Here is a 144,179-nt window from a genome sequence, read left to right as displayed (position 1 = left end):
GACCTCTTAACTAAATGGAAAATTTCAGACTGTGCTCCTGAAAGGCATAAACTATTCTTCCCAGTTAGCTTGTTGCCAGGTAACCACAAGCAATTTCCCAAAATTAGTCATTGAAAGAGAAGGACCAAGAGAAATCCAAAGAACAGTTAATTCTGAAGAAATCACAAATTTCTTTTTACCAAAAGAACCTAAGAATTACAACGAAAAATAAAAAAAAAAAAAATCTGTGCCCCCCCCCCCACGAACAATAATTCCTGCTTACCCACCTACCTATCCTCAGATTTGAATTGTCAAAAAAGATTCATATGGGTCATAGATGTGACCCAGCACATACTCACCAATAATTCAAAGATTGCAGACAAGAATAAAGTCAAGATATAGAATTTCTTTGGGAAAGAAACTAAATGTGTCAAACTCAACTTTTTTTTTTTTTTTGCCTTTTTTTTTTTTTTATAGTTTATTTTTAATTAGTGAGTCAACGTGAGGGTACAGTTACAGATTTATACATTTTTGTGCTCATGTTTCTCCCTTACAAAGTTTGATAACCCATCCCTTCACCAGTGCCCATTCTCCACCACCAGTAAACCCAACATCCCACCCCCCCTTCCCAGTCCCGTCTCCCCCCACCCCACACTGCCACTATGGCAGGGTATTCCCTTTTGTTCTCTCTCTCTGATTAGGTGTTCAAACTCAACTTTTAAAATTTGTATATTTGTCCCTTATTACCTGATTTTTTTTCAGATACCTAGTGAATTCTGAACAATATACTTGATCTGGAATGTACCAACTATTCCCAACCAGTCATGCTGCATAATGCCACAATATTGAAATAATTTGTAAGCAATCTTGACCTGACAATGTTATCTTCCTGTGATTCATGTTGAATGTTGCTGCAGTATATCTTTTTCTTTTTTCTTCAGAAGAGCAACCGGTAGAACATCTGAGGTATGCAGGTTTGAAACAGCCTTTATTTTGCCTTCATGTTAGATCAAGTTGTTATATAACTCTTTGTTTGTCTGTTTGGCTTTTGTTTGGGGGCCACACCAAGAAGTGCTAAGGGGTTTTCCCTAATTCTTTTCTCAAGAGTAATCTGGCAGTGCTTAGGGGACTATATGCAGTACCAGAATTAAAGTGAGGTCAGCCCCATGCAAGACAACATGCTACCTCCTGTATTGTCTCTCTGGCCCTGCCATATAACTATGCAACTTTTAAAGGACTGGCTTGTCTTAAATGATCACCTTAATTCCTGATACCTCTGTCTCTCTGGTTCAACATCTCTATTTCTGACTCCTTCCTCCCTAACTTTGTCTCTCTCTGTGTCTGTCTCTTACACACACACATACACAGAAAGAGAGAGACAGAGAGTGAGAAAGAGAGAGAGAGATAAAGGGAGAGAAAGAGAGAAAAAAATATAATTCAAATAGATACAAAGAATGGCTGGTCAAGTTTGCCCTACTGCCTGGAGTGTGTCCTCAGTAGACAGCCACATTCCTGCAATTACTCTGTCCCTTCCCAAATATGAATATTCCTTTTATTATAAACTCTATGCTTCTATCTAAAGCCAAGTTTTCCACTATTACTTCAGATTCTATTATACATTTCACATTGAAGCTCATTATTCCAGCCATTGTCTCCTTTCTTTCTGTATCACTTTAGCACTTTAATTTTTTGCTCTTCTTTCTCAATCACTGCTGTTGACACACAAACATACAATAACTTCTCTGTCTTTGTCTGTCTGTCTGTCTCTCTCTTTATCTCTCTCTCTCTCTTTCTTTCTCTCTCTCTCTCTCCTTTATTCTTATCCAGTTCCTGCACCATTTCCTCTATTTCTTTTAATAGAAAAACTCTTCCAGGCTGGGGATTTAGGTCAAAGGGCTGGGTCACATGCTGAGCATGCACTGTTCCTGGGTTTAATCCCAGCACAGCTTGACCTCCCAGAGCACTGCCAGGCCACAGTCCTACCGACCCCTTGCAAGCGCATGTGCGAGCATTCACACACACACACACACACACACATACACACACACACACACACACACACACTCACACACACAGGAAAAGAAGAAATACTACTATTGTCTATTTTCTGCTTCCTGTTTCTTTTTGCCCAGTCACTTATGCACTCACTCCAAATAGGTTTCCACCCCCATCATTCCATGAAAAGTGTTCTTACCAGGGTCACAATGATCTTATGTTACTAAATCAATGGTGAATCATTAGACTTCCTCTCTTTTGACACACTAGCAAATGAAGAAGAGTTCTTGTTTTGCATTTTTTTTTCACCATTTTCATATTAGGGGCCCGGGGTCTACTCTAGGCACTAACCACTCCTTATTCTTATAAATACGTACTTCACATCTAGTACATCACAAAATTTTTGTCTTTTTTCATGGAAATGAGAAGATCTGGTAGGGTGGAGGTTGCCAAGAGTTTAATCCTGGTTTTGTGCTCAGGGATTGCACCTAGTGGCACTTGGGTAGCCGTAGTTAATTCTGGGAATTGAACAGGGGTCAGCCACATGCAAGGCAACCACGTCAATCCCTGTACTATCTCTCTGTGCCCTAGGAGAAATCTTATTCTTAGATAAAGCAAGCAAATTAAGAAGAAAATTTCCAGAGACCAGATTAGAGGTCAACAATTTTTTTTTTCATGAAAATGAGATTAGGATAGGGTTAGGGTGTCAGTGACTGAAAGATCTACAGAATAGCAGACATGCTCTAGGATGTCTCCTCCATAATCCCTACCTCCTGATTCACATTCCATCCAGTGCCCCTGAATATGGGAAGTACCACTCAAACATTTCTAGTAGCTTTGACTGCAGAAAAGATGATGGATACCCCATCTGTGATTACACAAAATTATACAAGACCCTTTCTTTTTTTCTTTTTCTCTTCTTTTTCCCTTTTGACAATATCCTTTTTTACAAAGAGACTAGAACTAGTGACTCTTTCTCCCTAGCTGGTTTTGAAGAAACAAATATCCATGTTGGGTGGGCCATGTAACGGGTATCCGAGAGTGGCCTCTAGAGTGTAAGGACAACCATCTCCAATAGCAGTGGACCTGAGTTCTACAACTTTAGGAAAATGGATTTAAAATGGATTTGTAAGCAAACTCTCAGTGGATTTTGCAGCCCACTTAATCCTTTCATTATAGTCTTAGGAGAGAGACCCTAAGTCAAGCCCTCAGTGGATTTCACAGCCCACTTAATTCTTTCATTATAGTCTTGGGAGAGAGACCCTGATCAGAAAACTCTTTGGTGCTGGCATAGAATTCTATCTCAAGGAAGCTATGAGATAATAGTGTTTTGTCTTAGCTACTGCTTATATGGTAATCTGTCACTTAGCAATATATAACTAACACATGAGGGTATTATTTCAAAACCTGGTCAATGGAAGTTCCAGATATAGAAAGCAAAAATAAAAAATAAAATAAAGAGGGAGAAACAGGATATAAAATAAGCTTATGTTATCAACCCAGGCTGAGAGGAACTAAAAGTCATACCAAGGTATGACATTTCAAAATATCAGGATTAAATAAAATAGCTTAGAATTTTTTGAGAGAGGAGGGAAAAAAATATCAGTTTTCCAAAAAGAAATGGAAATCAGAAGGGCATCCTATTTATGGATGTTTTCAAAGTTCCAAGAGTAATTTAAAACTGGAGTTATCAACCAAGCCACCCATCACTCCAACATGAAGGCGCAAAATAAGTGTTCTCAGGCATGCATAGCTCACACGGTTTTCTATTTTTTACCTTCTGAAAAATATTGAGAACATTCTTCAGGAAAAACTGAAAGTGAGAGCTAGCGAGGTAACTGAAAGGACAGGAGCACATGGGGACCCAGGCTCGATTCCCAACACTGCATGGTGTCCCAGGCCCTGCCAGGAGCAAGTCCCTAAGTGCAAAATAAAGAGGGCAGGGGTACCACTGGATGTAGCCCCAAGACAATAACAACTGAAACTTAAACCGAACCCCAAAGTAATAAAAGGACCTTGGACAAGAAAGAGGAGACTAAATCAGAATGAAGATTATGCAACAGACCCGGAAAGAAAGCTGTTCTAATTAACACAAGAAGTCAAAGGTCAATAGAGAACTTTCCATTTTGAAAAGTATTAAGAAACTTGATCCCCTTAGTAAAAAGTAAGAAGGTAAAGGCATATGCTTCTTTTAGGAAAATACAAAGGCAATTAGAAACAAAAGGAAAAATAAACACATGTGTAAGTAAGCTTCCAATACACGGTAATTTAGGGTGAAGAGATATTAGAGAAGTTAAAGTGTTTACTTTGCATATAGCCAACTCAGGTGCAATGCTTGGCAACATATAAAGTTCCCTGAGGACCTCCAGACCCCTGAGCCAAGATCCAGAAATAAGTCCTGAACACCCCCCAAGGTGAGGAACAAAAAACAAGTGAAAAACAAATCTGAGGCATTCTAAAATGTGGCATAATTTGGGGCCATTGACAGAGTGCAAGAGTATTTGATTTTAACCCTCGGACATATTTTCCTGTCTAGTCTCACTCACAGCTTTTAGTGACTGAGGAGTGCAGCTTTCACGCCGGATCCCATGCTATGACTTCATTTGGTCCTTCTGAAAATAATACATTCCTGACCATCGTTAGGAATGCTGCAAAGAGGAACACCTTTAAAAAAAAAACAAGGATAAATAAACTGATTAGCGCTCAAGTTGCTAACCGCCTAGATGTTAATACACCTTGAGAATGGAAAATTGAAGCCAACTTGCAGAAGCTGGGGGTGCGGGGTGGGATGGGGGAGGGGTGTAGAGGGAGGCTTGTGGGAAAATCCAAGAGTCAAGAAGGACCACTTGGATCTGAAAGAGCCTTCCGAGAGAGAGGAAGCGGAGCTTCTCTTTCTAGTTTCCACCAGGCTGCTGGAGAGAGTGTTAGGGGCTTCTCTGGGTGACACCCCCCCCCCAAGTCGGCCAATCCCACCTCAAATGCTTTTGTGTCAGCTGTCGGGGTGGGAGCGTGTGGTTTCTCTGGGGGTGGCAATCACAGTCACCGCTCCTTCCCATTTTCCCAGTGGGGGAGGACTCCCCCCACCGTCCCGCCCTCCCCCGGGCTGGGCTCGAAGCTGTGGTTCTTTTCACTCCCGCGGCCGCCCCTCTTTAGGAGCTTAATTTCCCTCCTTCCTCCCACTCAGGCCTGGGAGAAACAAAAGCCAGGAGGAGGGGTGTCTCCTGGGTGCCTGGCAACGGCCACTTCCTGCAGTGCCACACAAAAGCAGCTGGCGGGCTGGGCACAAAGACCCCGCTACCTTCTGGGGGAGGGCGGGGGAGGTCCCGGCCAGACGCAAGCGAGTGTTTGCGGAAGGGACCTTACAGGGTCCGCCTCCCCTGCTCCTTTCCAATCCCAGTGGGTCTCAGTAAATCGCCCCTGGGCTTCCCATCCGGGGCCACGCTGGGTTTCCCGGCTAGAAGACCCCCCCCCCCCCCCCACCCAGACAAGGATCTCAGCAGCCTAAGAGGGATTCTACCCTCGCTGTCCTCAGGACGAGGCAGGGTCTGTGGCTAGGGGACTCGGAAAGGTGATTCCCAACTCAGTTCCCAACTGCTGAGTTTTGAGTTGTCTTAGTCTTAGGGTAAATCTTCAAGTTGGTGGAGCAAGGGTGTGGTGGCAAGGCCGCCGAGGAGGAAGCTTGTTATGATTCTTGACCAAATCAGATGGGATCCCCTAGCAGGACCTGCTGTCTCCTTTGCAGGCAGGCAGGTGCTCAGCGGGACCTCTCCCTGGCCCCAGCACCTCTCCCTGCTCCCCTCCAGGTTTTCTGAGATCACCATCACAGACCCAGATGGCTTCTGCTATACTGCGCCGATCTGCTCCCATTAGAAAGTCGAACACAGGCTGCTGAGCGCCCCAAAGTCCCAATTGGTTTGCTCTGAAGGTCCACTGTGGGACTGAGCAGTGCTCTGGCCTTCCCTTGCCCTTGCCCCACCCTCCAGCACACACACACACACACACACACACACACACACACACACACACACACACACACACACACACTGCCTTTCTTTGATCCATTCTCTTTTCACTTGGGTTCCAGGTGGGACCATCAGGGACCAAGTCAGAGACAAACTGTCTCTTGGATGGGGTACCAGACCAAACCCTGGAAGGGGGCCCAGGATAACAGAAGAGAGCAGAGGCATCTGCACCCCTGTCGTCATGTGCTTCCGTGGGGTGAAAGTGGGGTGGGGCAGGAGTGGTTGGGATCTGGGGTGAGCGAATCTGTTTGGTGCATCACTCAGCCTCTTATAAATGTGTAGCATGTAAGCTACACATGCCTAAATCTCCTGGGCCAACTCTGTTTACACCAAGAACTTTACTCTCAGGACAAACTCAGGCTCCTGTCTTCTCAATATCCTTCCAGAGAGTGTGTATGTAGGGAACTGACCCCTTCGGTGCCCAGTTTACACTTCTACCAAAACCCTCTTGTAGAGTTCACAGATATTCAGACACAGTGTATGAAGAAATGCTGCTTTGAGCAGAATCCTGCAAGTGTACACACACACACACACACACACACACACACATACGCACACACCACTGCAAATTCTTATTTAAAGTCCTAGCACAGAGAACCTCAGCATAATTATTGGAAATAGTTCTTAAACATGTAATTAGCTAATTAGCTAAGAAGAGGTCATGTTGAGGGCTTGGGAGGATGGCTCAGCAGCTAAAGCACCTATTTTGCAAGGGTGTGACCCTGGGTTGGATCCCTGATACAGTTCACATGTATCGAGCATAGTTTCCTCAACTCCGAAGCAGAGTGTGTGATCTCTGAAGCACAGCCAGGTGGGCACAAGTACAGCAACTGCGAGTATGACTCTGCACAAGCACGTCACTGGCTCTCTGAGCAGCACAATCAAGAGTGCAGTATCCCAAGCAAGCATGTGCAACCCTGTGCTCCGCAACAAGGACGACCGGAGGGATGAAGTGGGGAGGGGGAAGCAGAGGCAAACTTTTAGAAAGAGAAAGAACAAAGTCATATTGAATTAGGGTGACCCCAGTCAGCGCCTTTAAAAAGGGAGACAGTCACAGGAAGAACACTATGTGAAGAATGGAATTGCTCTCATGTGCCAAGAAGCTACCAGAAGCTGGGAAAAATACGTGGATATCCAGATGCCTTCTGATATTCGAGATCTCCAACTTCTAGCTTCCAGAGCCCTGAGACAATCATTTAGTGCTGTTGTTTAAGCCACTTAGAGATACTTTGTTATGGCCATTGGGGTGAACCAATACACTTAAGATTTTCACTAGATATCCGTTTCTAATTTTTGGTATCTATCACTGTGACACCATCTACTCAGTCCGCTTGCCTGTATCTGACACCTTCCTACTTCATTTCTACCCTAGACTCTGTCCCTACCCTATACTTCTCCCATACTCACCAGTTCCAATAGCTTAGCTTGGAACTCAAGTCACACCTCCAGGCCAGAAGGAACTGTAATTGTTTTTTCATTTTTGGAAAGATTTTGTTTTTACTTTAAAGAAATTTAGAAATATATATATATATGTGTGTGTGTGTATTATATATGTATATGCCTTAAATCTCTCCATCTGTGTCCTTTCTATTCATGTTCTCTTGGAATATAAAAATTAAATCTCTTCAATACACCCAAGCAAGGCTATCTTTGTGTTTATGTGCTGATATTTCTGTTAAACATCTTATCTGGTAGCTCCCCAGGATTTCTGAAGCTCTTTAGAAGGTCATGTTTTTCAGAATATTATTTTACTATACTCTGATATTTTCCAAACCAAGGGTGATTTATGAAAGTTTTTTTTACTTAGTCCTGTTGAATGACTTTTCAGAAGGAACAATTCTTGTAAAAAAAATTAGTGACAACCAATTTTATGGCTTGTAATATCAACTAAGGATTGTATAAGAAGTTGAACAAATCTTGGAACTACTCCTCATATAGAGATGTGATGAATTTCATTCTGCATCATGTGAGTTGAGAAATGTCACCCTTCCCTTGAAGTCAAAACAACAGTAATCTATCATCTCACGCTTTTGAGAATGGCCTATATCTAACACCCACTATTGATGGAGAGGTGGTGAAAAAGGAACCCTAATTTTCTGCTGGTGGGAACAGAAATAAGTTCAGGCTTGTTGGAAAAAGATACGGAGACTTCTCAAAAATTAGAAATCGAACTTTCATATGATCGAACAATTCCACTCCTTGACATTTGTCCCAAAACATTAATTCAAAGAACACAAAAAACACTAATATTTTAAAAATTCTACATGTTCCTATTCCTGTTGTAGAACTACTTACAATATCAAAATTTGGAAACAGTCCAAGTGTTCAAAGATAGACAAGTGGATGAAAAGGGGCCGGAGCAATAGCAATAGTTCAGTGGGCAGGACCGTATTTGGCTGACCTAGGTTCAATCCTGGCATCCCATATCGTCCCTTGAGCATTGCCAGGAGTTATTCCTGAGTGCAGAGCCAGGAGTAACCCCTGAGAACCACTAGGTCTGACCCAAATAGCAAGAAAAAAATTAGGGACCAGGGCAATGGTACAGAGGGTAGGGCGCTGCAACTTGAATTGTGACTTCAAACCTCTAGAACTGTGAGAGAGTAAATTCATGTTGCATCCGCTCACCTAGTTTATTACACCTTAGTGTGGCAGCCCTTGGAAACTTGGAAACTATCCCTAAGATCCAAAGTCTGACCGATTTTGCCATCTGCTGTTCTGTCCAACCCAATTCCACTCTATCAGTCTGAATTTTGGCAAATCTAATGCTAGAAGGAGCAGAGCCAGATCATTGCTGCTTCCAGTCTGTGATTCAGCAGCCCTGAGTCGGGGTCACCCCCAGCCCTGCTTTCCTCTGTGAGTTCAGGCTGAAATGGCCCAGGGGTAGGTTGTACACTTAGGATCTCTAGAAATCATCTATATGGAATGCAAACAGTATCTGTAAAGTTGATGGAGGAAGGAATGTTCTTTTTTGTTCTTTTTTTTAAAAAATTTTTTATTAGTGAGTCAGCGTGGGGGTACAGTTATAGATTTATACATTTTTGTGCTCATGTTTCCCCCATACAAAGTTCGAGAACCCATCAGTTCACCAGTGCCCATTCTCCACCACCAGTAAACCCAGCTTCCCTCCCACCCTCCCCAGTCCCATCTCCCCCCACCCCACACTGCCACTATGGCAGGATATTCCCTTTTGTTCTCTCTCTCTGATTAGGTGTTGTGGTTTTCAATAAAGGTGTTGAGTGGCCATTGTGTTCAGTCTCTAAATTCAGCACACATCACCCTTCCCCCGCATGACCTCCAACCACATTTTACTTGGAGTTCCCTTCTCTGAGTTACCCAGAATGAGGGACCAGTGTCCAAGCCATGGAGACAGCCTCCTGGTACTTATTTCTACCATTCTTGGGTGTTAGACTCCTATACTATTATTCTATATTCCACAGATGAGCGCAATCTTTCTATGTCTGTCTCTCTCTTTCTGACTCATTTCACTTAGCATGATACTTTCCATGCTGATCCACTTATATGCAAAATTCATGACCTCATTTTTTCTAACATCTGCATAGTATTCCATTGTCTAGATGTACTAAAGTTTCTTCAGCCAGTCATCTGTTCTAGGGCACTCAGATTTTTTCCAAATTCTGGCTATTGTAAACAGTGCTGCGATGATCATATAAGTGCAAATGTCATTTCGACTGTACTTTTTTGCTTCTCTGGGATATATTCCCAGCAGTGGTATTGCTGGATCAAATGGAAGCTCAACCTCTAGTTTTTTGAGAATTGTCCATATTGTTTTCCAAAAGGGCTGAACTAGTCGGCATTCCCACCAGCAGTGTAGAAGGGTCCCTTTCTCCCCACATCCTCTCCAACAGTGGTTGCTTTTGTTTTTTTGGATGTGTGCTAGCCTCTGTGGTGTGAGGTGGTATCTCATAGTTGTTTTGATCTGCATCTCTCTGATGATTAGTGATGTAGAGCACTTTTTCATGTGCCTTTTGGCCATTCGTATCTTTTACTTGGGAAAGTTTCTGTTCATTTCTTCGCCCCATTTTTTGATGGGATTGGATGTTTTCTTCTTGTAGAGTTCAACCAGTGCTTTATATACCATTGATATCAACCCCTTATCTGATGGGTATTGTGTAAATATCCTTTCCCATTCTGTGGATAGTCTTTGTATTCTGGTCACTGTATCTTTTGCAGTGCAGAAGCTTTTTAGTTTAATGTAGTCCCATTTGTTGATCTCTGTTTTTACTAGATTGCTTAGTTCTGTGTCACCTTTGAAGATACCTTTATCTTCAATATCGTGGAGGGTTTTGCCGACCTTGTCTTCAATGTACCTTATGGTTTGTGGTCTAATGTTAAGGTCTTTAATCCATTTTGATCTGACTTTTGTTCATGGTGTCAGGTCAAGGTCTAAGCTCATTTTTTTGCATGTGGTTGTCCAGTTGTGCCAGCACCATTTGTTAAAGAGGCTTTCAGAGGAAGGAATGTTCTTAAGTGAATTTTTAGGTTTCAGTTATTCCATCTCCAAATATATTTATTTATTTATTTATTTATTTATTTATTTATTTATTTATTTATTTTGGCTTTTGGGGTCACACCCGGCGATGCACAGGGTTTACTCCAGGCTTTCACTAAGGAATTACTCCTGGCGGTGTTCAGGGAACCAAATGGGATGCTGGGAATCGAACCCGGGTCGGCCACATGCTAGGCAAATGCCCTTACCCGCTGTACTATTGCTCCAGCCCCCTCCAAACATATTTTGACCCTGCTTATGTGTTATCTTTATTCTCATCCACCCCGATCAGGGCCCAAACTCAGGAGTAAGTGCCCCCAAATGGTCTTCATCACTAAAAAGAGTTTCCTGCATGAGAGGGCAGAGCTACCTATTTCTCAGGCACAGACTGCTTCATATGCAGGTGCTGGCTAGAGAGGGTAGCAGATGTCATTTTCCTTTCCTATGAAATTCCATTTCAGATTCCAAATGGGAAAGTGGACATGTGGAGCATATGCAGCTGTGAAGAGGCAGTAAAGAAAACTTGCCAGTTCTCCATGGACCTCAGCGGCTAGTCAGCAGTTAGAATGTAGGCAGGGAAAGAAGAGATGAACTTGTCTGTCTCTCTTCCAGCAGCTTTCTTTGCCTTTGTTCTAAGCGCATGCGTGGACCACAGTTTCCACACCCCAAGGTGTTGTCAAGACAGCATTCTGACAAATCTGTAGACACCAAGAATTACCTTTAACAGCTCTCGGCTCAGGGATTCAGCTCTGGCTTCAAGTGAGTTTGACTGTCACTCATCTCTGCTTCTGATTCCAGGAACTGACTCTCCTCACAGATGGTCTCCAGCAGGTGTTCCCCGAGCACAGGCTGGTCTCCTACCCCTCAAGCCTTCTCTCCCTAAGTGTGTGTGTGTGTGTGTGTGTGTGTGTATGTGAGAGAGAGAGAGAGAGAGAGAGAGAGAGAGAGAGAGAGAGAACATTTTCTTCCCCACCCAATCTCATCTTTGACCTTAAAGTTGTTATTTTTGATTTCTAGATCTGCTCTTTTTCAGGATGAATGTGGAAATTCTCACTTATTTCCAAGAGTTGTGTCACCACCCCAGAAAATTTGACCTATAGCCCCTGGAAAACCAGGGTGTCCACTCAGATCAGGGGGTTTGAGTCTTTCATCTCCTGTGAGACATTCACAGACTTGTTCATACTGTGTTAGGTCAAATCTAGTTCAGTCATTTTTTTTACTACTTTCTTGTTGTTTATTTTGAGGCTATAATTGTAGGTCCTTGGGGTTTACTCCTAGTTCTGTACTCAGAGATCATTCCTAGCAATGTTAAGGGCACCCTATGGGGTGTTGGGAATCAAATTGAGGTTGACTGTGTGCGAAGCAAACGCCTTACCCTTGGTACTATCTCTCCACCCCAGCCTTTATTTTTGTAACAAAATTTATGTTTTAGTTTAAATTTGCATTCCATAGCAAAAGTGAGCAGAAGTTACAATGATTTCCTATCAATTGCTTTAAAGAGATCTCTGTATGTGTATATATATGTGCATATTATACAAAACTGCATCTTCCCCATTATCAATATATGACTAGAGTGGTGCATTTGTCACAGTTGTTAGGCCTACATTGTTACACAAAGCTCAAAGTTTGCCTAATTAACTCTTGCTGTTGTACATGCTATGGATTTGTACACATGTAAAAAAAAATGTGTTTACTATTACGGTGTCACACGAGTATTTCCCCTGCACTAAAAATTCTCCCCATCTGTCTACCCATGTTTTTCTTTCTCCCTATAACCTCTGGCAACCACTGATCCTTTCACTGTCTCTAGTTTTGCCTCGTCCAGAACGCCATATAGCGGCAATCACACAGCATAGGTAACCTTTTCAAAATGACTTGAGAGTGCTAGTTGTTCTTTTACAATTTTTCCTGTATGAGGAGTTGGGCCTGTCTCCTGCTTCTGCAGGTCTCAAGTTCTAGCTCGCAGCAGTTCCCTGCCTTTCTTGCATCCATAGTCCTCCTAATTTACAGCAAGAATTCAGAGCTAAAAAAACTCCCACAAACTCCCACTCTCAACATGCTCATTCATGCAGTTCTTTGAACTTAAAATGAGCTTGACTATTTCCTAATGGAAAATAAAGATTTGATACTGAGACTTACTGTGATATATAACAGACATGTCCACAGATTGACTTTCTAGTTGCTTGCTTACAATAAATACACTTAAAGAATATAGATATTATATTGTACCCTGAAAAGTACAAAATTTGATACCATTTAAACTTAGCTGTGAGCAAGGACTGGAGAGATAGCTCAAAGAACCAGAGTGTATGCTTTGCATGCGGGAAGCCTGCATTTGATTCCTGGCACTGCATGGTTCCCTGAGCACTGCTAGGAGTGACCCCCAAGCACAGAGCCCAGAGTAGCTCCCGAATACCACTGGTTGTAACCCAAATTCCCAAACAAGCAAGTAATCTACCTACAGCAAAAATACTAGGATGCCAGTTTAAGAATTGTGAGGCACCAAGAATTTCAAGTTTTTCAGATTGTTTTGTGATGTCGTTGAGCATAAATAGTTAAAGGAAACCTGCTAGAAGCAATTGTGTGGACTGGCAGAGTTTACTTTGTTGTTCATACATTAGTGACTGTTCAGGGCATCATTGTATCACAAAGCATTATATTTATTACCCAGAATAGTCTCCCGAATAGTCCATCTTTTAGTTTATGTCAAGGAAGATAAAGAAAATATAATGCATACAATGGTGAGGATTAAGTCATTCTTTCGTATGTTCCTAAAAAAAAAATCAATTCTTCTAATTTCCAGACCATAACAAACCTGGATCTGGCTGATGTGATATTATATATGTATATATATACACATATATACATATATATAACATATATAATACATATATATATACACACATATGTGTGTGTATTGGTTTGGGGGTCAAGGCTCACTTCTGATTCTCTTAGTCATGACATACTCCTGGCTCTGTGCTCAGGAATAACTCCTGGTGGTACCAAGGTTCAAGTCTGAGTAGGTTGCATGGAAGCTCTACTATTTCTCTAGACTTCTCTATATTTCTTGAGTTGCCTGTCACAATTTTTATAGAGAAGGAAATAGAAAATAAGTACCTGAGAACTAAGGGAGGAGAAAATCACATTTGCTAGAACTTATTGTTAATCTTTAGCCTGTTCTTCAGCCGTCCACTGACCTTGAACAAGTTTCTTCCCTTCTTAGACCTTTGTCAGGGGTGAGGAAGTGGTATCTGCTTCAGGTTACAGTAGTTCATGCCAGCGCTTGGAAGCACGAGTAATTTGGAACTATTATTTTTGGGATAATTTTAAAGATCAAACTGAAGTTGATAATTTTACTACATAAAGCTAAAGGTATTTCTTATAAAAATTACTGAATAAGTCATGATCTGACCAAGGATTAAGTTATTTTCTGTCAAAATTTTTCTACCTGACAAACAGGCACTGAATTCAATAGTCTCTAAGGACCACTTTTAGTCTATAAAGTCATGAGTCTTGGTGAGTGTTATTACAAAGTTGAACAGAAAAGAATGATCTCATCAGGAATCTGTTTACTTGCTCAATAATAACTACACCAAAGAAAATCTCTCCTGAGCCCTAGAAAGGGCAGTGTGTGGGCAGGGAGCTTTAGAAAAATAAAATTCTTCCAGTGTTCTAGAAACCAATCGATAAAGACATCTAGACATCACTCTTCTGAAAGGTGCTAACTCCTTGAATTCATACGTTAATTATTTAATTTGGTTTCTTAGATAAGGATCATCAAACCTTGGTTTTCTTTCCTTTAATTTTAAAGTGTCTAAGAGGCAAAATGATCATCTTGAAAAAATAAAATGAAAAAAAAAAACAGTTTGCTTAAAACCAAATGATTAGCCCCTTAAGACTCTAGACTAGATTAGGTAGGTTTGAGATATAATTAAGATTTGCTGTGATGAAGACTGGGGGAGAGATTCAGTTGCTGGGAAACTGAATGATAGAATTTTGGGCACACAGTCCTGGAAAGGTCAGTACCATGACTGTCCTAGCCATATTAATTGATGAATCCTACAGATTCCTCCTTCCTCAGAGAGCAGGCACTTCTTGTTCTTGCTTATGCACAAAATTTTGTAAAGCAATAAAGCATGAAATGCTTATTCCAGCCAGTAAATGCCATAAGAGCTCGCACAGTGTAGGATTTAGAAAGTTCATCTACTGAGTTCCCAATGCCCCAGAATCAGCAGGGTGTTTGGAGAGCACATTATGAAAGTACATTCAATTCTGTTTGCCAGGGATTATAGAAGAGTTATTTTTTCCTACCACTTTGATTCTATTCATCAGTAAATGCCATATAATTAAATTGAGTGAAGTGACAAAGTGGCTCAGCCTGAGAGCTACTCCCCGCTGCTTTGCAATGGGGCAGATTCTGGAAGGTTCTTCATGACCTCTTAGAAGTTCCTGTGAAGATTAAAGCAGAAAAGGGATGCAAAAGCTAGATATGCCTCAAGAAATGTTCCTTTTATCCTGGAGAAATTCTACATTGTTACATTTTCTTGTGAACCATGCTCTCAGATCATGTTGCCTTCACATTTCTATAATTCATCAAAAGATTCTCTGCATCCAGGCTTATGGATTAGTGGTAAATTCCTTGATCTAGATCCAGCCTCAAATCTTAAAGCAAAACAATAAAATAATCACTCTCGTTAAAATTATGAGAGCGATGTATGACTAAAATGAAACTCTTCTTACCAAATGATTCCTGTAGTCTGGAAATCAATGCCAAGATGGCTATCAGCTGTGACAAGAAAAATGACTCTGAGATCTAAGACATCAGTATTCAGATTCACAATGAGAACGGAAAGATATAAACACCAAAAAAGGCCAGGATTCAGGCAGTGAATGGGGCCAAATAATCAGCAAAGCCTTCAGTTCTTGCGTGAGACTGCCTCATTCATCCTTCTGTCCCTGTCACCTTACTCTGGACTGGGTCCATAAATGTCTCTATAGATGAATGGATGTATTTTGAACACACGCCTATGTATCCTTGACTCCTGGACAAAAGGACACCTGAAATGGCACTGAACAGTAGATAAAAACAACTCCCAGAAGTGATGAGGTACTCTCTTCCCAGTAGAGATGGACCGACCCTTGGAAATGAAAACCTGCTCTTCCCTCCATTTGTCAAAAGGGGGCACCAGAGAAGAACAAATTCAAGTTCAAGGTTATCCCACTCCCATGAATAATGCAGATTTCACAAATTATAATCTCTCTCTATCGCCCCCTCCCTCCCCTCTCCCCCCTCCCTTTCTCTCTCTTCCCTCTCTTCCTCCCCCCCTCCTCATTTGTCCACCAAGTCTACCGGAAGTGATCTCTGAGTGCAAAGCCCAGAGTAAGTCCTGAGTGACTCTGGGTGTGGCCCCAAACCATGTCCCCCCCATTCTTATCAGAACCCTTCATATGGGTATTTGACTGTGAAATGTAAAGGCAGGACATGCTATTGTAAAGACTGGAGATTCATAGACTTTTCTGTTGTATCATCACTATATTGGTTTCCACTCAACTGTCAATATGCTGCTTCCTGCTCTCATTTAGGAAAAGGGCATGGTTTATGTGGATAAACAAGTAGAGGAATAATTTAATTCTCTTCTACGTGTTTTGGATCTGAAGTATGGATAATAGGGTGTTTAAGGTACTTTTGAATACTTTATCCAGTTTTATCTTGACTAAAATCTTCTTAGAGTCTTTTTTGTAAGAAAACTTTGTTGCTCTAGTCAACAACAGCTAACAATGAACTTTCTATTTGATTTTGATGTGAATTACAAAAATAAAGGGGGAAAAATAGGAAAAACTAAGTCTTGGAAGAAAAAAGGAAAGTTCTAAAGACATAAGCAATAGAGCTAGCAGTAATCTTTTCTGGATTCTGCCCTTGAGAATAATTGTACCCAAGTATAATCGTTGTGTCACCCCACAAGACTCAAAATACAGGGAAAGAACATCTAATTGTCCTGGCAGAGAGTTACAACCTACTCCCTGGCTTGTAACTGAGGGGTAGGGGGTGATGTACTTTTGTTGCCAGGACCAGCAAAAAAGCATGTGACTTTCCCAAAAGAAAATTACAAGAATATTATCAAGAGAAAAGAGTTTGGTTACTCAGCAAAACTTTAATAGCTTTAGACAAAGCAAGTGTATGTTTCCCTTAGAGATGAGAAAACAGAACCTGGAGGGATTATTTGAGTTTCCCAAAGTCATGTGGATAATAAGCAAAAAAATTCAACATTGGAATTTTTAATTCCTTACTCTCAAAACTTTCTTCTCCTTCTCCTTCTCCTCCTCCTCCTCTCTTCTTCTTCTTCTTCTTCTTCTTCTTCTTCTTCTTCTTCTTCTTCTTCTTCTTCTTCTTCTTCTTCTTCTTCTTCTTCTTCTTCTTCTTCTTCTTCTTCTTCTTCTTCTTCTTCTTCTTCTTCTTCTTCTTCTTCTTCTTCTTCTTCTTCTTCTTCTTCTTCTTCTTCTTCTTCTTCTTCTTCTTCTTCTTCTTCTTCTTCTTCTTCTTCTTCTTCTTCTTCTTCTTCTTCTTCTTCTTCTTCTTCTTCTTCTTCTTCTTCTTCTTCTTCTTCTTCTTCTTCTTCTTCTTCTTCTTCTTCTTCTTCTTCTTCTTCTTCTTCTTCTTCTTCTTCTTCTTCTTCTTCTTCTTCTTCCTCCTCCTCCTCCTCCTCTTCCTGCCTCTTCCTCCTCCTCCTCCTCCTCCTCCTCTTCTTCTTCTTCTTCTTCTTCTTCTTCTTCTTCTTCTTCTTCTTCTTCTTCTTCTTCTTCTTCTTCTTCTTCTTCTTCTTCTTCTTCTTCTTCTTCTTCTTCTTCTTCTTCTTCTTCTTCTTCTTCTTCTTCTTCTTCTTCTCCTCCTCCTCCTCCTCGTCCTCCTCCTCCTCCCCCTCCTCCTCCTCCTTCTCCTCCTCTCCTCCTCCTCCTCCTCCTCCTTCTTCTTCTCCTTCTGATTATTATTATTATTACCTATACTTTTATGGAGTACCTCAGATGCATTAAAATAGCAGCTTTCATTTATTATCACTATCAGTAGATAACACTCTAAAAGCTCTCAAAATGTGAATTCATTGAATCTTCATAGGATTGGGAGTTTGAAATAGGTGCTGTCATTATTCCACACTAAAGATAGGAAAATGACTTAGAAAGGGCTACAGAACTAGTCAGTGATGCACAGCCAGCATGAAAACCAAATATAGTCCTATAATGTACTTTCAAAAATTATTCTGCAGTGAAAAAAACACAAGCTCAAGTATAAAATTTTGTTGTTTACACTTTTTCAGCAATCCTTCTTCTTTTGTATTTCTTTCATCAAATATTCATTGACTGACTCGAGATTTTCTCTTATTTTTTTAATAAGGCACTGTGGTTGATTAAACTTACTCATCCTTAAGTTTTTCGTACGTCAGTTTCAGACATACAGTGTTCCAGCACCATCCCTCCACGAGTGTCAACTTCCCTCCACCAATGTCTCCAGGTTCCCTCTGCCCCCTTGCCGACCCCAGATTTTCAATACTGAGGCTCTGGAGGGTGGCCCTAAATGTGGTAGTCATTCACTCACAGTCACAGTGCCCACAGACAATCAGGGAGAACAGATTAATAAATCACAGTTATGATGACCATTTGGGGAGTAAGTTACACTCTACTTAACTCTAAGTCAGTGCAGGCCTGGGAGCTGGGGAGAGAGGCACGTGGCCCAGCCAGGGTAACAGGAGCCAGAGAAGATGGAAGTAGCTAACAAAGAGAGATGGGCAAAGGGGAAGAGAACTACCAAAGAACATACCACCTCAAGTATTAAATAGCAAGTCTAACACATAGCCAAACGTCAGAGAAGGCCAAAGCCAAGATTTTCATAGGATCGTAGTTTCACCTCTCTTCTCTGCTCTTCACCAGGCTGCCCTTCCCCATTCCCTCTGTGCTCGACTCTTTCTTCATTTGCTTATCTCCTCTGATCCCGCTCTTGTAACTCAGTCTCTCACAGACTTTGGACCTGAGTATGAGAAGCCTACTCTGGTTCAATTTGTTGTACTAGGAGTGTTATTGGAATGACCAGAGTGAGGAGTGAGATGTGCATGTTTAAACAGGTCAGATCAGGGGCCACAGATTAACTGGACCACTGTAGAGTCTGAGGAGATCAAGCTAGATTTTGAGGTTCATGTTTGGAAGCAGTAGGAGATGACAGCATGTACGACATCTCTAGAAAGTAAGAAACTGACACCATTGCAGGCTTCCGGAGCAGTCCTCTTTTTCTTTGAACACTGTTATCTCCTTTGCTCTCCTTTCACATTTCTCTAAGAAAATTTCCTTCAGTAAAATAATTTTACTTCAAAAAAAATATTGAAGCTGGGGAAAGGTTTAAATCAACTGGAAGACATGTAAGGATATCTGGTTTTAGACAAAACCCTCTTGACTGCCATATACAGCATGAACTTTAGGGAGCTAGAATGCAGGCAGAGAAGCCTATAGCACTGCACTGTGCTGTCATCCCGTTGTTAATCGATTTGCTCAAGCAGGCACCAGTAACGTCTCCATTGTGAGACTTGTTGTTACTGTTTTTGGCATATAGAATACGCCATGGGTAGCTTGCCAGGCTCTGCAGTGCGTGCAGGATACTCTTGGTAGCTTGCCGAGCTCTCTGAGAGGAGTGGAGGAATCGAACCCGGGTCGGCCGCCTGCAAGGCAAACGCCCCACCCTCTGTGCTCTCACTCCAGCCCTAGTAGAGGTTATTGCAGCTGTCCAGGTGGGAGTGGTGAGCTGGGCTGAAATTATAATATAGTGCTGGGACTGAGAGAACTTTGTGGATGTGACCACTATCATCTGGAAACAATTCTATTTCCCAAACATAGTGACAAGATTCAAGATTTTTGAGGCCCAAAGTTCTGTGAATCTGTGAGGATTCTATTTTTAAAACTAAGAATAGAAGATTTATTATAAATGTGAATTTAATACATTTAGATAAATAAAAAGTGAAAAAAATAAATTATTGTAAAAAACATATTCATGATCCCAGAAAGGCCTGCTGTAGCTTTCTAATATTTTTCCTTCTCTTCACAATACATTCATGCTTTTCTTTCTTTTCTTTTTTTTTTTTTTTTGCTTTTTGGGTCACACCCGGCTATGCATAGGGGTCACTCCTGGCTCTGCACTCAGGAATTACCCCTGGCGGTGCTCAGGGGACCATATGGGATGCTGGGATTTGAACCCCCGTCAACCGCATGCAAGGCAAACACCCTACCTGCTGTGCTATCACTCCAGCCCCCACAATACATGTTTTTCTGTGAGACTGATTTCTATAGAAAGACTACAAAGAACCCAGTTTGTCTTTTCCAGGCTATGTACTCTTGTCCATGGTACCTTCTGTTGCAAATAGGAACCAGAGGACAGGTTCTACTCCAAGATAAATTCGAAACTAGTCCTTTTCATCATTGTGGTCCAGGAGAGATAATGTGAATATGAGTTGGTCTATTGGGCAGAAGAAAGATTTCTGGGCCTACATCTTCACCAATGAACTATCAAGAGCTAAATTACATGCTGACATTCCTGTTAATCATCTAAATGAAAAGCAACTCAATATTTTTTTTTCCAACTTCACTGTCCTTAAGCCAAATCCTAAATGTCCCAAGTTTCTCTAGCATTACCTGATAAAAGGGAAATGTGACAAAGCAGATGTTTGTCAGGATAAAAGAGAATCTTAAGTAAATATTTTAAATATTTTAACTAGAGCGATAGCACAGTGGGTGGGGCATTTGCCTTGCACTAGGCTGACCCAGGTTCAATTCCTCTGTCCCTCTCCGATTGCCTGGCAAGCTACCAAGAGTATCCCACCCACACGGCAGGGTCTGCAAGCTACCCATGGAGTATTCGATACGCCAAAAACAGTAACAACAACAACAAGACTCACAATGGAGACATTACTGGTGCCCGCTCAAGCAAATCAATGAACAACAGGATGACAGTGCTACAGTGCTACATTTTAGCATTTATTATTAAATGTTATTTTAAAAATTTATTTAAAAAGTATGAACTTATAAGAGCATTGTTGAGACCCTCCCAGGTCTAAGAAGGGCCAAGGTGAGTGGGTCAACATGAAGCTTAAGCTTCTTTAGCTTTGTGATGATTCTGTCTCTGCACACAGAGCAAAAGACTCAGCTAGAGGAGTGCAAAAATCAGCTCCAGGTTGGAGATTCTATAGCTAAGAACAACTCCCAGTTCTAGTTCCGAGCTAGACACATACTCTTCACAGTGTGTGCAGAATGACCTTGTCCAGAGCAAATCGAAGATGACCACCAGTATTAAAATTCTACATGTTGACTTCAAGAATCTGAGCACTGTTATGAAGGTAGACCAGAACTCCCCGGCAACAAAAGAGATTGTTGTCACACAAGACCAAGCAACTTTTGTTACATCATAGAAATATAAGAAAGGGCCAACTAAAAGAAAACCTGTAAGCTCAGATAGAGAAGTAAAGGATGTTGGGAGGATCCATTGAAAGATGTTGAAAGATGTGTGCCAAAAGTAGACTATAGACCGAACACGATGGGCACTCAATACCTCTATTGCAAACTACACCACCCAAAAGGAGAGAGAACAAAAGGGAATGCCCTGCTGCAGATGCTGGGTGGGGAGGTGGAGGATAGGGTGTGGGTGGTGGGAGGGATCTTGGGAACATTGGTGGAGGAGAATGGGAACTGGTGGAGAGATGGATAAACGATCATTGTATGACTGAAATGCGAACATGAAAGTTCATAAGTTTGTAACTGTACTTCATGGTGTTTCACTAATAAAAATTTTTAAAAATAAATAAATAAAATTTTAAAAATTCTGGAATCAAAGTTTGAAAAAATTTTTAAAAATAAAAGAAAACCTGAATTATTGAATAGGCTGGAACAATAGCACAGCAGGTAGGGTGTTTGCCTTGCATGCTGCCAACCCGGGTTTGATTCCTCTGTCCCTCTCGGAGAGCCCAACAAGCTACTGAGAGTATCTCGCCTGCATGGCAGAGCCGGCAAGCTACCCATGGCGTATTTGATATGCCAAAAGCAGTAACAACAAGTCTTACAATGGAGACGTTACTGGTGCCCGCTCAAGAAAAATCGATGAGCAATGGGATGACAGTGATACAATGACAGTGAATTATTGAATTTTTTTTTGGTGGAGCCCTCCACCCAAGAGAATGTTAGCAGTACTGATAAAGATTAAAAAATCCCATTAGAAATATTTAGTTTTATTTCTTTATTTGAAGTATCATGCTTACCAATGCTATTAATGATAAGATTTCTTGCATATAATGTTCCATGGCTATACCTTCTACCAGAGTTTCTGCTTCTCTCTACCATTATCTCAGGGTTCTCTTCCACTATTCTCCTGTCCCCAGAAATAATTTATTTTAAAAGCTAACACATAGAATATAAAAAGGTGCTAAACTTTACAAAAATAAGTAAAGGTCAAACCTGAAGATGACAGAATTTAAAGAAAAGATAGCATTTGGATAGCACAATTATTTTCTGCATATACTATTGTGCAAGATAGAAAAAAGCTGCTCCTTTTTTAACATTCTGGGTATCACTTGAAAACTCTGTTTTATAAATAAGCAAACACTTCTCTGCTGTCTGTGAGTGGAAATGACCTGTCTATATATGTGCAATGTGAATTGCATAACAGTATATAGCAGCCTTGAATGTGAAAAAATGTTTCCAGCTTGATACTATTTAGATAATAAACAGTATAACATCATTATAAAACATTAAAAAAACTTTATACATATTATTCCAAAATATAAGTTACTTTATATTTGGTACATTTTCTATTTAGTATCTTTAGTCTATATAATCTTATTATAATAGTAATTGTCTTGTAATTGTCTACTCTGATTTTCCACTTAAAACATTCTCTTGTATTGTTATGTATTTTTATATTATTTTACTAATCAATTATGTAGCAGTTCTCTTGTTCATCGATTTGCTTGAGCTGGCACCAGTAACATCTCTATTGTGAGACTTGTTGTTACTGTTTTTGGCATATTGAATACGCCATGGGTAGCTTGTCAGACCCTGCCATGCAGGCGGTATACTCTCGATAGCTTGCCGGGTTCTCTGAGAGGGATGGAGGAATCGAACCCAGGTCAGCCGCGTGCAAGGCAAACGCCCTACCCGCTGTGGTATAAATAGATAAAAACAATTTAAAAATTCCTTAAAAACCATACTGTGATGAGTATTTTCTTAGAATGTAGCTAATAAAAGAGCTGGATTTGTCTCTGGATTTTTTGTTGTTGTTGTCAGAAGATCAAAGTTTCCCATTTGTGTTTACACTGCAATGAGCCATTTTGGGATGAAAACTCCAGAAGCACATTCCATGTAAACAGAGAGCAATAGGAGCACTGCTGAGAAGCAACGGGGTAGAGGAGAAAGCTTGTGGGTTTTGGATTCAAATGGACTTGGACAGCTGTGCTTTGAAATGTTATGCTCCACAAGAAGACAAGAATGTTAAAATAGTACACATTTCCTTATCGTAGCCTAAACTGGAAACAATACAGATATCATCAATAGAACAAAAGAAAAACTCTGATATATTCATCCATAAAATACGATTCAGCAATAAACAAATTAAACTAATGCACACAATAACGAGGCTGAGTCTCATAATTATGTTCAGTAAAGAAGTGTTATAGGGGTCTTGGAGAGTTAGTGCAGTGGGTATGGCACTTACTTTGCATTCAGTTAACTGGGGTTCTGTCCCCAGCACCCCATATGGTCTTCCAAGTCCCACCAAGAGTCAGCCCTGAGCATAGTGCCAGGAGTAAGCCCTGTACACACTTAGGTGTTGCCAAACACAAAAGGAAAAAGAAAGGAAGGGAAGGGAAGGGAACGGAGGAAGGAAGGAAGGAAGGAAGGAAGGAAGGAAGGAAGGAAGGAAGGAAGGAAGGAAGGAAGGAAGGAAGGAAGGAAGGAAGGAAGGAAGGAAGGAAGGAAGGAAGGAAGAAAGAAAGGAAGGAAACACATCATTGTGTGTAAACAGATTTAGACACATCTGTCTAAAAAAGATAAAAGACCCAAAAAATAATAGAATTCTAATTAATTATATACATACTGGCTTAAATATACTTGCTTTGAATTGTATAAAATTTTAGATAAATCAATTAATAGAGATAAATAGATAAAATGTTATACATTTTTTACATTTTTAAAATGAAATATAGATTTTCTGTTGTGATCCAAGATGATATGAAGTTTAAAAAATGTTTTCATGGTCATTCCAGCTTTATAGACTCGAACTAACCTCACATGAGATGTAAGCCAAGGAGCCAAAATTCATAGTTTCATGTGTCTAATGGCTGAAATCTTCGAGGTGCCCTCAGGAGGGGGGCTGACCAAGGCCCTGCCCTGCCAAAACCCTGGCAGCCACACTCACACCCCACATTTGCCACAATGCTAACAACCCAACCCTCTTGCTTCACAACTATTCTCTGCCAAGACGCCAACCTGTCTAGATTTCCAGGTACACCGGCTTTCGGGCTGAAAATTGTATGGTAGAATCACCAGATGGCTTTAGCTTCAACACCTATGGTGGTGGAAAAATCTGGCTAGCATGTTTTCCTGAGAGTGAAACAGAACATTCCTCAAACCATCAAGGCCCAGGTGTGAACATCTGAGCTGCTGGTATGGCTGAAGTGAGATGCCCCTCCCTTCCCTCCTACTTGCAACTTATGATCTATATAACGAGCTCACCCAGCTTTTCATGGTGTGGCACCTTTACTTTAGAGGTATCTGCCCAGAAATCTTGTTTTATCCTTGCTTGCAAGTGGAGTCTGGTCTCCTTTCTGACAGTCTAGTATAACAAAAACTACGAGGTCTTCTAGGTGTGGGGGCAGACAGCCTTCCCCCACCCCACCCGCATACTTCTAGAAGCCCAGCAGCCACACCGACACCCCACAGCTGCTACTATGTGAACTCATTGATCAAATCAACATATCCTAGAGTTCCTGGAGCAACATCTCCAAATTCCAGGATACTGACATCCCAGTATGAACACACCTAATGAGATATTACTTTCCCAAGTAACATACACGCCAACTAAAGCTCAATAAGCAAAAAAAAAAAAAAAAAGCAGAGAAGGTTGAATACGCAGCAAACAGTTTAGAAAACCCTCAGACAGGACTTGATGACCCCATGGTGAGTTTAACAATTTTCACAAATGTTCTTTTACTGAAGTATTTGTTTGATAATTCCATTAGCCATTTAGTTGTAACAAGCAATATAAAATCAATTATTATGTGCCTGCTAAGGGGGCAGGTTTTTTTTTGGGGGGGGAACAGGACATTGAGGAGGGGAGGGAAGGTACATTGTGGTGGGATTGGGGGTGAAACACTGAATGCCCAAAACAACTGCATTGTGAACAATTTTATAAACCAGGGTCTAACTAGAGTGAAAAAAGAGAAAAATTTCCATGAAAATAGAAATGTTGATAAGGCAATTGATAGATTACTGATAACTACAACTTTAAACAAAAGAACTTACAACAAAACCAGGTCCTCAAATAAGGTCCCTTTGTTCAGTTTTGACTGGATTCTCCCTCTCTCGGAATAAAATTAAATTAAAAGGCCACTTTAAGGAAATGCTACAGGTATTCACAGGCTTATAATGCTGTTTCCCTTCTTTTTTCACTGTGTCTGATCTGTCTTGCCAATATACAAGCCACAATATATCTTTTTTTTACAACAATGCCTATGAACAGTGTCTAAAAATGGTATCTAGCAAAATTATTTGGGTGATGGAGAACACATCTGTCTGTTGACTGCTGATTTTATATTTCTTGAGAAGGAGTCTTAAATATGCTAGTGCCTCAAACCATGAAGGAGGGACAATCTGTGGTAATGCTTGTTCTAAAGAGATTAACAGAGAGAAGAGAGAATGTGCCAGAGAGATACAGGAGATAAAGGGTTTGCCTTGCATGCAGCCCACCCGGGGTTTGAGCTCTGAGTGCAGAGCCAAGAGTAAGCCCTGAGGACCACTAGGTGAAACCCAAAAGCAAACCAAAAAATCTTAAAACAGAAAGAAAAAAGAGAGGAAGCACATATTTCAATTTGTAATTTTTATAATGTTAAATATTATAGGAAATTGTGAAATGTTTTGATATTAATAAATTAAAGGTATATTCAGTGCATTACATAATGGGGATCTGCCATTTATTAAGAAATACGTACATAAGATCTGCTGCTTGCCTTATAATGTGAGCATACAAAAGTGAGACATGCATATGAGACAGATATAGGAGTTCTCTCACAACTTACAGTCTAGTAATACTAGACTGTAATGGGTCTACAGGGAAGTGTCTATTTGCATATATTTACTAAGAATTTATGGTGTACCAAGCATTTAGAATATGCAATGAACTTAGGTGATGTAGTTCATAGTCTTGTGGAGCTTCTTATCTAGCAAAAAAGACAGATTTAAATCAAATTCGTTCATGCAATAGTAATAAATGCACTTAAAATGTGCAAAATGCTATGTAGGAGAAGTATGGGCTTCTTAAGAACATTTGGGTGATGAAATATTTCCTTCAAGCATGGGTGGAAATAAATTTTCTATGAATTAAGAGAGTAAAAGGAAGCTGTCGCCTGTCACATCAACAGAGGACAACGAACAGAAATAAGGGTACCAAGAGGCTATAAATACAGTTTCGTTTGCTTATTCAGTTTTTTGTTTGTTTATTTGTTTGTTTTTTGTCTTAGGCTCAAGGTTGCCTCTTGCAGTGCCAGGGATGGAGTCAGGTAAAGAAAAGTGCTTTAATCCTTCTGATCCTGTCCCCTGGTTCTCTTGGTGTTTATGCCTTAAGACTCCTTATGTTCAGCTACACAAAGTAAAGTGAAATTGTTGGAATAGTTCTAGCCAAAGAAAAGTATCATAGAATTAGATTTGTTTTCTGTCTAGTTAGTTTGATAGCAGACATTGCCACAATTTGGGTTTCCGAGAAGTGCAGGGACACAGTGCTTGGATCACTAACTCATTGCAAGAAAATATTCTCCAACTGAGGTCACTGGTCATGAGAAGATAAATGGGGAGCTGATGAGAAATAGCACACAGATAAAATCTGCAACTCCTACCACCTTAACTCATCCTGGGAACAAATAAAATAAAAGCCTAATTATACTGCATTATTTTTCCAGGGAACAAGCTGATCTAAGTGAGTCTGAACTCTGCTCATCTCTGAATCACGAGGAGGTTAGGCTCAGCTTGGAGAGCTTCCATTTTCCAGCACAACAAGCAGACACACAAAAGGTGCTTTAAAAATACCAGTGGAATGAATCCAGGTTTTTCCCATTTGCCATCTGATTCTCCGAAGAACATGTAAAATAGAGAAATAGCTATTGAGATTCAAAGGAAATGTACCAGGGACAGGTTATTATGACCTAGCAGGAAAGGAAGATCTGTGTGACTCAGCTTCTCTCTACACAAGCACAAATTCACTCTCTGGAGAGATGGCCAGAACCAAACTCTCTATTCCATGGCCTCTTTATATAAAATAGATAAGGACGGAGATGAAGGAAGTCAAGAAAATTAGAGAAGGACAATGCCAGGAGCTACTCTATAGACACATTCCACTCCCTGACAGTTGGCTCAGCTCTGCCCCTGGCAAACTGAAATACTAGGTAAATCATCCAGCCTTCATTTCCTCTCTTGTTAATGGCCTCATACTTGTTTCCAAAAGAGCACTGGTCTTAGTATTTCTCGGCACATAAAGAGTGCTTCATAAATTCTAGGGTTTTTTGGACACACCCGAAGTTGCTCAACACTTAATCCTTGCTCTGTGTTCAAGAGCCAGTCCTGGGGCTGGAGCGATAGTACAGCGGGTAGGTGATTTGCCTTGCACGCAGCCGACCCGGGTTCAATTGTCAGCATCCCATATGGTCCCCCCAAGCACCACCAGGAGTACTTCCTGAGTGCAAAGCTAGAAGTAACCCCTGTGCATCGCTGGGTGTGACCCCAAAAGAAAAAATAAAGAGCCACTTCTGGCAGGGTTCATGGGCCATCTGGTGTGCTGGGAATCCAACCCAAGTCGGGCACATACAAGGCAAATGCCTACTCTCTGTACTATCACTCCAGTTACCTGATTTTAGTTTTTATTCTTAATTTTTTTTTAAATTTCCTTTGCAGGAGGCGGGGGCTGGGCAGAGGTGGGAAGGGGCACATCTGACTGTGCACAGGGCTTACTCCTGGCTTTGCATTCTGGGATCACTCCTGGCAGGCTCGGGGGGCAAGGAGGGTAATTGGGATTGAACCCAAGTGGGCTGCATGCAAGCAAAACACCCTACCCACTTTCCTATCCTTCTGGTCCCCCTTCAAAAGATTTTCTAAAAATCTTTTGAATTTTCTATTTTCTCCATAACATTTTTCAGGAATAGGATTTACAAAATTCAGAACTGAAGGTCGCATGTCATAACTGCAGGGCTTTCTCTCTCTATTCCTTCACAAATCAGAAGACTTTTCCTTTTCTGGCCCATGGATATTGTATCATATTGTAGGACTACTGTACCAACACCTGCCCTGTAAGCCTCACCTCTCTGGAGAGTAAATACCTCCTCCTACAAGCAGGCAGCTTGCAGTCTGAGAACATTTCAGGGCTGGGTCCAGATGTAAGGCAACTCTGCCTGTCTAACAGCACTCATGTCTGTGCTATAAAATATCAAGATATCATAAAGCTCACAGAGTCTGCTGCATTCTGAATTAGTGTATGTCTGGTCTCAAGCCTGACTTGTCCTATAGGCCTTGAAAGAGAGCCAGTATGTACCGCAAATTCAAAGTAAAATCAGATAGAATCCAGAAGGATCGCTTATGCTTTGTTTAAGCTAGTGTCACGAGTCTCTGGCTAACAGTTCGGCTGAAAAATTGACACACTTTTCCTTGTGGTATGTCTGCATAAATTGTTCCTCTCTCTGCAAGATTAACCGATACCATCTGTGACTCTTCTGGGAGTTAGAATCAGCAGGCATCTTGCGGGGCCCTCCATTCAAAGGGGCAAGAATCCGAGCGATACCCGCAGCTAACGACCAAACACTGGGTCAGAGCTCTGCTGCCACAGCCTTTAACCCCTTGCTTTCAAATCAGCATCTGAAGGCAAAAAACAACCCTCCTCGGAGACTTGGCCCTCCCACCGCCTGTGATAGGCTGCTTGGAATAGCAACAGCCTGTGTCACCGTAAAGGGCAAAGCCTTCGGAAATAGAAACAAAGTTGGTCACAAATCACATTGGCTTTGCCCGAAGTTTTTTCTTTTGCTTCTTTCCCACCCTTCTTGAGCATGCGACCATGGGGGGAAAGTGACCACTCGTGGCAGTAGGGGAAGTCGGGGTGGTGAGCAGCCGAGGGGACGGCTGTAACTTCTACGTGACCATGGTACCTGTTGAAAACACAGAGGGCCCTAGTCTGCTGAACCAGACGGGGACAGCCGCAGAGACTGATGGCAGCAAGAGAGCCCGTGGCAGCCGGCATTCGCCCTGGGCAAGAGGTAACGTGAGGCCGCTGGGGCTCAGGTCACCTGCTGGAAGCAAGCTGTACTTGTGTCTCACTCACGGTTTTGTGTGTGTGTGTGTGTGTGTGTGTGTGTGTGTGTGTGAGAGAGAGAGAGAGAGAGAGAGAGAGAGAGAGAGAGAGAGACAGACAGACAGACAGACAGACAGACAGACACAGAGAGAGAGAGACAGACAGAGACAGAGACAGACAGACAGAGACAGAGAATGCATGGGAGATTGCAAAGTACAAGGAGAGAAGGGGACACAATCTGGTGGAAAGCAATGTGAAGTCTGAGGTCAACGCAGGATGGATGCCACTGATGGGATAGACATTACTATAGAAACCTCTTCCATTTGGTCCAGATGATGGGTTATATGGTCACATGTGTAAACACATCGGCTTGTGTCATGGTTGTCACAAACGGACCATCCATGACCAGTGAATGTTTTCCAATCAGCAATTAAGCTACTAATTGCTAAAATGAGTCATCATGTAATCAATGACCACAGTTTCTTTCTAAGGGCTTAATATCTGTTTGGAAGGAACTTGAGCATTATTTGGAGCCCCCGCAAATGCCTGCTCCATCTTCAAATTGAGGTTGGTGTCATACTTTTGCCTTTGGGAGGTGAAATTTAGGTGCTATAATTCATTTCTTTTCGTGTGTATATGTTTCTGTTTGGCTTTTGGGCCACACTTTAGGTTGGTGGTCTACTCCCTATTAAGTGCTTAGGAGTCACTCCCTGAGGCACTTAGAAGAACATGGGATGGACAGGGATTTCATCTGGGTCTCCTGCAGGCAAATGCACTCTGGTCTTTTGAACAATCTCTCCAATCCCTCACTTCAGGTGTTTATTACTAAACCAAATGTTTTTTTAATTTTTTTCTTTTTTTTTGTTTTGGGTCACACCCAGTGATGCTCAGCAGTTACTCCTGGCTTTGCAGGAATCACTCCTGGAGGTTCTTGGGGGGACCATATGGGATGCCAGGGATCGAACCCAGGTCAGACATGTGCAAGGCAAACGCCCTACCCGCTGTACTATCGCTCCAGCCCCACCCCCCAAAAAAAACTGTTTTAAACATTCACATTTTCAGTTCCTATAGAGTACACATATTTGACTTTATCTTCCAGTACAGTTAGCTTGTTCTCCAAGGAATAGAAAGGAATGGTTATATGAAATGAGATCGAATGCCAATAGTTCTCTCTCTTGCCTCACCTCTGTACTTCCTCCAATCGAATAATATATTTTCAGGACATACACTGGAATTTCATGAATAAATGTTGCAAACTCATTTACTCTTCTTCTTAGAATGTATCCATATGCTTACATCTGCTCTGTGGGGTTTTCAGATTGCAGAATTGAACCTAGGACCACTGGTGCTTCAAGTGTCATCTTAGAATCAATAAGTTGTCACACTTTCTCATTCTGCTCCCTGCTCAGTCCTCTGCCTTCTCCAGTCTAGTCAAGGATGAAAATCTGGATCATCTTACATGATGGCCAGTGCTCTCTTCAGCCAGAGGTGCCCCTTACTGCACATGTCTGCTGTGGTTTATAAGTTTAAAGCCAGAACCGGGAAATTGGGAGCAAAAGTGAACAATACAAAAGTTCTGAGCCAATGCCTGAAACATTGAGCTGTGAAGGAAGCTGAGGTGGAGATATTAACAAAGGTTCTAAGAAATCTGTGATATTGTCACAAAGAAAGTAAAGGAAATCTGTCCTGAAGACGACAGTTTCCACTGGATAATTAAATTTGATAGAATTTTTGACAGTTCACTGAACAAAGTGAGCCAACTGGGTGAGCCTGCAGAAATTCACAACTGATGCAAAGGGGCCATGTCTCTATGTATTTGGGAAGGTTAAATATGTGCACCAACTTCAATTAAAAGTTCAACTGTTTTTGTTATAAAGAGGTAATGCAGGGCAGGAGAGATAGTACAGCAGGTAGTTGCTTGCTTTGCATGTGGCTGCCGGGTTTGCTCTTCAGCATTCCATATGGTTTCCTGAGAACTACCATGAGTAATTACTGAGTGCAGAGCCAAGAAGTAACCCTTGAGCACTGCTGGGTATGCTCCCCCACCCCCTGCTAAAATAATATAAATGATAAAATAAATGAATTATAAATTGTCTTTTAAGTTTAAATGAAGCTTTAGCATGTAGAAGAGAAAATCTAAATGTTTCCCTGAAATCTTAGCTCAATACAGCCTATATATACATACATATGTGTATATGTATATGTATATATATCTATGTGTTTTTGTGTGTATGTTTGTGTATGTGTGTGTATGAATTATACTAAGTTGAAAATATATCTAGTAAGAGGAACATAATAGATCATAATAAGATGAATTAAGCCTTTTATTATGACTTTTATAAAAGTTCCTAAATTGTCTTCTCTGATCTCCAAAGAAAGTTATATATCTATATACTGAATGCATAGTGCCAACTCACCATAGAGTCTAGATGAATTCCTCGACCTCTTCTGTTAGAATTACATTTTAGTTCATTTTATGAAAATGCTGAGGTTTAATGAAATAATATTTGCCAAATCCTCTTTTTGACTTGTTTATGTTATCGACCTCCATAGTTTGATCCTGGCAATTTAAAGTAGTTAAAATATACTGAATAATTAACTCAGCACTCTTATATTTGAAGGTATCAAATAATCTTGTGTTCCTATATGCAAAAAATTAAAACACAAAGAGAAAAAATTAAAACACAAAGATTCTCTGCAATCCAGAACAAGGTGATTAAATCTTTCATATGACGGGAAAGAAAACTAAACAAAAGAAGGAACTTAAGATCTATGACTGGCACCCCTCATGCTATTGTGTGCAGTGAAAAGTGTTGGCAGCCCACCTCAGTCACCACTCTCAAACTGGCAAGAATACTTTGTTCCAATGACTAGAAAAGAATGAAGCAGAATTCTTTTTCAAGAAACTATGACAGGAAATAGGACTATAATTTTTTTAGCCTTAATTAGACATTTGTAATTGACCCCCCAGAAAACGGTTGAACTCCATTTAAAAGCCTGGTTTCTAGCCCAGAGTGTGAGCACTGGGGTTGTGGTGCTTGCCTTGCATGTAATCTACCTGGGATTGACCCATGGCACCTCATATGGTCTCCTAAGCCTCAAGATCAGAAGTGACCCCTGAGCACAGAATCAGGAGTAAGCCCCATGCACTGCCAAGTATAGGCCCACATCCCTAATAATAAATAAATGAATAAACCAGTTAGTACTAGTACCTAGAGCCAACAATATGCACAAGTGGATGAGAATTGCACACTGCCAGAGGATCTCACAGCGGGCGAACATGCAGGAGGTCAGAGATGTGAGTTGACCCAATTTTCTCTGTGGCTGCTACAAAACTGACCCCTGCAGCTCTGTCCCCAGACCCTTCTGATTTCATCATTCAAACCGAAGTTCAGATACCAAGAACCTTATTTAGCAGGTGAGGGCAGTTTTTCCAGCCCTGAAGATCCCACTGCTGAATGTCCTGGAAGCCAGACGACTCAGGATTGGACTCACTGACTCAGTTGAAAAGCTGTTGGCCCCAGAAAACCCTTCTGAGTCACCCTGCTAGTCTAGAGGTGACACTCACAGCAATAAAAATAAATCAAATTGTGAGACTTTTTCATGACTATAAGGCCTGACAAAGAAAAAGTTTCCTCATGATCTCAGAAAGAGGAGTGGCATGCTGTCTTAACTAAAGCTGTGTGCGGACTTCACCCAATGCCATGGGACTTTGTTTCCCTTTAAGATCACAGCACCTTAGAGAGGGGTAGTTTGCCACTTGTCTTTTGGCTACCAGTGGGTACTGATGGTACTGATGGTAGCACATGGTGGTGAACTATAAAACAACAACAATAACAATCCAGGAGTCACTGAGCATCGCTGACCTGAAAGGACTGAGGTTAGCTGTAGATGATGGTGTGCCTGGACTGGTTTTACAACCAGTGTGGATTCTGAAAGAAGGTGCCTCAGGCACTGCATTAAATCTCCTAAACATCGCCTTTTTTAGGGGAGAGTGCTGGGAGGAGCTGAGACAATTGAACTGTCAGAAAGAGGTCTGGTGATAGCTCATAGCACCCTCATGGAACCCCCCTCAAGGTATTTTCCTTGTAACTGCATGCTGGGAGTGGGGGGTTGCTCGTTTCTGCAGTCATAATCTTCCTCTAGGTGCCAGAAATAATTGAAAAATAAAAACAATGATTAACACAACCTAGAGTCATTAGAGGTCATTAAAAGGACATGTGTTTGTCAAAAGAGAATCAACCCACTTCAAAATGCAATGTTTAATGACCTTAGATGTGTGAGATTTTATTTTCATTCAAACCTTGTTCTCAAATCTGGTTTTTATAATTAATGTTTCTCAAGAGTAGGAAACCAAGTAAGAAACTATTTAGCCTTGGGGTTAAAAAAAATTCTCCAAACTCCAAAGTGCCCTCCATTAGCACTTAATGAGCCAAGCTGTCTAATTGTTGAAGCAGCTATTTACCCTATGCAGGTTGTGTGTGCAAGAGCTAGTTTTATGAGATGCTTCAGTTGAGTGAGTTGGGTTCCTTAGGTCAATTATTTTCCTTGGGGACAGTATTCCACAAGAGGATGAAACTGACTACAACACACCGATGCAATGGAAACCATGTGAAAGAGCACCAAATTAAAGGAATGAAAGGTCCCACTGAGCTTCTTCCCAAGGGGTCATTTGACCAAACACCAAATAATGATAATTACTTAACCCTAGTTGTATCCAGAAGAACCTAATCTCAGTTAAGAGTACAGAACTCCAAATCACCTCCTTCCCTCAAATTTGTTGCAACATTTAATCAATTATATTGTTTTTATCTTAAATAATACATTTCATATTTTTTACTGGTTTGTTTGTTTAATATCATTTTTCTTTATTTATCACAGCAGACTCTTTATACATTTCCTGACTATATCCCGGTGACACTATTTTTCAATACAACTTAAGTAGAAAAAAAAAATAAAATAGAAATTATTGGTTACATAATTCTAATTTTAGGAATTTTTGTTCTTTTCAAACCATGATTCAATTTTTACTTTTCTGCCAAGTTGCCAGGGAAAAAAATTCAGTTCTTGGGTTAATTTATAAGAATATTTTTCCCCTTAAGTAATTTAAGACTAAGTTTGAACTCTTAAATGCTGTTTACCTTGGAAATAATTTTTCTCAGAAATACACATGACAGGCTTGCCTGGCAATATTGGACTCTGGGCCCGTTAACTTTGTGAATTTATGTTTTACCATAACCTTTTGAACATACTCATTTGCATATTTTATGGAAGTTGGAATTGAATGCTATAGGCCATCTCTATTTAGAAATCAGTCTGAAACGTGTGTCCATCTCAGATGTGCAAAGCCTTTTAAGGTTAAGATGAAGGGGTTGCAATAAGAATCAACTTATACTGTGAGAGAGCAGCCTCAAACTAATAAAATATTTCACCTTCCTTTAATTTGTTTGGTGGGTTGAGGGGGCACACCTGGCACTGCTAAGGGTTTACTCCTGGCTCTATACTCAAGAATCACATAGAATGATTGGACTAATTTTTGATATTAAAAAAAATAATATGAGACCAATACCCAAGGACAATAGAAATAAGAGCCAGGAGGATTGGTTCATGGTTCGAAGCCTATCTCAAATCCTGGAGGAGAAGGCAGTTGGGATAGAGAAGGGACCACCATTACACAGATATTTGAAATGATCACTCTGGATAAGAACTGCGTGCTGAAAACAAGTAAAGGAACAAACATGTTATCAATACCTGTATTACAAACCATAGTGTTCCAAAAGTGCAGAGGGGAAGAGAGATAGATACAGAGACAGAGACAGAGAAAGACAGAGAGAGAGAGGGAGACAAACAGACAGACAGACATATGAAGAAGGAAAGTGCCTGCCATAGAGACAGGCTGAGGGGAGGGTGACATGAGGGAAACAGGAAACACTAGTCGTAGGAAATGTCCACTGGTGGAGGTATAGGTGTTAGAATATTGTATGATTGAAACCTGACCATGATCATCTTTGTAACCCTATATTTCATGGTGACTCAACAATAAATAAATAATTTTTTTAAAAAGAAGTCACTTCTGGTGGTGCTCAAAGGACCAATGGAATGCAAGAGATTGAACCTAGGCTGGTTGTATGCAATGCATGCACCTTAACCTCTCAAGCCCCCAAACCGTTTTTTACTGAAGTGCTAGTATTTATTTTCCTTTTTGCTTTTCAGCCACATCCAGCAGTACTCAGGGCTTACTCCTGGCTCTGTGATAAGAGATCCTCCTGGTGGTCTGGGAGAACATCTGGGGTGCCAGGAATCAAGTCCAGGTCAGCTGCATGCAAGACAAACACCCTATCCACTGTACTATTGCTCCAGCCCCTGAAATATTCCACTTTCCTTGGGAAACTAAACTGTAGAAATTCCAAGGCAAAGTCACAGGAAGAAATTTTTATGATATAAGATCCTTGCTGTAAGTGCTGTCCAAAATAGAGAAATTCAAAAATGTAAGAAAAGACATCATTGTTATTCTGGAAGCAGTATGATTTTGCTTCCTTTTCTATTAGTCAGAGAGTATGTTCAGTTTTACTTCATTGTAGTAAGATTTGCCTCACTGATGCAGACTTAAGGAATCTTGGTTGAACGGTTGTTGTGGGCCAAATGCTTCTGTTACTATTGTTGGCCTCAAACAAATAGTGGTTTCACCAGCTAAATGGGTTTATCAAGAGTGAAGATAATTTGGAACCTATGGTATGTTAATGAAACACGTTCATACTTCTCCAGAACAAAGAAAGAAAAGTTCTTAAAAAGGTTTTAGAGGGATTTTTATAATGGAGAGTCCAACTGAGGAAACTGAGGTTTGAAATATAGTGGCTTTTCATAAGCTGAGCAAGGATTGGATGTATCCTAGCAGGGCAAGGATACATTACTACCTGGGGCAGAAAAGGCATCACTCCCATTCCTAGATTGTTGGCATGTCCCTTCCTGATGGAGTCTGTAATTGACCCTGCAATTGGGTGCATGAAAACCTTTCTAACCTTTCTAATTAATGAGTTCAGTTAATGACATTTCTGTATTTCAATTTCCACACTATCATGCCTTAACAACAACCCAATGAGTAGATACAACCCCTAGTTTAGAGTCAGGAAAACTGACACTAAGAGAGCAACTGCTAACATGTTCCCAGTGATTCTTGTGCCAGGCCCTGCTTCTGTATCCTTTATTCTCACAACTTTATAGGGCAATTTTATAGATCTTTCTCGTAGGAATAAGGATGCAGGAAGAGAAAGGTAGGAAATATGTCAAAGTCTAGATGATCTCTAATCAGACACTCTGACTCCAGACTGTTTTTTCATTAAGCCCATAGACCTCCTGGAGGGAGGAAGTGACTGTTGCTGCTAGCACTGATAATACATGGGAACACAGAAATTTTAATCTAACAAAATTTTATCGAATCCAGGTTTCCTCCCATTTGACCAGGAATACCAGGAAGTATTGATTTCTACCGCTCATTCTGTGAGCTGATCTATGGATTTGGGTACTTGTTACAGAGTAGAATAAATGTTCTGTCACTCTGTTTCTTGTCTTTTGTTTTACCTAGTACCTTAACTTTCAATGAATCTCGTTTTCTTTTCTATAAGATTCTAAGTCCATAGATAAAATATATATTCTTGCATCTATCAAAAATTTTGAGCCTCTTTCATCTGTCTGGAGAGTAGCATTTCACTTAGAAGAGGTCACAACTATGCTTTCTTTCTCTTTGTTTGCCTCAGGGATAACTTGCCTATATTACATATACCACCATCGTGTGCCAGCAAATCCATATGTCAACAGTGTGCTCTCAAACATCACCCTGCCTGATGGCTCTGTCCATTAGGATAAACCGGTCTTTTATCTGTGCTCAAGCCAAAGCTAGCATAAAAAAATGTGCTTAACTGTTAAGTCAATAAATGATAAAGCATCCAGTGTAATGCTCTATATTTCACTCTAAAAGAGGTACCTAACTCATCAGAAAGACAAGAATTGAAATAACTAGAAGATAGTCATTTAGAAAAATTAGAGTGACTACTAGGATTCAAACATAATGCTAGAACCAGTGGAGAACAAAATACGACCATTCAATGCAGGTGCTTACTGATATACTGAATGACAAGAGACCAGGAAACCTAAGCTGAAGGAGACAGATAGATGTACGAGGCGCTGGAGGTGGCTCAGCTAGTTTTTATAAATCCACCCGAGGGGCAGTATAACTAAAGCAAGCAAAGAACGTCTCTCTGCGATCAATAAGTTTATAGAGAACATTTGAAGCCAAGAAAATAGCTCACATACAAATCTGAAGAAGAGAGCAACATGTTCAGGGACCAAGGAATTGCAAATATTTTTGTATGACAAGAGCACAGCACTGAAAGTGGAGGGAAGATGGCAAAGGTATCTGAAGATGTAAGCAAAAAGAGTGACTTGAAGCCATTGGTGCTAAGATCAACAAGAGGAAGAACTTTTAGAAAAAAGCTGTATCAGTTTCTGAAAGAGATGGTAGAAATAGCCTTCAAACCTTTAAACTGCATATCTGCAAATCCTTCAACTTTAATAGGTCACCTTAACTTAATATTTAAATAAGGGCCATTCCAGAGAGATAGTACACTGTAAGGTTCTTGCCTTGCATGACCCCAGGTTTAATCCCAAATCCACATATGCTCTTTGGAATGCCCCCGGGACTGATGTCTGAGTGCAGAGCCAGGACTAAGTCCTGAGCACTTCCAAATGTGGGCCTCAAACTAAAAATAAATAAATAACAATGTTAATACGTTGCCCCAGCACCTGTATGGTTAGATCCACATGATTACAGCTGTCTTTTCAGAGGGTCAGAATTTGGGGGCTCAACAGTTCAATTCTTCCTATCTCGTCCTTTCATCACTTCTCTTTCCGTATTTCTTCAGGAGCTCTCATTTCCTGAATTTCAACTCTGGACTAATTAGGTAAGACAGTAGTAGCTTGTTTGGAATTTGAAATATGAAATCTGTGCTACAAAGGAGCAAAGTCTAAGTGGAATCATCTATACGTTCATGAAGTGGTAGAGTTGACTGCAGTGCTTATGACAGGCAAAGAACCTCAGACTGAGTTAAAATAGCATCGGCATGATGTATCTTATTCACGATAGGGCAATCAGAAAGGGGGAACAAAATGTTCCTTCTCAAGTCCAATGGATTCATGCCAAGAAAGTAACTTCTAGACTTGAGAAATGCGACTTGCCTTGTTGAACATCAACAGCTCCTCCTGTTTCTAACCGAACCCTGTGGCAGACAAAGAGGGTCAGACACTAAAGATCCAACAACTGTTCCATCTCCCTTCTGATTTCCTGCCCTTTTTCCAGGTAAAAAATGATTTAGATGCTCATTTCTCAGTTTTCCTTGTTGCAGAGTTAGACCATAGAACCTGCAATTTCTGATGAATGAATGAGACAGTAGGGTAAATCTTTGTATGTGAGAAAGGTTTGCCTCAGGTCTCTTAGAGTTATGAGCTAGGTCGTTAATCTAACTGACCATGACCAATTAGAGCATAAAAATACATTTAATGTAAGTTTTATGTGTCATGGGAGTCTTTATAAGGAAATGAATACTTACAAAACATTTACCAGAGTATTTCTGTGGTAGGTTGGAAAGAAATATGTGAGATGAAGGAGTTTGAGTTATGTGTAGTAAACAGGGAATGATTTAATAGAACCTGTTTGGCTCCTTCTGTAACTCCCCGTATCTTCGGGGACAAGGAAACCAGTAAACTTCTCCCTGAGGAACGGCAGAAAATTTGAAATGAAAACTTGGGAAATGGGGGAACAAGAAAAGTTCAAGTGATCTTGCTTTTGCTGTTTTCTTTTTTTTTTCTTCTTTTTGTGAAACTACCTGTTTGTTTGTTTGTTTGTTTTAATTTAGGAACTATAAAAGAACATAGAGAAATGAGAGAATCACAAAAAGTTAAAGGAATTCCACACTCTAAATTGAGACGTGGGCACCCCCAAGTAGAGTGCAGAGTAAGGCAGAGCTGCACACACGGACTGCAAGGACAGCCTGCTTCCAGGGTTTCCTCTAATGCCTTCCAAACATTAGCCTAAAATAACCACTCCATCAATGGGCCATGGTCTGGTGTAGAGTCCTGGGTACCCTTATCTTGCAGGGTGTTTCTGGAAAGTTCCCTCTTTGAGAAAGGAAAAAGAGCAGCTGAGGACAGGCCTTGGCCCTAACGCTCCTATTATTCCCAAGCTTGGAGTCTGGCTGTGAGACAGTCTCATGCCCCAGACGGTAGCCGCCGTCTCGCACATATGGAGGGGAGCAGAAGACAAAAGTCAATTCCCTGAGGAGGCAGGAACAGAAGGAGGGTGCATAGTGTGTGAGTCCTTGGAGACACTACACTCATTCGTTTTCCTTGTGAATTCAACAATGAATGTCATGATGTTTCAAGTCTTGTTTTGATTGACTTGAATCAATCAATCAATCAATCAATCATTGATTTGAAACAAGGCTGGATTCTTACAGCCCCAAATATCAAAGCCGGACTGGGAAGCTGAAGCTGGATAAAGAGAAATCTGGTCTGTGGCGAGTGTACTTAAGAGGCAAAGGCGGGGGTTGGGGGCGGGGAGGAGTGGGAAGACTGCAGAGTCAAAGGGTGCATTTTAAGGTTCCTTTTCCAGAAAAAAAAATATTGGAAAGCATCTGATTTCTGTTCTCTGTCAGTTTTAAAAACAGGACTCTGAGAAAAGAGATGTAAGATACTGCTGATAAGATTAAAAGGGGCTGACTGTAAGTTAGTTGAGAAGAGAGATATAAATACACCTCTGAGGACATGTAAAGAAGCTGTCTGGGGCCCAGGAATGTGGTGCAGTCAAGAATACCTGCCTTGCATATTGAAGTTCTAAGTTTGACACCCCATCCCCCACTCACCTTCCCATGCCCCGCCTCTTGCTCTGCCAAAGATACTTGTGGTGCTGGGAGTACGAATCCCACCACCACCAGTATAATCCTGGCACAAGCCCTAACCTCACCTCACCACTAACACAAAACAATAAAAGAGGCTGAGGAGACTAGAGTGGCAAAAGCAAAATTGTTATCTGAAATCTGTGATGTAGAGGATAAATAAGAGATAATATTTTAGAAAATACATTAAAAGGATAAGAAAAGGGAGGTAAGAGAGAAAATGGATATGTGTATATCCAAGGCATGATTATTCCTTGAACAAAGAGGAAAATGACCAAATACGAGGACAAATCTTTTATTATTTATTTATTTTATTGAATGACTGTGAGATAGACCTTTACAAAGCTGTTCATGGTTAGATTTCAGTCATACAGTATTCCAACATCCATCTTTCCACCAGTATATATTTCTCAGCACCAGTGTCCCAATTTCCCTCCCATCACCCCCACCCACCCCCAGCCTGTCTCTATGGCAGGTACTTTCCTTCTCTCTGCCTTTCAGTCTCTCTCTGTGCCTGTCTGTCAGTGTGTCTCTCACTCACTCACTCACTCACTCACTCACTCACTCACTCACTCACTCACTCACTCACTTACTCTCCTTTTAGGCGTTGTGGTTTGCATCACAGATACTGAAAGGTTGTCATGTCTGTCCCTTTACCTACTAATAAATTTTTTTCTGAGTAGAATAGGTAGGGAAAAAATGTTTGGAGAAACATCAATAAGACTTATCCTATGCAAGTTTTCTATTGAGAGAGAGAGAAGAGAGGAAGGGACTAAGGAAGGAAAGAAAAGGGAGAAATGAGGCCGGGGAGATAACTCAAAGGACTGGCTTCGCATGCCAGAGATCTTGGTTCCCTAGTCCCCTGAACACCACAGAGTGTGGCCTCCAAGCAAAACCGAAAAATGAAACAGTGTTGAGATCCGGTAGAAAAGGAGATTTAAAGCCGAATGCAGGGAGGTGCTCATGTGCACATCGAGACACATGGAGCCGTGTGCTCCTACCTCTCCAGTCAGGTTCCGCTAGTGAAATTTGGCTGAGATTCATTGCAGGAGCATGTCTGTGAAAGGATTCCTACCTCCCACCTGGGATTAGAAATGTTTAAAAAAGGAAGCAAAGTGTCCATCTTTTTATCTTAGAAAGGTCAAACAGTAGCGGGTACAAGGAAGGCCTACTTTTCTGTGAGTTTGAGTTTCACTATAAGTAAAGAACTAGATTGGGGTTGCTGGGAAAAGGGACTAGAGGTCAGATAATGACCACTGCCCCATATTTACCACTACAGATGGTCAGCTGAAGAGGGGCATAGGGACCTTTAATTAATTAATTAATTAATTAATTAATTAATTTTTGCTTTTTGGGTCACACTCTGATATGCTCCGGGGTTACTCCTGATTCTGCATTCAGGAATTACTCCTGGAGGTGTTTGAGGGACCAGATGGGATGCTGGGAATGGAACCCAGGTTGGTCACGTTCAAGGCAAAAGTCTTACCTGCTGTGTTATTGCTCCAGCTCGCTCCCATAGAGTGCCTTTAACAGGGTGGACACACACGGCCGACAGCACAACATGTGCTACAGGGGTTGTGTGAAGGAGCTTTCAATTCAGCTGGTGCTCCTCCTTCATTAACATCTAGTAGCCCGCATGAGTTCAGACCTAGCTTCAAGCCTTATGTGACTCATCTTCCTCACCCCCTGATACTTCCTGCTCTCTGTGCTCCCAATCTAAGGCATAATCAAATGTAACCGGATACTGTGAGGCCGAAAAGACAAAAGTAAGAAAGTAGAGAGAGGTGAATCAAAGGCAAGGAATCAGGAAAGGCTTTGTAGGGGGAGATATTTGAGGTGGATCTTCAAAGCTGAGTCCAGTTTCTCTAAGCTGTAAAGGAAAGGGCAGGGCATGATGTGACGGGAATAGCATAATAAGAAGCACAAGTCTGGGAATGAGCTGGACCTTTTCCAGAAACAGCAAGTGGTCGGGTAGCCTGTAGAATTGCTGCCTGGTGACCACTGTGGAATCTAAATATCAGTCCTTGGAAAGGCAACTATTAAACATGGAGTGTGAATGACTGCAGGACAATTACATGCTGGGATGACATGGAATAAAGTATGAATATGCTTTATTATATATTAGTTACCTAACAATCAAACACTAAGCTCTCTGCAATAGGGCTATATTAGCTAGCTAATCATAGTGCTGAAAGCTTTCTAGCTATTCCTAGAGCAAGCTGTTTAAATGCAAAGTGTTCATTTGTAAACATGAAGCCCTATATCAATGTTACAGACTACTACGGTAACAATAGCAAGTTGACAAATACAATGGGGAGGCAAGAAAGAAGGATCAGTATTTGGGGTGGGACATCTGTCATCCTTTACCTATGTGTTCATTCAATGAGCAAACAATTATTGAGCACTTACCATGTACTGAAGACTAGAGGTAAGAATATAGTAGAGCCTCAATGTTCACAGGTTTTTCATCCTTGAATTCTACCAGCCTCAGGCAGAGAATAAAAAATGTCCACACCAGATTTAGGCCTGAAATGATGGAGTCTGTTACAAATCTTTCCAGGTTTTTTTTCTCTTGTCATTATTCCCTAAAGAGAACAGGCTAATAACAAAATAATTATGCATTTACATTGCATAATCATTAATTATTAATAAGTATTTTAGCTTTCCTATTTAATAATTAATCAAAATACTTTCACATTTTCATTGAGTGAGAATTTTTAGCAAGCTAGAGATGACTTAGGACCTTCAGGAGGCTGTGCATAGATTAAGCATCCAGGTATTGCTATTTATGGTATTTTAATATCACTGACTCACTCCTGCCCCCTCATGCGTAGAGGACATAAATGGCTGTAGTAAGGCCAGAATTTTGCATTCTAGAACGTTCCGTCCAATATGGGACTGCCAACAGGTAAATAATCAGTGCCTTTAAATGTGCCAGGAACTCGAAAGACACACATTCTGTGTTCAAGAGGGTTGAGAAGTGCAGATGACACCACAGGCTGATTTTCACAGGGCAGGGGCCCCTGAGATGATTCTGGAAAGATGGGCCAAGATTCCAAAGCTACAGGAAGAAGGACAGAACAGCGCTGCAGAGTTTTCCCCCGAGGACAATGAAGTCGAGGGCCTTGTACATTTGCGAAGTGCTCAGGGTTGGTCAAGCTGTCTATCTGGCTGCCTGCCTTCCCCTCCCTGAAAAATCATACAAAATAATAAGTCTGGGTGCGTCTGCTTTTCAGTGTGTTGGAGGATCTAGTGAGCAGGTGAGTTAAGTCCTGGTGGGTCCCACAGAGGTGGTACAGGCACCCAGGAAGAAAAGAAAGAAGTTGGCAGAAATTCAAGCGCTGTGGAAAAGCGTGTGTGGCCTGTGTGTGCCCGTTCCAGGGTGGTTTCATCTGACTGTCCAGGAGCGCAGACAATGCAGTTATTGTGCTTACAGCTGTAGTCTCGAGTGTGGGGGCTGCCTGGCTTTTGTGCTCTGCTGTGGGTTTCCCTGCTCATTTGCATGCAGTTTCTGGGCTGTGCTCTTGTCTGGGATAGAGCAGGTTTACTTCACATCGCGATAATGAACCATTCAAAGGGACTCTGCAGCTCCAGCAAAACGGCAGGTCACGGAGGAGGTCAGAGACAGGTGACGCTACAGCCTGAGGAGCAAGTGGTCTCCGTAAGGAAACTCTTAGGAGGTGCAGGGTAGGGGGGTAAGGATGTCAGAGGGAGGTAGTCTGGTAAAGCAAGACCCTGAGCTACTGACTGGGAATCATAACCATCATTATGACCATTAGGGACCAGGTTTGTAGAGAGCTTCCCAACCTGTGGTCGGGAGCCGGGGACCACCTCTGGGGAGACTCTGACAATGGGACCTGAGGCTTCAACGTCTGGGCCTGGGCAAGCGGTGCCACCCGGGCCCAGCAGCGCTTGGCAGTTCTCGTGGAAGCCCCTGGGTGCTGCATCACGGGCTGCTTCGCAGTCCACCCAGTTCTCCCGTCCATGTATACACAGACAAAAACACCTTACCTCCTGCCGCCTCCTCTCTGTCCTCCTCTTGTCTGCCAGATTTCTTAGCCGTTTTCTCTCCTTTCTAAAATTCATAAAATGTGATATTATCAGTGGCCTGTCTCGTCCGTAACGGAAAAGGGAGGAAAACTCCATTCATATGGTAGTCTTCATTGTTTTTATCTGTTAAAATATTACCAGAACCATTTCATTTTTTTAAAATTAAGAAACATTTTTTGAATCACTGTGAGATAGATCCTTACAAAGCTGTTCGTAATTAGATTTCAGTCACACAGTGTTCTAGCACCCATCCCTCCTCCAGCGTACATTTCCCAAGTACCAGCACCAGTGTCCCCAACTTCCCTCCCATCACCCCCACCCCACCCCAGCCTATCTCTACAGCAGGGACTTCTCTCTCTCTCTCTGTCTCTCTCTCTCTGTCTCTTTCTCTCAGGACCGTTTCTTGTAGTAGAAATCTGAAGGTGTCATCAAGGCTGTGCTTTTGCAAGTATTGGGGACTAACCTTCCATGTTGCATTAGAATGTAAAGTCAGGGGGCTGGAGCGATAGCACAGCGGGTAGGGCGTCTGCCTTGCACGCGGCCGACCCAGGTTCGATTCCCAGCATCCCATATGGTCCCCTGAGCACCGCCAGGAGTAATTCCTGAGTGCAGAGCCAGGAGTAACCCCTGTGCATCGCTGGGTGTGACCCAAAAAGCAAAAAAAAAAAAAAAAAAAAGAATGTAGAATGTAAATGTAAAGTCAGCTTGAAGATTGTACTGAAACATGAGCAGGAAGAATCGGCAGGGAAGCCAGCTTGAGGTAGGAATCCCCAAATCTGATAGCAGGGAAGGTACACCTTGTAAAGAAAATGCAGACAATGAAGGCCTTAGACCAATTCCATAGCACATAACACATGCTGGTACCTCCCCCTGGGGGAAGAGGGTCATAGAATGACTTAGTTCAGCTCTCTGAGCTTTTAAAGACAGCTCCCCCAGAGAGGGCCCAGAGGCTGAGCCGGCCAGCCTTGCAAGCCTAAGGTCACAAGTTCACATTCCCAGTGTTGCCACATGTGTCAGGCACAGTGTGGCAGCTGGTCGATTTGAGACTGTCAGCTCTTGAGTCTGGAGTCCCCAGAGCCATGTGTAATTTCTGGCAACGCAGCAGCCTTCGTTTTAAAATGTGCGCACATTAGAAAAATATGTCTAAGGTCTATATGAAGCGCTACAAAGGGGTGCGATCCCTGGTGAGCCCCACCAAAAAGTCGTGTGACTGCCTCATTCAGGAAGTACAACCCCCAGCCAACACACGTGCAAACCACAACTAAAGTAGCGTAAACCTCAGTGAGCATCTTAGCCACAGGTGTGAGCACAGCCTGAGCTGTGACCCCCAGCAAGTCCCACACAAAACACACTATCCTGGGCCACTCCATCACTTCAATAACAATGAGGGGAGCAGAGAGGGACGCAGGGAAAAGAAAAACTTCTTTTTTTTTTTTTTTGCTTTTTGGGTCACACCCAGCAATGCACAGGGGTTACTCCTGGCTCTGCACTCAGGAATTACTCCTGGCGATGCTTGGGGGACCATATGGGATGCCGGGGATCAAACCCGGGTCGGCCGCATGCAAGGCAAACGCCCTACCTGCTGTGCTATTGCTCCAGCCCCAGAAAAACTTCTTAGATAGAAAATAGATGCCAGATCATATGATGTCTACTTTGTAAAATCATGATTCACTCTATCACTATCATCCCATTGCTCGGGATGTCATCACTGATTTGTCATCATCGATATGCTCAAGCGGGCACCAGTAACGTCTCTATTGTAAGACTTCTTGTTACTGTTTTTGGCATATCGAATATGCCGCAGGGAGCTTCAGGGAGTTTGCCAAGCTCTGCCATGCAGGGGTGAGATACTCTCGGTAGCTCTCTGAGAGGGGCAGAGGAATCAAACCCGGGTCGGCCGCATGCAAGGCCCTACCTGCTGTGCTATCGCTCCAGCCCCACCCCCCAAAAAGCTATGATTGTGGAAACAAATTTTATACTAGCTCCTCTAGAAATAATTTGCATACGTGCCTGAAAAATTAAACTAGTGCTAGCGGCTAAGTCTCTAATGGAGACTGAGACACCAGGTTATTTGCCCCACCTCTCCCCCCACCCCCAATCACACACACACACACACACACACACACACACACACACACACACATACACACACACACACACACACATCCCAGTCAGTGTCCTCAGGAATTTGAATCAGGGACTACGTGACAGTGGAAAACAAAAGCCGGATCTCTCTTCCAGCAAGGGCAGTTTGCCCTAGGCTATCAGGAGTTGGTTTGGAGATCTGAGGTCTGTTCCAGCCCTAATCCGTTCTCTCCCCCCACCATTCTCTTTAAAGAGAACAATAGATCATCAGAGAAGGGACTCCTTCCTGAATCTTAAAGAATCTCCTCTCTCTCTCTCTCTCTCTCTCTCTCTCTCTCTCTCTCTCTCTCTCTCTCTCCCACCCCTCTTAAATTGAATAACCAGTTGTTCTGGTTTCAATCATTCAATGCTCCAATACACATCTTTCAGGAGTGAGAAATCAACAGATTTCTCACCACCAGTATCCCCAGTTTCCTTCTCATCCCATTTCCTTACCCTTCTCTCCCTCTCTCCCTCTCCTTCTCTCTCTCTCTCTCTCTCTCTCTCTCTCTCTCTCTCTCTCTCTCTCTCTTCCTTTTGGGCGTTATGGTTTTCAGTACAGATACTGAAAGGTTATTATGTATATCCTCAAGGGATCTTTCTTTTCATAGAGAATTACTGATTCCCCCCCTAACGAAAAGGGGGAAAGGGCCAGGAGAAGGCTGCGATGCATCCATTTCCTCACGCCCTTAACCAGTATCCCTGTGGTTTCTGCTGTCACATAAAATCTGCTCTTAATCTGCCTCCCAAGTGTTTCATTCACCAAAGTCACTCTGTCTCCAATCTGAGTATCAGAGACCAATTGCCAGAACCCACACACTTTTTTAACTCATTACACTTAGAGGAAATAAACAAAGACAACTCAGCATTCTCTTGAAAAATATTGGTTCTTTTTTTAAAAACAATTGATATTTTGCATGGGAGAAGGATACGGGGCCTCACCTGGAGATGCTTATGGGTTACTCCTGTCTCTGTGCTCAGGAATGATCCCAACAGTGCTATGGTGCTTAGGGGAACCATATAAAGTGTTGGGGTATTGAACTCAGGTCAGTGAGACACAAACTAAGAGCCTTAACACCTGTAATGCAATATTCTTACCAAAATATGAGAACTTGATCTAATTTTCCTTCTGGTAGAATCCTTTGTTGTTGCGAATACAAAGATTACAGGGACAAAATGGCATACGTGAAATAGGGCATGACTGAAAGTTAGGTGGCACTTTATAAAATCATTTTGAAGGTAAAAGTAGCACTGTAGCAGTGTCGTCCCGTTGTTCATCGATTTGCTCAAGCGGACACCAATAACCAGTCTCTCCATTGTGAGACTTGTTGTTACTGTTTCTGGCATATCAAATATGCCTAGGGTAGCTTGCCAGGCTCTGCCATGCGGTCGGGATACTCTCGGTAACATGCAACAACACATAATAAGAAATATGGAAAAGAAAGATACCTGAAGCAATTTCTTGGGGGACAAGAGCCACATCTGTTTTATCTTGTTGCTAGGTACCTCACATCCTCCCAGTACCTAGGAAAATGCCTGCTATATAATGTTACTATTGTTTTCTGATTCAATGTATCACTGTCATCCTGTTGCTCATCAATTTGCTTCAGCGGGCACCAGTAACGTCTCCATTGTGAGACTTGCTGTTACTGTTTTTGGCATATTAAATATGCCATGGGTAGCTTTTCAGGCTCTGCCATGAGGGCGGAATACTCTCGGTAGCTTGCTGGGCTATCCAAGAGGGGAGGAGAAAAAGAAACTGGGTCAGCTGCATGCAAGGCAAACACCCTACCACTGTGCTATTGCTACAGCCCAGAAAAACAAACAAACAAACAAATAAGTGACCCTGAGGTCCATGGAGATGGTTCAAATGTCTTTTCATGAAGGATCTGCAGTTTTGATTCCCCCATCCCCCAATCTGGAACGACCTGGTACCCATGCCACCTCTGGGATCAAGTTCTGATGGGTTTAATTCCTGAGCATCTCCAAGTGTAACACAAACAAACAAACAAAAAATTTTAATTTACCCCAAAGGGTCATAATTTCTATCTGGAAATTCTGCATGCCAGGTTTTGCCAAAGAGTCTGAAAGGGGCTTCTTAGTGAGTAGACATCAGATCTCTTTTTGTCCAACTCCATTTCAGAATGAAAAGATAATGGGGTTTCAATAATAGGGGATTCAAACCCTATTCCTATCCCTTTATTCTCTCCCCTATACCTTCTTGTTCTTGTATTCTGATTTGCTGGATAAAATGCTGATTAATTTTAATTTGATGTACTTCCAATGTGGTGTTCACAATGTTCATGGATTAATTTTATGTTATTGCAAATTACTATATTCTTTTTTAAAAAATTAATTTATTTATTATAATAGTTTATTTTTTAAATTACTATATTCTTCTTTGCTCCTTCATCTAAATAGTTAGCCTTTTAAAAAATTTTATATTTTTGAGTCTTCCATTTCTCTTGTTCCATCAGGATCCCAAAGGTTTAAAATACCTTGGTATTCAAGGTAAAACTAACCACACAATGAGAAGATCTTCCTCCATATCCATTCCCCTCCTCCTTCCTCAGAGTGGGTCATGGGCATTGCTAGTTCTTGCTCAGTGTTTATATCTCCTTCTCTCTGACACAATTTTGTCTTTACAAGGCACTCACACCCCCTCCAATTCCTCAACACCTTCACAGACTTCCAAAAAACAACAACAATAACAACAAAAAGTTCCCTGCTCTCTACAAAATCACTTTTGGGCTGGAAGTAACAAAAACAGTGGTTGAGCATTGGTTGAGTGTCTTGGGCTTTGGGTGGTAGTGAAGTGAGGTCTGAGAACATCAAAATTATAACTATTAGATCTGTGGTTTGGATATTTTGATCTGTCATTCCTTCACAATGGAATACTCTGTAGCTGTAAGGAATGATGAAATCATGCTGCAACAAGGATGGAACAGACTTTATCTTAAAACAAAGATTTTGTTACCTCCCACATTCAGTTATGTGATCCCACAGGGAGTTGTCCCCCAGTTTAAGATAAAGGTCTAGACCTGATCAGGCAGGCAGATACAGGAACACATACACACACTTTAAAAGAATATGAGCCTCCTTCTGTTCATAAGTGGGGTTCACACTGTATACAGCGTCCTGGGCTCGTCCTGGGCTCGCTTCTGTTTCTTTGCACTTGTTCATGGACACACCCCCTTAGCAAGACATGAAAGAGTTTCTCAAAAAGTTTGAGTGCCAGAGTGATAGCACAGCCGAAAGGGCATTGCCTTGTATATGACCAACTCAGGTGTGCGGGACCCGGGACTGAGATCTCCAATCCTACTCCGATTGGGACTGGGCCTCCTCCTTCTCCACCCAGACCCCCCATTTTCCAGTAGCTTGGCAGCCACACCCACAAACTGCCCCCTGTGCCGCGTAATCCCATCAATGGCCAAGATCCAGAGACGATAAAACCAAACTCCCAGAAGCACGTGGCTGCATTTGCGCCTAAGCAACCTCTTGTAGCCTAGTTCTTGCTCTTGGAGAACTGACAAGCTACCGAGAGTTTCCTGCCCACGTGGGAGGGCCTGGTAAGCTCCCCGTAGCATATTCATATGTCAAAACCAGTAATAATGATGGGTCTCATTCCCCTGACCCCGAAAGAGCCTCTAATGTGGCACCATTGGGAAGGATGAGTAAAAAGAGGCTTCTGAAATCTCAGGGCTAGGATGAATGGAGACATTCCTGAGACCCCTTGAGAAAATTGACGATCAACAGGATGATAGTGATAGTGATAGTGATCTATCTAGATATGTACATATATATATATATATATATATATATATATAAGCAACACTTTAAGAGTGTTGTTGTATTACACTGTATTCAACTGTGTGGGGGGGCAATTTGTGCTAGGAAAATCTTTTTGTTTTCTTTCTTTGTTTCTTTGCTTCTTTGTTTCTTTCTTTCTCTCTTTCTCTCTCTCTTTCTCTCTTCCTTCCTTCCTTCCTTCCTTCCTTCCTTCCTTCCTTCCTTCCTTCCTTCCTTTCTTTCTTTCTTTCTTTCTTTCTTTCTTTCTTTCTTTCTTTCTTTCTTTCTTTCTTTCTTTCTTTCTTTCTTTCTTTCTTTCTTTCTCTTTCTGCTTTTGGGCTACACTCAGCATGTTCAAGGGTAACTTCTGGCTTAGCACTTAGGAATCACTCTTGGTGGGCCTCAGGAGATCATATGGGTTTCTGGGGGTCGAACCCAGGTCGACCATGTACAAGGCAAATGCCCTCCCCACTATACTAACGCTCCAGCTCCTAGGAAACCCTTCCTGAGGCTGTGGCTGCATTCAGACCAGGGTGGAATGAGGACTGACCCCCTTTCTCCTCTCTGCTCAGGTTGCAGCATGCTGACTCTCCTGTCCTCGGTCACTGCGGCCGTCGGTGGCCTCCTGGTGGGTTATGAGCTTGGCCTCATCTCTGGGGCCCTCCTGCAGATCCGAGCCTTATTAGCCCTGTCCTGCCACGAGCAGGAGATGGTCGTGAGCGCCCTCCTCATCGGGGCCTTGCTGGCCTCCCTCACGGGAGGAGTCCTGATCGACAGGTACGGAAGAAGGGCCGCCATCATGCTGTCGTCCTGCCTCCTAGGCCTCGGAAGCCTGGTCCTGATCCTCAGTTTATCTTACACGCTTCTGATCGTGGGACGTATTGCCATCGGCATCTCCATTTCCCTGTCCTCCATCGCCACTTGTGTGTACATCGCAGAGATTGCCCCCCAGCACCGGAGAGGCCTGCTCGTCTCCCTCAACGAACTGATGATTGTCATCGGCATTCTCGGGGCCTACATCTCAAACTATGCATTTGCCAATGTATCCCATGGCTGGAAGTACATGTTTGGCCTCGTTATTCCCTTGGGGATTTTGCAAGCCATTGCCATGTACTTTCTTCCTCCAAGTCCCCGGTTCCTGGTGATGAAAGGTGATGAAGAAGCAGCTAGCAAGGTTCTGGAGAGGTTACGAGGTATTTCCGTTACCGCAGAGGAACTAACAGTCATAAAATCTTCCCTGAAAGATGAATATCAGTATAGTTTTGGAGACCTGTTTCGTTCAAAGGACAACATGAGGACCCGAATAATGATTGGCCTAGTGTTGGTCTTCTTTGTCCAAATCACGGGCCAGCCGAACATTCTGTTCTATGCATCCACTGTTTTGAAGTCCGTTGGCTTCCAGAGCAATGAGGCAGCCAGCCTCGCCTCCACGGGGGTAGGTGTTGTCAAGGTGGTCAGCACCATCCCGGCCACTCTTCTGGTCGACCACATTGGGAGCAAAACCTTCCTCTGTGTTGGCTCTTCGGTGATGGCCGCCTCATTGGTGACGATGGGCATCGTGAACCTCCACATCCACATGAACGTCACTGATATCTGCAGAATCCACGGTCCTGCCAACCAGTCCTGGGACAGCTTAACGTCTTATGGTCCGGGAAACCTGTCAGCCAGCAATGACAGTGTTAAAGAGTCTTTAAAGGGGATCATTTCCCACAGCAGAAGCCCAATGATGCCCACAAGAAGTAACATGGATACAGGAAAGCATATGAGCTTGGCACCTTTACCAACTGCTGCACTGAGCCAAACTGAATTCCAGGTGGTCGCTGACCCAGTGGAAGTCCCCGCTTTTTTGAAATGGCTCTCTTTAGCCAGCTTGCTTGTTTACGTTGCTGCTTTTTCGATTGGTCTAGGACCAAGTAAGTATTTTATTTGTTTCTCCTTCCCTCTTCCGCTTTGTGAAGGCTAATGCATCACATTTGACCCATCATAGATTTCTACGGCTATAGTAGCTCCTACAAGTAACTATTAGAAGCAAGATGGGGAGGATGGTGGTTTCCTGATGTTTCTGCTAATGTGAAAAGTGTGTCTGGCTTCTATCTACTTTGCAAACTGGATAGTGATAGTACTGAATCAATCAAAGGATTAGCTTCCCATTATCTGTCAGATGAGAGTACATTAACACCAATTGGCTGGAGATATCTCAGACCTGAAGGATATTTATTGCCCAAGTGAATTCTTGCTTTATGAAAGTAAATACACTAGAATAACATTTCCTCCATCCATTCCTAAATATCTCCATAGATGCAAGAAAAAAATACCTTGTTTATATTTTCTTAAAAATACAATAGTAGGTGTATTTCAGAAATAACAAAGAAGGGAAGTATAAATTGGGAAGGAGGATGCATCCTTTATGTAAGTATATTTTGTAACAAAGAGTAACTTCCCAGGGTACTTAACTTTCTTCCTTTAAACAGAAGAATGGGAATTAAATTAGTTCTCACTGAACAGATATTTTACAGGGAGATAGCTGCAAGTTGATTTTATCTATCTAGTCAGTCTACTTCAATAGGTAAGTCTGAACACTTTTCTTGAGCAACTTTCTTGACGTCATCAATGTTTTGTGGGATTCTTTTGTCTTTTAGTTTTATACTAAAAGGCTAAACCTTTCTGCCAGAAAGAGAATGCTCTTTTTTTGCATTTTATATTTAAACTATTAGATTAAAAATTAAGATTAGTGGCTAGAATAACGCCTGTAATAATATCAAAATCACTGAGCCCAGAGCCAAAAGTAAGCCCTGTGCTTATTATTAGTGAAGGATTCTATTAAGTGTTGGAGGAAACCGTGGTGAACAAGGTGGATACTGTATCTTCAAAAAAATTGTAATTGAACAGAATAAGCTACAATCTCTGTTTATTCTTTCTGTTCAGCAACCAGCAAGCTTAGATTCAGTTAATTAATAACTGGATTTGCACATAGCTGATATGCTCTCTCTTCCAACTCAACTTCATCATCTTTTAGTCTACTCCTACTTCTAATTCAGGTAAGTCTCTAGATAATGATTCATACATGACATTGTGCAGAAAGAGCGAATCTGATGGACTCTCTTCATTGCTTTAACTCCTATCTAAGTGTTCAGATCTATTTCTAGCCTAATCAGCTGTGGTAACATTGGGCCATTTGAGGCAAAATACAGATGCCAGAAACTTGGCCTTGTTCTGGCAGTGTGAGCCAACTGATGTGCCCGTAAGAAACCAAACATGTGCCAATAGAGTAAACACACCACTCTGATCTCTGTTTCTAAACTCTGACCCTGGTACTTAAGAGTATACTGATAAGACATATTGATGAACAATTTCCTGGAAGAAGATTTATGCTATTATTTCAGGATTCATTTATATGGGGTATGTGTCTGTGAAACATTCTGTCTTAGTGAGTTTCGGCTGCTATAACCAATTACCAAAATTTGCATGCCTTAAATGGCCAACATGTATTTCTCAGTCCAGAGGCTGGAAAGCCCAAGTTCTTGGTATCTACAGATTTGGTTCTTGGTAAGGCCCCTTTTCTGGTTTGCAGAGGGCCACTTTATTTCTTTGTCACTGAATTGCAGTCAAGGACAGAAAGAGTTATTTTGTGCTTTTCCTTACAAGTGCACTAATTTTACACTAATTCCAGTTTAGGGTCTTCACTTTTATGACCTAATTATTTCACAAAGGACCCTCCATACACCATCAGAAGGGAAATTGTGATCTAGTAACCACCTTGTTCATATGTTCCAGTGTATAATTTTTGTTGTTGTTGTTGGATTGTTTTGATTTGGGTCACACACATACACTCGGGTTTATTCCTTGCTCTATGTTCAGGGTTAACTCCTAGAGGTGTTCAGGGGACCATCCATGGTGCTGGAGATCAAACTCAGATGCATGCAAGCCAAACGTTTTATCCACTGAACACTCTCTGCAGCCCAGCATATGAATTTTAGGGAGCACACAGACATTCAGTCTCTAATAATAAGATACAGTTACTTAGCTACAGAAAACGAACGATATTTGCATTTACTTTTTTTTTCAAACATTTTTTGAAGTCCATCATAAGGGCAAGATAAGATATGTATTGTGCTGTAATAAGAAGCAACTTCACCTTGTGAATTTTAAATATTAATAAAACAAGTTTTGATCCCTTGACAAAATTCAGGTGGTAGCCTCTGCTCCACTTATTAACTTTTGTGGCATCTTTATTCCAACATATTTATTATAAAACTAAAAATATTTCCTTATCATGTCACTTTCTGTGCTTCAATCTTTTAAAGTGTCATGAATTAACTAAGAATCTAAGAAAGTTTTACCATAAAGAAAAAAGATATCTGTTTTATGTTTTATTTCAGAGAATCAGTTTGCAGAGAGTATCAAAGGACACATTCTGGTTTTGTTTTGTTTTTTCTTTTTGGGCCACACCCAACAATGCCAGGGCTTGCTCCTGGCTCAGTGCTCAGAGATCACTCCTGGCATGCACCACATGGCATGCTGGAAATTGAATCTGGGTTCACAGTCTGCAAGGAAAATGCCTTACCTGCTGGACTCTCTCTCCAACCTCACTCATCCAATTTTAAAAATAAGGGCTGAATCTCAGAGAGGTTAAGCAATTTGCTCAAATAAATGGAACATTATTATTTGGTCTTCCAAAATTTAATGTTACCCCAAGACAAGTATAGGCAATCCCATATTGGTCTTGATAGCAAATATTAATTCTGTCTAGTTCAGTACCCTCTGGGAAGATGCACTAGAAATAAGAGTGAATGAAAGGAGTGGGTCCTTGGTCCATCACATACAATTATTAAATAGCCCCTTTGCTTTTTAGACAAGCTAGAGACAGCTTCACTGGGAAGCTCAGCATGGAAGTTGAGCAAATCACCTTTTCTAAGGCTGAACTACAGAATAAAAAGAGGAGAACAGTAAGAATACAGAAGCCTTTGTTGTATATTTGACTAAGCAACAGAACTTGATTTATATCGAGTGTAATGTCTGTATTGGTTAGAATTCAAGCTTAGCTGCAACAAAGACCAAAATAACGGAGGTTGAAATAATTTATGTATTTCTTTCTCATTGCTTAACACGCAGAGCTGAGTGGTTCTGGGTATTGCTGAGTCTCCCAGCATCAGACACCACGAACCTACGAACAATGTCCTCTGACTTCAATGTCAGTCAGTAGTTTCGGTTCTCAATCTTTCTGTCTATCTAAAGCATTAAGATACATTTTAAAATTTCATCACCCATTAGTAATAGATAATCCCTTGAGAAAGAGTGTAATGCACAAATTGTTGTCAATTAAAGGAGAGTGGGGTATAGAAAGGTTTGGAAGATAATATGATGTGAGCAATTCTCTTAGGGGAGAAGGACCACAAATGATGTGAAATAAGAAGTTCCTTACTGGGATTAGCCCTCACAGGATTGTGGGAGAGATGGAGAAAGTAAAGATCCTAAGGGGGGAGGGAAGACAAAGGTTATTGCCTCTGCCAGGTCAAGCTATAGGAAAGCAGAGTGACACGGGAAAGTGACCTTGCTAGGACAGACTGGAATCTGTGAAGACTGGAGCCTGCAGCTGTCCCTCATTGCTTTGACTGACAACACAGGCCTCTTGCAGAGAAGCCATGTCCTTTCACAGAGGGGCAACCCTGGCCATGTGTTTTGCTTAGCTAGAAGTGATCTGGCCACACCAGCTCTTCCACCACACCAATAAGAAAAACCAATAGTTTGCAATACCTGTGCACAAACTGCAGTGATGCCCAGACCCTGTACTTTTCTTTTCAGCATAGGGCTGAAGGGTCACTTGGGCCTTTATGGTGTCCTGTTTTGTTTTGTTTGTTTTTTTTCTTTTATTTTCTCCTAACTCTAGTTCAGAGGTCCACAGGGAAGGGATGAGAATTGTGGGAAATGTAGCTTCAACTCTGCTAAGTTGACATGATTGCTGATTAATAAACTGGACTAAGAGAATTGATGTGAAAAATATTTCAGAAGGTCAAGGGCTCTGAAATTTTCTTTTCAATTGTAATAGACACATTTCTTTTAATCAAAGTATCAATTGTTAAAATGTCAGCTCTATTCAGACTACTTCTAAAAGAGAGATGAAGTCATTTTGTTAATGTCTCATAACCTTTGTTTCATCAGTTGTAAAACTGAAAATACTTCTTCACTAATGCATTGTAAAAGCATTCCTGTTTTTTCTAAGCATCATGAATTATTTCCTTTGAGTTGATGATTCTCATTTATCTCCCCTTCTGTCATCTCACATGATTTTAGTTCCTTTTTTTCCCTGTGAGTACTGGACTTATCCACTTGAATGCTTTATGAGTACCAAGCACAGCCGCCTGATGCTAAATTATCTTTTCTCTTATACGGGAGTATTATCCTTTATTTTCCAAGGGGCAGTCATTCTTCTAGTCTCTCGGTTCTGATGCCCTGCAAATTTTCCCAGTAAATTCAATGATTAAAATCTCTTATATTGGGCTGGAGAGATAGCACAGCGGGTAGGGCGTTTGCCTTGCACGCGGCCGACCCGGGTTCAAATCCCAGCATCCCATATGGTCCCCTGAGCACTGCCAGGGGTGGTTCCTGAGTGCAGAGCCAGGAGTAACCCCTGTGCATCGCCAGGTGTGACCCAAAAAGCAAAAAAAAAAAATCTCTTATATTCACAAATGACTTTTGTATTTATTTCCTTTCCCATATCTGCTACCCTACTCTGCCCTTTGACTCATTGTAAGAAGCTTCTCTTAGTTGTCTTATGTTCCAGGTCTTTCTCATGCCCATCCAATCTTCATACCAATATTCCTTAAATACCATTTCCTTTATATCACTAAAGCTCACAAATATTCTATGGCTTCCTACTCTCTATAACACCAGAGAAGTCTTAAGTTTTATCTTACAAGATAAAAAGATTAGAAATCTTTCTCGTCCAACACTTTCCTTTTATAGCAAAGAAACAAGAAACTCTCAAGAGATCACACTGATTAAAGACTAGAATTCCAGGCCTACATGCTATGCTCTTTTCACTATTATCTCATCCATCTCTAAGGGGAAAGCAGCATAATTTTCAAAGCTTTCTATCGTCTCATCGAACTATCAAATCTAGAGGGAGTCACTTATGTTGTAGTCTATGGAGTTGCATAGGCTTCTCAGAGAATGTAAAGCTCTGAGGCACTGAGAGCAGTGAGGTAGTTATTTTATTTTTCTGGGATTCTTTATCTCCCACTGCCCTACACCCAAATCAAGAGACATAAAGACTTTGTTGCAATCATTTTCCTTTCCTTCTACTCTAGCTAAACTTTCCCATCTTTAAAGTCAACGTATGAATTCACTCCATTTCTTAGAGTTCTACATTTACAGGAAATGCTAGTGTGTTTCTAGTGTAGAGTAAATTAAAAAAACCCAGGTTCTAATTTCCAGTTTTCTGCCTATGTGATCTGTAAGCAATTTAGCTTCCTTGAAACTATTTTTCATCTATACATTAAGCATAATAATGATTGACCTAATTCACACGATATAGAAAGGGGGGGTCAGTGCAAATGTTTGGAGTGTTTGGAATAATATAAACTATGCTATACATGGAAGATATAATAGCACTGCACAGTAATCCCGTTGTTCAATATTTTGCTCAAGTGGGCACCAGTAACGTCTCCATTGTGAGACTTGTTGTTACTGTTTTTGGCATATCGAGTATGCCATGGGTAGCTTGCCAGGCTCTGCCGTGCGAGCAGGATATCTCTGTAGCTTGCTGGGCTCTCTGAGACTGGCAGATGAATTGAACCTGGGTCGGACGTGTGCAAGGCAAATGCCGTACCCGCTGTGCTAGTCCTTAGAACATAGTATATTTTATATGCTTTGATTTATTAACCAGAATATGGTTAATAACTCCAGCCCCTGTAACATACACTTTAAGAAGCAAACTAAAAATCAAGCAAGCCAGAAATGTTTGACTGGCAAAAAGACTCCTGTTCCTGCCAGATTCTGTCATGGAGATTTTTCATAGAACAGTCAGTCCTTCTCTTAGACCTGATTTCTAAAAATCGTTTTTCTGATTTTTGTCTATTAAGAAAGATGCAAAGGAGTTTAAGTAGTGGTCAGATATAAGTAGAGGGAGGCATTCAGCAATCTATTTTTAAGCCAAAATGTTTATTTAGGAATTTCAGGAAGAGTCTCATGGGATGGTGGTGGTGGGGACACCATTATTTATTGCTATAGCATAGGGGAGAGAGTCTTTTTGCTATTTCTTAGATCAGAAGCAAAGCTAGTGGGATAGAGAATCTCGGGGCTGAAAAAAATAACGGATATAAAAAGGGATATAATGTTTCACCTGCTAGTTTTTCCAACTGGCAATTGCAGTGCCAAAGACCAAGTTGAACATTTGTGCAGGAAGCTGAGGTGCTGGGATGTTGTCTGCAACAGAATCCCAAATCTATAACCAACAAGCATCCATTCCAAGTGTGTCATTGAGGGCTGTAATTGCTACTGAGGTTTGTAAAGAAGAAATTTGGATAATTGTATCAGTTCCTTGCTAATATTTATTACCTTATGTTCACACTTATGCTGTTATTTGTTCTTTTCTTAAAATATATAGCATTGGAAATCTAATTCAATTACTGAAATTGTTTTTCTAGAACTTCAGAATAAGCTGCGTGAACTCAGTGAGGCTTAAAGATATTTATTAGGAGCAGGACTTTCAGAACAGATCTTAAAATATTGCAAAATGTAATAATTTGATGTGATTATTGCTCAGGTATTTAATTTAGAGAGCTTATTGCCCATAGAGAAGCAAATCCTTTGTGCAAATAAAGGTAGAAAGGCAAAAAGTACTTGCTGTTCCAAAGTAAAATTGAAAGCAAGATTAACCCATATTTATTAAACCTTCTTAAATATGAGTTGGCTTAGAACAACGTGGCTTGATTGCATTAGGTCACAGAATAATTTTCCTCTGCCAAAAACTATTTCTATTTTTAAGTTAAATGTATGCCCAACTTCATTTTACTTTCTGGTACTCTATTTCCCTAACTTAAAAATATATGGTTACTCTGACATAGAACTCCAGAGAGGATATGCTTTTGATACTAATTTGTTTTATTTTTTGCATTTGTAATATCAGTATTCTAAGATATCATAAACTATCATAAGCTTCATTAGTATGCTGGAGGAGTTCACAACCAAACAGGTTAAGAGAAAAAAGTGATGATATCCATACTTATTTATGGAATAGAGAGAGACAAATTAACATAACAGACAGCACTGAACAATGAAAAGCCCTTAGTATAGAAATACAGAACTAATTATCAAAGAGCGGACCAAGGAGAGGGCAGGAGAGAAGACTAGAGTAGAAGACATAGAGGGACTTTGGTAAAAGACTATGAACACTTTGGCGGTGGTGATGGTGAGTATAGTAATTCTATTTATTGATACCATAAACTTTATTTTTCACAAGGAGTACACTTTCCTGTGCTCAGGGTTTGCTCCTGGGTCTGTGCTCAGGGGTCACTCCTGGTGGTACTCAGTGGACCGTATGTGGTACTGGGAATTGAACCCAGGTAAACTGCATGAAGACTAGCACCTACTCACTGTGCTATCTCTCCAACCCTGATACCATAACTAATATAATTACCTAAATCTTACAAAACAAGTTAATAAAAGAACCTCTACCTTCCATTCATCTGTAGCTTTAGAATGCCTACATTAAAAAAATCAGAGTCTATATCCTACTGCTTTTACCAGAAATTTAGTAAACACCTGGTTTTCTACTTAGCATTTTTTGTTTCAAAATGTTTAAGTTCTCACTCTTACTCATCACTGTCTGGAGAGAGTTCTGGTGGTCATTTATACTACTCCTTTTTGTTATAACTGAAAACATTATCATCGTGGTACAGCCTTTAGGGTGCATTAAAGTTTCTTGAAATTGGGAAGACACAGGTTCAATATAAAAACTTCTAGTCATGGTTCAAATGTGAAGCAGAGATGAGCCAAAACCAAGGCATAAAGCTATCTCATGAGTGCATCTAAGGAGCTAAATGCACAGGATTTCAGTTCTTTCTAAAGCACTCTCTATAACTGAGAACACTATGTGTGCCTGTCCTTTTCCCAATAATTATTAGAACTTCTTTAAATACAAATACTTCTGTGGGGGACTGGATAGATAGTGTAATGGGCAGGGCACTTTTGCATGTGCCCAATCCAGGTTTGATTCCTGGAATCCCATATAGTCTTCCAAGCACTGTCAGGAGAGAACCCTGAGTGCAGAACCAGAATTAATCCTGAGCATGATCAGGTGTGGCTCAAAAATTTTAACAATATCTATACATAAACTCCTTTTCTTTATCATGATTTCTTTTTTTTAACTTTTTATTGAATCACCATGTGGAAAGTTACAAAGTTCTCAGGTTTATGTCTCAGTTATACAATATTCAAACACCCATCCCTTCACCAGTGCCCATATGCCACCACCAAAAACCCCAGTATACCCCCTGCCCCACCCCCCACCCCAAATTGTATAACTGATGAATTTCACTTCGTTTTCTCTTTACCTTGATTACATTCCATATTTCAACACAAAACTCACTATTGTTGTTGGAGTTTCCACCCAAGAGAGACAGCCCTACTACCAAGGAAGCATTTGATAATTAGTTTTCCATTGCTGAGAATGAAGAGATATTGTAGCCCCATTGCTCCAAGTACATAACTCTTTTTTTTTTCCTTTTTCCTTTTCCTTTTTTTTCCCCCCTCATCCTCCTTCCCGAGCCTCATAGTATGGTGTATGCCACGCCGCGTTTCTCCTTGAAAGTGGGAAACAACCAGGAAAGAGGGATATTTCCTCTTCTCGGCCGGCGTGGGGCTTTTGCTTAGTTCACAGTCCAGAGAAGCGGCTGCTACATTAATAACCTTCAATATTTCAACAAAAACTCACTGTTATTATTTGGAGTCCCCCCCCCCAAGTCAGACCTGTTAAAAAGGAACCATTTCACATTGCTGACAATTATAGATGTTAAGTCCACATTCTTGCGGTTTTGGATTTCTGTATAAAGAGCAGGGAAAATTCTGCCAGAAATTGCATAGCCCAGCTCACAGTCCCAGTGCATTGCTGTAAGAAGTCTCTGGAATCAAAGTCTTTAGGCGCAGAGGGTCCGTTTCACTCTCAGCAGCTCCGAATTTATTTGGACCAAGGGCCTGCCGGTTACACCCATTTCCCATGATTCCCTAGGAGCCCCAAGTGTAAAAATCGAATACCTCTGGGTTAGGAGTCTTAGAAGATGGCTCCTGCCATGTGGATGTTGCTGCCGCCTCCATTTTCTGTGCAGGAAGACAGGGTGGGGAGGAAAGATCCACCCCCGGGCAGCACAGAGTTGCAGCCCAGTTCATAGTCCCAGTGCATTGCTATTAGAAGCTGCGCTGGATGCCCGAATGTGTTAGGTCTCTGGAATCAAAGTCTTTAGGCGCAGAGGGTCCGTTTCACTCTCAGCAGCTCCGAATTTATCTGGGCTGATTTCTTTTATTCTGAGCAAACAGAAGGAATTTGAACTAGGTCATGTAATAAGTTTGAAAACAAGTGTCTGACTATCATCCCTTTGTGAACTTTGTAGTCACAAAGCAAAATCTTCGACTGAATACAGGTGACAAAAAACCCTTTTTCCCAGAAAGGCATGGATTCTCATAAGAAATCATCTTGGAGTGACCAGGAGGCTAGGATGAGGTAGAAAGCTGTGGTAATTCATCAGCCTATATTCTCATCCAGCACCGCAATATTGGGCATGGTGCAAAGTGTGGGATTCAGGATGGTGAGTGAAATCTACGCACACCCTCCTGGACCTTCAGGAGGAGGAAAAAGTGCTGACATTGAGGTGGAAGTAGGAGTGTTAAAGAAAATTTTTAAAGCGTAAGATTGCTTGGAGAAATTTCCTTTTGGATTAGACATCATGAAAGTCCTTTCTGTGTTGGTGATACTTGGACTGAGGCTTTGTATGACAATAGTAGTGTGTAGACAGATCCAGGAGAATAAAGTTAAGCGGAAGTGAAGGTCTCGAGAGGGACTTGAAGATTTAGACAACAAGCAAGAATTCTTGTGGAGGTTATAAAACACGGTGCTTGATTTTGGTCTGCCTAGGCTTTCACATCAGACTGTCTGACTGTCAGTCTCAACTCCATAGTGTAGGGTATGGGGCAAATCAATTTATCTTTTTAGGATACACTTCTTTTCTTTATCTAGAGACTGAGTGGTGGTTTCTTCCTCGTAGCATAATGCTGGATGTGAATGAAGAAATCTGTACTTACTTCAGAGACTGGTATGCAACACGGACTCAATAGTCTTGGTTATTAGTGCTAATATAATGTCTAGTTGTGGTCTAGACATGAGATAAGTAGTTCTGATAGTGTCAGCTCTAACCTCAGCATTTTGCTTAAGCCTTGTCAGAGAATACAGAAAGTACTCCACTGCGGTGTGTCGAAATCTGATGCCACAATCCTTGCCGCTGCCCTTCTATATACCATTCCAGTGGGGTCAAGTCTAAAGAGATTAGATTTGCGGCTTGAAGTGTGGCCCAATTCTACTTCACCTGCAATCAACAACGTTTCTAAAAACTCAGGCAACTTTTACAGAAAATCCCAAGACTTTGGAGAAAGGTTAAAAGTATGATACAGGTTGAGAAACACCCAGATAGCCACTCTTCTAAATTGATACAATTAGTTTCGGTCACATGTCCTAGTGACATGTGACATTGTCCTGCTTGTGTGTTTTCTTGAGTCTCACCTAGGACTCAAATACTATTTGTTAGAGAAATCAAAGAAATATTTCTGGGACTTTCAGCTTCTGTGATTCAACAGAAGTGCTCCTTTTCTCTCTGGGTTTTGTATATCCTAAATTCCTTGGTAAAAAATCTGAGTCAATAGGTAGGAAATGAACTAGAAATGTGCTTTGTGTGGAAATTCATGTATATTTTTACCAAAACTTCTATTTGAATAAAGTTTGAGAATGCAAGGCAATCTTCAGTTTTCTTTTAAGAGATTTTATTATTGAATTGCTGAGATAGACCTTTGCAATCAATCTTCAGTATTTGATGACTAAAGAAGTGTTGTGTTTCAAATCAAGTAAAATTCAGGATATTAAAAAATTATAGTTAGGTAAAATGTTTATTTCTAAATTTTCCCCATTTTCTCCCAATCTGAGACTTACTTTTTACCCTTGAAAAAAGAGTGAGCCTAGCCTTAACATGAGATAATTGGTTTAGTAATTATATGCATTTAAACTTGATCCTTTACAGAAAAAGATTTGAGGCAATTGGTGAAAATATCATCTGAAATCAAAAAGTGGCTTTTATTTATTGGCCAGTAGGTTTTATTGAAATGTTTTCATGGATTATCTCAGGTTTAAGAATCAAATCACATGAAATCCTTCCAGTGTGAAGGAGAAGCCCACAGTTAATACTACTGCTAATAATAATGAATTTCTTTCTAGAAAAATAATATCACCATGACTACAAGTAATCAAATTTTCAAAAATTGCAAGCAGGCTGGGAGTTTTAGCCCATTTGCAAGCTGACACATTGGTCTATAACAGTTTCATGGCTTTTAGCAAAACACAATACTTCTTGGTCAGAGACAAAGGACCACTTATTACTCATATGAATAGCAACCGCAAGGAAAATCATTGTTTGTTCCAGGTCTCCTATCTCCCATACTACAGACATCATGGCTTTTTTAGAAAGGAGGAACTCCAACCTTTGGAAAACCAAGTCTTTTATAATGGACTGTAAACTCATCTGATTACTTTCTTGAAGATGATGCATTTGTCAATGCACTGAATAGTAAAGAATACTATAGTAGTAAATTAATTGAAAATAACCTCTCACCCGGAAGACATCAGTTCCATTTCCAAGCCTTAGAAAGAAGTCTGGAACAAGTTCAGTGAATGCCTTTGTTGACAAGTTACAGAGATTCCTGAGATCCATGGAGAATTGTTTCTCAACTCCAATATCCTAAAGAGGCTTCATTCCTGTTCTTAAACAAGAAATGAGATTTTTTTTTTCAAGATCAAAGACTGTCAGAGCTATAAGAGCTTGGCTTTTCACTTGATTTGGTTTCACAGAATTGAAATGTGATTTTGGAGGATGGGAATAAGTAGGAAGCAGGAGACTCATCAGCCATAAGATTTAAATTTAGATTTTATTTCCAAATAATTCTAGCTCTTCTGAAAGAGTTTGTTCGCGTGATGTTTGCACAGTTAGAGATTATGAAAATTCCAGGGATGAGGAACAGCAGGTTCTAATTTGAAAGTTTGCTTAGCTGCTTTGTTCCAAGACATCCTGGGTTTAAAATGGAGAGGCTAACAGACCAGATGTATATCAAATGTTTCTGAGTCTCTTTATATTCCCCCTTATACTTCAGACCCCTGACATTCATATCCATCACTGTCAAAGACTTTCTAAGTGATAATCTTCCTTTTTCATCAATCTTATGGGATAAAATGGACCTTTAGAGTAAAACAAATGTTGCAAAAATTATTTTTCAACTTTTCAGTCTTTATTGTTAGTTGGGGGGATTTGGGGCCATTCTTGACTATCCTCAGGGGTATTCCTGGGTCTGTGCTCAGGAATGACCACTGGTGGTGCTTGGGGACCATATGCAATACTAGGATGGAATCAAAGTAAGTCCCCTGTATTCTCTCTTTAGCCCCCAAACGATTATTTTAAACAAGAGAGTTTTATTATCAAATGTAACTACTTTACAGTCACTAACCCAACATAGTTAAGTGTACTGTTAGCCTTTAAGATATTTTCTTAACCTTTAAGATCTTTTCTTTCAAATATTAAACTCTGTTGTCACCAATACCCACTCACATTCTTCTCCTTTTCCCCAATAACTGACTTAAATGTCATTTTGATTGATTAAAGCAGTGATTTGTTTGGTCCTCTGGCATTCGTCATTAAATAATGCAAAGTAAACCAAAAATAGCACATGAATTGTTCTACAGCAAGAATATTTACATCAAACAGAAATCCTTAGCTAATTACATTCCATTACCCTCTGTGAGTTAGAGAATACAGCAGGACTATCCACCAAAATCAGAGTCTAAAACTGTGCCCCCGCCCCCCGCCCCATGACAAAGCAAAGTATGTTGTCAAATGTTACCATCCAACTCTGTTACCTAGCAGCTGTCCCCATAGCACACAGTTGTCAAATATCCCCTTAATGCAGCATTTCAGTTATAGTCCTGTATCCTTGAAAATTATGAGTGTTGGGTAGTATAGACATTAAAGAATGAGGCTGGGGTTTTAACGCTATCTTAAGAAGCACAAGCATTCATTTGTTCCTTTATTGTTTTCTAGAACACAATGTTAAGAATTTCTCCCAGGAACATTTGCATCATTGAGAGCTATAATTTTTTTTGAAGTCTGAAGCATTAATCATGAAAAGGAAACAACAACATCTGAAGCATGTCATTGAAATTATAGTTTAAAGCAGAAAATACTTATTGCTTATAGTCCTTTCTTGTTTGATTTATATTTTGAATTCTCTTTCAGTGTGAACTGGTCTGAAAACTTGAATAAGCATACTTCAGGGGCTGTCCAGAAGTATATATATCCTTTTATAATAATCCTTTAATTATATATATTAATAATATATCCCTCAAAGGTAAAACTCTATTACCTTAAATTCTTTCCAATCTCCTCCCTAGTGAAAACATACCTATATGAAATCGTCTTGTTTTAGCTTTTGAGCCATGGTCAGCAGTACTGGTGGCAGGAAAGGGGACAGGGAAGGTTACTCCTGGTTCATTGCTCAAGGGCTGCTCACAGATATACTCAGGGGACCATCTGTTTGTTTGGTTTTGGTTAGGAGGCCACACCTGGCAATGCTCGGGGGGCTATTTCTGGCTCTGTATTCAGGAATCACTCTTGGCAGCACTTGGGGGGACCATCTGAGGTGCCAGGCATGGAACCGGGGTCGGCCCAGTGCAAGGCATGTGCTTAATCTGCTGTATTATCACACCGGAACTCAGGGGATAATCTGGTGCTGAGGGTGGATCTGGGGCCTCCATGCAAAGCAGAAGCTCCTGTCCCTTAAGCCATCTCCAAGGTCTGTCAAAAATATTATGATCCATGTTTTAAAATATTAAAACCTGAGGAATATTTACATAGATGCTGGAAATTTTGATGGATAAGGAAAAATGAGTCTAATTATTTGATTCTAATATTTTTTGTAACCTAGATAGTTCCACTAGTTCCTCTCCAACAGAAGGATAATATGTTATCAGCTGATATATCATTAGCCATAAATTCTGTTATTAACTGAAAGATTGTTTCAAGGGGCCAAAGAGAGTGTAAAGGGATTAAGGTACTTGACATGCATGAGGAATTCTGCATATGACACCCCAAGCACCACTCCTGAGCACAAAAGAGTATTAGCCTCCAAGCACTGTACCGTTTAGCTCAAAGAGAACAAATAATTAAAAACCTGGACTTGGGAGGTAGTGATATAGCTACATAAGAATAGAAGGAAAACAAACAGGGTAAGATTAGAAAAGAGAGCCCCTTCTCTATCTCACTTGCCTACCCTCTCCTTTCTTTTTCTACATAGTTAATAAATTTGGCCATCTCATTTCGGGTCCTCTGCTTTTGATCTGGACTGCCTAAGGACATGAATCTGAGCACACTCTAATAATATGTTCCTGGCCAGGATTCAAGTCCTGGCACCTTAGCATCACTGGGAGCACTGGCAGTGTGACCTAGGTAACCCCCAGCACCGGAGGGCCAAGCAGTATCATCCTCCAGTCCTTGCTTTGAACCACCTATCTGGTTCATGAAGAACTGCAGCAGGTGGGCAGGGGACCAGGAGTGGGGGGGTCCTGGTTCTAGACCTCACCACTCCCCAGCAATTATTTTTTTGCGCTTTGACTAGAAATAATTAAAATAGAAAGATTACGAACTTGGAGGTCTTATTTCAATGACTTTAAAAACAACTAAACCATCCAAGATAGTATTCTTGGATAAAATGTTTATTTTAGAGGAGGCAGAAGAGAGTAATCCTCAGAAAGAATGAGAAAAGTGAGATACGATGAATGAAAATATAGGCTATGACATCATTGTTGATGTTGGAGATCATGTTGGAGCCTGTGGAGTTTATTTTTGAAGAAACATAATTTTCTCAGTTGGGGAACTTAATGCAAACATATTTTAAGCATCTGGTTGGAAGGCAATGGGCAAATTCCCTCTCATTTCCCATTTTTCAGTTACCCCTTTTATATAATCTCCAGGCGGCCAGGGGAGGCCCCGACAGCTCTCCCCCTTGCCACCCGGGGTTCAGGTGGTCTTGGGCCGCTCCCCCAGCCAGAGTAGCCCATGCCATGGGGCAGATGGAGAAGGAAATGAGGGCCAAGTTGGTTGGTTGATTAGTTGCAATTTATTCCATCTCCCCACACGCCTGTTCCAGTCTCTCTGAGCCCCCCATTCTAGTCTCACACTTCCCCTCATTCCCGTCTCCTCCTGTCTCTCCCGCTCATCTCTCCGCACTCCATCTTGCTCCCTGCTCTCTCCCAACTCCAACTCTCTCCTCTCTCCACACTACATCCATTCTGGTAGCAAAATCAACACAAGAAAGCCCTTACTGGCTGCCCATCAGGGTCTAGGGCTAAACACCACCTAGGATGTTCCTCTTCTCCTTAGTCCAATAACAATTCATATCTTTATTAACATCTTAATAATAGTCATTTTTGTATGGACACAGTAAGGGATACATTAGGGCAGCTCTCCTGTGAACATCTTGCCACAGACTCAGACTACAGTGCTCAGTCCAGATTAATCTTTCCTAAACCCTAGCAGCATCTGAATCTGGTTATCACTTTTTGGATCATGACAGAATTTGTCCATGACCCTGCTCTTAACTTATAGTTAAGCACTATGGCACTTTGGCCAGGCCCATCTCGATGCCAGGGTAGCACATAGCTCACTGCTTGCCCAGGCTCCATCCAGTCCCTCCTCATGACCCTGCTTTTGTGGGTGTTAGGAAGTAAGGGCAACTGAGGCTTAAGTTGAGAGAACAGATGTCCAGGAGGTAAATATTATCTGGAGTCAATTAACTCCCAAGTTACAAAAGCATAGCATTAACTGTCTTCTTGTGCCCATACAAAAAGGACATGCTCTGAATTAACTATGCAAAGGATTTAAGGAGAAGAGAAAAACAATATTTACAAGTCAATAGAGCACAAAGAAAGAAGTTATAAACAAACACAAAAGGAATTGGAGCACTGTGATGGGAGTAACCCAATAAACCTAAGCTTCCTGTGGCAAAGCGAAAAGGACAAACCCATGTTATCTTACACCCTTTGCAGTGAGAAAGCCAGGTGTGTTACCTGTTGCTTGCAAAGGCAATAGGATCTGTAAACTGTGGTTTCATTCCTACAAAGTAGTGGTTCCTTGGCCAATCAAGCTGTTGACAGCTCTGCAGCCTAACTATAGAACTTCCTCCAAAGTTGCTAGGAGTTCTCTGCCAAGGCTATCAAGACCTCCATGAGTCTTTCAAACCCTGAGTAGCATAGCAGGCCAGGTAGTTCAGGAAGAACTCAACCAGAGGGAATGCGTGCCTAGAAAGCTTAAGTACTGGAATCTGAAAGCACATGGAGGTCAATGACAGCATCAATGAGAAAAGCTGCAGCAGTGGCAGAGATGTGGAGAAGGAAGGAAACAAACAAGGCACTTTACATGTGAAGAACTAGATCACATCCACTGACTATCCCCATTAATCAAGTCTGTGTCCTCCAGTTCACACAAATGCTTCAATGTACTCACCAAGTTTATTTTGTTGTTGTCGTTGTTGTTGTTGTTTTTAATAAACACATGCTGTAGTATAAGCACAGGTGGCAGATTTCATATAGACTGGGCAATTTCTGTTGGGCCTCTCTGGTGACTTAATTCTATGTGGAATGACCGTCACTATAGATGGTTATCATTTGACAAGAAGTTCAGAATTTCCTCCATCATTGCAGCATGAGTAAACCTAAGAGGCATGAGCAGACTCTGGCGTGGTGCAACTTAGTGAGGTAGGCCTGCAATGATGAGGCTAAACATGGAATAATGGAAGTTAAAGATTATTTGAGGGCCTGCTAAACTGAAGTGGTTGAACTCTGTGCAGAAGAGTTCACGATGTCTCTGAGGACTCTGCACTCCTCACAAACAAAGAGCACAAAGCATTCCCCATGGGCCGATCATCACTGTCGGCAAGGATGAGGATACACAGATCCACCATCTCTCCAGCGTGGCCTGCGGCATTAACTATATATTTGTTGGGAAATTAGGCCATCTCACTGGGTTATGATGTTTGGAAAAATATTCACCTGTTATTATAAGTGTCAACATAGCAAATTTCCACAGTTAGTATTTTGTGCACTTTGGATCTGATCAGAGCACTTCCATTCCTTGTTTTGGGAAAGCAGTCCCTTTCCAGAGAAAGTGAGGGCCTATAAATTTTGGAATTGTCTTGCTCCTAAATCTGTCTTTCTGGTAACTACAGCCAGATTTTTATTTTACTTTCTGGATTTAAAAACCTGTGAAATTATTGTTAAAATAACATTCTCCTTATTTATAACTTAATATACTCTATATTGAAAGATTGAATCTTCCTTGTCAAACACTTGTCAATGACTGTGACAGTCAGTTTGCCAATATTTGATACACCAAGACATCAACTTCCAAATTATTTTCAACATATCAAAAAAGAATCTTATATGAAGGATATGTTATTTTTCTTTTGAAAAAATTAGGTACAGTGTTTGCCTAATACGTTTCTATCAGAGACTGAGGGAAAGTTCTTGTTTGCTTGCTTGCTTTCTTATTTTCCATCTTCCTCTCCTTTCTTCCTCCCTCTCTTCCTCCCTCTCTTCCTCTCTCCCACCCTCCCTCCCTCCCTCCCTCTCTCCATTGTTCCTTCCTTCCTTCCCTCCCTCCTTCCCTCCCTTCCTCCCTCCCTCCCTCCCTCCCCCCCTCCCTCCCTTCTTTCTTTCTTTCTTTCTTTCTTTCTTTCTTTCTTTCTTTCTTTCTTTCTTTCTTTCTTTCTTTCTTTCTTTCTTTCTTTCTTTCTTTCTTTCTTTCTTTCTTTCCTTCTTTCTTTTTCTTTCTTTCTTTCTTTCTTTCTTTCTTTCTTTCTTTCTGTCCACAATTGGTGATGCTCAGGGCTTACTCTTCTATCTGCACTTAGAAATCAGTCCTGGTGGGGCTTGGATAGCCAAATGGGGTGCTGAGATTGAAATCGCCTGCTTGCTAGTCAAGAATCCTACCCATTATACTATTGCTCTTTCAGGGAAGACTCTTTTTCAATGTTCTAGTTCATTGCTCACTGGCTGGTTAAACTGCTCAAGGACTTGGCTCAGCTGCTATATTGGATGCATGCCTAGCAAAGGTCTGCAGTGTGGATATTAGGTTGTTTCATGCCTAGGACAATTGCACAAAGCACCAGTTCTAAGTGTTTGGTCTGAAATGACTTTGGTTAGGTCCACCACTTTCTGTAACAACAGAAACAACTTGTTTTCATCTCAGGCCAATATGGCTCATAACTGATAACATCCATGACCCCAGCAACGGTTTTCATAAAGCCCCCAAAAATAACTCCAAGAGCTCATCATGAAAAGAGGCAGGGAGGGGAAGAAGAGCGTTTTAGAGATGATGAGATAGGGATGAAAGTATATCAGAAGTTGTGCTAACTCCTCTATTTAAAGAAAAAGAAAATGAAAGTGTGTTTCTACTCTCTACCTTTTCATGACTGCAAGTGCAAAAATGTCATAAGGAACCTTTCATTCCATCCGATCTATGTCAAATACCCAGAGTATAGATTAGTTAGATTCTGAACTATGATGTATTTAGCTGGTTTAACCTTTCCTTTTTCTTTTCTTTTAAATTTAAATGCTGTGATTTTTATAATACAGTTGTTTTCAGGTATTCAATGTTCCAATACCAATCCCATCACTGTTGTGACCTTTCCTCCACCAAGGTCCCCAGTTTCACATTCTCTCCCCCTGCCCCAATCTGTCCCCTTAGCAGGCACAAACAATTTTACCTCATACTTCTTGTTACAGTGAAGTGGCAAATAGAATTATCAGAAAGTATATAAATAAAAGTCAATTTTTGATCATTGTTCTATTTCACAATGGTGTTACTAAAGATATTGAGGATTTACTGAGCTGGTTGGTGCCAGTTGAGCCTTCTGTGTTATTGTTTTTGTTCATGGAGCTTGATGATCTTCTCTGCAACTTTCCCATCAAGCTTGCAGTTCTCCTACTAGGTTGTCAATGCTATGAAATTTAAAGGTATCACTTCAGGAGCTGTGGGCTTAGGATAACTTGGTGGCTGGAAGCTTGACGAGGTCTCAGTCGGAGAGCTGGACTGTTCATAAGCCAGAAGATGTTGGGTGTGGTTAGGGGACTGCTGGCGCTTCCAGTGTGTGGGGGGGAATCTGCCAGTGCCCATTCCGAGGAGAACACAGAGTTCTCAGCCTGGAAACCCGGTATACCTGGAACAATTCAGTGGTTCGGCATCTCTTCCTCTCCCTTCCCCTCCCCTCCCCTCCCTTCCCCTCCCCTCCCCTCCTCTCCCCTCCCCTCCCTTCCCTTTCATCCCTCCCCTCCACTCCTCTTCTTCCCTCCCCTTCTTCCCACTTCTTCTTCCCTCCCTTTTCCCTTTCCTCCTTCCCTCCCTTCCCTCCCTTCCCCTTTCCCTCTTCCCTTCCCTTCCCCTTCCCTTCCCCTTTCCTTTCCTTTCCTTTCCTTTCCTTGCCTTGCCTTGCCTTTCCGTGCTGGGGATTGAACTGATTCTCACAATGCAAGAAAAATGCTCTACTACTTAGCCACATCCCTGACCCTTGTATAATTTTATTTTATAGTTGTTCAGGAACAAGCTACTCAAAGTCTTTACCAGGATCATGCAGACATAATTCCACCATGAGCCAGGTTCCCAGGCTTGAAAGTTCCATGATCATAGCCTTATTTCACTAAGCACAAAATCATTTCACCAAAGACTTAATTTGGAAGAACTTTGTGAAGGTTCTTTGGAACAGGGGATGGAGAGGAGAGATAATGGAATATTAATTTTGAATTTCCTGTTAGATAGAACAATAGTAATCACATTTGTTGGTTACAATCATCTTACATTCCTTTAAAGGTACCTTCTTTCAGTAGGAGAAGCTAATCAAGAGGGAAAATGTTTGCAAACTCCTCCCCTCCTTTATTTAAGAATTCAATTTAATTTTCTTACTTTAAAACAGCAAAATTACTCTGAGCAGGTGTTTTCTCTACAGATTGTGATCTTGTCCTGAGAGGCAAATTGTAAAATTTAGAAGCACAGCTGACTGCTTGAATCTTGCCCAAGTCGTTGCTGGCCAATAGAGTCTTTTTCTTGGCTTCCTTCTCCTTCTTCCTCCCACTACCTCCTCTGGGCGAGAATGATGCAGCTGGTCTGTTTATAAATGCTGGCTTTCCAGCACAAGTTGATTTAGCCAGCAGTGAGTCAGAGCTGGTACAGCTCCCGAGTCCTTTGCTTGGAATCAAAGATGCTTATACGCCATTTTTATTTGTTCATTGACAAACCCTTATTGAATTACTACCAAGATAGCACCATAACTCAAAGGCCTGAGTTCCAAAATCTCTCTCTCAAGACTCAAAGTCACCCCTGACATTTATGAGCACTGTGACCTTAATAGATCATTTACTATGGGAAACTTCAGTTCTCTTCTGAGAATTCTGGCAAATTATTCACTGCTAAGTCTCTTCTCTATTAAAGATGTAGTAACAATTCCTTTTCTTTCTATCCCTCTTTTTGTTTGTTTGTTTGTTTGTCTGGGGCCACAACTGACAGTGCTCAGGGTTTACTCCTGGCTCTGCAGTCAGGAATCACTCCGGGTAGGCTCAGAGGAACATTTGGAATGTTGGGGATCAAATCCAGGTCAGCTGCATGCAAGGAAAACGCTGTACTCACTCTACTGTCTCTCTAGCCCTTGCAATAGTTTCTTACAGGAATTTTGTGAGGATGGAGTGAGATAAGGCATACAAAGTAAACAATCCGTTGTAGGAACTCACAGCTATTTTATTGGGCAAACTGGGTTTGATAAGCTATTACCAGAAGGAAAGTTAATTTGCTCCCAGTCTCCCCTTTCTAATTCAAGCAGGCAGATCCTGTAATGTTCCCTGTCACCCTCAGACACTAAAAAGTTCTCTGATCAGTGTTAATGCCAAGAAAAGTCTCCTTTGTAAATGCAAATGTTTAGTCTTGTGCAATAATAAGATCTTGGAGCTCTGTTTAATTTAAAACATCTTTCTCTTTTGCCCTAGCCAGGAAGGCCAAGTAGAAGTAGTTGTGCTTTCAGCTCTTTCATTAGCTGTGATAGGGGTATTCTCCAAGGCAAGGGACAAAGGAGATTTCAGCAAGAGACCCAGCTGTCCAGTAGGTAGGGCTAGGCAAGGAGGCTCCCGTGCTTGGCAGTGGTCGAAAGCTGGCTCTCTGGTTGCTGTTGGGCAGGTGCCCTCATTACTGCCAGCTCCTTCCCCCACCCCTTACATTTCTCAGACCCAGCACTTTATGACCCTCTTCCTTCTCCAGGGACCATTACTAAGCTTTCATAGAATTTCTCCTCAACCCTTCCCACTTGGCTAGAGGAAAAGAGAAAGCAATTTCCTTCTTTCTGATATGGTCTTGCCATATCATGGTCTTGCCACCAACCGCCAATCAACATGACTGGGGCAAAGATCAGCAAGACGACCTTCATTTTTAATGGTGTTTGATCATTTTATTGTTCCACTCTTTTCTTTCTTCTAGTGCCTTGGCTGGTGCTCAGTGAGATTTTTCCTGGTGGAATTCGAGGACGAGCCATGGCCTTAACGTCTAGCATGAACTGGGGCATCAATCTCCTCGTCTCTCTGACATTTTTGACTGTGACTGGTAAGAATTCTTGGTTTTCTGCACTCTTATACTCACTTTGTTCTTTGGACAAAGGTTAGACAAGCACAGTCACCTGAAAAACATTTTGTTGTGTGCATTTTCAAGCACATTCAAGAGTAAGGAGTATAGCAATGAGCCTGATGTACCCCTTTCACTGAATTCATTTACCTATTTAATTTACTTTTAACCCATTTGCTCTTCTGCCATTCAATTGTTTTGAGTCATATACCATATATAATATAATTTTATCTATAGGAGAGATAGCACAGTGGGTAGGGCGTTTGCCTTGCATGCAGCTGACCTGGGTTCGATTCCTCTGTCCCTCTTGGAGAGCCTGGCAAGCTACCGAGAGTATCTCGCCCGCATGGCAGAGCCTGGCAAGCTCCCCATGGCGTATTCAATATGCCCAAAACAGTAACAACAAGTCTCACAACGGAGATGTTATTGGTGTCTGCTTGAGCAAATCAATGAGCAACGGGATGACATACAATTTTAATATGATTCTCTGAAAGATATCAAAAATACATAATCACAATCTTAGTGCACATAGAAGTCTTGAAAACAATTCTTTAGCATCACATATTCAGTCTGTAGTCACAGTCTTCTAATTGTAATACTTGGTTTAAATAATGACCAGAATATATAATTTGCAATTTGTTTATTATACTTTATAACTTTTATAAATTTAAAAGGATTTAAAAAAAACTTAGTTTCATCTCATTTCTCCATGCCTCCCTTTTTATTTTTTAATTTTTTAAAAGTACTTTGATCTCACCCAACCTGCAGAATCACAAACTGAGGAAGGGGGGGTCACCATTTTTTTGTGGGATGTAAGGCATCTAACCCAGGTTTGCTGCATAGAAAATAAGCACCTTATCTCTGTTACATTGATTTTTTTTTATAAAGAATTGGGGTCTTTTGTTTCCCAGCGATGTCCCAAAGCTGAATCTCGCTAATTGGGATCAGATTGATGAACTTCAGATCTTTATATTTTCCATAATATTTCTTAAAAATCTTGAGACTTGAATTGGTAGGGGCTCCTGGGCTGCATTAGAACTTGGGTACATGTGGAGGCTTCCCCAAACTAACACGAAACAAGAGACTTTCAGGCTGGGCCAGAGAGATAGTACAGGAATTAAGGCATCTGCCTTGTACTCAGCAGACCCTGGTTCGATTCCCTGCATTGCACACAGTTCCCTGATCCATCCTCGAGTGATTCCTGAGCACAGGTTCTCCCCTCCATCCTCTCCCACCAAAAAATCCTCAGACACTATCAGGATGTCTGAGAACTCAACTCAGCTCTGACACCGTCTGCCTGGAGAGAGCAACATGTTGCTCAGATTCAACACTGTTATCTCCTATTGTCTCCTGCCAATTAAGGACCCCAGATGCAAGCCCCCCCTTCCGCCCCCGTGTTACTGGTGTTTCTGCAGAATCAGTTGCAGATGGGAGACTCCTACAGCTCCCCTTCACACAACAAAGTGCCTCTTGAAAGCCCAATTCTTTGGTTATATAGTATAATTATATTTAGTTCAGTTCTGATAACTGGGGTTATAAATCAGAGATTCCCAGAACCTCCTCCTCAGGTTCAATTAAGTTACTAACTCAGCTCAGAGAATTTAGGAAAGCCACACATGAGGGTCACTGATGTGTTACAATGGCTACTTAAGGCTATGAATCAACAGTCAGATAAATAAATACTTAGGACAAGGGCTTGGAGAAGAAAGGACTTTCTAGTCCCTATCATACTGGGAGCATAGCACAGGAGCACATGCAAATGTTCTGGTTCCCCAACAGGAAGCTCTCAGAGCCTTTCCTGGGGAGTTTTAAGAAGCTGCTTTTGGCATTGATGATTACTGTCCCTTGACAATTGAACTCAACCTCCAACCCCTCTCCACTCCCAGGAGGTCATGGCATAGGACTAGAAGTTCCAACTAGTTTCTCTAGCAACAGGGCAACCAGTGCCTAACTGTTGGCACTTCCTCTCACAAATGACTGCGATGAGCATAGAGATACCTTTCTCGCTCTCCACATTATTTTGGAAATTCCAAGACTTTGGGAAGCTGTGGATGATCAGATACAACAGAGAAATATAATTTGGTCATTTGAGTGACCAAATAATGATTCCAATAAATCACAGCACCACGGTGAGGATTACTTTTGACAAAGAGAACCAACTCCCACTGCGATGAGAATCTCTGAAAAATGGTGAGCTTCCAGTCACAGGCGGGGATTCCATTCCAACAAAATGGATGAAGTTTGAGGAGATGACTTTTTGCTTCTTTTTCTTTAGTTTCTATAATTTAATTTTATGCCCCAGAGAAGGGAAAAACTAACTCCACAAGCACTTTATTAAGCACTCACTTGAGCAAAAGCCCTGTGCCAGCAGCAAGGAAAGCACAGAGCCCAGACTTTAATTAAAACTGCTGGAACTGCAATACTCTTCCTGCTTCTCCTTTCCTCAGCACAACTGACTGACAAGTGGTTAACATGCTGCACTCCTTCAACGCTGCATTGACAAAAAAAAAATCACCTCAAAATCTCATTAAAGGACTGCTGTTTCAGTCTTCCCGACTGACCAAGCCATTGTGACTTTGGCTGTTAAGTATTTGCACTCCTCCAGTCTATAGGTTGGTCTAAGCCTCTGAATAAACCAACCACAAAAAGTGACATTTTCCTCCTCAGGACTCTATGGCATTGCTGGACTTATTACTGCTGAGCCAGAAGTGACAGCACCATGCAGATGGCTGACTCAGGTGCACGAGGGACCAACTCTCACCCATTAACGTACATTGCCCTTGACCAGAAACTACAAAGGGATTGCAGCTCTGACTAGAAGTGGTCAGAGGAAAATTGAGTCTGGCAGGAGAACTCCATCACCTTGATGATCCTGCTTCTTCCATTTATACTTTAGCAAGTTCATGTCTTTCATTAGAACTATTTCTTTTTTCTGAATTCAAGAAAAAAGTGAAATAGGATGCCAGCTACTAAAATGATAAAATATTGCCAACGTGAAGTGATTTATTCAAACCAGAAGAAAGAACAGTTAGCTCATTCCCAGAAAAGTTCATCTGTAGAAGTACATTTTTAATTTTTATTTTATTTTATTTTATTTTTTTTCTGCCAAATATTTCTTTATTTATTTGTATTGAATCACCGTGAGATACTGTTACAAAGCTTTCATGTTTGAGTCTCAGTCATACAATGCTCGAACACCCATCCTTCCACCAGTGCACATTTTCCACACCAATGTTCCCAGTATACCCCCCTTCCTTTCCAACCCTCCCCCTGCCTATATGGCAGACAATTTCTCCTATACTCTCGCTCTACTTTGGGCATTATGGTTTGCAGTACAGATACTGAAAAGCATGCCATTTGGTCCTTTATCTACTATCAGCACACGTCTCCCATCCAGAATGAACCCCTCAACCATCATTGACTTGGAACAATTAATCCTATGCATGGGCCTTCACAATTAGTTTAAGCTGCCTCCCTTTCTAGTCCTTTTCATAGGTAGTCAAATTAAAAAAACATTCAAAGATACTGTGTTGAGTGAGTACCTGCTTACTGGGCACTGAACCTAAAGGACTTATGCAGGGATTAGAGGGGTTACCCAAATGATGCTTAGAGGACCCAGCGGCCATTCCTGATGATACTCAGTCAACCTATCGGGAAGTTATATACGAAAGCCTGAGGATACTGTGCCAAAGAAGTACATTTTTTAAATGCCCACCATATAAAAATCAAATGGCTATAGTGGAGGTCCCCAAGAGTAATGGTGGAGGGTGTCTTCCCTTAGTGAAATGGAGCTGGTTGAAACAGTTACCTACACCTTTCTTTTTTGCATTTTATTAGAGCAAAAATACCCTGAGAAACATGCATAAGCCACTTGTGTATTGCCTTATTGCTAGATCAAGATTTATATACACAAAAAGGCAGACTGGTTGACAGCTCAGGACACCTTTAAGCAAATAAGGTTTGCTCTCAGTGCTGTTTTAAGGTGTTAAAGTTCATTAAAAATGATGCTTGGTTAAATTTCGGTCCTGGCTGGCGAATAGCAGGCCCTTCCCTGGAGGTGGGCTTCTCTGAATACCTGGGCATGTCTGGGTATGCCTGGTCATACCTGGGGGAAAACACAATAGCCTCCCAATTCTGCTTTCGTTAGTACTCAAATGACTACAGAAATGTTTCCGGTTTCTTGTCAAGGGTGAGCAGAGGGTGGAGGTACTTAACCTTTTACTTTCTATGTTTCTGTGTGGTCTGGGATTTTTGTTTTTTTGCAGCATGTTGCATTTTGGAAGAGCCTGCACGTCCAAAGCAGATGGCCCTGGGTTTAAGTTGTGAAAGTCAGAAGAGCGCAATTTACCTGAGAGTGCTAGGGTACAGTCTAAAAATTAAATTTTCGGTGGTGAGCAATATTTTAAATTTGTTTTAGTTATTTCCTTGGACACAAGTGTTTTGGAAGATTCCATGTGCCTTTGTATGTGATTCAAGAGTTATCTGCTATTCACAAATGCAACACAAAATATCCATTTCTTCTATCATTTACAGATCTCATTGGCCTACCATGGGTGTGTTTTATATATACAATTATGAGCCTGGCATCCTTGGGTTTTGTTGTTCTGTTTATACCTGAAACTAAGGGATGCTCTTTGGAACAAATATCAATGGAACTTTCTAAAGAGTAAGTATTCCAAGCAGTGCTCTCTGAATCTCACTGGCCAAATATCCAGCTTTTATTTACAAATAGAAAGTCATTGCACCTAAAAGTTTTCTAGAACATTCCATTTGGTGTGAAATCCTACCTCAAAGAATAATCCCAATTTCTCTGCCATGTATTTAATTTGAATGACTCAGCAAAAGAATGGGAAAAATCAGTGTTCTGGTAAGTGAGTAAGCGTTTTAAAAATCTTTTCGGTAGTAATTAAAGAAGGAAAAAACTCCACCATGCCATCTTTTGCCCCCTAAAAGGAGAGTAAGGTTTGTGCTTGTTTGCTTGAGTTTTGAGGCAGTTCTGGGGTCATCGCCTTCATCCTGTGGATTCCTGCTCTTTCTTCTCCATCACCCGTGCAGGCCTCAAAACCCCAGACCTTTGTTAAAACTAGAATTTCCTAAAATTTTCAGAAAAATTCTTGAGCTCAAATGCCTACAGTCATTTTAAGTTGGGCACAATCAAAGTGTTAGAGATAGTTTCTTCTATGATTAGACATTAAGGAAACAGATTAAATAAATTTTCTTGAAAAAATTATTTAGACAATTCAACTTAGAAGTGGCTTTTAGAAACTGTCCCTCTTAAAGGCAGAGCTCAGAGCTATTATGTTGAAATCTGGTCTCAGGGAGGGAATGGTAAACAGGGTTCAGGAAGGAAGGGGAAAATGATTACTCTTTAGGATTTAATTCTTGGACTTGACAATCTACAAATAACTGCTTTTGGGAATTTAATATGATTTTATTGTCTTGTCAGGCTATAATAAATATGTAGAAGAAAAAATATATTTATAGTTAATAATTTTCTTTTCAAAAATTTCAGTGTATCAGAGAGGAAGGAATGATCCTTACAGAAATTCTTAGCATAGGGAGTTCTCAGCTTTTTTCTTAAGGAAGAATAAACCAGATAGTTGAATTGATGATAGGTATATTATTACATAGTTTCATAGATCAAAATGTTAGTCCTGGATATTAAAGTGTATAGTAAGTAGTGAATGTATTATATTGTAGTGAACAATATGAATATATATCTCACAACAGAATTGTAAAAACTGTTCATTTTGTATTTTATGCATTTTGAATGATTTACATTTTAAAAACTTTTCATGTAAGTAGTCAAAGACTGCTCTGAATTCAAGCATAAGTTAAAAATCAAATTTTTGAGCCAATTTTTGTGTTGGGGGGCTCTACCCCACAGTGCTCACTCCTGGCTCTATACTCAGGGGTCACTCCTCACAGTGCTTGAGGTACAATAGGAGGTGCTAGGGATGAACATGGAATAGCTACATGCAGTTCTCTCCCCTCTGTATTAACTCTCTAGCTCCTGGGCTAATTTTTGATAAGGCCCTAATTTTTGTTTTTAATGGCACCTTGTGTTCATTTTTTTTTGGGGGGTCTCACCCAGCGATGCACAGGGGTTACTCCTGGCTTTGCACTCAGGAGTTACTCCTGACGGTGTTCAGGGGACCATATGGGATGCTGGGGATCGAACCCGGGTCGGCCGCGTGCAAGGCAAACGCCCTACCCGCTGTGCTATCGCTCCAGCCCCACCTTGTGTTCATTTCATCTAAAGCTTGACTATAATGAAAAACAGCAAAGTAAATTAACAAAGACAAAGCAAATCATATTCGAAACTATCACTACTATAAAGGAACATGCTGCCTATCCCCCTGATTTAATGCGGCTTGTACAATTCTTCTATTGAAGGTGGCCTTCTGCAAGATACTTCTCGTTTCACGAGAACTCAGCTGCAGAGCAGACACAGGAAATCTAAACCAGTCCTCCCTAAATGAAAAAAAGTAGGGAAATTACATGAAACTTCAAGAAATTGTAGCCTCAGACCTTAAATGGATGATAGTTTGGAGTATGCTAGCTTATTCTGGTATAATTTTCATGTAATGTTGTGTACTAAATACCTACAAAATTTATAGGTTCATCAGATAACCGGAACACTTTTTTTTTTTAGACAATGATTTACAAGTTATTCATAGTTGAGTTTAAGCATACTATGTTCCTCCACTGCCCCCATGGCAGAGCCTGGCAAGCTACCCGTGGTGTATTGGATATGCCAAAAACAGTAACAAATAAGTCTCACAATGAGAGACGTTATTGCTGCCCGCTCAAATAAATCGATGGGCAACGGGATGACAGTGACAGTGACAGTGATATTTCTCCACTAGTCCCACCAGCAGTGTCATTTCCCTCCACCAGTGTTCCCTCTAACCTCACCCCTGCCCCCAACCTGCCTTTTTGATGGGCACCTTTTAAGTTAGGTGGTTGTGTTTTGGATCTCCTGCTTTCTTCATTACTGATTCTGCAGTGTGGACGTGGAGCTGTACTACTCCTCTACACTGCGGATGTACCTTAGGCCCTTGATCCCTGGCCCCTGCTACTTCCCGTCTTCAATTAATTTCCTTCTCTGTCCTTTTCCTCCCTATATGCTGGGGTCAGGAGAGATTTAGATATCTCACTTTTACCACATTGCATTCCCTGGTCCAGTTATGCCACAGAGAAGTAAGATCAATCTATGTTTGTCCTTTTTTCTTCTGGCTTACTTCACTTAACATGTTATCTTCCAGTTGCAGCCAAGTTGTAGCAAATTATACGATTTTATCGTTCTTTGCCGCTTCATAGTAGTCCAATGTGGATATCTACCACATCTTCATGATATGTTTATCTGTCATTGGACACTTAGATGGATCTTAGCTACTGTATTAAGTGCTGCAATGAATAATGGTATGCATCTGTCTGATAAAGTCCTGGTTTTTAAACTGAATATGAAGACACTCTTTTACAACAAGAAATACAATTGTCACTTGGTTAATGTCCTTGTCTTGACCTAAAATGAAAATGAAGACACTCATTTACAAAAATAAATATAATTGTCAATGATTATGTCCTTGCCCAATCAACACATTGCATGATTATGCATGCTAGCTAAAGTCACTGCCTGAATTTCTTGTCAACCCAAGGATCTGAACAAGACTTGAATTACGAATACATGATTTGAATAGCCTTGGAGGCTAGCCATGTGGCTCAGTTAAAGAATACAGGCCTCATACGCTTGAGGACCTGCATTTGATCCCTGGCACCGCAAAAACAAACAAGAAGCGGAAAATAGCCTCAGACTTTGGTAACTAAATACATTCATCTGTAAATTGGGAATGTTTTTGGCAGATTGGAAGACAGGAATTAGATGCCAAACAGTAGGCTTCCAAATCTATTCATCTTCTTCATGTATTTTCCTTCCCTTAAACTTAGTGTATGTATTATTTAGGTATAGCAAAGCATCCCAAATGCAGTGATTTAAAATGAATCCAGGGGGCTGGAGAGATAGCACAGCGGGTAGGGCGTTTGCCTTGCACGCGGCCGACCCGGGTTCAAATCCCAGCATCCCATATGGTCCCCTGAGCACGGCCAGGGGTGATTCCTGAGTGCATAGCCAGGAGTAACCCCTGTGCATCGCCAGGTGTGACCCAAAAAGCAAAAAAAAAAAAAAAAAAAAAAAAAAAAAAAAAAATAAAATGAATCCAGTTACTATACCCCATGATGATTTGGTTTGGCTGGGGGTGTCTCGGCTGGCTTCACCTGCACGCCCTCATGTGGCCTATCACAGACCTACCCTGTTGGGCTAGACTAGAAGGTTCCAAAGCTCACTCACAGGGACTGCTGTAGGTGCTGGCGTGATGATGAGGAGCCTCAAATCTCTTGCAAGGACTTCATGCTGCTGCAGGAAGTAATGTGGCTTTTCACGTGTCAGACTCAGGCTGCATTCCCAGGAGTGGAGGCAGAGGCTGCAAAGCTCTATCAGTTTCTTTTCTGGAAGTCACACATTACCACTTCTGCCTTTTCAATCTCTAGCACAAATCTCAAAGGCAATTAGACTCAAGAGATGTGAAATAGACATAACCTCAGAATAGAGAGTCTTTTTGTTTTTGTTTTTTGGGTTTTGTTTTATTGTTTTTGCATTTTTCTGTGGGGTGGGGGCTGCCACACCCAGCTGTGCTCAGGTCTTATTCCTGGCTCTGTTCTCAGGGATTATTCCTGGTGGGCTTAGGGGACCATTTAGGGTGTTGGGGATTGAACCCTGGTCAGTTCATTTCCCGGCACCCCATATGGTCGTACTCCCAGAGATAGTACGGCGCCAGGCCTTCTGTACAATCTCTCTGACCCCACATAAAGAATTTTTTTTTTTTTTTTTTTGCTTTTTGGGTCACACCTGGCAATGCACAGGGGTTATTCCTAACTCTGCACTCAGGAATTACTCCTGGCAGTGCTCAGGGGACATATGGGATGCTAAGAATCGAACCCAGGTCAACCACGTGCAAGGCAAATGCCCTACCTGCTGTGCTATTGCTCCAGCCCCAGCACATAAAGATTTTTTTAAAGTTTACCACACCTACTCTTTCTCTTAGGTTCAATGAAATATTCTTCTTCCATTATTCCCCTCCATCTTTACTGACTCTTACCTCCTAATTTCTCTTTCTATTCTACAGTGTAATTATCTTTGAACCTTTAGCCCCAGAGCTGCACGTTAAGGGCCAACTGAACTATTCATCCCGGTGCCCCGAGTAACTGGAAAGCTTTATTTTCTCCTGAATTTTCAATTATTCCTAGCCTCACTTTCTTCTATACTGCCTTATCTCACTGTGTGGTTTCACCTTCTTACCTAAATGATAGAGTTTTGATTTTCAGGAATGTGGTATTTGGTTTCCAGTATCTTTCTTAAAGTTTCTAGCTTAATATTGAGACCTAGAAGATGACCAAAATATACTCACTGTTCAAGTTGCTATCTTGTGGATAAAGCCAATGCTGAATTCCCTGTGAAGATTATGTATGAGGATGGAAACCCCACATCCCACATTATGGATAACAGTATAAACCACATAAGATATGACTCATTCTCTAGTTAACTCAGAGATAAAGTGAGGGTTGGAAGAGAGAGGTGTTTAGATTGAGACCTGCTGGTTTTATTATACCACTCTCTTTCCTGTGATTTCAAACATTATTTCTCCAGCTATTTGGTGATAATCTACTACAGACCAGACATTGCAATTAGAAATAGCTGAAGATAAAGGGAACAAAGAATCCGTAGACTCTAGGAGGTGGACGAGAATAGACTGCTGTAATCCACTAGCTTAAAACACACAAATAAAATTATAGTCTGGGGGCTGGAGCGATATAGTACGGCAGGCAGGGCATTGTCTTGCATGAGACTAACCTGAGTTTGATCCCCGGCATCCCATTATAGTCCCCAACCTTACTAGGAGTGTTCCCTGGAGTAAGAGCCAGGAGTAAGCCCTGAGTACCACCAGGTGTGGTCCAAAAACAAATACAAGTTATACTCATGGGGAGGTTTCATCTAAAAAGCTCCCTGAAAGAATATTTATGTTGAATGTTAAATGACTTAAGGGCAAAGGGGCATGTGTGGGAGTCCGTGAGCAGGCCGGGACACTCAACAGTGTGGTATGCGGAGGACAGGTTTGGAGTTGAGAGTTGGGAAAGGTGTCTGGGGAGCACCAGGGAGAGAGCACAGTCAGGAAAGAGCTTGTTTGCATTAGTCAAAAGTGTGGGTTCTTGAGTGCCCCAGAACAGATGACTGGTTAAAGAAATCATGGTCAATAGATACAATAAAATATCATGCAGTTGTTAGGAAAAATGAAGTCATGAAATTTGCTTATAAATGGATGGACAAGGAGAGAATCACACTGATGAGTGATACGAGTTGGAAGGAGAGCGGCAGACATAGAATGATTGCATTCATTTGTGGGATGTAAAAGATCATAATCTGAAACTAATACCCAACAACAGTAGAATATGGGCCAGGAGGATTGGTGCATGGTTGGAAGCCTGCTCCAAATGCTTGGGGTAGGCAGTTGAATAGAGATGGGACCACTATGACAACAACAGTTGGAAATGATCACTCTGGATAAGAACTGGGTGCTGAAAATAGATAAGGAACAAACATGATAACCTCTCAGTATCTGTATTATAAACCATAATGCCCAAAAGAAGAGAGAGAGAGAGAGAGAGAGAGAGAGAGAGAGAAGGGATATGCCTGCCTATGACAGAGACAGGTTGGGTGGAGGGAGGGTGTTGGGAGGAAACTAAGGACATTGGTGCTGGGAAATGTACACTCGTGGAGGGCTGGGTATTGGAACATTGTATGCCTGAAACCCAACCAACCACGTACCAACCATGTACAGGTGCACTGAGAACCAGCCTTTAACTGTGGATATCAAGTGATTTAATTTACATAATCCTGTCATCCCATTGCTCATCGATTTGTTCGAGCGGGCACCAGTAACGTCTCTCATTGAGAGACTTATTGTTACTGTTTTTGGCATATCCAATACACATGGGTAGCTTGCCAGGCTCTGCCGCGTGGGCTCGGTACTCTCCTTAGCTTGCTGGGCTCGGCCGCGTGAAAGGTGAATGCCCAATCGCTGTGCTATCGCTCCAGGGGCAGGCTAGAAAAAAAAAGCATGGATTCTGTTCTGAAGTCATCTTAAACAATACACTGGGAGAAAGTGATTCAGGTTTTTAAGGAGCCCTCTGGAAAAATGTGGAAAGTGGAAAGGGGAGGTGTTGAATGAGGCATCTGTTGAAGGAACCATTTTGGAAACTATGAGGCTACATGGGGTGCAGAGAAAGGCCATCCCTGTCAGGAAACAAGGAGACTGGGATCCCGCTCCTGTTTCTAGTGTGCAAGGGACAGCCACTGCACAAGTTCTGATAAGAAACAGGTTTAGGAGGAAGGATCCTGGTGGGGGTTGGACCCTGTTTCTGATAAGAAACAGGTTTAGGAGGAAGGACCCTGAGCTTGGTCCTCTCTGCTGCATCTGTACATTGACAAGTGTTCACATATATTATTATATTATTATCATTATTATTATTATTATTATTACTATCGCTGGGCTGGAGTGATAGCACAGCGGTTGGGCATTCACCTTTCACACAGCTGACCCGAGTTCGATTCCTCCACCCCTCTTGGAGAGCCCGGCAAGCTACCAAGAGTATCGAGCCCATGTGGCAGAGCCTGGCAAGCTACCCGTGTGTATTGGATATGCCAAAAACAGTAGCAATAAGTCTCTCAATAAGAGACGTTACTGGTGCCCGCTTGAACAAATCGATGAGCAACGGGATGACAGTAATTCACAATAATTCAGTTATTATTATTATTATTACTGTTACTGGTACCCGCTCGAGCAAATTGATGAACAACGGGATGACAGTGACAGTGACAGTGATTATTATTACTATTATATAAGGCACGATGATTTACAAAGTTAGTCTTGATGAGTTTCAGGCATACATTCTTTCAGCACCAATCCCATTACTGGTATTAACTTCTGAAGACTTTTTTAAATAAAAATGCAATAAATTATGAATGGAAAATTGGGCAGGATGATGTGGGTCTTGGAAGGAGCAGTGCAGGTGAGGGGTCCTGAGACTTACCTCTCTGCTCATCTATGGGAAGGGGCACAAGATGCCATTTTAAAAAGGGCTGTGGGGTGTGTGTGCAGACAACAATACAGCTGGTAGGTGCTTGCCTTGCACCCAGCTGACCTGGGTTTGATCCCTGGCACAGCATATGGTGCCCCAACCCCCACCAGGACTTATGCCTGAGCTCAGAGTCAGGAGTAAGCCCTGAGCACAACTTTGGACGTGTGGCCCAAAATGAAACGTTAAAAAAAAAAACATAAATGTTGGGGCGAGCTCCTGCTTTGTACATGGGAGGCATCTCTTCCGTCCTCGGCACCACATGGTCCACTAAACACAGGTCTGGGAACTGAGGGATGGTGGGAAGGGAGGGGAAGGCAAAGGAGGTGGGGAGGGGAAGGAGAATGGGAAACAGAGGGGAGGGGAGGGCGGGGAGGGGTCGGAGTATGCAACACGGCAACACTGAGCAATAAATTAAAGCCGGGAGGAAATGAATTAAGAAAATGGAAAAAAATTGACTTACTAGTCATTTTAATCTTTTTTCACCAAGTGCAATTTGAAATTGGAATGAGATTTAAATACTTTAAGACCTATTTTTCATATGGGCTGTCGGGATATATCAAATTACAAACCGAATTAAACATTGAATTGAAGAAACCTAAGAAATGCTTAGGTTGATCTTTCCATCTAGGGGGCCTTTCAAATGAGACATTCCATAAGAGCTTAATGATTTAAGTATCTAAAACTCAAGGCAATCTATTCATTCAGGGGTTGTGGTGGGGAAGGTATGTGTCTAAATTAGTTACACTCTGAATTAAGAAAAGTTTTGGGAAGAAGCACATTTCTGTTCTCTGGGAATCATGTAATTACACATACTTAAATCTAGACTCCTCCAATAAAGCTCTAAGTTGCAGATTAGTGACCCAAAAAACAAAGAACAATAGATTCCTTCCCCGATCCCTCAACTGACTACCTCAGTACTAGTATTGAAGAACAAAAAAACGGAGGTGGCAAAGCTGCCCCAGAAGGGGCTGGAGCGATAGCACAGCGGGTAGGGTGTTTGCCTTGCACGCAGCCAACCCGGGTTTGAATCCCAGCATCCCATATGGTCCCCTGAGCACCGCCAGGAGTAATTCCTGAGTGCAGAGCCAGGAGTAACCCCTGTGCATCGACGGGTGTGACCCAAAAAGAAAAAAAGGCTGCCCCAGCAATGGGGATAGCTTGGTGGGAAGCCCTCACTAAGACTAGAAAGGAAACAAAGTTGCTTTCAGAAAACTTGGCTGACTCTTAGCTCTGCAATATTAGAGAGCTAAGGGCTTGTCTAAGCTTGAAGCAACAGGCCCGGTGGGCTTTAAAACTGGAAGCCATCGACTAATTATGTATGAAGGATATATGTTAAACAAACTTCCCTGGAAGAGAAAGGTCAGAGCCAAAACCAAAAAATTAAGATAGTATGACTGGAATGTTATCAGACTGGCTAAGTAACTGTCAGGCAGCAGAAAGGTCAGGGAACTTGCTAGAACATTATAGAGCCTGAAGAGAACTTCTTGAAGTCTCCGCTCAGGAAGTTTTAGAAACTTCAGTAACTAACAACAACAACAACCACCCACCCACACACACACACACACACACACACACACACACACACACACACACACACACACACACATTGCATGTGGGAGCTGTAGTCTTGAGTTTTTCTAAGGCATAAGAAAGAAAATGATATGACATTAACTTCAGATTTGGTACTATGCATTGCTTAATATTTTTCTCCCCTGTGAGCTGGGTGTTGAATTAGTCTCCCTTAAGAGGGGGACTAGAGCGATAGCACAGCGGGTAGGGCCTTGCACATGGCTGACCCGGGTTCGATTCTTCCACCCCATCGAAGAGCCCAGCAAGCTACCGAGAGTATCCTGCCCACACAGCAGAGCCTGGCAAGCTACCCGTGGCATATTTGATATGCCAAAAACAGTAAAAACAAGTCTCACAATGGAGACGTTACTAATGCCCACTCGAGCAAATCGATGAGCAACGGGATGACAGTGATACAGAACTCAAGGGGGTATATTTCCAGACCCACCGTGATGCCTAAATCCAGGGATAGTACTGAACAATATGGGAACTGCCATTCCCTATGTATGCATACTAATGCTAGTGTAACTTATAAATTCGGCACAGTAATGTTAACAACAATAAAATAATTATAATAATTTTATAATAAAAACTGTGTAGGTGTTCTCTTGCTCTCTCTCTCTCTCTCCCTCTCTCTCTCTTGCTCTCTCTCTCAATATCTTATGATGTGTACTGCTGAACTGTTTGACCATGATTAACTGAAATCACTAGAAGCATAAACCACAGATAAGAAAGGGGCTTTACTGTACTATTTCTACAAGACTGAGATAGCAAATATTCCTCCAAAGCTGTTAGCTTTTTTTATATCTCTATATAAAAGTGACTCAGCCAAGAGGTCAGTAAAGATTTTAGCAATAATGTCATTTGCAAGGATTTTATTTTAAACTTCTCTGCCAGCCACGAACTGAAAATGGGATGGCTGGCATTTCAGCGGTGACTTTTACTCTTTTCTTTAGTTTAAGTGGAAACAGAAACCCAACAAGCAACTGTCTTGTAAATATTTTAGTTTTGAACGTGAATCACTTTCACTTTAATTAATTTTATGTGACCATCTCTTCATTCATTCATACAAATCCATTTATTCAGTACATTTTTATTTAGCATCTGCCATAAGCTCCATGTTGTTCTAGGTAACAGATTAATCGGCAAGTAAAACTGGCACAAGAATGAAAATGTGCTGATAGGAGGGTAAGTAATTAGGGACTCTTTTTGTCCTTTGGGTGATCCAAGAAGTTGGTTCCAGAAAGATGACCATTAAGATAAGATTTGGAAATAATAAAGAGACAGGCCTACAAGAACTAGGGGAGAAAGAATTCAGGCAGAGAGAACAGCTAGTTGAAAGGCTGAACCAGGTCAGGCCAGAAACATGTTGGATTTGGTCCAGACACTAAACGGAATGCAGGATGCTGCAATCCTCAAGATGATTCTAACCTTCAAGATGATTCTAACCTTTAGGTTAGGTCAGTAGAGGGGTCAGAGTGGTAGGACAGCAGGTAGGGCACTGGCCTTGCAAGCAGGTAAGCAGGTGACTAAGTTCAATCCCAGGCATTTCAGATAGCTTCTTTTTTCTTTTTTCTTTTTTCCTTTTTAGGTCACACCCAGTGACATACAAGGGTTACTCCCAACTCATGCATGCAGGAATTACTCCTGGCGGTGCTTGGGAGATCATATGGGATGCTGGAAATCGAACCTGGGTCGGCCATGTGCAAGGCAAATGCCCTACCCGCTGTGCTATCGCTCCAGCCTCTCAGAGTTTCTTAAGTCTGTCAGGAGCTATTCCTGAGTACAGAGCCAGGAGAAAGGCCTGAGCACTGTCAAGTGTGGCCCAAAGTTCAGGGGGAAAAAAGTCAGTAGAATATGGTATGCAGAACTTTGCAGTGGGAATCATTAAAGCATTGTTAGCAAGGGGCGGGAGGGCATGACCTGATTTATAATTTTATTTAACTCATCATCATTATTCTTAAAAAATAATGCAAGGCAGGTGCCCTAAGCCCTGTACCTGGATGCAGAGGTACCTCGAAGATGTGTGTGATAAGTGAGCATCCGTAGTGATGTAGCTGAACATGACTGAGAAAGCACAGAAGCAAGGGACTTGGTTCCATTATAGATTGTGACCACTGGCCACAAGTAGCCTCAGTGCTGCTGACAATTCCAGATGTCCTAGTCTTTTCACAACTGTTCAATGTCACCTTTTCTCTCTTTAAGCCTCCCTAACTCCTTAGCTCTCACTCTTGCCGATGGTCTTGCTTCTGACCTCGCCGAGCAAATGGACTTTCAGAAAAGCCTTTTCATAACCTCCCACACCACCTGCACTTGAATATTGAATCCAAACGGCTGCCCTGCTCAGTTCTGTTAACCCCACGTTCCATTGTGAGGCCAAGAACTTTTGTGCTTTCGCTTCTTCAAGACAAGTACTAACAAGTTGCTATCTCCATCGGATCTCTGCTTCTCAGTGTAGAAACCTGTTGGGTGGCTTTCCCCCATCTTAAAAGAAGGGGGAGGGTATCTTTTGAGTTGTTCTCTCCCCGCTCCAGAGTTTGCTGTTTTTCCACTACCATTGACAGCACTCACTGCTCTTCTCTCTCACAAACCTGTTCCAACAAGAGTTCGATGGCCACTCCACTGAAATTGGTCTCAACAGCGATTACCTCATTGCCAAAGCTGCTGGTCAATTTCATTCCTCATCTTAAAGGCTATCTTAGTGACCAGTCTCACATTTGACTGATATTCAGTCCAGCATCCCACATGGTCCCCAAGACCCACCAGGAATGATCCTTCACTGCAGAACCAGGAGTAAGCCCTGATCACAGCTGGGTGTGGACCAAGAGCCCCCACCCCGCCCCCCCAACCTCCCGAAAATCACAATTATGTCTCCAATTCGGCATCTACTCTCCTGGTTTTTTAAACACAGTTCTTGATATTCTATATTTCTGTTTTATCTGAGACGTCTCACATTTAAATTCTTCAATTCCTTGAAAGGCAGGGAGTCTTGTATAGTTTGTCCCCGGCATTCAAGCACCTGAAATGTTTGTTTGACCTACGAAGCTCGGTATTGAATAAAAAAGACACAAAAGAGTATGATGTAGTCAGGATGATGCCACATTTTTAGCTTGAAAAGTGATAGTAAGATAGGGAAGTTGGGGGAGGACTAGTTCCAGAGCTGGGAAGATAGCAGTGGTTTTTGCTTAATAATTTTGAGATGCCCTTTAGATGTAGTAATTTTGAGATACCCTTTAAGATGTAATAATTTTGAGATACCCTTTAGATGTAATAATTTTGAGATACCCTTTAGATGTAGTAATTTTGAGATACCCTTTAAGATGTAATAATTTTGAGATACCCTTTAGATGTAATAATTTCTAGATACCCCTTAGACATTAAATATCCTAGTCGGGCTGGAGAGCTAGTACAGGGGTTAAGATCATTTCCCTGCATGTGGCTGATCCAGTTTAATTCAGCACCACATATTCCCATTCCCAAGTCTCTCCAGGGGTCACTCCTGAGCCCAGAATAGCCCCCTAAGCACTACTGAGTGTGGGCCATTATACCTCTGCCCCCCTACACTCCTCCCTCAAAAAATAAATTAGGCAATAGCTAAATATCCAAGTCTGGATTTCTGGAGATATTCTATCTGGGACACTAATATGTGGAAGTGGTATTTAGATCATAACCCAGCTGAGATCTAGCCAAGACCAGAGAGAATGGAATAAAGTCCAAGACCAAGCTCTACATTCTGCCAATATTAGGGAATCAAACCAAAGGAGTATCAAAAGGGCTGCAAAAGAGCCAACTGGAAGCAAGCCAAGTGAATAAGACGTCGCTGAATCCAAAAGAAGTGTTCCATACAGATAGTTAAACAAGGCGGAGTGCGGCTGGGAGGCCATATTCAAAGAGAAGGCAAGGCAGCATGTCAGGCATATTCTCCAGGAGTATGAGGTAGAAGCTAACTGAGGATTGGCGAGGGAACTGAGGTTTGCAAAGGCATCAGCTTCAGTAAGTAGGCTGATTTCCGGTTTGCTTGGGAGGAGGAGCAAACAGAAGGGTCAGACCCTTCATTCTCACTACAAATCACTGCTCTATTCCCAGGAAGTACTTGGGAACAGAGCAGTGATTTGTGATTTGCTCTCATGTATCTGCACATCATTTTAGCAAGCTTTGGTTCACATCAGGACCTGGAATCCACTGAGATTTCTTTTCTTCTTTTTTTAAAAATTGAATCACAGTGAGCTACACAGTGGTTACAAGGTTGTTCATGATTGGGTTTCTAGTTATCTAATGTTCCAACTCCCATCTCTTCACCATGGTACATTTCTCACCACCGATATCCTGTTTCCTACCTGCTCTACCTGCTTCCAGCTGCCTCTGTGGCAGGCTCTCTCTCTCCGCCCCCCCTTTTGGCCATTATGGTTTTTGCTGCAGGTCCAATGAGATTTCACCAAGTTTTCCTCTCCCTTCCAGTCCTGATTAGACTCCATGAACCAGCCCCATCTCACATCTTCCCCACCACTCTAACCTAGTCCAGGCTAACCTCAGCTGACTAAACTGATTAACACTGCACCTGAGGAGTCAAGAGGGACTGAAGAAAACACAACTGTGCTGACAAGTTTGGTTTTAGATTTATGAACAAAAATCTTGAACAGGTCTTCAGGACCATTCTGCACTCTTTCTCCTGGGGAGGTGGTCTCTAGCTCTCCATCATTCACATAACTCTCTCCTTGAGCCTTCAACACCCCCCTTCCCACCTTTTCAGGCTTGTCTCATAGTGAATTTTTAAAAGATGGACTGAGCAGAGATCACCTGTCATCCTTCACGCAGTCTTCCAAAGTACCTGTACCTAACCAGACACCTGTCTTGTGGCAAAGAGCATTATAGCATTATCTTCCATTTGTGTCCCACGGCACTGAGGAATCAACTTGTATCTATTTTCTCCTTCCATGGCATTCTAAATTATTTTCCAGGTATCAACTTATTTCCCTGTTCCTACTTTTCAGTTCTGGGGTGCTCGCCATTACTTCAACATCCTCGCCTTCCCTTGCTTCTCTAACTTACCCCACTCTCCTGCTGCCAAGGCTGCTCATGACTTGAGTCAACAAACCTTACAGTTCTTATTCCAGTTTCTGATCCAATGCTAGCATAAGATATATGCTAGCATTGGATATATGCTTCAGGGATGCTAGCATAAGATATATCCCCTCCCCACTCCACATGTCCACAAACGTACCAATAATCCCTGTTTATTCTCATTAGCACTTTAGAAATGATACTTCTATGTGATCACATCTTCTTGAAAGCAGTTATTCACTTGCACACATCACCAGGCATATTACCATAGGTACCAGATATTTGACCTGGTGTTATTTTATAGGCAAAATATTTTAAAGGGGTAGGGAAGTTAAAGTCTTCTCTTTGAAAATAAATGTATGCATCTAAAACATACTTTCATACTGATACCAAAAATAAACCTACAGAAAAGTGTAGGAACAAAGGCTGCAGAAGACATAGTATGTAGACATATAGGCAAGTTAGAAGAGAAATAGAGGGAAAAGGCATTTGGGACATTTCATTTGTTCTATACAGCATCACCCTCAGATTCCTTCCTTAGACAGAAAGGCTATGATTAGGCCCTGAGAAGACTCTCCCCTCTTGTGTTGCTCGAGCAAAGGTCTGTATGATCCAGCCAACAGCCAAACAGCCTTTGCAATAGTTTTTTTTTTTTTCACAACTAAAACATTAAAGCCCCAGGGTGATTTTAAAATTAATAGTCTGTACATTTTTTCCAAGTACTGCAAATTATGAATGACATTTTCATTAGTGCCTCTTTCTCTTTCAGGAGCTATGTGAAAAACAACATTTGTTTTATGAATCATCACCAAGAGGAATTAGTGCCAAAACAGCTTCAAAAACGAAACCCCCAAGAGCAGATAGAGTGTAAAAATCTGTGTGGTAGGGGACAGCCAAGGCAGCTTTCTCCAGAGACCCAAAGGCTCAAAACCTTGCAAATGTTAACATAGGGTAAGAATTTAGTAAAGGGTGTCTTCAATACATACTTCCCATCTGCAAGGTCATGAAGCTTTAAAGGGACACCCTGAAAGGCCAAATAACCTTTATACTCCAATCCCCAAGAGGAATCTCAAAGGGTAAATGAGGCATGAATTTCAAGTGATTCCTGTTCTGAGCATGGTACAGGTTAAAAGAGTAAGTCTGGTACAATACATTCCATCTTTTTCAGAGTTGCCTTTGAAAAATTATAAACTAGTAATGTGAGCAACTTTTTTGCCTTAAGTATGTATGTACAAAGGCCAATCACAGCCTTATTTTATTCAGGCACATGTTCTGAAGCCAAGCTTTGTTTTTAGATGCCTTTATGCTTAAGTGGCTACTATGTCTCTACTTGTACTGCATCTAAGTGTAAGAATTACCAGGACGCAGTGGGTACATGTGTCTCCAATTATCCATTGCTCATATATTCTATCTATGTTAGAAGTCCCTTGCTTGGATTTCAGTGGTAATTCTCAATCACAGGTCAATGAGTATAAAAATTACAGCTTTTTTTTTTTAGATGAATTCTGAACTATATAAAATGTCCTGCATTTGTAAATCTCGTATTATTTTATAAAACAACCAATTAATTCTGCCATAGTTGAAAACAAAATCATTTTCTATACAAAATACAAATAGAAAGAATTCCAAAATCCTGGCACCATATTTATTCTCAAGTAGCTGTTAGAAAAACATTAGAAGTTAGGCTATTAGGTTATTTAGCCAAACTTCCAACATTAGGTTTGAGTTATAAAATCATGCTCACAGAATTCCTCCTTGTGAAGTGTTCGTAACTTAGTTCTTCACACGCCTCAGGAATATCACTACCTCAGGTTATGACAAGTAGGCTATCCTAGATGTTAGTTTTCAGATGACCACAATGATAATTAAGCATCAGGACCATTTCTTCACTGCTCTAATCCATGATGAAAGAGTCAACTGTATTCATGTCAGGAACTTGCACCCAAACAATGGATTCTCTCTTCCTGTTATCTCTCTAGTTGAATTTTAAGGCCAGACAATAGCTTTCCCAATAGAATTTGGATATGCTAGAACATTTACAATAACCTCAGACCACTTATACAGTAATCTATTGAATTATTAATTTCACAACCCTCAGAGACACACCTAAAATTTATTGTCAACAACTTGAAAAAATATCATTAACTTGAAGTAAAGAAAATCCTAAGAGGGCTTTTTATTTAACTGGAAATTTTCCTATTGGCCTGTAACAGAGTATAAGGATCTATATTGCTATAAATCCCCCATTGACTTATAACAAAGAAGAAAAGGAATAGTGCTTTATCAGAGATTCAGGACAATGAATGCAGTTTGGTTCTGAAATGTACAACCTAAATTATAATTACCCAGAGATAAACGAAGAAAAGAAATTTGACATCTTACTTCTATCATGGTACATTTTATTTCTGAATTAGAGGATGTAACTGTTTTGTGTTCGAGAAGGAAAAGTGTGTTCTGAAGAGGATCAATTTAAGAAATTTATTATGTGAGCTTCAATGGGATTACACACAGATTTTTTTAAAAAATCAAGACAGGTAATCAACATGAATTCTTTCTTTGCCAAGCATCACAGATTTGTTACACACATTTTCTCTTGAAATTCAAACAATGTATGTACTTTAGTTAGTTCTTTGTCATTCATTGTAAAAGAGTAGGAAATTGCTCATAAATCCAGGTGTATTACTAGCCATTTCAATGTCATATCTTACTCATATTTTTCTTTCATCATCTTGAGTTTGTAACTAAACAATTTTCTTCAAGCTAATTTTACCCAATATGCCCCAGAATGTCTTGATTTTCAAAAATAAAGGGGAATGCTTATAATTTGTATGTATATATTCACAGTTTTTATTTATAAAAAATTTACAGCACTTGTGAAAAGCCAGCAGAAGACATGAGACACACTCATTTCTTACCAGCCTTGTTAAAAGTTTAGTGACACTTTGCCAGTAGATGCTCCTGCAGCAGCCCTGAAACCAGACCCGGTCAGATTGTCTGTCCTCTTCTGAGAAAACTTGGTGATGAGCTACCCATCTACTCAGTCTTCAAATCACTTGAATACTGAAAATATCACATCTAGACTTGCACCTTGGCCACGTATTTTCCCATTTTTTTGTTTGTTTGTTTTGTGGGAGCAGGGGGTGGTGGTGAACATTGCAAAACAGAAAAACTAACTGGAAAAATCTCTAACTTTAAAAACAGTCTGTCTGCCCAGAATGATCAGGTTTTATTCTCTGTATTTTATGAAGTTGCCTACTCTACTTAAACTAAGGCAAATAAAACACAAATGTTACAAAAAAAAAAAAAAAGAACAAAAAGAAGTCAGGAAATCACAACTAAGTCTTTCACAAGAAAGAAAATATAAAAATTAGCCTTTGTTCCCAGCTTATGAGGGAGTGAGGCAGGGTAGGAAAGACAGCAAAAAGAAAAAGAAAACACAAAATAGTACATGTGTCGTTCAGTGCATTGTTGAACTAGGTTTTCTAAAGAAAATGTACAAGAATATGGAGGCTAGGATGTTGCAATTTTCCACAAAAGTTTAAAAATAGTTTGGAAATTCGGGTTTTGATCATGCTGAAACATCTTCTAGGTTTCTACTGAGAAACGACTCCAACTCTCCACTCCGCTTTCCTTCTAGGCGAAGTCACTGTTGCCTATACTAAACTCCTAAACACAAGTGGCAGAGCACACCACAGCTTTGTTCTGTTTTACCACTCCAGGGCTCACGGGGTGAGCCTGAGAGCCAGTTTCACAAATGCATATTTATTATGACTTTAAGAGTAGCAACCCAAGATTCTGTCTAGTCACTCTTCAGCTCCATTAAGTAAGACACAGCAAAGGGAAAGACATATCTTGTACAATGGCTTTCAAGTTCAAGTTGAACTATAAAATAATTACACTGTGGCACAGAGGCAGCATGTGGGCACTTCTAGTTAAAACAGCAAAATGCATCAATTTCTGACGAGACTCTTAGTTTAGCCTTGAGCACCAACCTCAGATTATTAACTTTCCTACAGAGTTGAGTCTTTCCAGAATAACAAAGGTACAAATGAGGTACAACCCATCACGGCTTCTTTCTCACATCCATCTTGCAGGTAAGAGGTTTCTCTTTTAAAACTACAATTTTGTAACTTCCAAAAGATAGTTGACATTTCTATCATATTAAATTAGTAACATAAAACATTATGCTTACTCTATAAAGTTCTACTGCAGTTCTCTAAAACTTATGTACATGTTTTTATTTCTAATTTGCGAGAAAAAAATTCCTATTTGATATTTGGTAACAGAGCATTAAAAGATACTATACACATGTGGCATATATATATATATTTACAAAATACACTTCAAAAAAGAAGCCCACACAATTTAGCAAAAATCTAAGCTTGCATAGATTAAAAAAAAGAATTATGAATACAGTTTCTGTTAAAATAGAAAATGGGGACTAAAAGTTATAGAATGGATATGAAGAGAGATCTTTTCCAAACTTTTATTTGTGCACATTCAATTGAAAAAGATAACTTTTACAGGTTCTTTGGTGCCCATATTTAGCATACAAAAATGTAAAAGACTATTCACAAAGAAAACACATTAGCTCAAACTGGAAAAAATAACAACAACAAAAACAATTGAAGGTAGTGCACACTGTGACAGCTCTGCTTATGGGGACATGAGAATTACTGCGAAAATAAATAGAATGTCCTTTTGTAAAAGCAGCAATGTCATGTCTTGTAAACTTCCTTTTTATATTACAGCAAGGTTTGAAATGAAATCCAGAGGGACTGGAGCTTACACTGTAGCCATGAATGAATAAAAGAGTCTGTTTCCTCAGTTACTGTTGGTCCAGTTTTCCTTTTGAGTCCAATGTGCAGCAGGTTTTAAAAGGTGCTCACCAACAAAGTGAATTATAAAATTTCTTTCCTGCTTTCAAACACAAATGGGTAAATCTGTTCCACAGCGGTAGCCACAGCCTTTACATTGGGCCCTGTAACATATACAGCAGAGGATGGGGTGAGAAGAGATTGCCCAAGGAAAAGCTTATTTTAGAATGAGAAATAATTAAGTCATTTAAATATCATGTATTTAAAAAATATGAAGCGATAGCAGAGCGGGTAGGGCGTTTGCCTTGCACGCGGCCGACCCAGTTTCGATTCCTCAGTCCCTCTCGGAAAGCCCGGCAAACTACTGAGGGTATCCCGCCTGCATGGCAGAGCCTGGAAAGCTCCCCTGGCATATTCGATATGCCAAAAACAGTAACAACAAGTCTCACAATGGAGACGCTGCTGGTGCCCACTCGAGCAAATTGATGAACAACAGGACGACAGTGCACAGTCACAAAATTAAAAAATAATCCTAAGAAGGAAGACAGTAAAATTTTTCCTGGACAATTACAAGAAGTCTGGAACCCAAAATGATGTTTAACCTAGTTTAGATTACCAGTGTGAAAAGAGCTTCTATAAAAAGCCACACACAAACTATCAGAAAACAAAACGCTCAATAATAGGTTTTATTAAAGGAATGACAAATGAGAGCAGATAGCTATTAATTAATTATCTCTTTGGTCACCATGGCTGGCTTTTGGTTAAGCTCCCAGGAGTCTGAGTACCCAGCAGAGTGAGACAAAGCTGCTCTCAGAATAGCTTCCACTAAGCATCCTCACAGACCACCTGGTACTCACATGTTCCACAGCAATGCCATTATTCAGGCTTTTTCACCCTGGCAGCTTATTCAGTCAATAGACAAAAATGGGAAAGCAACTCCCCCAACCCCCAAATAAGCATAAAAGAATGAGGAGACACTACAATTTAATCAACCCATACACAGCTAGGAATGCTTCAAAAAAAAGAAAATGATAACTATTTTGATAATAAAATGGCTTCTTTAATGTACCTTTGTATATTCTGAAAGAGCCCAAAAAATATACATACACCTACCACGCACTCATTAAAAACAGTGACCTTTGAGATAGACCGTCTTCTCCTTCCTTTACCTGTTCCACATTGTACCATGTTTTGCCCAAGAGAACCACTCAGTCTGAATAGCTAACACTTCATAGGACAGTCCAGCAGTACATATATAATAATGCAGGGGCTGGAGCAATAGCACAGCGGGTAGGGTGTTTGCCTTGCATGCGGCCAACCTGGGTTGATTCCCAGCATCCCATATGGTCCCCTGAGCACTGCCAGGGGTAATTCCTGAGTGCAGAGGCAGGAATAACCCCTGTGCATCACCAGGTGTGACCCAAAAAGGAAAAAACAAAAAATAATGCACACAGTAATCAGACAAGCCAACTCTCTTCAGTTTGCTATAGTATTAATTATCTGTTAACCGATAAATATAAATTTTTATATATATACAGATACACACACATATATATATATATGTATATATATATATATGTGTATGTATTTTCTATTTCATAGGAACTTATCAACAGACTTTGGGATCTTTCAGAAGTCTGGGCTCCATAATGTAGAAGCAGACAGTGAAAAGGAGAAATAAGACTTGCATGACTCTTGCAATAGGCTTTAAAAGTCTATAAGGACATACCTTCCCCCCCACCACCCCCCAGCATAGGATGAGTCACCATTCAAACTTATTTATTAAGGGTCTAAAGATATCAATAACTTTAATTCCCCCCTAAGGATTAAGAAAATGAAATGAAAAATTTAAGGATGCTAAAGAACTTTTCTGAACTCACTTTTGCTACTTTGGGGCTTGACATCTCTGTATGATTTATTTATTTTTGACACAGATGGGTTTAGGTAATACCCAGCAGTGCTCAGGGTTTATTCCTGGCTCTGTACTTGCCTGACCCCTGGCAGTGCTTGTGGGATCCATATTGTATGTCAGAGTTTTTAAACTGAGGTTGGCTACATGAAAGGCAAAGTGTCTTACCCCTTATACTAGTTCTCTGGCTCCTATATACTTTATAATTGTAGTAACTTTAGAGATCATTCTGCATGCTGGAGCTCTCCTCTGATGTCTATGCCTCACCTTTTGAAGCCACCCTCTCCAAATACTTAACAGACTCAAAAGTTATAACAAAATCACATAAAATATAACACCAACCTGGGGGTCCCAGAAATAATAATACAGTGGGTAGGACACTTGCCTTGCACGAGGCCGACCTGGATTCGATCTCTCCCACCCCATCTGGTCTTGAAACCCCGTGCATGCTAGGTGTGATTCCTGAGTGCAGAGCCATGAATTAGCCCTAAACAAAGCTGTGTGTGGTCCCAAATCAAAAACAAACAAAACAACACCAATCTTATTTAACTACTTGGCTAAGAAAAACCTCTGAGGTTAATAAAGTGGGTTTCTCAAGTATTTTAAATGCAAGGTATCATAAATTTTTAAAAATGATAGAGTGAAACTGTATACTAGACTATTCATTATTTTGTTTGTTTGGGGGCCACACTGGTGATGTGCAGAAGTAACTCCTGGCTCTGCACTCTGGAGTCATTCCTGATGATGTTTAGTGGACCATTACGTGTTGCTGGGGATCAAACCTAGATCAGCTGTGTGCAAGGTAAGTGCCCTACCTGCTTCTTTAAAAAAAAAAGTACTAGAATACTCTTAATTACAGCAAACTGATTACCCAAATAGTATGTTCAAACACTGACTACCACAACACAATGAGAATCTACAGTTTATAAGGAACAGCAGTACAAATAAATTATATGAAAATAATGAGTGAGCACAGGGAAGGGAGCTCAGTGCTAGAGTGCATGCTGGGCTTAAAAGAGGCTCCTAGTTCAACCGCCAGTACCACAGTGCTGGGTGTGGCTCTAGGCAGCTGTTGAGCTGTCTGGGCTCAAAAGGTAGGCCAAGTGTCACCTGAAGTGGCCTCTAGGTCTCTTAAGAGTGTACAAGATTTTCAAATAGTATTTGAAAGTAGTAAAACTAATGTATAGTGTTAATTTAGGTGAGTGAGCTCCATAAAAAGTGGAAGTAACTGAGCGAGACAAATCAATATTATCTCTATTTTTGTATGAACTTTCCTTATCTAATTAGAAAGCTTGGTTTTAATACCGTAAAATACCTGTTACTGTGATACTTCCTGTTGAAAAAATCTGTAACGTTGCTCTTAGAGATTTTATTCGATAGCACACAGCAGGGTGAAGTTCAGGTTCATAACTATACAAAAAAAAAAAGCCACAATTAACAAAAATACATGTAACCTGATAAGTAATTTCAAATTTCAAATTATTCTTCAAAAACCTACCTGGCATGAGGTCTATTGTTTTTTGTGAATTCTGGCAAACGGATTTCAAATGGCATGTTACACACTGCCAAAACATTTACAACTTTAAAATCAGTAAAGATTACCTTTAGGAAAGAAATAAAGGTCAGTAAGTTACTTCAGAAAAAAAAATCCTATTCATCAGGGCAATCGTTAATAATTAATTTCAATCTTAAGACATGGATTTACAAGTTAAAATTATAAGGAACAACTATCATAATTAAGAGGGAGAAGCTAAAACAATGTTGTCTAAAAGTAAAACCTTACATATTGAAGAGAGAGTACAGGGATCATGGTGCTTGCCATATACGAGGCAGCACTGATTTGATCTTGCGCATCACTGGTGCAACCCTGAAGGCCTGTGAGCACTGCCAGGGTGGCTGAGGTAATCTCTGATATTGAAAAGCTCCAGAGGGACCGTACTGATGCACTGAACCACCGGGCCAACTAGCCAAGAACTGCTGGGAGTGTGGGCCTTGGATTCTTCTTCCCTACACAAAAAAACCCTTGAAATCTGATAATTTGTCTGATGACAAGAGTATATTTGGAGTCTTTTGGTTCTTGTTTTTTATTTTTTTTTAAGACTTTGTATGGATGTTTAAATTATTGGGATTGGAGAGAGATTAGTGAGGAAGAAAATTAAAGCAGAGTATTCCTCATTTCTCCTCAAGTAAAAAATTATGAAATTTGTCACTTAAACACGTAGCTCCCAGAACCTTTTTCTTAGGTGCAAAGAAGTAAAATAACATTTTTGTGAATTTAATCAGAGGTATTTTTCCTTTGGGGAGACACAGTAAGGGTCTATCATTCCTAGGAAACAAAACTTCTTAACCAATTAGTGTTTCTCTCAACATTTCTCATGTTGGGGCTCGAGAAAGTACAGAGGATAGGGTGCTTGCCTGCATGTGGCTGATCTAGGATCGATTCCCAGTACCACACTTGGCCCCTTGAGCACTTCCCGAATGCAGAGCCAGGAATAAGCCCTTAGCACTGCTGGATGTGGCCCCAAACCCAAAAACATACTAATAACCCTACCCCCAAATTACCCTAAAAAAAAAACATGAAAACAAACAAAAAACCCTAAAACCCCAAAATATGACCAAGACCCTTTCTATTGTTATGCCAAGAGGCTTCCACACTTAAAACAATGTTTTTATAATATTGTTTGATATCCCGCCCACATGGCAGAGCCTGGCAAGCTACCCGTGACATATTCGATATACCAAAAACAGTAACAAGTCTCACAATGGAGACGTTACTGGTGCCTGCTCGAGCAAATCGATGAACAACGGGATGACAGTGCTACAGTGCTACAGACAATATTATTGTTTAAAATTAATTAATGATAAATTCCACTACTTCTGCCAGTGTTTTTATCTGATTAACTTCCAAACCTTTAATGAGATCACTATTCTGGATGATCTTTCAACTGAGAATTTGCACAAAGCTTGCAGAGTCAGTTACGCAACTGTAGAAGTGGCCTAACAGCAAGTTCGGTTCCCCTTACTGCCAGCCACTCCCTGTTCTTGCCACTCTCTTTCAGCACTGACACTTTGCCCTCCCGAGCTCTGCCCTTCCATGCTTCCTGGCACTCATCCTCAGACATCATCAAACAAGACGGACCCTCGACTTCCCATCCACATTCCATAAAACCTGGGCCCGCCTCTCTTGGGACCACGGCTCGTCTTTATCTTTCATTTATTCATTATTTCTCAAGTGCCTACAGAGTATATAATGTATATTAAATTTATGTCTCTGCATAATAAGATATGATCCCGTTAGCCTGGTAGGGATGCTGACTCACAGGGCTGAGAGCTTCCTGGTCACCCCTCTACTGTGCACAGTCAACAGAGCCCTGCCAATTTCTGCCCTCAGTCCAACATGCCCTCTTGAGGGGATCAAAAGAACATGTTATTCTTTTTAAAGTGATAAGGGAGAGAACATAAAGAATCGAAATGGCTGTTAACATGTAAGGAAACAAGTGTCCCTATGGGAAAGGATGTGCTCTATAGGGAAGGTTTTACTTCTATACTTTGGAGCTGAAGAATACCCAAAAACAAATAAAGGGAAAAAACCTCTAAAATAAAGGTCAATTCTTAGAAGAAGTTGTTATGGCAATTTTTATAGACTTCTAAGAAAACAGTTTAACTTTACAAAATAAATCTTTACATACTGGCAGTCTAGGTAATTTTTCAAAATGTTACCTGGAAACCTAGCTTTTGCAGACTGCGGGCTAATCGTCTGGCGCCAAATTTAGCTTCTTCCTCACTACAGTTTAAAGGAAAGAAAAAGAAGATCAGTTTCACAGGAAATAAATTTTAAACTGAAGAAATTTGCAAAAGTCTACATATAATTTGCCTTAAGTCCGGGAAAATACCATTGTAAGAGGTATTTTTAAAAATTAAAATAAAAACCTCATATAACATTTACCTTGTTGCTCCAGTGCAAATAATTTTTCCTGAGGACCAAATTGTAGCTGTAATTCTAGGTTTTCTAAGCTTCATTAATACTTTCTGCAAAATATAAACAAAAGCCCTGATTACATAAACACTCCACATATGGTTTTGTTCTATGTGGCCACTTTAAGGATTAAATACTTCTCAAAGATTGCCCAAGACTAAAATAACTATCCTCCAAACCACCCATTTAAAAATAATGTTCTATATAAAAGACAAAGAACCTACTCCAAAAAGACATATATAAAATCACTGTCTAGCCTAAATTGTACTCTCAGTATATGAACTTTTCAACTCTCATTCCACTTGGGTCACATAACTAAAATTTGCAATATTCACATATCTTCAAACAAGCCTAACTTCATGCTTTTCAAAGCTCTATAGTACCTGTTTCATTTATTTTCAACACTCAATCATTATTTTCACTCTTGTCAGGTCTCATCTGACAGCACCTCAATAAACAGGTCTTTCTTGATTATTCTACTAAAACACCACCCCCTTACATTTTTTTAAACTTTTGATTCTACTTTACTTCTTCATAACATTCATTACTACTTCCTACTGTATCTTGTTGAGACGCCTATTACATATTCAAGTTCAGTATCTTAGAGAAGAGAAATGTAGGAGCTAAAAATGTAATATTATATCTTCATTTCTTAGATATGAAAAGAATTTAAAACTACTTGCATAAATTTACCTATGAAGTTAATACAAATAGATTAAGGACCAAGACTCAAGATAATAAATGTATGAATTTAAATTTTCTTTGCAACTTTTATTTATGACAATACGTTCGTCCACTGAGTGCAAAGAATAAAATAAAACACAAACCAGTTATTTTTCTCTAACATTTTTGTTATATTTTGAATTTCTTCCTGCTGTCATATTCCACATTATCAAAACTAGAAAGTTATTAAATCTGATGCTAGAGAATTTACCAGAGATCTTAATTAAATCTCAATTAAAACAGTTCATAGATATAATGGAGAAACACTGGACTAAGTTTACTATGTATTTTAATCATTCATTACCAGCTTGTCCATCAATTTAGCCTTTATTCTTTACTACATGCAAAGACTATTTACAAAGCCATTTTAGGCACTCTGTCTCTCTGAATTTCTCCATAGTTTTTTCCTTTTAAGTAAAAAAATAAGGCATTACTGATGAACTTGAGAATCCTTAATTGTGGATCACAAAAATTTGTCATTTAATTTAACTCATCTTAGTTCATGGTATTAAGAAGTACAGATAATGTACCTAATTTTGATAGCTAACTGTCAAGTTTAAAAAACACAACTATCAAAACAGATCCAGTGACAGAATACACACCTGGGCCAGAGTTCAATCTCTGACATTACAAGCTCCACCACTCTCTGTCCCTCCAAGCACCACTAACACAGCTCTGGTGGCCAAAGCATCTTTGGCAACTGAGCACAGCTGGGGGTGATTATTACAAAGGAACATCTTCAAGTTGTCATATACATTCTAAGTTTTCATAATAAACATGTGTAACATAATAAACATATATGTATCATCATTCTTTTAATAAAAACAAATGAACAGCCACTGAAATTTATTTCAATCTCAAAACATTAACACCAAAAGCAAGTTATTGACTTTGAAATATTACAGGTTTAATAAAAACTAAAATTTAGATTGTCCAGGTGAGGGCTGGACAATGCACATTGTGTAGAGCTCCTTCCTCACATATCGCTAAACTTGAACTTGGGTTCTATCCCTGGCACCTCACATAGTCACCAAGAGTGACTGATTGTAAAGCAAAGAGTAAGCCTAGAGCACTGGCTGATGTACCCCTCACCAAAAGAGTCCAGGTAAGGACTATTTACAACCATTTGCTAATAAAGAATACCAACTGTGGGGCTAGGGAAATAGCTCAAGGTGCTGTAAAGCCTGCATGCACGCATTCATGAGGCCGTAGGTTCAATTCCTGGTACTACATGTTCCCCCTCTGCAAAGCCAGGGTCACTGTGGTGGCCTCCAGAGAGACCAAAGCAGCATGGTATCACTGAGTCTCAGCACCGTACTGTTGGACCTGTACAAGTGTCATTAGGAGTGACACTTAAAGCACAGCTATGGAGACTCTTCCCACCCCTAAAATGGGAATAAAACGAACTGTCAGAGTTCATTCCAGAAGGTTGTGATAACATACGATACAAATTGCTATATGTATATGTGTGCATATTTATATCTATCTATATCTATATGGGGGTACTAGGGTATCATTCAAGTATAGTCATACTGAATAAACATATACGAAATACATAAACATCCCATATGCAGGTCAAAGAAACTGTGGAACCAATAAAACGTTCAGTAGCTAGTGCATTCTTCAGTAAGATATGCAGAAAGGTATCTATTTATAGTTGCTAATTCTTAAAAGGAGAGGTCACTTCTATAGTCTTATAGTTTGTACCTAGTACAACTAGAATGCTAAGGTACTCAAACTATCTATAGAATGAATATTTAATATCATATTTTATAAATTAGGCTATATTAACATACATACCAAAATTTTGATACTTACTCCAACATCACGCTTATAAATTACATTTGCTCCCTCCAAAGCAATCTTCCTTAAGTTCAAATGGCATCTTGTTCTAAAAACACAGACTACATTTGTAATTAGAATGTCCAATGCAACATCGCTGTCTGCATCCATTGGGGTAGCTGAAAAACTTAGCTTCCCACCACGAAGATCACATCCTGAGAAATAAAACAAAATAAAGTAATGCAAATGTGTTAATTTATTTTTCACAGGCAATCCTAAAAATTTCAGATAATCCTAAAAATTAAAGTGCAAGATAAATCTTTTGCATTTTAAGATATATTATTTTCATATACTACTCAGATCAAATCAAGCCCATTCTTTTGTCTACTTAGAATATTTTTTAAAAGGTAATATCCTCGGGGGCTGGAGCGATAGCACAGCAGGTAGGGTGTTTGCCTTGCACGAGGCCGACCTGGGTTCTAATCCCAGCATCCCATATGGTCCCCTGAGCACCGCCAGGAGTAATTCCTGAGTGCAGAGCCAGGAGTAACCCCTGAGCATTGCCGGGTATGACCCAAAAACCAAAAAAAAAAGGTAATATCCTTATAAAAATCCTTGAAAATCTATACCTAAACTGCCTTCCATAAAATTATTACATAATTGCAAACCACAATGCTCTAAAGGAAAGAGAAAGAAAAAAAGGGAGAGCAAGAGAGAGAGAGCGAGAGTGAGAGCAAGAGACACAGAGAGGGAGAGAGAGAGAGAGAGAGAGAGAGAGAGAGAGAGAGAGAGAGAGAGAGAGAGAAGTGCCTGCCTCGTGGTGGGGTGGGAGGTGATGGGAGAGAAACTGGGGACACTGGTGCTGGGAAATGTACACTGATAGATGGATGAGTGTTGGAACACTATATGACTGAAACCTAATCATGAACAGCTTTTAAGAGTCTATCTCACAGTGATTCAATAAAAAATATTGAAAAAATATATTAAAAATAAATTAAATTATTACACAATGTTTACATAGCAGGGGCTTGCCAAAATTATCTCCCACTTGCCTTTACAACCACTATATTCCAATTACAGTTATGACAACTCTTCAGATACACCATATTCAATGGCTGGACTCTGCGGTCCCAGTGGCCAAGCCTGATGAGTGATAATATAACCCACTTCACAAATCTTGCCAGGGTATAAAAAGGTTGAGCTGTCTTGATTTTAAGTGCTATAATTAAATTTAAAGCAGAAATATAATTTTCTTCTTCACTACACATTCATTCATTATTCATTTACCAAACACCTTTTATATGCTATATACTATGGTTACTGGAGGAAGAAAGGAATAAGGCAAAATCTTTTGGTCACCAGAAGCTCATAATTTAGTTTGTGTAGAGACAATCTCTAATATAGTTCAATATGACTTTTATAAATACAAGACATGACATGTAATTTTCAAATGAATGAAATTATTTCTATAAACAAAAGCAATTCCTAATATTTACTAAACACGACCTATACCCAGTACAAATGTTTGATTGGGTATCCACATTTTTTAAAAATATGAAAAATTAGTACTCTTTTTAGGATTATTGAAATTATTACATGACTAAAACAATGAAAATGCCAAGAATAGAATACAGTATGTCTGACCAAACTACAAAAGACCTTATTTAATTCTGTGTATCAAATATATCTCAACTTTATTCATTTTTTCTGCCTGTAAATGCTTGAGCAACGTCAAATGATCTTTCTGTAGCATGAGTGGGGCAGGCAGAGCAGAGGACCCTATGGATATATCAGCAGGTAGATTAATAAGCAGAGGTCAGAGACAGTTTAAGCAACAGATTTGATGTCTGAGTCACCTCTTACCAGTTATTAGAACTAAGGAATGCCAAATAATCTATTTGTGCTTCAGATTTCTCAATATTAAGATAGAATTCTATCACAGTGTGTGGGAATGATAGCAAACATGAAAACTGGCACATATACCTGGGAAATAACAAAAATGACAGCTATTATAGATAAGTTTAACCAAAGAGGCAGAGCAGAAATTTCTCAGTAATTACTTTCATGACTCTAACCCAGATATTGAGCTATCTGTACACTGCAAAAGTTTTCTATTATTTTCTCGAAAAAGACTGTGAAGTGACTGGGCAGTACAGGCTCCTGGTTCCTCACCCCATATCCATTCCACTCTTCCTTCACAAAGAACCACACAATAAGGCACTGCTTAAGAGGTCTCACCTAACCTCAGGGACACATACCAAGACATGGTCCTCCTTCCACGCAGGGAAGGAGGGTGGAAACCACAGAATGTATTCAAACCCAATTTATACTGTTTTCCCCCTACAAGTCTAGACCTAAATAGGCACAGTAAAGAGAGAAACAACAATAAAAGAACAAGCACAACAATATTTTGGAATAAACATTAAGTGAATATGGTTGCTTAAAATAACTGAATTTAGCTCTTAAAACTTCAGATTACTTTGGAGAATTGAACCAATGGAAAGCAGGGGGCCAGTGTACCAAACTTTTCAGTCTCCATGGTAACAGATGTAGATCACATGATTCTGTTCTGGTTAGTGAAATGTGAAATGAAATAGAGTACTTGCTCGAAGTCATCTTACAGGGAACAACCTAAGCTAGAAAAGCATACCCTTTGGTCTATGCTCTTCTTTGACTCTTGCTGGGAGTCTGGGGGGAGAAATTAAGCTTCAGGAGCTAATCAGGATCAGGAAACTGTGAAGAGATAAGGGTGGTAGAACCGTAAAACAGAAGAAGCCTGAGAACCTAATACATGGAAACTCCTTATCCCTGCACTTCCTAACTTCAGATTTCTTGAATGTGAGAGTAGTATCTTCTTGACTCCCTCAAGTCTTAGAATTTTGTTGTATACAGACAAATCTATAATAAAATAATACACATTAGAGTGAGAATAGGCTACAAAAAGCAGTATATAAGTGGAAACTATGTATGAAGAAATATTTTGATTTGCTCATGACTATGCTAGTATCCATGGTTAAATATCTTGATCATCTATTCCCCCAAATTAATTCTGATGTTAGAATGTATTTTAAGTCTCTAGTCACATGGTTCAATACTGTTCAAGTAAATCAATCAATAATTTATTGAAGGGTGCTAGAAAACCTAATATTCCAATCTCCATTTCTATATTAAAGTTCTCCCCTATCTAGAATTCCAAACCATCTGTAAAAACTTGTTACCAAACTTGAAACTTTACTTCCAATGTCATCTACTTCATATAAATCCAAGAGCTGTCACCCTCCACACCCACAAGTCCTTTAGGCAATATCCATGAAAATGCACATGCAGTATACTTTATTATGTTCCATAGTGACTTATCTACAATGCTTCCATTGGTCTGTAAAGTTTCAAGAGGAATGTATTTAAAAATGCCACAAAAATTATAGTTTCTGAAAGTGGCATTTAAAGTCATAGTGCTAATAAGACATAATTATTTATAACAAACAAAAGGACAAAAAGAATAATACCTAAATATCAGTAATAGCTTTACAAATAAACATTATAGTTGATAAACTTTTCCCAAACCAGGTATCTCATTCCCTTTCCTCGCAAAGGAAATCTCTAAACTGGTATTTTAGGATTCTCATACATTTTTCCTAGATTTATGCTATCTTTTAATTTTTTTAAAAAATCTTTTAATTTTATTTAAACACCATGGCTTACAAAGTAGGGCTGGAGCGAAAGCACAGTGGTAGGCATTCGCCTTACACGTGGCCAACCCGGGTTCAATTCCTCCGCCCCTCTCAGAGAGCCCGGCAAGCTACCAAGAGTATCTCGCCCACATGGCAGAGCCTGGCAAACTACCTGTGGTGTATTCGATATGCCAAAAACAGTAACAAGTCTCAAAATGGAGACGTTACTGGTGTCAGCTCGAGCAAATCGATAAGCAATGGGATGACAGTGATACAGTGACAGGCTTACAAAGTTGTTCATAATACAGTTGTCTTGGACATTCAATGTTTTAGCACCAAATCTCCATTAGTTATCTTCCCTCCACTATTCCCAATCTCTCACCCCCTCATCCCAAGCCAGCCCTCTTGACAGATATAAAATATTTTTTTTCCCCTTTTGGGTGACACCTGATGATGCATAGGGGTCACTCCTGGCTCTGCACTAAGGAATTACCCCTGGTGGTGCTCAGGGGACCATATGGGATGCTGGGAATCGAACCCAGGTCGGCCGCGTGCAAGGCTAACGCCCTACCCGCTGTGCTATCACTCCAGTCCCGACAGGTATAAAATAATTTATTTTATATAGCTTGTTACAACAAAAAGGTAAGTGGGATTATAAAAAAAAAAACAGCTAAGTAAAAAAAAATTGTGAAAATTGTTGTATCTCACAATGGTGTTATTGAAGTCACTGAGAATTTACTGAGCTGCTTATTGCCAGCTAAACACTTTGTGTGCTACTATTTTCACCTATAGAGCTTAGTGGGCTTTATGCTACTTTCCCGTGTAATTTGTTGTGCTTCTACTAGACTGTCAGTATTGTGAAATTTGGCTGCATACAAAGCCACCAGTTTCAGAAGCTCTAGGATCTTTAGAACTGGAACAATTCTTGGGCCACTCCCCCTCTCTAGGAACCCCATAATTCTCAGCCTGAAGACCGGTGTACCTGGGAGTTTCATCAGCTTGCCTTCTCTTCCGAGGTAAGTCATTATCAGTGAAATTGGACCATTTATATGGTGGCAGCTGTGGGGTTTTGTTAACTACTGCCCTCTGATAAAAAAGAGAAGTTCAAGCCTGCATGTGTCATAACCCCAGAAAATGTCAAATTCGTAACTTTCTATTAAAATGTTTCACAGAAACTGAGGCAGTTTCAGTTTTATGCAATGATTTTATGAGCAAGATCCTATCACGGTTGTACCTTGAGGCCTCTGACTTGCTAGCAGTGGCACCCAGAAGACACTGCCACCTTCTGGTTTTGAAGAAAAACTGCATCTAAGTTTACTAAAGTTAAAAATTCAGGTATCAGGAAAAGATATTTAACCTTGACAAATCACAATGAACTTATAAACAAAAGAAAACATGAATCACAAGACAAGAGCGAAATGACTTTAAATATAAAAGCCAAAAGAATAAAATTACATAAGCATCTGAATACACAAAAATAGTTTCAAGCTACTTTAAGCGTATTCAAGTTGTCTCTGAAGATACTGAGCCTCGAGGGTCTAGCCAAAAAGTGATCAAACATTATTTGAGAATGGCAGAAGTAGGGGAAGATTGGATACAGACCACTCTGCAAACTCCACACGAACAATCCTCTACTAAAAGCAAGGCATGCATGCCACTGCAACTAAGAAAACCATGATGATAGGTTAGACAGGGATCAGAAAACTACTGACAATGGTCTACTGCCAGTCAATTTTTACTTTGTTTCTGTCTTTTGGGCCACAGAGGGGCTAGGGGACCATATAGGGTGCAGGGATTGAACCGGGGTTGGCCGCAGCCATGCAAGCATCCTACCTGCTATACTATAGACTTCAGCCACTGCCTGTCTTTTTTTTAAAACGTTATTTATTAGAATATAATCACGTTCATGTACTTATAAATACTGGTATAAGTACTGAGTACCAATGTGTTGTCCCAAATAATCACACTCTAAAGATAGTTGCTATCTTGACGTTTAAGAAAAAGTTTGCTGATTCCTGGGGTAGACTGATAAGGCAAAACATAAAATAAAATTTAACATCAATAATCAGAAAGTTCACACTTTTATAATGAACTGAAGTGTGTCCTAATTTGAGCAAAAAAGCTGTAGGGTACTTAAGGAAAACTTGCATGATATGTATTAGAAAATTATTGTAATTTTCTTGGTGAAATAAGAGGGTGGCTAGTTATATAGAGTTTTTAGAGATGATACTTTTTAGAGATGAATAGTGAAATATTCAAGAGTGTCTTGACTATAATTTCCTTTAAATACAGGTATTTTTCATAATAATGTACTTAGAAATAAGGATGTCAAAAAAGTTTCATATTATTTCCTCAATATCTGGAGTCTTGTCACAGGAACCAAAAAATGTGAACTATTCTAAGGTATAAAATAAATTTGCACAGTGGGTATAATTGTATTTTTTAGCCAAAATATGTAACATTACCACTTAATTTCTTATTAATTGTCAAATCCAGGTGACAGATACAAAGGTAGGTGTAGATTAGTATTTATTATACCATTTCCTCTACATTTCTGCTTGAAATTTCCCATGATTTAAAAAAGTTATTTCAGAACAAAAGGGCTCCTTTATTATAGATCACACTGAGACAAAATAGCATTTAATTATTAAAGAACAAGATCCCACTACCCTAGGTGTGCAGGAATGACCAAAGCAAAGAAATAGCCTCTTTGCTACAGAAATATTCGACTATCAGGAAGGTACCATTTAAAGAGGGCACAGCTATCTTGATAGCCAGAGGGAAAGTAGGAGAGTGTGATATGCAAAAATAGTTACATGAGGAAAGTCTCAGGACATTAAGCACAAAAAAGGAAAAGATAGTTGTTTTCAAAATATGAATGTAAAAGAAACTGTTAGAAAGTTCCACAGAAGCAGATGTTATTAAGTTATTTCCAAATCCAAAACCCCACAACTTTGTAGATGCCCCAGAAGGTAAGTTTCAAAAAGGGAGAGGGACAGAAAAGAAAACAACAGCTAGGGAAGTTAGAAGTCCTCTACTATGTGGATTTCTAAGATCCCATCTAATTCTAAAATGCCAGAATTCAAGCATTTTAGATAAGGACATAGTACAGACAAATTTAGAAATTAGATTATTATATTTAAACTATCATCACAGTTCTGAAATCCCCAGTTTCCTTATTAAAATGCATTTGGTGCTTAAAGGGGACAGTAAAGACAGAACTTCACATGCACGAAAGGGCAATCTGGAGGGTGACATTCTAGCATGAGGCCATTTTCTGATTACAAAAAACTAAGAGTATGGGGTGAGGGGTCTTGGGACAAACAGAAAGGATGCTATGGCCTGAAAAAAGGACTGACTCAGCTGTGATGGGTGTGATTTGGTAACACTGTATCTTTAAGATATAAACATTTACACTACAGCAAATCATTTTCACTTGGGTTTAAAGGGGAAGGGGTGCAGGAGGGAGCCAGGAATCTAACTGAGAGAGTGAGCACTTGCCCTGCATGTGTGAGAACCTTGGTTTGATCCCAACACTGCAAAAAAATAAATTTCAGAGTGATCTACCTCAGTGATATAGTCAAGTTTTTTTTCCTATGCTCTCACATAGGCACATTTTTCTTCTCTTTTCTTTTTGAAACATTTTTCTTAAAGCTACCAAATCTATACATTCAACTACGTACAGAAAACAAGATAAGGATTGTATGCATATATGCTGCTTATTTAGTAAAATAAGAATTTTGCAAAAATCTCCAACAACTTGGGGCTGGAGTGATAGCATAGAGGGTAGGGCTTTTGTCTTGCATGCAGCCAACCCGCGTTTGATTCCCAGCATCCCATAAGGTTCCCTGAGCACTGCCAGGAGTAATTCCTGAGTGCAGAGCCAGGAGTAACCCCTGTGCATTGCTGGGTGTGATGAAAAAAAAAAAAAAACTCCAACAACCTAATATGAAAGCTAGCACTGTAGCACTGTTGCGCCATTGTTCATCGATTTGCTCGAGCGGGCACCAGTAACGTCTCCATTCTGAGACTTGTTACTATTTTTGGCATATCAAATACGCCAGAGGTAGCTTGCCAGACTCTGCCGTGTGGGCAGGATACTCTCGGTAGCTTGTTGGGCTCTCCGAGAGGGACGGAGAAATCGAACCTGGGTCAGCCTACCTGCTGTGCTATCACTCCAGAAACAATAAAATAATTTTTCCTAAATTCTCAGGGTGACAGTTTCAAATACTGCTACTTATTTCTTATATGTTTCATATCCTTTGTTTGCTTTTCCTTCTGTGATTTTTAATTTATAAAAGATCTAACAAATGTCAATTAACCTTTTGCCAAACAGTTTACATCTTGTGCCAGAGACAGAATAGTAGGTAAGTATGCTTGTATGCTGCCTTGCATATGGCAAACCCAGGTCTGATCCCTGACACCACACAAGGTCCCTGAGTGCAAAGACAGGAATAAGCCCTAAGCACTGGTGGGTGTGTGCCCCACATCAAAAAACACTATACCTGGTTCATTCCTACTTATTTCTTTTTTTTTGGGTGTGTGTGTGGGGGGGCAACACCTGGTGATACTCAGGGGTCACTCATAGCTCTGCATTAAGGAATTACTCTTGGCAGTGCCTGCAGATGCTGAGGATTGAACCTAGGTCATCTGTGTGCAAGGCAAACATCCTACCGATATGCTATTGCTCTGGCCCCAGATAAACCTTTTTTTTTTTTAACTATTTCATCCATTCTGTTTACCTAGATTGTATATAATGATGGCATATCTTCATAACTTATTTTATTTTATACTGTATATTAACACTTATTCAAAACATAACAGATGGCATTAAAGTGATCATTCAAAATTTCTTCTTTTCCCTCCTCCCTCCCTCCCTTCCTCTCTTCCTTCCACCCTCCCTTCCTTCTTTCTTCCTTCCTCTCTTCTTTCCTCCCTCCCTTCCTTCTTCCTTCCTCTCTTCCTTCAACCCTCCCTTCCTCCGTCCCTTCCTTCTTCCTTCCTCTCTTCCTCCCACCTTCCCTTCCTTCTTCCTTCCTTCCTTCCTTCCTTCCTTCCTTCCTTCCTTCCTTCCTTCCTTCCTTCCTTCCTTCCTTCCTTCCTTCCTTCTTTCCTTCCTTTCTCCCTTCCTTCCTCCCTTCCTTCCTAATCACTCCTAATACGCTCAGGAATCACTCCTAACGCACTCAGGAGACCAAAGCCTGGTCCACCGTATGCAAGGTAAATGTCCACCCACTGTACTATCTCTCCAACTCCACTCCTACTTACTCTGTAGCACAGCATTACCTTTATTCAATCAATTCTGTATGAACAAATTGGAAACCTAAGTGTTAGGCCCCATGCTAGGGTATGGGAATTCAACAGTGAGCCTGACAGTAGCGGATACAACCAGTAGGCATTTGCCAGGTTGGGGCTGAGGAGGGAGTCAAAAATAGAAATCATTCAGACCTAAAGGAAGCTCACAGCATGGCTAGAATAGGAAGTGTGAAAGAGAAAGTGATGTAAGGCCAGCTGGAAGACACCCGGAGGGGTCAAATCCTACCTTCTGGCCTTGCTAAGCATTTTTAACTTATAAAAGATCTAACAAATGTCAACTAACCATTTCAATTAACCCAAGAGCAATGGCAAATTACAAGAACAGCAGGATATGACATGTATTATTATTATTATTATTATTATTTTAAATACACCTCTGCCCCTTGAAAGGAGAAAGGACTAGATGAGAAAGGCCAGGAAATTCAAAGGCTAGTGTAGCAAGCAGTCAGACAAGGGATGACAGAAGTGGGAACAAGGTGAATGAAAATTGATGTATAGGAAAGATAGACATTTTAGAAGACAGTGAACAGAGCTGTGTGACTACCTACACAGGTATAAGGAAAAAACAAGACAGGATGACTCCAGTGTGAGCTAAGATAGTATTTACGGAGACAGAAACACTGGAGGAACTGCAGGTTTGCAATGAATATGGGAAAAGACAGAGAATAAAGAGTCTTGGATATGCTGAACTGAAGGTGCTTTTGAGTTATCCATGAGAAGGTTCGGACTGGAGGTGAAGTTCTGAACACTCTACCAAAGTAGGTAATCAAAACCAAGATGAATAAAATAGGAAATAAAAGGAGCTAAGACATCTGATCCCTGAGATGGAACCGGAGTATCTCTTCTGAGAGTTCCATTACTGGGTTGCTATGCTTACCCTGAGGACAGTATTTCCCCACTCTGTAGTGACCCTTCTTATATAGAGACTCCCCGTCTCTTTGGTAGGCATCAAGTTCCTCAAATGCAGAATCAAATCTAATCAAATCTTACACATTTTTGTACCCCAGCTTAGACTGTTTACGAGGCACTATATATATAGTTTTGTTACTTTGGGGGGGCCACACTTACCTGGCAGTGCTCAGAGCTTACTCCTGGGCTCTGGGGTCACTGCTGGCAGGATCTGGTGCCAAGGATTGAACCCAGGTTGGTTGCATACAAGGGACAAGCCTGTTCACTCCCGGTACTATGGCTCTGGCACTAAACACATTTAATAAACTACACGAGCTAACAAATTTGACACTCTTTTTTTTTGAGTCACACCTGGTGATGCTCAGGGGTTACTCCTGGTTCATGCACTCAGAATTATTCCTGGTGGTGCTAAGGGGACCATATGGGATGCTGGGAATCGAGCCCGGGTCGGCCAAGTGCAAGGTAAACACCCTACGGCTGTACTATCACTCCAGCCCCAAATTTGACATTCTTAAAAAAACAATTCTCTCTCTTGCTCAAGGTTAAGAGTGAAAACTCTTGAACATACTACTTGGGTTAAATCCAGATATTACCCCTCAGTGGTATGACCTTGATTAATTTATTTAATGGCTTTATCATAATATAAGGCAGATAACAGGATTTATCAGTGTGTTGTGAAAACTAAACTTTTATGCATAAACCTATTTATGCAAAATAAAACTTATTTTATAGCACAATGTTGCACATGGAAAACAAATTTATTATCATTACTTATTTCCTTCTACACTGCCCATAGCACTCAAAATGGTAAGTATTTTCAGTTAGTGTAGTCTTCAAGCTTAAGCTTTGAAACACATAACAGATTAAGTTTCTTTAAGTCTACTAAAAGTAGCGGGTAAAAATACTGCAATTTTGATAGATCAGATAAATGAGTATTTTTTAACTGAATGGGAAAAAATCCAAAATAATAACATCCTTTCAAATATAAACAGTGGTTACTGGTTATGAGGATGTTTGGGATATAGTCAGATGTAAGAATAGGAATAAACAGGGAAAAGGATCTGATCTAGACTATTTCATATTACAAATAGATACTTTGCTCATTTTTTTTTTTCAGCTAGGGATAAGCAAAATTAGAAGTTCTATAAGTTTGGATGTCTCTATACAAGAAAGTATACAAATAAAACTGTTGACAGGTTCATTTTATTTGAAGGGGAAGGTATAGTTTTCTTGGACATATCATAGGGGTGTTTCTACTTTCCCGTATTACAAATTTTTTAAAACTGGGAAGTTGTTTACTTTACAGAGAAACTTGGTATTTGTCCTGAGTCACCTTTAATAACTGACTAAAATTTGTGAGGCTAATTTAGACATGAAGCTAATGCTAATAATACAGCAGTTGAGTGGAGTGGGGGCTGCCCACGGAGGATCAAACCCAGGGCTTGTCATTTTCATTTTCAAGTATCAATGTTGATATTTCAGTAAGGCGCCAACAAACAAAACCTCTTTCAGCTTCTGGTAGGTATGAGGATTGATTGGCATGCATAAAGTTCAAACTTCTCTGTAATCAGATTTTTATTTCGAGTGTGAATTCAGAGTTCAAACCTGATCACTGACAGCTCCTCAAGAATTTAATCAAGAGGAACACTACAAAGTGAAAACAAAACAAGTGAAATTTTCTATTTTGACAGTTTCCTTTCAACTGCTTTTATAGGTTTACCCTTCATGCAGAATATCTGCTCGAGGGCTGACAACTTGTTTAAGATTTGTGCCATACAGGATTGCCATTTTAAGAAAAGGAGGTAAGATTTGGAAGTTAGTTACTTGGAAAATATTGTGTGCAGTTCAAACTTTCCTAGCTACAAAACAGTAAAATACGAGAAGTGAAAATTTTAAAATCTTACAAGCAAAGAGCATAATATAATGAATACTTATCCCACATGTAAGCAACACCAAGAATTTCTTGTCCATAACCTGTCCAATGTTTAGCTGCAGGCTGTGTCACTCAAAAGAAGATAAATGTGGGAAACTTAGAGACCAGAGATACCCACACAATTCTTCTACTGGAAAAATGAAAGACTGAAAGATTTTAAACTAGCAAAATAATAAATGGAGTTATTTGATAGCACCATACAAGTAAAAGTAAAGGTTAGTACACAAGAGTAATACTTAGTACACAAGAATAATATGAAAGTCCTCTGATTGAAACTACTGAATAAAAGAGCAAGCAAAATTTATAAATAGACTCAACTTTCAGAAATATTGATTAAACTTCATAGGGCCTTGCCATTGAAAATAATCTAAACTTGTTCAAATGGGTAGTCAGCTGAGATCTTCTGGGCTGAAACACCACAACAGGTTGTCAAAGTAATGGAACTTCATTTTCAATAGGTCCTTACAATGGTCGCATCTATATATATTTTATCACATGGAACATGTTTATCACAGAAAGCATCAAGATTTCTGCACTCTATTATGCATTGTTTCCTTAACTTGGATTCATAAACAAAAACATCACAATCTAAGCCAAAGTGCTTGAGTCTCATCAATTACATACCAACAGAATCCGATTCTAAGTGTAGTGAGGAAAGGGTACTCTAGACAGAGAACCAGGATAGGGCTGCTCTTGCACAAGGAATGGTAAAAACTTGAGACTGTTGAGATGTGACTGAAATGAAAGACAATATTGCAAATATGTAGATTTGGAGGCTGTGAAGCTTGTAGCATTCAAACCAATCATATTACTCTATTTTGTCCATTTAGAGTCAAGGTATTTTTTTAAGTGAAGGTCTCGGACAATTAGGATGATAATTCTGGTAGCTTATTTGGTAGATGAAGCAGATTATGGAGACTGAACAGAGAATTCCTTAGAAGACTGTAATTCGTAATGACCGGTGGCTGGATACTAGGCACATAACTCAGAACGAATGGTCAGATAAGAAACCTTCAACACATATATATGGAAGTGGGAAAAACTGACAACACAGAGGCAAAGAGTAAAAGTAATTAGAGAATATGACCTATGTTACAAAGAAATAGGACACCAGAGAATTTTTTGAGGAATATTCTGGAAGACCTTCTGAATTCCTCACAGATGAGAAATTATTCTTAGTTTTGTCTTTGGGCCATACCCAACAATGTTCAGGGGCTACTTCTGGCTCTGTACGTGGTTGTCACTCCCAGCAGTGCTCAAAGGACCGAACCTGGTCTCCCACATTCAAAACATGTGATTAGCCCAAGAAGCTATCTCATCAGCTTGAGAAATGATTCTAAAATGAGATCTGCAGGATTAGAGAATCAGTCACATGAAACACTGAAAGAAGAGACCCTAAACAGAGGGCAGAGCAACTCAAAAGTGTTGCATTATAGATACATACTAGACCGCAGACACCATGCCCTAAGAAAAGAACTGTTCATTATAATTTTTGTATGGTCCACACCCAACTGTGCTTAGGGCTTATTCCTGGGTCTACGGTCAAGGATCTTTCTTGATGGGGCTCAGGGGCCATATAGGGTGCTAGGGATGAAAGCGGACTTAGCACTGTGCAAGGCAAATAACCTATTGGCTGTAACATCTCTCTGGCCCAGAACTGTTTATTATAAATGTATCTCTTCAGAACTTGGCTCAACTGGCATTTTGGTCACAAACTAAGTAAAGAGGAAAATTAAGTGAATGTTTTAAAAACAATTGAAAGAAAGAACTGCAGTGCTGGGGAATAAGTGGGCAAGACTTAATATTTTTCACAAAAACAGTAAGAATCTTAATAGCCTCAAACCATTAAGTGCTCTTAAATGTATCCTATTTCCTTACTTCACTTTCTGGCACTGTATATAGTTCCTATGCTTAACAAGTTATAAGCGCTTTTGTGTAGTGCATTTCTAATATGATATAATCTTAATTGAGACACATACACAGACCCTTAGCAGGTATGTGCATGTGTGTGCGCACATCTGGTCCACAACTGGCTGTGCTCAGGCAAACATGCAGCAATGGAGAGTGAACCAGGGTCAGCTACACACAGGCAAGCAGCTTAGCCCCTGTACTCTCTTCTCCAGAACAACCATAGCACTTTTGATCTACTTATTACTCTCCTGTTTCCCTATGAGACACTCTCCATTTCACCTGCAATGGTGCCAACTCATCCAGACCCTAACACCATATTCTATGATAGATATTATAGAATGGCTACCCTGTCAATGACTGCCAAAATATCAGCCATTCAGTTGAACAGGGTTTGATCTTAAAGCCATTGTTCTTTTAACGGCTTTTTAAAAAGTGAGAGTAAAAAGGACAAAGAAACCAAGTATATAATTTCAGACATTTGAATCTCTTCCAATTTAACGAGCTTCAAATAAAAAGCCTAGAAAGAGTAAATCAAAAGGCACACGTTCTTAATGTACAGCAAAATAGTTATTTATCTAAGGAGCTTTGTACTGCGCTTTGAAGCAAAAAATTTCAAGATTACTGGCCACATGTTTTCTCTACTATTATGAGTTACATTAGCAATATGCCAGTGGGAGACATGAGGTGCCATGTAGGATCTCATATTTCAAGTTTCACCCCCTCTCTCCACACACACATTACCACCTCACAAAAAGGAGCAGAGAACTCAGCTAAGGAAGGCAGTGTACTTTTGAAATTAGCACACCAAGTTTGTACTGAGGAAGATCCGATGGTGACAGCACGTTAAAGATGGCTGTACTAGGGCTAGGAAATAGCTCAAAGGGGTGGACCATCTCCCATGCACATGCTGGAAGTTTGTTCCATAGCAGTGGGTGACCCCCTGAACACCACTGGATGAAGCCTGAGGAGACACTGGGGTGTAGTCAACCTACAAGCAATTAAGGAATGCTTATGACAATTTCACTAGTTTGTAACATATACAAGTCAAGAAAGTCACAACAGTTAATAGCAGATGAGGGATAAAAGGGTGTGAGTGGCTCAATGAAAGCATAAGATAACTTTAAAAGAATGGTGATATTCTTGTTTCTCAAAAGTTCACCAGGAATCTCAGCTGAGGTTCAAGCAATCAGCTTCTGTAACTGTTGAACACAGTCATAAGCCAAATACACATCTTCATATTTGTACTTTTGGACATCTGGCTTTATTAGCTTCATATATGAAGGACAGTAAAGTTCATCCTTGAAAACAGTGTGGTAGAAAGAACATTAGGGAAACATTAAGAATATGTTAGACATGACTTGATCTCAAAATAGGCAAGTTTTATTCTGGACAATAGTAGAGAAACTTGGGAGCCTATTTTCCTATACATCGTCCATAGTTGCTAAAACACTAAAATTAAGATATATATGTATGTATGCATATATATAAAATATGAGTATTTCCTCTTTTGGCTAAAAAATGTTCAGATCAGAAATCCATGATGACTATGGAAATAATGCCAAAAATATATCAGATAAACCTATTCATAATACTTTATCATAGATATTTAAAGCAATGCTTTAATGATAATTAGATAAATCTCTATATTTCATAAAGCTTTTTAGCCAAAATAGGAAACAGCAACTTGCAACTGTGTTTTAGCAGGAACATTTATGTTCTAGTCAGATGCTCCATATATAAGGAAACTAAAACAACTTAACTAAAAAGAGTCATTTCAATAACAGTATAATTATCAAATTATTGCTCTAATTAGACAGGAAAACATTTGATTTTGTGGTAACCTTCCTATAAGTATATATCTTACAATCTTACACATTCATTCTTGAGCCATTTGAATTATTGGCACAGAACAGCAATTTCTGCTACTTCTAAAATTACAGAACTACTATGTAGAATATTTATCGTAAAACAAAAAGTGCAGGTTAAATGGCTTGATAACAACATCAACAAGTTTCAAGTTTACCATCACTTAAAACTATACAAGTAAAAAATAGTCTTTCTAAAGAAAGACTAAATCTGTTAAATGAAACCATTAGAGCCTATTCCTTTATTCAAAAGTACCACACAGCTCAACAATCAGTTAAGTCCACAGGGAAATAACATTTCAATAGCTATTACAGTGTGCCAGATCAGACTTTGTTGGACTTCTTTTTCTAAGAAACAGAGATGTCTCTTTTTACTTGGTCCATCTGCCATAAGTGATAACCAGATGCCTGGGTGACAATTCAAAATTAAACAAAAGTGCTCCCCCTTTCGAAACCCAACAACAGAGATGAGTCCCGTAGTCTGCTGACAAAGAATTTCAATGCATGAATAGAAATAAAGTCCCCAAATAAAAGTAACAAAAGATCACCTTGAATGTACTATTTACTACCAATACCATTGCTACTACCTAGCACCAGCTAATATTTTCTCAGCTAACTATGCTGAGCATTTTTTTTAAGTGGTTTACATAATTCTCAAAGCAACCCTAGGAGAGAGTACTAATAATAACCTCCTATTGCAGCTGAGGAAGCTGGAGTCAGAGTAGAGAAATAACTTGCTCAAACTCTTCTTTCTAATAAGCAAAGCCACACTGCTACACACAGGCAGCCTCCCTCAGAGTCCATACTCTGTGATTCCCTAATCCCAAGGAAGTATAACTGATTTGGATTAAAAAAACATTTGTTTCACAATGAAAACACCAGTAATTTGTCAGGAGGAGGAGGGTTAACATATGAGTCTTCAGAATATTTAACAAAAGTTATTCAACAAAATTCTACTTCTTTCAAGATACTAATTCCTCTCCAAGTTTAAAAAAAATACAGTATAGCAAGTATTAATATCTGAGGACAGGTATCCATGATGCTAAACACAAAGAGCTAACATTACACACACTTTAGTCTTTCAGTATAATTTTTTTTTAATTTATTTATTTTTAATTAGAGAATCACCGTGAGGGTACAGTTACAGATTTATACACTTTTGTGCTTATACTTCCCTCATACAAAGTTTGGGAACCCATCCCTTCACCAGTGCCCATTCTCCACCACCCGTAAACCCAGTGTCCCTCCCACCCTCCCCAATCCCATCTCCCCCCCACCCCACCCTGCCACTGTGGCAAGGCATTCCCTTCTGTTTTCTCTCTCTCAGTATAATTTTTAAAACATGGGTCTCACCCAGCTGTACAGGGGAACAAGGTGGGAAAGAGGTAGTGACCAGTAAACCCTGGACACAGCTGGGTGTGGCCCCCAAATAAAAATCCCAAGTCACTTCAGCTAAATTCTGAATTTTATTATCATTTAGTTACTAGACAAGACTAAATGAGTACAATTTCTAATATGACCAGATTTCCACTTATGACATTTCTCCTAGCTTGCTTTTTTGCAACCACCCACACACACAAAGACACACACACACACACACACACACACATACCCCACATACTCAAAAGGTTGTATCACAATACAAAACTCAAATGTATACGGCTAAGAAAATCTCAGATAATATCTATCCTTTCAACGTTTTGAAATTTCCCCAAGTGGCAGTCAAGATACAAGAGCAAATACTTTATCTACCCAAGCAAGCACTGTAGCACTGTAGCACTGTTGTCCTGTTGTTCATTGATTTGCTCGAGCGGGCACCAGTAACATCTCCATTGTGAGACTTGAAGTTACTGTTTTTGGCATATTGAATACGCCACTACACCACGGGGAGCTTGCCAGGCTCTGCCGTGCGGGGCGGGATACTCTTGGTAGCTTGCCGGTCTCTCAGAGAGGGACGGAGGAGTCGAACCCAGGTCGGCCGCATGCAAAGCAAATGTCCTATTCACCGTGCTACCGCTGCAGTCCAACCCAAGCAAAAAAAAAAAAAAACCAACAACTATAACCATTATTTTAATTGTCTGAATTGATTAATGCAGAATACTAATCATCTTTGAGCCATATCTGTTGTTTAAACTTGCATCCCTACAACCAGAATAAAACTGAAATTTTAAGTATCAAGAATTAGATGCCTAAAGGTTCCTTTTATCACTGATGCTCTTTTCATACATAAGATATTCTACATGAACACAATATGATGACAACTCATAGTACTGATTCCCAAAGTCTTCTAATTTAACAGGTATGATGTAATCCACAGACCCGTAACTACATAGAATTAGGCCGCATGCAATAAAGAACTTAAAATTAAAATTTGTATCTGTTGTACTTTGATCCAAGCTTTCTATAGGGGCATTAAAACTGCCTGAATAAATATAAACACTTTTCATCTGACTTTGTACACTCATGTGGCATCAGGCACCCACAAATATGGGTATAGTTTTTCAGGAAATTTTTATTACTTCAAATGTCATAATACATTTAAATCCGAGAGTACTACAGGTTTTGACTCGAATATAATGAAATCTTTTAGCATGTTTTTCTAAAATAAATTTACACCTTATTTTTCATAACGCTAATAATTTCATCACACAGTCTATGATGCAACAGAAGGAAATCAATCACCAGGTTATTACAGGTCTCCTTCACCTAAAGCTGCACTGATAGCCATTCAACTATATTACTGAGGGTACTTGCTGATTTTTAAATAATGTGCTTATACATAAGAAAATAATCAGCTCTCCAAAATTATTCAACTATTTATTCTGTATGTATTCAGACAGTATTGTCGCAACTTCTGTATTCTAATGTTTATACACATACAAAAGCAATTGATGTGACATAAAATTTTGTGGGAATCAGTTATCTTAAGTTTAGCAAAATGCTGCTTCAAATAATCAGATGCAAAAGTGTTTTAAAAAATGAATGCTGCTTTTAGACTAAGAATTATGAAAGCAGGAATTATATTCTAACTTTTAAAAAGTGACTGGACTTCAATTAAGTTTTACTTCTTGGACTTCTAAATCACCTTCATTCTGAAAATTTCAAGCATTTTTACCTGTCTATTTCAACAGCCTTCAGATTCTTTGCATAAGGCTCTTTCTTACCTGCCATACTGCACTACAAGAGTTACTCAAAATGAATACAGAGCATGCGACACAGCCACTCCAATTCTCCAAATACAGGGAAACACAAAAGGCAAATACAATAGACAAAGCAACATTAATAAAGAGCCTATACAGGCCAAGGGCTTATGTCAAAAATTTCACAAGAAATAATATGAATTATATAAAATAATTTTTGATTGGGACACTTGATTAAGATACCACCACTGTATACTAGAGGTGCAAGGGCTGAAAGCAGTGAAAGCAGAAATTGGATTATCAATAAAGGTGGTTAGTAAAGGTGGAAGCAAGGGCTCGACCCTCATTTAAACACAGAATGGAGTGATGGCAACAAGACACAGGAGCAAATCCATGGAGCTGCTCACACTCTACAAACAGATATCCAACAGCCTCTACTCGGTTGTTCCTGAAAACATTCTTCACTGAACAGCTATATGAAGAGACTAAGCACAGCCACTGATTTCATTATCCTAAAAATAACAACTGGGCACTTTTTCTTCAGAGAGTCTTAAAAAGGAATTGTTAGTTTCCAGTGTTCACGTTTCTCATCCTGGTTAAAGGAAACTGCTCATCTTTGCACATACGTGAACCTCCTGAAACTAGAGACAGTAGGCCTATTGGTGCTTGGGTTAAAAACTGGATTCAGGCCTTAGTCAACCAGCTATCAGCACAGAGAAGCAGATCACTACAATTTGAGACTGATTCTAAGGAGAGCTTACAAAAAACAGGATGCTGGAGATAAGGATGACACATTTTCACTTAAGAGAAGCTAGGTTTAGCAGAAAATAAATAAGTGAGAGCCAAATAGAAGCTGTGACTGACAGAAGCACTTCTATGATCTATAACCATTCTTTCATCTGTAATGCTTAAACTGGAGACAAAAATGGTTCTTACTGTAGTCTTGTATACTGGCCTTTTTGGTATACCACAAACCTTATTAACTGACCGAGAATGGCTTGGAGGAGTAGAAAACCACTAACCAGTGTGGCTGGAGAGATGGTAAAGGAGGTAAGGCTCTTGCTTGCCTGGTAGGTGCCTGACCTGGGCTCAGACCCGAGCATCCCATGTGCACCGCCAGGAGTAATTCCTGAGTGCAGGAGCCAGGGGAACCCCCTGAGCATAGCAGGGTGTGACTCTAAAACTAAAATACAAAACCAAACCACTAACTAGTCATGGAAGGCTTAAAGATTTAAAGATACAGCACAACTGATAACACTGAATTGAAAAAAATCACTCGGTGATTTATTCTTTAAACCAGATAGTGTCGAGTGCCTTCTGGACATGAATGAAATGCCGTATTTTCCCCAAACTTTCTAAAGAAATGGCAGATTATGCTAGGGACACTGAACCCTCTATACCTCCTTTCCCATTTCCCATTTCCATTTTGTTGCACGCTCTGTCTGTCTGTCTGTCTGTCTGTCTGTCTCTCTCTCTCTCACACACACACACACACACACACACACACACACACACACACACATCGCATCAGGCTTGCTTCCTTTCCTCTTCTTTCCCTCTACTTGCGGCAATCTGAAGGTACTGCTCTTAAAAACCCTAAATACACAAGCCCACGCTGGGTGACTGCCAGTGTCTCTCTGGAACTGCAGGTGACAGATGCGATCAGAGCGCGCACAGATGTGGACTGGCTGCAGTCTGCGCCTCACTGCAACGAGCCACACGAAGAAAACCCGGCAGATGCCCCTCTCGGCAGCAGGAGACAGTTGAAAAACCATCAATCCCTATTAAAACGGACTTTGCGGGTCCCTGCCGCCTATTATTGACCGCTTATCCCCCCGCCCCCACTCTCATCCGGGCTTGGCCCTCCACCCACAATTCATTCTTCTCTCCTTCGGCTCCATCTCCTTCGTCACCAGACCTAATTCCGCCTTAAAACATCAACAATAATAAACTAAAACGAGGCTGCCGGCATTGTCGGGACCGGGCACCGACGGAGCTGCTCTCCCGGAGCCTTCCCGCCGCGGCCGAGGCCGCTGGAAGTTTGCTCGGGAAGCAACGCCCCCCCCCCCCTCCAGCACCCCCCAGCATCTCCTCAGGGCCCCTCAGCCCCCGGGTGCAGAGGTTCCATGAGGGGGCGGGTGAGGAGAATCTCCCCTCACCGGTCTCGCCCCGCAGCGGCGATCGCGCAAAATAAAACCCCTACATCCCCCGCCGGATAACGCTCCGGGGTAGTGACGCCCCACCCCCACCCCGTTATCCCTAACAGGATCCCCGAATCTGACGGAGTGGCCCGAGAACCCGACCCTCCCGCGGCCCCGAGACCGAGTCACCCACCTGAGCGCCTCAGGAGCCGGTCACCCGCCCACGCACCCCCCAGACCTGGACGCGCCCCGCCCGGGCCCCGCACTCCCCGGCCCCGCGCCCACACGCCCCGCACCCGGTACCTCTGGCGGCCGCCGGGTGGCCCGCGCTCCCCCCCACCCCCACTCCCCGCCCCGGATCGCCCTCGGGGTTACCGTGGATAGAGCTGACGGCGACTGAGGACGCGGCGGCAGCGCTGCTGCCGGTTGCGTCGGACGCGAAGGATCAGCTCGAGGATAAGGATGATGATGAGACGGGCGCGCTCCCCAGTCTCCATGGAACTCCCGCCCCGGCCCGTTGCTAGGAGCCCCCGAGGCTCGGGCTCCGTCTTTCGTGCTTTGTTGTTCCGGGTATAGGGCGGCCGCGGCTTCCCCGCGACAATAAATAGACTAGACGCCGGGGAGCATAGAGACCGAGCGCGGAAGCTAGAGCGCCGCCCGCCCGGGAGCCTGTGAGCTCCTTGCTAGCTAGTCATTTCCGGCTCTCACTGCTCCCACCACTTTCCCCCGCCTCTTCCCGCACTTTCCTTCTTCCTGGTCCGCTAAGTCAGCGCCCCCGCCTCCTCCTGCCCGCCCACTGGGAAAGATGGGGGCTTTTGGGGGGAGGGGGCGTTATAAACCAGACTTTGTCTGAGAACCGTTTGGAAGGACCTAGAAAAAAAAAAAACTACATATGAAAACGATCGCTCAATAGGAGTACATCTTCCTGAAGTGCGTTCTAAAACGTGGGGACCTTAATTATTTGGGGTGGAGGATCAAAACCTTGAACTTCCTTGTTGGCGCTTTCCACACAAGAGTTCGCCTTGTCACATCGTCCATAAAAGCCAGTCCTGACTAGATGATTTCTAAGTTCTTTTCTCTCTAGGGGCACGGTGGGGGGTGGGGTGGGGTGGAGGAGGGTGCTGCTTGGCTTTTTCAGCGAAAAGAAAGGCGCTGATTGACGACCCCGCGATAAAGCGTTGGGATGCCAAGGCACGTTCAGCCTCGTCCTCGCCGGGAGCTGAGCAGTGCCTGGGGACACCGACTGACCGCAGGGGACGGATGGAGAGAGACGGGGGCGGGGAAGGACGGATGGAGGCTGACGCGGGGAGTGGAGGTCACCCCCGGGTCGCCTGTCACTTTGTTCTTCCTGACTCCGCTCGGGTTAGGGTCGGGCGCGGCCCTCCGAGCCGCGGGGCCGGCACTGGCGAGGCCCGGTTCACGCCGGGACGCCCGATCGGAGAAAGGCTGGAGGTGGGCGGCGGCGGCGGGGGCCGGGCGCCGAGCTGGAGGCTCAGGTCCACGGGCGTGGGAGGCGCTCACGTGGGCGACGGGGGCCGGAGCCTGCCCGGGCACCTCGCCCGAGGAAGCACGGGCTGACCCGGGGCTGACCCTCGCCGGTGCGAACGGGGCCCGTGGAAGGGGCGGGCTGGGCAGCGGTGGCCGGGGGGCGCGGCGGGCCGAGTCCCGCAGCCACATCTCCGCGGCGCTGACTCCGCGGGCACATCTCGGCTTCCACCGCAGGCCACGGCGTGGGCGTGCGGGTACCCGGCCTTTGCCGTGAAACCTGGATGAAAACTCATGTCACGCATGGCTTGCGAGGGAACACTGGGCTGAATTCTGGTGGGGGTCAGGCAAGAGGCAGTTTGGGGTGTTTCATTACTTGTCGAGTCTTTAAAATTGCCTCCTGGTAGGTATTTTGTTTCCTGTCTAAGTGTTCAGCGAAATAGCTGAGTACTTAAAAGCTCTGCAAACCTTCCACAGGGGAATTAGGATATCACTTGATTGGAAAAAACCCTTGGCCCCGGGTTATATAAATGAGAATGCCAAGGAAGGGTGCAGGAGGAGGAGACAGACTGACAATAACATAAGGACATTGGTGAAGGGTCTTGGGCATTCCCATGATGTAACCATGTACATCAAAACCGTAAGAGTCTACTAGTGTAAAACGTGACCCAAACTATAATTTTATTTATTTTTTTTGCTTTTCGCGTCACACCTGGCTCTGCACTCAGGAATTACTCCTACCAGTGCTTGGATGGGATGCCTGGTATTGAAATTGGTCAGCCGCATGCAAGGCAAACGCCCTACCCGTTGTACTATCGCTTCGCCACCCCGCCCAAAACTATAAATTTTAATCAAAGAAAATGAATTTGCTAAGGAGGTGCGGTGGGGCGAGGGAGGGAATCTTGGGTCATTGCTGGAGGGATTGGATATTAACATGCGGTGAGTTTGGAGTTGGAACATAGAATGCCTGAAGCTCTGCCTAAGAAAAATAAAATGCTCAGTAAAATTAGGAAGTTTTAATTTTGTTTCTATCTCTATGACATTTTTTAAAGATCATTACAGCATGTACTGGATATAATGAAGGAAATGAGCAATAGGCTGGGTTATGATAATAATGTCCAAGTGTAGCTGACGGCTTTTAGGAGGCAACATTTCAGCCCATGGCCAAAAGGACTTGGAATGGATGTGGAAAGGGATCAGGACATTCTGCTTGCTGTGCAAGAGGATTAGCTGGATGAGACGTTCTGATCAGAGCAAGCAGAGAACCACGTACAAGTTATGGTGTTCAAGTAATAGAGAGTTCAAGGGGTAGAGCATGTGCCTTGCGTGTTCCAGGGCTTGTTCTATTAGTGATTCCCACACAATCATTCTCCGCACCCGCAACATTACATGTTCCCTGCCACCTGAGTTGCTCCTCATAATTGTAAAAAGGATGAGAAATTGGAAGGGGAATTGAAGGTTGTTGTTGTTGTTTATGTAGATCTCAACAACTCCTCCTTCCAGACGGGAGTATAAAAGGAAGTTCCCATAGCCATGCCACCAGACTCTGCACCAGCCTGTTTTCACTGGGGCGCCCCAGAGGGGGGCAGGTGAGAAACCTCCCCACCCCAAGGGACCCAGCCCCGGTAGACAACCTCCACTACCCAACCACCGCCACACTCCAGGCCGCTTTCCGGACTGTGCTGTGACACATTAAAAGACACTTCCTATCCATTTTTCATAATTACCACACCATATTTGATGGAGTTCAACAGTAGCAGAGCCTGGCAAGCTACCCCTGGTATATTCGATATACCCAAAATAGTAACAATAGGTCTCATTCCCCTGACCCTGAAAAAGCCTCCAATCATTGGGAAAGATAAGTAAGGAGAGGCTACTAAAATCTCAGGGCTTGGAGGAATAGAGGCATTACTGGTGCCCGCTCAAGTAAATCGTTGAACAATGGGATGACAGTGATACAGTGACATGTAGACCACAGGAGTTCAGATTTTCTTTCAAGTGTCAGGGAGAAGGGTTTTAGTTGTAGAGTAATGTGCTCTGATTTACCAGGAAGCCCATAGGGGAGAAGCACAGTTCCAGTGCTGAAAAGTCACTGCTGAAAAGTCCATTTTACAGCAACATGACTAATTTTAATGTCTGTGTTAAGCTTTGTTTTTCCTTTTTATTATTATTATTTTTTTCTTATTGAATCACCATGTGGAAAATTACAATGCTTTCAGGCTTAAGTCTCAGTTATACAACACTGAAACAACCATCCCTTCACCAGTGCCCATATTCTACCACCAAAAAAAAAAAAAAAACCCAGTATACCTTCCATCCCTCCCCGCTCCTCCCCCCTGACCTGGGTAACTGATAAATTTCACCTTACTTTCTTTTTACTTTGGTTATATTCAACATTTAAACAAAAAAACTCACTATTATTGTTAGGAGTTCCCCACTAGAGTCAGACCTGTGGTGAAGAGATATAGAGGTCGCACGGCAGCTATCGCGGCCATGTGGTTTTGGATTTATATATTTTAGCAACTAAGTCCAGGGAAATTTCTTCCAGAAATTGGATCATTGCAAGCTTGTAACTCTCATTAGTGGTCCTCATAGTATGGTGGTCGCTATGCCCTCCCCCCACCGGCAAGGAAAAGGTGAGAGAGAGAAAAACCTTTCCCCTTCTGGGCAGGCATGGGGCAGAGGCTTAGTTCTCAGTCTGGAGACATTCTGCAAGGTATCAAAAGTAGTTTATCTGGCCTCTGGAGTCATGCTCGTGCAGCTGCAGTGAGGCTGCACACATGCGGCCCCCGGGATCACATCTCGGCGGCAAGTGAGGCCTAAGCTTTGTTTTTCAAGAACCAAAAAATACTTGGTCTCAAGCAGATAAATTAGTTTGTACTCTTAATATAAATAAGCAATTGTCTCATTACAACATTCCTTATTCTGGAATTGGATTTAATTTTACAGCAAGCACCGTTCTATAGAGACATTTGATCAGCAAAGCAGCTCATTAGACATCATCTATTTCTTTAATCGAAGAACTCATTTCATGATCAAAGAAGACAATGAAATAAAGTCTCTGGGCTTTACTGATTTTATAATGTGTTCCATTTGTCAAGTGACAATGGAATATACAGTCTATAGTCTGAACCCAAATTCTTGATTAATATAGAAATCTATACCTGGGAATGGGGAATCATAGTTATCTTCTAAAGAGTAGATGTGGTTGGAGGTAGTAAGGAGCCATCTCTTCCCAGCCTTGGAAAATAGTGAGTTTGCTCAGATGAGTGCTGTTCAAAAAGTGATATATAGACCAAAGCTAGTCTACACACTATACTGATTAGCAATTAAATAGGTATAGAAATGAGGAACATTTTGAAACTTATTTTGACATTCTCTAATACCTAAGCAATAAAGTTTTGTGTTTATGAGACCTTTTACCCATGATGAATTGGTATTTGAAAGCAAAGAAAAATATTGACCCTTCACAAGAGATAGTTGGATTATTTGTTATTCACACTTCACACATTAACTTAGTTTAAACAATTGAAATATGTTAGCTATAGCTTGTCTCTCTTAATACCACAAGAGAAACTGGCTCAACATGGTCTTATTATAGACACAGCTGAAAGTGTGGTAACAAATATGCAAGATTACTGAGAGTCATCCCTCTAGACAATGTTTTAGTTATCCTATTCCACCAATGGAAACAACTCAATTCTCGCCCCAAATAGTTAATATACTAAAAATGTAAGGGCCCAGCAGAACAGTAGTATCATTGATGCCACATGTATCTGAATTCTTTCCATATATTTTCAATTTTGTCCCTTACTAATGGAAGAAATCAATTCATTCCAATGCCAATTGAGAGGTATACAATAGCAGGTGAAGTCTGATGCTGTAACCCTCCTTTGTGACACTAGTCTGTCCTCCCTATCTTCTGATAGTCTATGACAGACTGAGGAAGATTAACAGAGCCACTGGGCGAGTATCCAAGAGATTAAAACAGGAAGGACAGAGTCCGTATTCAAAGTTTATGTCTCATAAGCTAATAATTTCCCTCAAGTGACTTGGTAGCTGAAGTACTGTTTAAGGTATTGCCAGAAAATCATTTTCCTGACAGAAGTACCTACTGATCACCGATCTTGAAAATGATGTCCCATCTCCATACCTGTAAAAAGACAAACTGGGTTCCAGAGAAAATTCCTTTTAACTACTACTCTAAGGGCAAGGTTTTTAAGGAAGTGGACCAAAGTAAAGGTCACCTTTTGATGGTTAATCAAAGATTTCAGTTCTGTGCTGTAGGTCTTTCTTACTCTATTACTATTTTGCAGGATGTTTGCTCACAGCCATAGCATACCACATCTCTGTTTTGCCTTTTTGTGTTGGTTATTATTATTCCAGCCTTCATTATTTATTATATATTTAAGTATGGGGGTAAATTTATTATTCGTCTTTTGATATAGTTGGACACAATTAAGATTGATTTCACCCAAAGATTCTAAATTTGGAGTTGGAATAAAAGGTTGTGGTTTTAAGAGGTTTTTTCTCCCTCACTGGGGAATAATTAAGTTTAGTTTAATTGTTTATGGGACAGTTGCTCTATGTTAAGAACTATAGAGTGCCCCCTGGGATGACTTAGTGGCATAAGCACCTGTCTTATAAACTTATGGGAATTCAATTTTCAGTGATGCTCCAAGTACCATCCAGGATGCACTACTGTTTGGACCCCCAATATCTCATCAATCTCCAGAGCAGACACAGGCATGAACGACCTTTAGGCAAATACCACAACTAAAGAATCCGTGACCTCCAATGAGCATCAAAATGTACAAAAAAAAAAAAAAGTCAGGAGCCAGGAGTCTATTCACCACCCCCTACCCGCCCAGTGCGCACCACAGACTAAGTTGTGTAAATGCCACCACTAAGCATGTCCTTGCAACAACAGAAAAGTGGAGGAAAGTGCTGGGAGATTATAGGAATAAAGAAAGTAGTGTGTGTGCGCCCAGCCAAGAGGGATAAGGAACACTGTTTCTTATAATAATAATAATAAATATGTACCAAGAGATATAAAAAATGTATTCTCCCTTCTTTTAAAGGACCTACTTTTTTAATTTTTAAATTTTATTTTCATAGTTATTCACAATTGATTGCATTCAATATTTCAATACCAATCCCACTACCATTGCACCTTCCCACCACTATTATTTCGAATTTTCCTACTACCACTCAAGCCTGTCCCACAGGCAGATGCTAGACAACTTATTTTGTATTGTTTGTTACTAAATAAACTCTCGAGCTCAATCGCAAATGTGGTCTGACGAGAGCCTCAGGCAATCACAAGCTAACGTCCCAGCTCGCAAAGCTGTGCAGAGAAGCAATAAAGGAAGACCTCAAAGAGAGAAGAGTAGCAATGTTGACCGATGTGGCAGAAGCCGGGAAAAGTATTCTAAACACCCGCCTGTCCTTCGCTAACTATAAGACCAAGATGACTGGCCTCTGATGTCCTGATGGATCTATCACATCTTCCAGAAGGGCAATGGAAAAGGTTATCCACAACTTCTACTCCGAGATCTTTGATAGCCATGTCCACCTGCCCACATACCAAATTCCACAGGATGGATATGTCATTCCCAGCATCCTCCCTTCCGAAATCTGACATGCCATTTCGTCCATAAAGAAGTGTACAGCACCTGGTCCAGACAAGGTCAGACCCGAACACCTGAAGGTCAGACCCGAACACCGCCAGTACTTTGTCAATACACTGGCTCAGCTCTTCACATGCTACCTGTCTGAATGCAAGGTTCCATCCCAGTGGAAAACGAGCAGGACTGTTCTGTTGTACAAGAAGGGAGAGATCCACGACATTGGCAACTATTGCCAAATCTGCCTGTTGTCCATCATCTACAAGTTTATTCACTCGAGTCATCCTGAATAGGATTGGCAGAACACTAGAAAAAGGACAACCATGCGAGCAAGCTGGGTTCCAAAAAGGATTCAGCACCATCGACCATATCCACACAGTGACCAAGCTCATTGAGGTTTTGTGAGAATTCAAGATGCTGCTCTGTCTAATGTTCATCGATTTAAAGAAAGCCTTTGATTCTATTGAGACTGAAGCAGTCATTGAAGCCTTAGACGAACAGGGTGTTCATGAGCTGTATTATGGATTCACCACCAGGATCTCACCATTCTACAAGGAAGTGATCATCAACATAAAGAGAGGGGTTTGGCAGAATGACACCATTTCACCGAAACTCTTCAGTGCCACCCTCGAGAACATCATGCGACGAGTGGAATGGGAAGGAATGAGAGTGAAGATAGACAGTTGGCAACTACACCACCTTCTCTTTGCTGATGACATCATTCTCATGACACCAAATATCAGCCAAGGGGCATGAATGCTGGCTGGCTTTGGCCGTGAGTGTGGAAAGGTTGGATTGCAGCTGAATCTCACAAAGACAATGTTCATGAGAAACGGACTAGTTCCTGATGTTCCACATGCCCTCAATAGAATGCAGGAGCTATGTGTACCTAGGTAGAAAACTCAACATGACAAATGACCTGACACCTGAACTGTGGCAGGAGAAAGAGAGCAGCATGGAATGCCTTCAATAGCGTCGAAGAAGTGGTTAGGAGGACAAAGAAACTCCAGCTCTGGGCACATCTTTTTGACACCACTGTTCTTCCTGCACTAACATATGCCTCAGAGACCTGGGTTCTACGCAAACTGGACGAGAACGTTATTCAGGTCTCCCAAAGAGGAATTGAAAAAGCTGTGCTTGGAATATCATGTTTCACTCAAGTGAGAGAAGGAATCCAGAGTTCCGACCTGTCGATGATTGAGAATCAGGGACACTGTCTCGATTCCCAAGGCATCAAAACTCCGATGGGCTGGACATGTAATGTGATTTGGAGACGACCGCTGGACTAGAGCTGTTACCGACAGGATTCCACGGGACGTCAAAAGAACACATGGCCGCCCACCTACGAGATGGTCAGACTTCTTCGCCAAGATCCTGAATGAATAGTTTGAGGCTTTTCGTTTTCCTGGAATGAGCGGACGCCTTTGGGCTACACTAGCACGTGACAGGGAAGAATGGAGATGTTACTGGTGCCCGTTCGAACAAATCAATGAAAAATGGGATGACAAGTGACTGTTTGTTATGAATAGTTTGAGATGTCTATAAGGGTCTATCTCACAGTGATTCAATAAAAAGTAAAAAAAGTATGAGATGTTGCCACTTTTCACATGCTCCTGGAATTCTAAATTTTTAAATATTGGAGCTCAGAGATATCTCTGCAGCGAGCTGCTCTGTTCCAAGATTCATTTGTGAGTCTCTGGAACATGGCCATTAATGTGCTTAAATGGCACCTGGAAGCAGTTCATGGGCATGTCAGACAGGGCCCCCGGAAGGACGGGGAGATGGGAAAGGGTGGCCCAGTCCCAACGCCTTGAGGCCTGACATTTTCAGTCACTGGTTCCACATACCTGGGTTTTTTCAGCAAATTTACTCTCTTGCGTGCGGGGCCCAGGAGGAGCCTGTGAAGATTGGCTGTGAAGGTGGCGGTGCTTGGGTTCTGGAGCTTTGTCGTTGCTGGGATTCCTTAGGTACAGGCAGAGAGGACACCTGCTCGCGTCTGAGGCATTAAAGGACCTACTTCTACTCTGCCTTCTATAATCTAATGCAGGTCCTAATGCTGCAATAACTATGATTCATGGAAAAATGGGTACCTGAGCTAAACTGGGGCAACTATCTATTACTTCTACCAAGTTGACTACTGTTGTCCTCTTCAGATATACTCTTTCTTTATAACTGCTCTGGGAAGCTAAGTCTGGGGTTTTTCGGTATGGTTTTCTTAGCTAGACAAACAATCAAGTGGGACAAGCTTTTTTTATTTCCTGGCTCCAATTGCGTTCTTCAGAAAAGTTTCTAAAGCATTAAATAGTGCCAAGAATCTACTTTGTACAATAGTAAGAGTTTCCTCATCCCTCATCCCTTCCCCCATCTCCACCCCACAACCAGCAGTTTCCCCCCAGCACTGAGGTTCTCCACTCAGTGAACTAAAGAACAATCAGTGGTGAAAGAATATCTAAGTGAGGATAATTCTTCTATGTCTGTAGTGGAGAACATACAGACTGGGGAGTTACTAATAGTTTTATTTATTATTTTTTAAATAAAAGCAGAGGATTTAGACTAGAAGATCCACAAGGAAATATGGGGAAGAAATGAATGGATTTCTCTGAATGGACACAAATTACGATGATATTTGTTCCTATCTGAATGTACACAAAAGTTATTCATTGGAGATCTTACAAACGGATATTAGCATTCTCTGTGAGTGTCAGCCAGACTTTTTAACAGCCTCTTTTGCCCAATGCTTGCTCATTGGGCCCATAAACAAAGTGGCCTTAATGGTAGGGATACAGCTATGCATGTACTCAACCATCCTGGCTTACCTTACCAATGTTCTTGCCAGTGTTTCATCTGTCAAGAGTTGAAATCAAATTAAATCCCTGATGTGGCCTCTTTCTCTAGCAAACCTCGTCTCTAATTAAGGAAACGAATATTCATCTTCATTGGAATAACTATATTTTCTGAACATAGATTAAACTTTACGGCTAATAATTTTTCTGCCAGCATCACTATCTGTAAATTCTAGACGATTTCTCTACATTAGTGTGGTCCACACAACACTTAAAAGGGGGCTCATTTCACAGTTAGACTGCATAGCAATGGGTCCATATCTATGGAATTAACTGATCTCACCACATCCTTCACCACTTGGAAGCAGCTGATTTAATTGAACAGTAGCTTAATGATGTCAATGGTCCTCTAATGTATTTTGAATTTGAATGTTATTCTAAACAATAGTGATGAGTTTTATTATTAAGATTCTATACTCTATCTAAAGAAGAAAATACAAGAGGCTAACAGATAATTTTGCAAAAGAAGAATGTTAAACTATAGGATACAGAAATACAATAAAGCTGTAACAATTAATAAAACTGGGAAAGAGATGAGCAAAAATAAGGACTGTTAAAGAATAGAAAATATAGATCTTGTATTTAAAGGGATTAAAAAATAATAGACTGGAAATAACACAGCATTTATAGAGGGCCTTAGGCACGTAGGTGGCAGTGAGAGGAGGTAACTATATATACATATATATCAAATTCATAAGTGCCAACATTATTGTAAATGTATGACCTAAACTATAATAATTCCAAAATGAAAGATGGGTGGAAGGTCATGGGCACTTTCATGGTGCTGCAATAACTGTACATCGTAACTAAAAAATTGACATAACAGTAACCAGGTTTCCTATATTACAATAAAAGGGTAGCATTTCAACTTTGTTAGAAAAGAATAATCAGTAAATAGCATTGAGAAAATTAGCTATCCATTTTAAATGTATCTGTAGCTTGATCTTAATTTGTAACAAGTAAGTTCCACATGGATTAAGGATCCTCACTCTGACTAAGTCCACTTTGGAGACAATCTTTATGACATTTGTCAAATATAAGACTCTTAAAGAGTCTCAACTGTTAGGTTTTATCATAAAAGCTTTATCCATACAGCTTACTTATAAATGACAATGTAACCATTTTTTATAAGTAATACATGAATACATTTCCTTTGTAGAAACTCAGTCAACATGAGCACACACAAAGTAAAACTCCTTTTAATCCCATTTCTGCTATTATCTCACTTCTAACAGTCAATTTAATTTCATTAACAATAAATCATTACATCTACTTTATATATGGTCAAGAATTTCTATTGATATTCATGGCATGCCAGGCTGGCTTTAAATTTTATACATTAGTTTTTATGTTTATATTCTTCAGTTAATTTAATGAATTTTAGGAAGATAAACTGGTAAATTTTTAATTTTAGGTCCCATCTTGAAATAGAGGTGTAGTTGATCATTTGGTAAATAATTCAATTCCCAAGTTAGGTAAATATTATTATTTCAAATATTTATTTATTTATTTTGGTGACGCGAGATAATTTTTATTGCAACTTATTTGGAAAGATGTGCTCAAGAGACAACATGAGTTTTTCCGTAGTGGAAATAAAAAACCAAAGAAACATAGAGACGAGCAAGCAAATACATATTCAAAGGAGAACATGGACTTGAAGAGCAATAGAAAAATACATCATTTATTTAAAATTATTTTGAAAAGGCACTTCACCCTCTAGTGGTGAAAAAGCTTTTTCTACTAAATTTTTATTATTCATAGCAATTCAATTAAGTTAGAAGAGTAGGGGTAAAATGGATGTAAGAAAAGTGTTCCTGGATATATCATTTGAAAGAAGAGTTAATGTGAAAATTTAGATATTGTTTAGTTATTAAACAAGTTAAAGAAGAACTATTTAAAAATAATTTAAAAGCATGTACATACCAGTAGAATAGACAGAAAATAATGAATAATAAAATAAAGAAGAGTTAGAGCCAGAGAGATAGTCAGTGGGTAGGGTGCTTGCCTTGCACAAGCTGGGTTTAATCCCAAGCATCCCATATGGTACCTGGGGCACTACCAGGAGTAATTCCAGGAGTAAGAAGTAATGCCAGGAGTAAGAAGCCATGAATAACCCCTATGCATTGCTGGGTGCAGCCCCAAAACAAAAACAAAAACAAAAGAAAAAAAATAAAAGTCAAGAGACAAAAAGGAAACAGAAAAAAATAGAATATATCATAAAGATAGATTTCTAGTAAATATAATATATTTAAATGATTATACTTAGATGTTACTGGCTAGTTCGGCCCTGAGATTTTATCATCCTCTCCTTGTTTGTCCTTTTTTTTTTTTTTTTTTTTTTTTTTGCTTTTTGGGTCACATCTGGTGATGCACAGGGGTTACTCCTGGCTCTGCACTCAGGAATTACCCTTGGCAGTGCTCAGGGGATCATATGGGATGCTGGGAATCAAACTTGGGTTGACCGCATGCAAGGCAAACACCCTACCCACCGTGGTATTGCTCCAGCCCATTTTTTGTCCTTCTTAATGCTGCCATATTTGGGGCTCTTCCGGTGTCAGGAGAATGACGCCCATTGTTGTTACTGGTTTTGGCATATCGAATACGCCATGGGTAGCTCGCCAGGCTCTGCCCTGCGGGTAGGATACTCTCAGTAGTTTGACGGACTCTCTGAGAGCGATGGAGAGAGATGAAAAAAATGGCGATTTTTTTCAATCACCATTATAGGTGTTTTGGTGGTTGACACCATATTTGAACCCCATCAAATATGGTGCGGTAATGATCGAAAATGGGTAGGAAATGCTTATGATTTGTTGCGCAGCTGCTTTGTGGCTGTGAAGTCCTGAAAAGTGGCCTGGAGCATGGTGGCAGATGATTCGGGTATCCCAAAGAGGAACTGAAAGAGCTATGCTTGGAGTATCACGTTTCACTCAAGTGAGAGAAGGAATCCGGAGTTCTGACCTCCGTCGAGGATCAAGAATCAGGGACGCTGTCTCATTTGCCAATCAGATGGGCCGGACACATAATGCTATTCAGAGACGACCGCTGGACTAGAGCTATTACAGACTGGATTCCACAAGACGTCAAAAGAACGGGTGGCCGCCCACCTACGAGATGGTCAGACTTCTTCGTCAAAACCCTGAATGAACAGTTTGAGGCTCTTCGTATTCCTGGAGTGAGCAGATATCATTGGGCTACACTAGCACATGACAGGGACGAATGGAGGCATTACTGGCGCCCGCTCGAGCAAATCAAAGATCAATGGGATGACAAGTGATACTTAGATGCATCCCCAAAGAAAAATAAAAATAATGAAAGCCCAGAAGAAACTAATGAGCTAAAAATAAATTTTTAGTGATGGAATAACTCTATTTTTATATTTTATAAAATAGTTTATGATGATTTGTTATAATCAATATTCCAGCACCAATCCTACCAGCATTGCAGCTTCCCACCGCCATTATTTACAGTTTTCCCAACCACTCCACAAGCCTGCACCTATAGCAGGTCCTGAAGGCAAAAATAATTTAACTGCATTTTGTGGATCAGTATTTTGGGTGTCAGGGTGTCAGGGTTTCAATGTCAAAATACATTGCTCTAGTGTATTTTTAAAAGTAAGCAAAAATAACTATAATTTCTATAAAATATTATTCCTTAAGGTTAAAAAAAGAAAAGCTAGTATACTGAAAATAATTTCAGGAAAAAATTTATCAGTAATATTCATAATGACAAAATAAAAGCAAAAATTAATAGATTCATGAGAAAAAATAAAATTTTTATGTCAGAATAAATATGCAACTTGAATTGTTGAAAGATAAAAATTAGTAGTTAGAGAAAAGTTCATAGTACTGTGAATAACATTACTTGCTTTAAAGAAAGTCTGAAAATTCATGACTTAAGTATATGTTAAGAAAGAGAAGCAGAAGAAGCTGTAAGAAAGTAGATGGGGTTAGAGAGATAGCTTGAAGGTTAAGACACTTGCCTTGCATGCAGTTAATCTTGTTTTGATCTCTATCACCACAGCACCTCCGGCAGTGACCTGTGAGCACAGAGTCAAGAGTAAACCCTGAGCACAAACGAGGCCCAACCTGCCCCCACCCTCCCAAAAGGTAAAAAAAATATATAATGATAAAGAAAAAAACAAAAAAACAATGAAAGAGAAAACAGGAAATAGGAAGGATACTCCTGATTTTTATTGTACATTTTGCACTCACATTAATTTAATTTAATTTTTATAGTGAAGCAAGGTAGTTTTTATCGAACAAAATTTATTTAGAAAGATGTGTGAAGAGAGAGAGCGTTACATTCAAAGGAGAACATGAACTTTTCCACTTTTCAGAGTCGAAAAAGCAAAAAAAAAAAAAACATAGAGATTAACAAGCAAGATACACATCCAAGGGAGAATATGGGCTGCAAGCTAGCATTAATGATTTTCATTTTATTTTTAATTTATTTCTTTATTTTTTTAATGATTTATTTATTGTTATAAAATTGTTCATGTTTATTACATTCAATATTTAACACCAATTCCACCATCATTGCCCCTTCCCACCATCATTATTTCCAATTTTCCCAATCATCCCTCAATACTGCCTCAATATCAGGCCCTAAATAATTTATTTTATATTGCTTTTTATAATTCACTAAAATGATAAAAAAAAATTTCCTTAGAAAAAAGTGTGTTAATGTTGTTGTTATCTTACCCTGGGATCATTAAGCTCTTTTAGAAGAGTTAACATGTTGTTACAGGTTAAGCCTTGCGTGTTTATATTTTCTAAATTGAGATTGTTTGCCTTCTATTTTATATTTCATCCAATATAGTGTGCTACTTCCTGGTTTATCAGTGGTGTAGAGTTTAAGATGTCGAGCAGTGGCAAATTCTGCTGCATGTTCCAAGAATTCAAACATTTTGAGTGGGGTGATACAGCTGGAGTGAATTTTATTTTTCTCTTTGGGTCACACCTGGCAATACACAGGGGTTACCTTCAGGCTTTGCACTCACGAATTACTTCTGGTGGTGCTCAGGAGACCATATGGGATGCTGGGAATTGAACGTGGGTTGGCCACGTGCAAGGCAAACGCCTTCCCCACTACTATGGTATTGCTCCAGCTACTGGCTGAAATTTTTAACTAGATGAAATGACAGAGCCTGATGCGAGGTCTGGAAGCATCTCTGTAACTTGTTGATCTCTTTTGAGATTTATTTATGAGTCCCTGGATCATGGCAGGTTAATGAGTTTATTTACTTATTTGGTGCCAGAGGCAGTTCATAGGTGTGACTGCCAGTCTTCCTGAAGAAGAGGGAGATGGGGAGAGATAGCCTATCCCTGACTCCATAAGAGCCTGGAGACTTCTACTACTTATTTTTTTAAAAACTCAATGAAATAAAAAATATATATGTATATATGTATCACCTAAATCTGACCGAGAAGAACAAAAAATAAAGCCCAATAAAAACATTTAGAAATGAAATAAGGGAATCTTCACAGCAGATATAGCAAAAACTAAAAAAGATTTTTAAAAAGGAGCACTATGACAAATGCATGTCAACAGGTTAGTTTTTTTTAAATAGATAAACAACTTCCTAAAAATAGCTTAGAATAAGTGAGCAGGAAGATATGAATGAACTTCTGTATTCTGGAATACAATTGGTGAAATGAATACCAATTCTGTGAAAAACTGCTGAAAATACAAGGTAAGAAAATCTAGAAAACCTTAAAAGAAAAAAAAACCCTTAAAAAATGCTAAAGAGAGAATGAGAAACCATGTAATCAAAATTAAGAACTCAGAAGATTCAAGAAAGGTAATGAGGGACTGGAGCAATAGCACAGCGGGTAGGGCGTTTGCCTTGCATGCGGCTGACCTGGGTTTGATTCCCAGCATCCCATATGGTCCCCTGAGCACTGCCAGGGGTAATTCCTGATTGCAGAGCCAGGAGTAACCTCTGTGCATCGCCGGGTGTGAACCCCCCCCCCAAAAAAAAAGAAAGGTAATGAGCCTTAGAAGGTTTACTGTGTGAAATTTTGTCAGTCCTGAGCATTTGTATTTTCATGTTGGTGTCCTCAAAGTTCCAGCAAAATCTTAGGGTTTGTAGGAAGTGTTAAGAAAGAGCTCCTCCTAAAGTAAGGTGGGCTGATGCTGAGGTTAAGAATGCACTTGAGAAGGACAAATTATCTTGTGGTTACCTTCAATGTCTAGAAAATTTTGCGCTTTAAACTTAGGTGAAGATGACATCAAAATTATAGTGTTCCTCAGTGCCGAGCAGAAGCCTAGGCCTCTCTATAAAAAATATCATTTCTTTTGGGAAGCTTGGCACGGGGGTAGGGGTGATAAGCTATGGAAAAGAATACTTGGACAATGAGATCGGGGGAAAGTGTCTGCCACAGAGGTAGGCTAGGGGGTGGGTGGGCTAGGGCACTGGTAGGAGGTAGTAGGTACTCGTAAAGGGACTGGTATTGGAAAAATATATGTCCACACACCTGAAACTCAATCATAAATATCTTTGCAACTTTGTAATCCACAATGATTCAATTAAAAAGAAAAGAAAAAAAAGTCAGGTGGAAAAAGTAAGATTTCTTTCCTATCCTCAGTTCTACCTATAATCCAGGGACCAGGGTAATGTAGGTATCACCCTCACCATGTTGATACCTTGCAGTCCCTCATCCTGTTATTCTATATGTCACGGGTAAGTGAGATTGTCCAGTGTTTGTCTTTCTGCTGACTTATTTCACTCAATGTGCTATCCCCCAATTCCAGGCAAGGAAAGAAACTGAAGGGAGTGGGGAGTAAGAAAAGGTGACAGAAAGCAGCAGGGGATATTGTTGATGTGGAGTTAATGTTTTACTATATATTTGAACTACAGGACCAGCAGATTTGAAAGCATGAGATTCAATCTATAACAATTAAACTTAAAAATATGCCTGTCGTACAGGCTGAGGGTGGGGTGGGGCAGGAGAGAAACTGGATAATGGTGGAGGGCCCTTGACACTGAAGATGGATGAGTGTAGGAAAATTGTGTATCTGAAACTCAACTATGAATATTCTGTAAATCATGGATCCTCAATTAAGAGGATTTCTATTGAGTTTCAAATTATTTCCACAAATACGTTTGCAAGTACTACAACCAATGCATATTTAATTACATTTAAACACACACTTTTGGAAAAAAAGATTGAGTAAGAGCTGACAGAAATAATGCACAACAGGAAAAAAGAAGCCACAAATACTACATATTAGGAGTTGAAAAGTTGTCGAGCAGGTGATAAAATGCTATATTTAATATTTAACAAACTAACAGATATGAACAATATATCTGCAGAAAAATATATGGCATATAACTTATTTTTGCAGTTTATTTTATTTTATTGAATCACCATTAGAT

The 144,179-nt window shown here is 40.7% G+C and overlaps 2 protein-coding genes across 4 annotated transcripts; one reads left to right on the top strand and one right to left on the bottom strand.

The window, feature by feature from the left end:
- Positions 1-28,767: 28,767 nt before the first annotated feature.
- SLC2A12 (solute carrier family 2 member 12) lies at positions 28,768-126,743 on the top strand. Of its 3 annotated transcripts, none has more exons than XM_055135220.1 (5): positions 28,768-29,030; positions 50,547-51,887; positions 73,788-73,910; positions 117,571-117,658; positions 126,355-126,743. In XM_055135220.1, the coding sequence occupies exons 1-5, from the start codon at positions 28,916-28,918 to the stop codon at positions 126,356-126,358; spliced, it is 1,671 nt and encodes a 556-aa protein (XP_054991195.1). In that variant the 5' UTR covers positions 28,768-28,915; the 3' UTR covers positions 126,359-126,743. The 3 variants fall into 3 exon arrangements, with proteins under 3 accessions (XP_054991195.1, XP_004609140.2, XP_054991196.1); XM_004609083.2 differs by lacking the exons at positions 117,571-117,658; positions 126,355-126,743 and adding exons at positions 78,462-78,594; positions 93,523-97,580; XM_055135221.1 differs by lacking the exons at positions 117,571-117,658; positions 126,355-126,743 and adding an exon at positions 93,523-93,651.
- Positions 95,132-127,515, bottom strand: TBPL1 (TATA-box binding protein like 1). Its single transcript, XM_004609019.3, has 7 exons — positions 127,222-127,515; positions 105,997-106,175; positions 103,426-103,508; positions 103,200-103,263; positions 100,978-101,081; positions 100,795-100,889; positions 95,132-97,734 (listed from the first exon to the last, which is right to left on the bottom strand). The coding sequence occupies exons 2-7, from the start codon at positions 106,129-106,131 to the stop codon at positions 97,655-97,657; spliced, it is 561 nt and encodes a 186-aa protein (XP_004609076.1). The 5' UTR covers positions 106,132-106,175; positions 127,222-127,515; the 3' UTR covers positions 95,132-97,654.
- Between the last annotated feature and the right edge of the window lie 16,664 nt (positions 127,516-144,179).

The sequence above is a fragment of the Sorex araneus genome, chromosome 4, assembly GCF_027595985.1.
Source record: "Sorex araneus isolate mSorAra2 chromosome 4, mSorAra2.pri, whole genome shotgun sequence".
Taxonomy (NCBI): domain Eukaryota; kingdom Metazoa; phylum Chordata; class Mammalia; order Eulipotyphla; family Soricidae; genus Sorex; species Sorex araneus.
The sequence above is the reverse complement of the archived record's forward strand: the minus strand, read 5'-3'. Positions and strand labels throughout refer to the sequence as shown.

What these genes read in the sequence shown, in the direction of transcription:
- SLC2A12 (XM_004609083.2), top strand. Translation starts at nt 28,916, where the DNA reads ATGGTACCTGTTGAAAACACAGAGGGCCCTAGTCTGCTGAACCAGACG. An exon ending in GACATTTTTGACTGTGACTG is followed by an intron (nt 73,911 to 78,461) that starts GTAAGAATTCTT and finishes TATCATTTACAG; the next exon opens with ATCTCATTGGCCTACCATGG. An exon ending in TCAATGGAACTTTCTAAAGA is followed by an intron (nt 78,595 to 93,522) that starts GTAAGTATTCCA and finishes TTTCTCTTTCAG; the next exon opens with GAGCTATGTGAAAAACAACA.
- TBPL1 (XM_004609019.3), bottom strand. Translation starts at nt 106,131, where the DNA reads ATGGATGCAGACAGCGATGTTGCATTGGACATTCTAATTACAAATGTA. An exon ending in TTTATAAGCGTGATGTTGGA is followed by an intron (nt 103,509 to 105,996) that starts GTAAGTATCAAA and finishes TATATTTTGCAG; the next exon opens with AAAGTATTAATGAAGCTTAG. An exon ending in AGGAAGTATCACAGTAACAG is followed by an intron (nt 97,735 to 100,794) that starts GTATTTTACGGT and finishes TATATGTTACAG; the next exon opens with GGCCCAATGTAAAGGCTGTG.